This window comes from Desmodus rotundus, chromosome 2, assembly GCF_022682495.2.
Source record: "Desmodus rotundus isolate HL8 chromosome 2, HLdesRot8A.1, whole genome shotgun sequence".
Taxonomy (NCBI): domain Eukaryota; kingdom Metazoa; phylum Chordata; class Mammalia; order Chiroptera; family Phyllostomidae; genus Desmodus; species Desmodus rotundus.
In genome coordinates, this window is record NC_071388.1 from 193,211,288 (window position 1) to 193,355,466 (window position 144,179).

Sequence of the window (144,179 nt, forward strand, 5' to 3'; positions counted from 1 at the left end):
CACCAACCAGGAAGCAGTGTCGTAGGCACAGACACCTAAGGTGATAGACTCCCTTTTCATCTGTAAAAGGAGCTTTAAGCTATTCCGTCTGGGACTGATTACTAAATGAGGCCGGAATGAGTGCTCTGTGAAGTTTAGAGAAAAACAACAACAATAACAACAACATTTGTTTGGAAAAACTGACCAGAAGTGGAAATTCCAGTGATGTTTATGTAGTGGGAGAAAGATGGCTTGAGGTTTTAGGGTGAGGAAAGAATCCCTTGCTTATATTCAAGCTTACAAGACAGCTAGATATGACAGTGGGAAGGAAGTATGAAAGGTGTGTAAACAGCAGGTGCTTCAGAGGAGTGGGGAAACATAGCGGGAAGAGGGAGGAATTGGGGAACTACTATAGCACCTAAGGCAGGACTCGGACATAATCGAAAATTTCTGGCATTGTGATTCTGTCAGCAATATGACTGCTGCTGTATCAGGTAGGGCCCTAGCCATCCCATCTACTGACAAGTGAGGACAATACCTAACGAATAAGTGTCAAAGCCTTGGGGAGTTCCACTTCCCAGAAAGATGGTGAAGCATAGGGGTTGATTCTGTGCTAATGAGGGTCCCAGGGCTCAGAGGACAGACATCGGACTGGATGAACCAGAGGGACCAAAACATGTCCTGGATTCATCATCCAGAAGGAACAGGGTCCAGGAACAGGGTTGGACTACAATCCATCACAGCCCTCTGAGTTTTGTCTTCTCAGTTCCTCAGGACAATGGGAAGAATGCAGCTTCCTTTATCTTGAAAAGATGTTGGAAAGAACAAATAATGATAAAAAACCAGAGGAAGTAAATAAATAACAACCCGTAATTTACCAAACTACACAAAATTATCTAATTAGAAAGCAGTAAGGAAAAAGAAAAGGCCAGGGAGGTGGCAGATAGAGAGAACATGTAAGTGTAGGCTACAGGGAGATGAAGGAATCAAGATTTTATTAGTGGGAGAGACAAACTTCCCCTCTTTCTCACAACCCCTTCCCAGACAATCAAAAGGCGAAAGGCCATCTAAGTTGAGCATTTGACTGCAGAACCTCTCGATGTACCACTTAAACCACAAGCTACATCAACCATGCAAAACCAATCACGGAAGGAAATAAAAATTTGTCAGTCACTTGTCAAATTCTCCTGACCCAGAGAGGAAGGCTTCTGAGTCCTGGAGGACCCTGCAGCCTGGACAGTCCTTGTTGGGTGGTGCATACTTCACCCTGAGCGGAGGCTGTCTCAGCCATGTGCAGACAACTCCTGGGTTCACAGTAGTTTGCATTTGGAATGTGTGAGTGTGTGTGTGTGTGGGAAGGTTTGTATATCTCTGAATGTATCTGTGTGCCTGCCTGTGATGCTGGGCAGCCAGAGTGGACACAGTTTCATGCCTCAGGCAGGGGCCTTGCCTGGCAGTGAAGGAATGGTTGTACATGTGGGTGTGAGTCTGCTCCCACCCGGAATCGGGCCCAGGTCCTCTGGGGGCCTGTCACCTGCAGTGCTCGTTATAGAGGAGACCAGGTGCTTGGAATGTCCTCAAAGCCATAGAGAGAGCACTGTCATGAGTTTGAAAAATATTCCTGTGAGAGATATAAATAAAGACTCCAAGCCCAAAGCCAAGGTTTTAGAAAGCCATCCTTAAACACAAGATAATTTATAGCCACTGCTCCCCTGTCCCGTGGATGACTCAGCTCTCTCAGCATGAGCAGGCCCGGCCTGCTCCAGTAACCTCTGCGTTTGGCTGACATGGAAGAGCTAAAGCAGCTCCAAGGCGAGCTAACCACTAGGCTACCTGCTTCCCTCTCCTCTTTTCCTTTTGGACGAAATCCAATGATAATGTGGATGACCAGATCCCGGGAGCTGAGAAACAGAATACTTGCGTCTTCCCAGCTGGCTGGCCCTTTGGGAGCCTATTAAACCGATTCCCGGTACCTCTGGGTCTGGTGGGTTCTATGACCCACAGAATGGGCTTGTCTCCCACCTCTGCCCTTGCCCCTGGGAGGCAGCCAACTGAGAACACAGACCCACTTAAAGCTACAGAGCTGTTTTCAGTCTCAGAGGTTCTCGAGCCCCATAGAAGGAACAGGGATGAGAGCATTATTCTCTTTTACTTAAAAAATAATTCACCCAAGTCAGGTGTCAAAAAAAGGCTGAGAAGCAGGGCAGATGGTGATATGCTTGCATGTTATGGTGAATTTGCAGTGGGAGGCAGTCCGAAATGAACAGGGTTAGTTTTTTCATTCTCTCTCTCCCCCTTACTGCCTCCCTCACTCCTTCCATTATATTTTTAGCAGCCTCTCTGGCCAGCCACGCCTAAAGAGACAAATACAAGTACAGAGAGTGCTTATCAACACCAAAGGATGTTTCTTTTTCTTTTAAAAACCTTCCAGGAGTGTGGAAAGGACTGGAAGTGCTTGGAGGTCTTTCAGCCTCATGCCTCACCCCAGCTGGGATCTCAGGACCAGTTTTATGCCAAGGCCCATGTGCCTGACTGTCCAAGGGTAGGGGGGAAAAGCACAGACATTACTCAGGGCCATTTAAAAACTAGTTTAGCTCTTTGATTAAATTGCTAGACAGCCCTGAGTCAAGTTTTCTCTGTTCTAGCAGATGAATTTCTGCAATTGGCCCAATTTTAACACAGGTCTTTGCACATTATAGGTACTCAATAATTGAATAGACAAAGAATTCCTTAAATCTGTAACTGTCTTCATCTAACATGCATATATTAGGCCTCTGTGTGTGTGTCTGCTTCTACCAGTGTGTGCCTACAAAGGGGCTGTTGAAGATTTAAGTAAGTAGACGCTGGGATTCAGATGTGAAGTGAGGCCCAGGCCACTCCACATGTCAAAGTAGGGCGGTCAAGGGGCCCGACCTCTGGGCAGGGCAGTGGCCTTGGTGTCCACTGCTGCCCTTTGCAGAAATTATTGCTAAATTATATTGTCTATCAGGGGAGGCACTGAATCAGGCTCACGGGTACCTATTTTATATAGACTATGTTTGTGATGCATAAGGTTCTCTTTATTTTGCATGTGATAAAGAAACACCTTTTAAAGAGAGGAAAATTTCTTCCTTCCAAGAAGGAAGTTTTGCATTCTTTGCATTCAGTCAGCCAACTGAAAACACATGCACACGCACACACCGCCTCCATAGCTGTACAAACCGACTTCATAATTGATGGAAAGCAGAGTACCTCGGTAGCTGCATAACTGAAACCACAGAACTCCGGCCTGACCTGGCCTCACTGGAAACAGACGGCCTCCTTCAGATTCCAGAGCTCAGTCTTTTGAAGTCTGTCTTCTGTCCCTGCTTCCTCTTCTTTCTCCTCTTTCCCTCCAGGGGTTGTTTCCCACTTTACATCAGTTTCTAGATCCCCCCTTCTCTTTCAGTCACAAGTCTTTTCTTACTATCTAAAGAAGAAAGGTGGCTGCCATTCATTCATTTGCATGGTTTAATCAGCTCATATGGATTGATCAGCACGTATAGATTGGACACATACAGATTGATTAGACCCCTGAGTTTTATGGACAGGAAACAGACTAGTGAGCAAGAGGCTCTCTAAATCACACAGCTGTCGAATAGCAGTAACCTAACCGCTTATACTGATTGAGAATTGATCTATAATAATTGTTAAAGAATAGCTACAGAGAAAATTTCACAAACCTGCCAGTTAGGAACTTGAGGTGGTACTGAAGCTGAGTCAAGCCAATCTGTCTATCCTTTTGATAGCAGATCAGTCTGCTTGGATCAATGTTATTTGGTTCTGCTTCCAGTGGTTTCTTCCACTCTATTTGAGATACACACACTGTACTCAGAATTCATAGACCTAGTTGGGTCCCCCAATGTCTGTTCCCTGGAGTTCTCAGCCACCAGACAGAAGAGTCTCAGCCTGACAGTCCTGGCTCTGAAGGATATGGGAGCTTTGGTAAGAAGACCAGGCTTTTGGATTTCTGGTTTCTCTTCCAGAGAGAGAGAGAGAGAGAGAGAGAGGGAGAGAGAGAACACAAAGTCAAACCTGGAAACCCCTGCTGCTCACAATCACCCCCACTACCCGCTTTTTTTGGTTAAACACTATAAAGATATAGGGCATCATTTTGGGTGTAACAGGGGACTCATAGAGCCACAAATATACAGACCTTCTGTTTCATGGGTTAGGGCTGGAAGGAAGACAAATACACATGAATATGTCTTGCTCAAACTGTGTATGCACACAGATGATGGGGTGGCCTTTGGCTGAGAGCAACCCAGTTCTGATCTGAGGGACTTGTAAGGCAGTGTGCTCACATGTATCACAGCCCATGCTGAGGTCCCGGGGTCCCGGACACATGACTACCTTGGGAAAATAAGATTTGTAGACTCTGGAGGAAATCCAGATGAATGCAGAAGGAGAGAAGGAGGCAGAGAGCAGAGAAGGAGCTGCCCACATTTCACATCCTACCTCCACCCCCTTCCCTGTTGCCTCACCCTCCTCCCCAAGGCAGAATAGCCAAGGGCATGTGCCAGGCCAGAGCCAGCTGCTTCTATGGCCTGTTTATACCCTGTAACCAGAGCTGAGGCTGCCTAACAGCTGCGGAGATAAGGGGATGGGCCTTCGCTTCCAGAGATTGGATGACCTGTGCCAGCGTCCGTCTGGGGGGGCAGGTTATCCTGATCATTTCATAAGCCCATGGGTGGGATTAGGAAGAGGTAGGGCTGGCAACCAGCCACTGCTCAGGTGGCAGGGGCGATCTTCCTGAATCTAGGGTGAAGCTTAGAGCCCCGTACTGAACTTGCCCGTGGCCTCTCCAACACCAGCGCCGCCCCCCTCCCAGTGGGGTTGCTTTCTACGGGGTCAAGGGAGGTGAGAGATGAGTTCTGCATGTTTCACTAGTTTGTTTTCCTCCCTCTTTATCTCTGTCATCACAGAAACAGAAAAGAACACGTGGTGAAGCTCTGGGTCAGGCTGAATTTTAGATTCTGCTGCCAAACTCATTTTTCAGGCCAAGCACTTCTCTCCTCTGCCCCATCTGAGCCTCCCTGCAGAGTCAGCCTTGTCTTCCTTCCCCTCAGCTCTCCAAGGCAGTGGTGGGGAACTCCCGTGCTGTAGCACAGTCTGGACTCACTGCAAGAAGGCAGGAGTAGTGAGCCCTCCCTGCCCATGTCTGGTGATGCTGAAAATTCTTCAAACTGGGCTCATCCCTGGTCTCTCAGTGATCTGTGTTCTGACCCCTACCTTGAAGTCCATATCACCCTTCCACTCTCCAGTCTTCCTTTCTTCTTTCCCATTAGTTGCCTCTCCTGCAGCTTCCTCAGACGGTGAGCAGCCCCCATCCAGTGAGTGCACACTGTGTCTTGGCTCTTTGTGTTCACACCTCCCAAGCAGATTTGCAGATGGTTACCACGTTCTTTCTTTTGGTCTCCTGCTTCCCTGTCCCTTTGGCAGGAGGTGAGGAGCACAGATTGAGCTCATTCTGGAACACAACAGTGGCTTGACCCATGACCTGGGACATTCAGAGCTGCCTGCCAATAAAGAGCTCTTGACTGTCTCAGCCTATGCCCCCTCTGATGGCAAACATGGCAGGGGTGGGGATGGAGCTCACGGCATTGGTTGAGTTTGTTGAACTGCTGTCTCATAAAGGGAAAGGTGAGGGTGAGACTCTAGGGTATGGGAAAAACAACAAAGAACAAGGCATTTAGTCTGAGATCTGAATTCAAGGCCTAGATCCGGTCAAGGCCAATGACTAGTTGTGGGACCTCAGTTTCCTTGTCATTTAAAATGAGAATGGTGATACTTAACACTTATTGGGATAGATGTCAGGCTCAACGGAGATAGTGGAAGAAAAGATCCTCAGGAAGTTGTTTTCTTAGTTCCTGGTCCATAGTGGGTGTCAGCAATATTTGCTGCATGCATAAATAAAAGAAAGAAAAAAGGGCACATCAAGTTATAAAGTTTCTGCACAGCAAAAGAAACCATCACTAAAATGAAAAGGCAACTTATGGCATGAAAGAACATATTTGCAAACCATATATTGGATAAGGGGTTCATATCCAAAATATATAAAGAACTTATAAAACCCAATAACAACTACAAAGAAAGCCCCTAATTTAATTAAAAAAGGAACAGAGGAACTGAATAGACAGTTTTCCAAAGAAGACATACAAACGGCCAACAGGTACATGGGAAGATGCCTAACATCACTAATCATCAGGAAAATGCGAGTTAAAACCACAGTGAAGTTAGCAACTCACACCTGTTACAACTAGTGTCATCAAAAGGACAGGAGACAGGTGTTGACAAAGATTTGGAGAAAAAGGAACCCTTGCCAACTGTCGGTGGGAATGTAAATTGGTGCAACCACTGTGGAAAACAGTATGGACAATTTTTAAAAATTAAAAGTAGAATAACTATGTGATCCAGTAATCCCACTTCTGGTTATATATCTAAAGAAAATGAAACCAGGATATCAAAGAGATACTTGTACTCCCACATTCATTGCAGCCTTATTCACCGTAGCCGAGATGTGGAAAGAACTTAAGTGTCTGTCAGTGAATGTATGGATAAAGAAATGTGCTGTATGTGTATTAGAATATTATGCAACCATGAGAAAGAAGGAACTCCTGACATCGGCCAGCAAGATGGATGGACCTTGAGGGCATTATACTTAGTGAGATAAGTCAGACAGAGAAAGACAAATATTGTATGATATCATTTTAATGTGGAGTCAAAAAAGCTGAACCAGTAGAAACAGAGTAGAAGGTGGTTCCCAGGGGCTGGGGTGGGGTAGGAGAGATGTTAAACATACAAACATACAACTGGAGGATGAATAAGTTCCGGAGCTCTATTGCACAGCATGCTGATTATAATCAACAACACTGTATTATGTACTTTAGAGTTGCTAAGAGACTAGATCTTAAATATTCCCACTGCAAAAAGAAGTGATAATTATGTGACCTGATAGAGGTGCAGCTAAAGCTACAGTGGCAATCATATTTCAATGTATAAATATACCAAATCAACATGGTATGTACCTCAAACTTACACAGTGTCTTACATCCATTAAAGCTGTATAAAAAAATGAAAAAAAGGAGGAAGGGAGGGAGGGGGAGGAAAGAAGGAAGGAAGATGGAGCTTCCTGGCACCCTGCTTTTTCAAGTATTGAAATGTAAAGCAAACTGGACTTAGAGGCAGCTGAACTTGCAGGTTCTGGCTCCAATATGTGCTATGTCTCAACTTTGTAATTGGGCACTCACTGACAAGGCTTTTTTTTCTTCCCCTTGATCAGAGTCTAAGGGAGCAGAGAGAGAGCACCTATTAATATAACTATTGGTTCATGTTCAGGAGGACTTCCTGGCAAGGAAGGGCTGCCTCACCTACCAAGTGTTACTGCTCCCCAGGGTTCCCTGCATGCTGTACTCCCCTTTGGTTCTCAGGCTTCTGCCCCCTCCCTCTTTGAGGCCTTTGCAATGTCCCTGTGTGTGCAACACTTTCTGATGTAGGTCACCTGCAGGACTGTCACTTTCCAACTGAGTGACCTGGGTAGGTCATGAACCCCTCTGGGTTTCATTTTCCTTATCTGTAAAGAGAAAAACTAGGCACACCCCCTGGCTTTTGGGGAGAGCTAATGGGATCAGGTAAGGGAAGCCCCTGGCACAGGGTCTGTACCTAGACGATGGCCGTTCCTGACTTCTGCCTGTTAGAGTAGCTCCCTCCCCTCTGTTCTGGAGAGCTACCACACTTCATTCTGTTTCCTGTTCTGCTTTTTCCCCCAACAAAGGCTAGCCTTAGCCCATTTCCTCACTGTCCCCAAAGATAAGCCCATGACCTCCCATTCTACCTGCTTGCATTTTTGTTTTACTAAATGTGGGAGAAGTCATAAAGATTTTAGAACTTTACAAAGTCCTATAAGCAGTACCTGAATAATAATTTTCCTGTTGGGATAATAGCTAGAAGCTCTGTTGGGTGCTTCACTCCTGCTTGGATTCTTATTTATTTATTTATTTATTTGCAAAAGCACGTTTATTTTCTAACCAAAGGGTTGATTCTAATTAAACCAACACTTTGAAATACTTGCCTGTAAAATGCTTGTGATAAAGATTATTGAGAACAATAATAATATAAAAAAGCAGTGTGGAGGCTTACACTAAGCTTGTTTATTCTCACAGCTAATTGCCATCAAAAGTGAGGATGAAAGTTTTATTGCTTTTTCAAAGGTCTGAGTGCAGCTGACATTGTTCTTTATGCATCTCACCGCTGATTTTCCACCTCCTACTGTCTTGTTATTGTAGTTTTCCTTTCCCATCCCATTCCAGAAGTGCAACCAAAGCATTGTTTGTAGAGTTGCAGATCTGAGTGTTTCTGCCATTATCTGAAGTTTCTTCAAACTTTTTAAAAAAATTATTTTATTTTTGTTCAATTACAGTTGTCTGCATTTTCTCCCCAGTTTCTTCAAACTTTTGACCATTGCACCCATTCCTCACACCTCCATTCCCACTACTGCTGCCTTCACGAGTCCATCCTCGCCTATGTTCTCCACCAAGAAGCGTCTTTCTCCCAGTTGCTGAATAGTGGCCATGGTGAGCACCTGGGCTTTCAGGGTGGGCAGACCAGGGTCTGGCTTGGGAAGTGGGCACCAAGTGGCCAATGGGAGGTGCACCCTCCTGCTTGAATTCTTCATAGTGAAGTCCACACACTCCAGCCTCCCCATTTCTGACAACTTCTGCTTCCTTGACAGCTTCCTTTTCATCAAAAGTAGCCCCAGAGGTGCAATCAAGAAAAAACTTGGAGATCCACCAACCAGCTATGAACTTTGACCTTGGGGATGAGGATGGCACACTGAGAAGAAATTTCCTTAGCAGTGGTTTGCAAATTTTAGTGTGTAGAAAACCACTGGGGTGCTTGCTTTCTAGACCATACCAGCCTGCAGCGTCCCCACTAATTGTGACTCAGTAGAGCTTGGAAGGGGCTCAGGAATTTCCTCTTTAACAAGCTCAGCTCCTTGGGTGATCTGAGGTAGATGGTCTAGAACCCCACCCACAATTGTGAACACCTGAAGATATCTTTTTCTCACCCCACGTTAACTCTCAGGTTGTCCTTCCCATCACAGCCAACCTGAGTTCATCTGCTCAAGCACAACTCTTGGTTCTTTAGTTTTTAATGGTAGAGCCAAGGGAGGTTGAGTTGGGTGAGGTTAGCTGTTCCTTCTCATTCCTGCCACCACGTTCTAATGAAAGCAAGTCTCAGACCTCCAACAAGCATTCATGGTCCAAGAGGCATGGTTGCACATATGTTCTGTTAGCTTACGTGACTAGTAAATGCTCTGACCTCCTGCAGAAAGTTTACTCAAGGGAGAAACCACACAGTTCCAAAGGCAGGCTTCTATTATTCTGATAATCAACATCAGGCCATCAGAAATCCTTTTGGCCAATGGGTGGACACAGGGTCACTTAGGGGCCAAGTCCCAGAAGCCATCCTAGGCACAGGCCTAGGTCTCTTTAGGTTTTTACAACTCCTCATGCAAGGTGGGGAGTGTTTCTAAACTACTTTAGCCAATTTATATATTGTGAATATCTAATTTCACAAAAAGAACCCATTTCCATCATTTTCCATGCTAATAAGTAAGTCACTCATTTCACCAGTAAAAACCCAGTTTTGACCAGCACATTAACGAAGTCTTAGATGGACTCAGTGTGTTGGTATTCGAAGGACTTCAGTGGCTGACCCTGGAATCATGACTCTGGGGGGCCGGGCAGAAGCTTCCTTTTACAGGACTTTCTCTGAGCCTACCCTTTGCTCTGTTCCTCCCTTCCTGTCCTGCTCCCCCACTTCCTCATTGGCCCCTGTAGGGGGTACTCCCATAATAAATCATTCTGTAAGAATCCTCCTCTTAGGGTCTGCTTCTGGGGCACCTGGTCTGAGACAGCAAGCTCTGTGTTTCTGAAGGTGGGTGGGTCTCAGATTTGAGAGCAGATCGAATCACCAGAGAGCTTGTGAAGGATACAGTTCTCAAGGTCATGTCCCAGAGACTGTGGCTCTGTAGGGTGGAGCCCAGGAATCTGCAATTTAGTGAGCTCTCTGGGGTATCCTGCTGGCTAAAATGTGGCCCTCGGGCCTCATTTTGAGAAGCAGGGCTGCTACACCTCTGGAAGTACTCCTTCCACCAGAAATGGGTTGATTGCTAGCTCAGGCCTCGAGGCCCCACCCTGCCCTGACATCTGTTGTCCCCACAACTCCAAGCGGCTTGGCCTCAACCAGGAATAAATTGTTGCTGCTTATAGTCCATCTGGCATTCCCTTGGTGTCAGGCTGATCCTCCCGGTCCGGGTCACTGGTGCTCAGCTCCCATCCAGCCAGGGCACTTTTCGGAGACGTGTGGCTGAACATTTGCGAACCACGAGACCGCTCCTTGGCTCCCATTCTTCTGTTCTTCTCTCCGGCACCTGCCCAAGCTGCCCAGTTTTTCTTTTCTGGTTACTGAGTCATACACACACACACACACACACACACACACACACACTTTATCTCAGATCTCACTGACGTGGGCAGGACAGAACTCTGAAACAGCCATTTCTGACAGTGAACCTAGTAGTCACACACACAAGCGTTATTGTCACACTTTCTGGGTTGAATCTGAGCTCCATCACTTGTTAGCAGTGTGACTTTGGGCCTTAGGGGTTTTTTTTTTTCATTTGAAAAATGGAAATGATAAGAGTACTTCTCAGAGTTTATATGTTGCTGATAAATCAACTGCCTGGCACATAGCAAGTACTCATTAAACGTTAATTTATTGTGCGAGAAGAACACACTCCCCAAATTCCCAACCAGACAAGTCACCTGGACATGTCTGAGTGTTATTTGTACCCTCAGGACCACGGGGTGTATCACTCACGGGCCTTCTGATGGCCTCTTACTTCTCCTTGGCCCTGTGCACTCTCTGGGAGGTAGAAACAAGTGGAACAAAAGGTGTGTAGCTTTGCATGATTCTGTTTTGACTGTTGACAGACACACAGACATTCTGACTGTAGAGATAACCAAGGGGTTAGGGAAATGCAGGGTTTGTACTGGAAAGCAGCCTTGCCAACACACACTCACACACTCACCTACACATTCTCACACACCCACGTGCAAACTCACATGATATGTTTTCACATACCCATTCTCTCACACATTCTTACACTTACATGCACACAGATATGCTCCCATATCCTCACTTTCACACACACACCCTAACCCACATTCTCCCACACATATATATGCCCACAAATCTCATACCCTCACACAAGTATCCCTACACACATTTTCACACTCATATGCTCACAAATATCTCATACCTTCACATACATGGGCTCCACACAGGCATGCTCACACACAGTCTTACACTTAAAAACACAACGTCTGTGGAGCCAGCATGAAAGAGGTCTTTCCTGGGAGGGGGTGGAGTTGGCAGGATCTGAGGAGGGACGAACAGGAGGAATTCAACAGACCTTCATGGGGCCTACTCTATGCTAGGCCTGGGAAGGTGACCGGTAATCCAGACTTAATTCCTGTGTTTTCTGAGTGAGGTGCAGATTCAAACTTGTCCCCGGGTTATACAGAGTGGGTGATATCTGAGCTGAACTCTGAAGCCTGTGTGTGGGGGTGGGGACACGGGAGGTGGAGAAAAGGCACGGAGGGGAAAGTGGATGGCATGTTCCTGGGAAGGGAAGGCAGCCAAGGTGAGTGGGGGGTCAGATCTGGGAGTGACTTGAATGCTTGTTTAAGGAGTTTGGCTTTTGTTTTTCCCTTGTGAGCAATGGAGTAAGCTGAGGTCTGGAGGAGGAGAGTGATGTGTATTTTAGGAAGACGATTCTGACAGGACAGGGTCAGAGATGACCGAAGAAAAGCCTGGCTAGGAAACTATAACAGTGATGTGGTCCATGTGAGAAAGATGGGGACTTGCTAAGTCCAGTGGCAGGGTTAAGGCCGTTGGGCAGGTGTCCATTATGTGAGGTGTTCTGACTGATGGCAGAAGGTTGTCTTGGGGGAGAAGAAAGGGAGAGGATAAGTTTGAGGGTGAGGTTTCTGGTGAGGAAGCAGGAAAGATGGTGGGGCTGGTAACAGTTCCAAGAACACAGGAAAGAGGACAGATGCAAGTGGGAGAGGCAGTGAAGAATACGGTGTGGATGCACTCAGGGAAGGGGTCTCGGGGAGCAAGCATGGGGGACACTGAGCCCTAGCAGGCTGTGCTGGGCAGGCACATGAGGCAGTGCCCTGAGGAGAATGCCTGCGTGGGAGGCTGGGCAAGCTGCCAGTGCTGGCCGCCAGAGAGGTCAGGCAGAGAGTATTCCACTGGGGAAGAATGGTCAGTGTGTGTGTGTTCCGAGACTGCCCTTCTTTGTGCCCTCCCTCCTAGGAGTTAGCTCTCCCCGCTCAGGGCCTGTTTTTTCCAACCAACCTCTTCCCATGGTCACTGGCAAGGCCCAACTCTAGTTCTATCCACCTCTTTGCTGGCTTAGGAGGAACCAGTAGTCTGTGGGTAAATTTTCTCTTAAGAAAGAACAACTGTGACTGAGCCAGAGCTGGAAACCACTGTGACAAGGAAGAGAGGTGGTAGCAAGAGATAAGATCTGTGGTCTTGACATGGATTAAGGTTCCTCTGCCAAGTGCTGGACAAAGCCCCAGGGGTATAAAGACGAATGAGACTGAGTCCCTGCCTTCAAGGGCTTCAGAGAGCAGCAAGAAAGAGCCACATGCAGACGCCCCCTGAGATGATCAGGGTGTGGATGCTGTAATTGGGACAGATGTGGTGGGACCAGAGGAAAGAGACTGATGGATTCTTTCTGGGAGTGTCGTGGAGCATTGTCCTGAAGAAGGAACTCTTCCGCCCTGGGCCTGGATTGGTGAGCAGGATTTTCTAGGCAGATAGAAGCAGAGGGTAGAATGGGTTACAGGGTAGGGAGGGCATTCTTGACAAAGGAAACCACATGAAGAAAGTCCCAGACCAGTGGAAGTAGCAGCCAGAAGAACATGGGGTTAGATGCAGAATACAAGGGAGCGGGCAGGTGGGTGTGGTAGAAGACAAACCTGGACAGGTGAGTTGGGACTAAACTATGAAGGACCCTGTGGCTTATGAGAGTTATGAGAGTATCTTCTTGCAACATGGTGCAATAGAATTTTCTGTAATGGTGCAAATGTCCTATATCTGCACTGTCCAATAAGGCAGCCACTAGCCACATATGCTCTTGAGTACTTGAAATGTGGCTTGTGTGCCTGAGTAATTGAATTTTTTCTTTATTTATATTGCAACATCAATAGTCACATGTGGCTAGTGTCTACTATATGGGACAATACATCTCTAGGCACTGGAAAGCTGTTTGTTTATTGATTTTAGATAGAGAAAGGAAGGGAGGGAGAGAGAGACACACACACATGACAATTTGTTCCACTCATTTGTGCATTCATTGATTGATTATGGTATGTGCCCCAACCAGTGATGGAACCTGAAACCTAGGTGTATTGGGATGACACTCTAACCAGCTAAAATACCTGGCCAAGGCCCGGAAAGCTGTTTAAATGAGGGACATAGGGACCAGTAGAGAAGTGTGGTTGACATGGTGACAAGCATATAACCAATAAATAGCCTAGTATAGTGTATAAAGCCATTCATACCCAATAGTCGGAAAGTTTCCAAAATGGGCATTTTTTCATAATGATAACATATATATATATATATACATATATATATATATATATATATATATATATATATATATATATGCCTTTCTGCACTGTCACATCTGGGAAGTCATTTGCTCCTCACAATAATTCTATGAGTTGGGCAGAAATCATGTTACTTTTTCATACAAGCTGGGGTTCTGCCACATGATGTGTTCCTTCCTTCCTTCCTTCCTTCCTTCCTTCCTTCCTTCCTTCCTTCCTTCCTTCCTTCCTTCCTTCCTCCCTCCCTCCCTCCCTCCCTTCCTCCTTCCCTTTCTTCCTTCCTTCCTTCTTGACCACCCTGGCCCCATTCCACTTGCCTGGGATAATTTAAAAAACTAAGCCCCTTACACTCAAGCCCTTGCCTCAGGCTCTGCTCTCAGAGGAGAAGCTCAGGTTAAGAGAGGCTTAGAAACTCTGCTGGGGCTTCAGCTGGAAGAAGAAACTAGAGCTCAGGGCTGCAAAGAATTTTAGCAAATTTCAACTGAAAGCTCCTGAGAGATCATATAGCACACCCACTCATTTTACAGATCTGGAAAAGGGCCAGCACTTATCCAAGACCATCCCCCAGCCCTATCAGTCCAGGGATAATCTGGAATTTCTGCTCTTCATGAGGTGAACTAATCTGTATAAAAGCAGAGTGCTTAACACAGCAGGTGCATGGTAAATGTACAAATGAAATGACACGGGGAAGGGAGTGGATAAAGGTCCTCTGTGAGAGTGCACAAAATATTTCCATATGCCTCTGCAACAAGTCTCTGCCTTCAGGATCACGGCTCTCTCCACCTGTTGCTGCTCCCCTGGGCTCTGATTTGCACAGATGATGTCAAGGAGACTCTACATGATTAAAGACATCTCAAAGAAAGCAGCTTTTAGAAAAGAGGGGCTGAGTGGAAAATCTTAGTTGAAACCCTTTTCTGTACCAGGGGCAGAGGATGTGGGTAAAGGCAGCCAGTGCTCCCTGGGAACTACTGCAGGTGTGTCCACCCTTTTGGTACCTCTGGGCCACACTGGAGGAAGAAGAGTTGTCTTGGGCCACACACTAAATACACAAACACTAACGAAAACTGATGAGGAAAAAAAAGGTTTTACGTAAATTTATGATTTTGTGTTGGGGCCACATTCATAGCCATCCTGGGCTGCATGCAGTCTGTGGGCCACAGGTTGGACTCCTCTGGGAGTCACCATGGGTCAACCGACCTCAAATAATTTAGTTGAATTCCGCAAGATGTTGTGCCAGGAACTGCCTAGGTCTGAAGAGTTCATAATGACTTTTATGACTGATGCACACTCCACAGAGCTCACAGGCCTGTGGATCATAAAAGCAGGCCTCCTGAGAAGAGATTGTTGTCTGGCAGGTGCTAGGATTTTTGCTAGGGGAAGTCAGCCACTATTTAAGCTCAAAACCAGCAAGGAGGGAATCAGGGGATGAACAGCCCAATCTTTTGTTCCCTACTACTTCCCATGTCTTACTGATACCTTCCATTGGCTGAATCCAACCCAAGGCCAGAGGGCAAGGTAGACTGATTGATCCAGTCTATAAAGGTCAGCCTTCTGGAGCACAGAGCAGGTTGCAAAAGGGTGGAGAATGGGCCTGGAGGGGCAAATGAAGAATTTCTAGTCCAGTGGGAAGCAAGCACCTACCCAGTAACTTTGTTTAAAATGCATAACTATAGTAGCACACACAACTGGCATCGACAAATTTGGGAACACATTTTGGGCAAACAGCTCAATTAGTGAGAAATACATTAGCGCATGACAGAGTAGCCAGTGGCCACGAGCAATCAGTGTGTCTTGGGTTTTTCTGGTTTACTTTTCAGTGGAAATGAAGGGCATTGTTTGGTCTGTGAGTGAGTTAGAGGAGGTGGGTTAAGAAAGCATTCCTATTTTATCTCCCTTCATTCCTAGGGTGGATAAGAAGCACAAGAGATTCTGTTAAGTGCAATTTAGTATTGTTTATTAAGTCTTTCCTCTGTACTTATTACACGGAACTAGATGCTGTGGGGAAAAACGGAGAAAGGACAACACATGGTCTCAAGCCTCCCGGAGTTTACATTCTAGGTAGAGAGGAAGATTCCACAGATGACACAGAATAGTAAAAAGTGGAAAAAATTAAAGTGCTAATGTACGGGACTCAGATGAATCACAAGGAACTTGACACCACATCCAAAAAGGAGGCACCACATCCAACTCCGTGGTTTCTGTAGGGTGCTCAAGGGGCTCCCACTTGGGTAGGACTAGGTTAAAGCCCTTACGCACGAGTTTGGAGGGGAGGGTGTGTCTAATCAAAACTGGGCAATGGGGCTAAAGAGAATGTATCATACTTGGACTTCCAATTTCCTCTCGTTGGGGTGGAGTCCTCTTGGATCTCCTTGTTTTCACTGTGTCTGTTGCAGGCTCCTGTTGAGTTTCTCAGAGCCCAGACTGATGAGGGGTAACGAGCAAGAAGAGGCATTTGGGGATCCTTTGCTCTTTGAAGATATTGGATGTGTCTGGGGAAGAGGAGGAAAGTCATTTGCCAGCTTGTGTGAGTCATATTCCACTCCAGGATGGTGGGGTAAAAAAGAGCTTCAGTTTCCTCAGCAGCCCTGCTTGGTCTATACACCCAAGGGGAAAGGGAAGGGTTAGGGTCATCCATTCTCCCTCAAAGGTTAGAGCAGGCTTTCACAAAGGGTATCCTCTGAGACATAAAGGCCCAGACAGTGATGGCAAATATTTTAAGTTTCCTTTGGTGAATAAATTTGGGAAGCACTAGATTAAACAAAATTAAATCAGATACTTCACTGCATAGTCTCCCAGAGTCTTTTGATTGATTGATTCATTGATTTTAGAGAGAGGAAGGGGAGGAAGGGGGAAGGGGGTGGAGAGAGAGAGAGAGAGAGAGAATATGAACAGTGGGGGTGTCACTGGAAAGCCAGTTTTACATGGAACAGAAATAGTCTCCCTGCTGATAAAAAGGTGGATGAGGAAAGCTCACTTGGCATATCTCCAAGGGGTGAATAACAAGATTAGAAGTCCGTGACAGGTCTAGACTCACGGAGATAAAGGTGGAGCTTGTAGGGACTGGCTCTTAGGATTAGGTGTGCAAAGACACTTGGCACACTGTTGGTCTTTGGGAGTGAGGCCTTGGGACCTGGGTTTGATGGGGAATTATATCACAAGCATTAACTGACTTAGACATGAGAAAAAATGAAATAAGAGAGTCAGTATTAGGAGAAATTGAACCCAACCTTTCAGGTGGTGGTTTCTTCCTTACTCTTTGGCTTGTTTCTTCGTTTGTTGTCTCATTATAACTGAAATCCAAAGTGGTGGATGGGAGCATAGGACTGGGAGACTGGGGTATAAAGGGACATGGTTAACATAGAGGAGTGTGATTAGCTCTGGGAGGTGATGTTAGGAGTCTCCATCCCTATCACCTCAGCTAGCCCTTTCGGAAGACAAATATAGCTATAATAATGATGTTTTCTATTTTTTTAAATTTTACAATTTACTAAACAGCCCACAGATATTACCTCATTTATTTTGATTTTCAAACAACTTGTGAGAAATGTATTGCAATTCCCCTTTTCTAGGTTAAATGATTATGGCTCAAAGAGCAATTCTTCAGTGTGGTAATTGGCAGAATGAGGTTCAAACCTGTGTCTTTGGACTCCATATTGCTTTTGTTTGATATCTTGGAGGGTGGTCAAGGCCATCACATAACCAGAAACTCCTAAAACAAAATAAATTGTTCAGATACTCATGGAATCCAAGCAGGTAACAGGGATAAGTGAAGCTTGTTGGATATAGGCACATAGGACATTAGGGAGTGGTGGGGACTGTGGCCCAGGACTGGTGAGTCCACACCCAGCTGAAGGGGGTAAACATTACTCAGCTCTGGGTGATTATTGCTGAGGAGAAGTGCCAGCCTGAATTTTTTTTTCTGAGAATAGGTTGAAATTCAATTAAATATTAGTAAGTGCCTACTATGCATCAGGCACCAGGGATAAAGCAGTGAATAAAATAGATTAAAAAAAAATAACTCTACATTTTTATGTGAACTTGTCCAATTTTTAAGTGTTGAGAACTAAGAAAATTTAGAAAACATTGTCCAGGCCAAACAAAACACATTTATGGGCTATGTTCGGCCTGCTGGCTGCCAGTTTGTGACTTCAGTTCAAAGACTTTGATGGACCAAATGTTCTCCAAAGAGGGGACTGTGAAGAATGGCCCACTAGGTCAAGGGAAAAAATTGTTAGTGGTTTTATTTATATTGTTTTTTAAAATCTCATCCCTAAAAAATTCTTATCTTTGTGAATGCTGTATCATATACATAACTGATTCATGCATAGCACATGTATATTCTAATAACTATTTCAATAAATATTATTTCTATTGAAATAACAATAGACATTATTTTAATATTTATTGAATACTTAAATATCTATTGTTACTGTATTTTAATATTTTAAAATCTATTAACATCTATCAAATATTTAATAAATAGTAAATATTTTAATAGATATATTGGGAGGACATGATAGGAATGTAGATCAGGGAAGGTGTAAGACCACTGAGGATTATCCTTAAAAAGAAGATATTTGTACACCCTCTGCCTAAAATATGACTTAGTGCTCAGAGGGCTTCAGGGAATGTGGGAGTGGGCAGGGGATCTGAAGCAAGATTGACTGAATCCAAACCATCCCCTTGTTCCTTCTGCCAGAGCCTTGTCCTATGAGAAAAAACTGCAGGTTCTGTTGAGTGACGGAAGAAACCATAGGACCATAGGGCCAGTTCATGGCAGACCAACATTTCAACCACTCTAGCTAGGCTTATAGGGCTGTTATGGTCACAGTTGTTTTTATTTCTCATAAAACGAGACTTCTGTGACACTATAGCTGTGCTAGAGAAGTGAAGGCTGAGGGGTAATTTCGTCCTCACCCTTAAGTGTCAGGAAGGTTGTTATAGGAAGGCAGGTGATGGCTCTTCAACTTTCCTGAGGACAGAACACGAGCAGGAGGATGTAAACTGCTAATAGGAGATTCGGGTTACTGTTACAGAAGACATTTCTGACAGTGAGCTCTGAGTCCTGTGCTAAAGCCTGTCCTGGACACTGTACTCACCATCTGTCAGTAGAGTGGCAATGTGCTGTCCCCAAAACAGCACTGAACAAGGAGCCAGGATGTGAGTGCTCCAGTCCTGCAGGGACCTTTTGGCCATCATGACCTTAGAGAATGTCAGATTTGTCCTTCCCTGGATCGTGTTTTCCTCCTCTGAATACAGAAGGGCATGGGCTATGGTCTCTGAGCTCCTTCCTTTCACTTCAACCATTAGTCTCATGCTAAGAGTCTAAGTGTTGGAAAGTGTGTACTTATCACATATTGGTAAGTATTTTCCTTGGCTAGAGCAAGTTGCCTCTCTAACCCTGGTCGATACTAGCTGCTAGAGCAAACAAATCCCAAAATGCATAATGGCTCAGACATGGTAGAAGTTTATTTGTTATTCACAAAAAGTATAGAATGTATTTTCCTGATTGACAGATCGTTTTCCTCTAAGTGATGATAGACGGGTCCAGGAGCTTTTCATCCTGAGGCTCTGCCATCTTCAATACATGACTCCAAGGTGGCCAAGCTCAGCTATGTTTAGGTGATAGAAGGAGGAAAAGTATGGACACTTGAGTCTGGGATATTTTTATGGGCAATTCTGGGAAGGGTTTGCATTAATTCTGCTCAAATTCTATTGACAAGGAATCAGTCTCATAGAAATGCTGAGCTACAAGGGAGGCTGGGAAATGTAGTTTAGCTGTGTGCCCTGGAAAAAGAAGAAATGGATTTGGCTGACAGGAACCAATCTATGTCATAGAGAGAAGAGCTAAAAAGAGAAACGATTGTATTATCTCTTTAATTATTAATTATCCTCTGAAGAGCCTGGAACAGCCCTCAGCTGATGAAGAATGGCAGGATCTGGGCTTTAAAAGATTTTCTGGCCCAGAGGGAAGAGTCCTGAGCTAAGATGTGAGATACCCTAGGTTCTAGTTTTGGCTGTGTCTCGACCTAGATGTGGGGCTGAATAGAATTTACTCGACCATTATGCTTCAGTTTCCTCACTTATAAATAGCTTCTTTCCTTGTTCCATTCAGGTCTTAGCTCAAACATCTCTTTTTTGAGGGGGCTTGAGTGTCTACCTTCTCCACCCTTTTCTAGCTCCTGATCCATTGATGTCTCCTCCTCCCCTTGTTATTTCTCCTTAATGTACTTATCACTTTCTGAAACTATTTCCTTGACTTGATTACTTGTGTATTTTCTGCCTCTCTCCACTAGAATCTTAACCCATAAGTAAAGGGCTTTTTATGTTGTTTTTTGTTCAATTGTGTTCCCCGTGACGTATATAGTAAACATTCAATAAATATTAATTGAATGAATGAGTCGAAAAACAGAAACTGACCACAGGACCTTTGCAGAGACAGCTGCTGCCAGTGGCCAAAATTTTTCAGCAAAAGGAAGAGAGCTGAGGACTTGAGTTTGATGGTCAGGGGTGAAGCTGAGTCAGCCTCTGTCAGCCGAGGGTGGTGGCACTTGAGTGGGGCGTGAGTCTCTGACACAGGAGGCCAGTTGTCTCTGCCCTGTGGTCCTGCTTAGAGCCTGGCCCTCAGAGCTCTGTGCTGCCCCTCCTTTGCTCTTTTTAAGAGGTAATTGGTTGGTTTCGCACAAGGTATATTTGACTTCTTCTTCCAGCCACTTGCTCTTGCTGTTGAGAAATGACTAAGCAGATTCTCCATTCCCCAATGGCCAGGTGTCAGCCTGCGAGAGTCGACACTGTCAGCTCAAGCCAGTTTGGGAGGAGAGGTCCTCCTTACAAAGAGCCCCCCTTCCTCTGCTCTGTGTTCAGAAAAAGTACAAAACAGATACCAACATCCCTGCCTTCTTTGAACTGGCCTCAATCACCTCCTCTTGATGGAATTCTAAGCTGATTCCCACAAGGGAGAGGAAAGCAGAGATGAATGATTCCTGGCCTCTGGGCTCAATGTCCAAGTCATGCTGGATTTTGCAACATGACTGGTCGAGGTGGTGGTATAATAATAATAATGAAACCATTTTCTGCTCACTAAGTGCTTGCTATGTACCAGGCATGGTACTCACCTCTTCAGTTATGTTAGCTCATTTGACTCTCACAGTGAAATTATGAGGTAAGTGTTATGACTTTAGAGATAAGGAGTTGGAGGCAAAGGGAGCTTCAGGAACTTGCCCCAGGCAACACGGCTCATAAATGGAGGGACTGCATTTAAGCACAGGACTCTCTATTTCCAAATATGGGTGTTTGCTCCTCTGGGTTGTATTCTACACCAGAACACAAATCGTTCCTAGAGCTGAGTAGTGGGAACTCCAAGGAAAACCCGAGTAATTTTTCGAAATTCCTCTGCCACTTATCCCCTTAGTTCACATCAAAACAACAACAACAACAAATAAAAAAAACCCAAAACAAACCAAAACAAACCAAAAAAACACCCCAAAACAAAAAACAGCAACAACAAAAAACCCCAGCTGAGTTTAGTGGGAGGTTAACAGGTTTAATGTGGAAAATCTGTTTACAAGTGAACTAAATTTGGGAACTACTGGGTGAAAATGAAGTTAGAAAAGACTGTGGAATCATTAACATGTAGACATTAATTGCAAATCTGGAGAGAAGGATAGACCATGCTGCCACTCTTACGTGTAATTGACCGGGGACACTCCCTCCACCCCGGAGTATCTGGTGGTTCTAGATGAACACTCTGGAAATTTCCAAGCTCTACTAATGCACTCACTGACCTATAAGGGTGCTTGGGCATACTTTTTATTCCCACTGTCCTCATCTGAAATCCATACATCCAGAGAACACTTACCATGCCAGGTGTCCTCTCCCGTGTCATCTTATCCATTCTTACTACAAGCCTATTTTGTAGATCAGAAGCAGAGAATCAGCAAGACCACACAGTCGGGCAGTGAGAGGGCTGACATTAAAACCCAAATTTTCCAATCTGGATTTACTGGTTTTCCTTCTATACTTCAGGATTTCTTTCTTCCATTGCTTATCCAAATTCTGGGCATTTCTCATAATCCCATCTCAAATCCTGCTTCCTTCAGAAGTCATGTGTCCCTTCCTCCCTACCTGCTCTGTGCATGGTGATCTCTCCCTGTCCTAAACTCCCTTCAAACTCACTGTCTCTACCAGAATTTGGTACTCACTTCATCAGATTGTACTGGGAACATGTCATCTCCTTAAATTGGCACATCAACTTTAGGAGTGAGGTACTATCAGACTCATTTTCCAGATGAGGAAACGGATGTGTAGCAAGGTTCAGTCACAAAGCAAGCCAGGCCTCAGGACCCACATTCCTTCTACTACTCTGTGCTGCCTCCATCTAGTTCAAGTCCTTGTTCCATAGTCAGGGGAACTGAGGCCAGAAAAGGGAAGTGACTAGCCTCAAATCACACAGCTTGTGAGTAGCAGTACCAGGATCACCTGTAAACCTCAACACCAGGCACCTCTCCTCCCAGCGGGTTGTCTCCCCAGGTTTAATGCAGACCCCAGCCATAGCTGCCAGTCAGCACCTGTTACCTGGATGCTGTGGAAATTGTACCTTGTAGCTGTAGAGGCAGAAAGAGCCTGGTAGCCTGCTCCCTGGGGAGCAGCCAAGAAAGGTCAGCCTACTAGCCTGTAGACCTAGCACCCAAAATAAACCAGACAGCAAGCCCCCCCAAAACCACACAGTCTTCCAACAGCCCAGGGTCTGATGCAGCCTCAAACCCCCAGATTCCCTTGGCACCATGCCGGGTGCAGCGCTGAGTGACTGCTGCTTCTTCCTTTTATCCTGAAGGCAATGAGTTCCTATCACTCTGGGTCTAGAGTTTGGAACTGACAGGAGTTGGGGGAACTGAGATCTAGGAGACCCTTGGAGCTCCCAAGTGTCGGATTCTTGGCTCCCAAATTTGAATGCTTATCAGAATCACTGGAAGAACTTGTAAAAATGGCCCAGGCTTCATCCTAGACCCACAGAATGGAATCTCTGGGGACAGGTCCAGGGACTCTATTAGAACATGTTCCCCAGGTGAGTCTCTTCTGGTCCAGGTTTGTGAACATTATTTGAAATGTATTCCTTCTATTTGCTGGTTTACTTAATTTCCACCCCTCATTCTCAACTCTCAGTAGCGCTCAATTTTTTTCACTTCTGAAATTGAAACATTGTCCACATCCATAGCATTGTGGATGGTGTCATAAAAACACTTAGTGGAGTCTCTGTTGCCTTTTAAAATGAGAATTTCAGATTCCCTCTTTAAATTGAAGTTTAGGAAGTTTCTGTTCTGCAAGAGGTTTAAATTCTTAGAGGAGTCAGTTCTGAGGAATTTGGTCACCTAAGAAGTCTGTCACCAAGGCTGGCCCTGTGAATCCAAGGCAGCCTGTAAAAATTAGAGGTTGCTAAGGTAACTGCAGTTGCCAGGAGACATGCCATTGTATTTAAATTTCTTAAAACACCCTTGCCTGCAGCTGGCAATACCTGTTGAGAGAGGAGAGGTTCTTTTCCTATTTAAGAAGAGATTGAAAGTTACTTTCCTCTGTTTGGAGAGAGTGGGGGTTTGGGTTGTGCAGAGAACTTTTTCTCTTCCTGCCCGAAGTGAAGAAGGAAGACGCAGATGGAATGCAGACTTTCTCAGCTCATCGGCAGACCAGAGGGGGAGAACACACTAAGACTGCCTCCAGCAAGCTAAAGCACAAGTGGCTCTTTTAAGGGGAGAAGAGCCACAGCAGCCATGGGAGACCCTGAACGGGTGTTGACATCAACAACTGATCTGAACTCTGGGTTGACGTTCTAGGCGTATGTTCTCACTGGGGGAGGACATGCTCCCATTACAGGGCTCCTGGGAGGTAGCTGGCAGCACCTTAATGGAAAGAACAGTGGCTTCCATTCTGTACCTCCTCACCTCACGGTGGGGCCACAGAAAGAAAGGAAGCGAGAACTCCTGTTAAGTCAAATCCCTACCACAACATCAGGCATTGTATTTGGTGCAGGGAAATAAAAATCACTAAGACATAACTTCTACATGCAAGGAGTGGTTGTATAGAGGAAGCTCGCAACCAGAGAAGGCAAGGGGTTGTAATTTTGTTTGCTCACTAGATAATTGGGACAGATTGTGTCTGCCTTGGGTGTGTGTGTGTGTTTGCGGGGAGGGAGAGACGGGAGCCATTTGCTATGTCTGGATCTAGATAAACCGTAGCTTCATCTTGCTGCTCAAGGCAGCAGTGTGTGCAGCGTGGCCTGGCTCAGGGAAGACCTCTAGAGATAGCTGCTCATGCTGCCCCGAGATGGATGAGGCCTCCAGAGAGGCAAGCTTCGGGAAGCGAGACGGGACAAGAGGTCATGGCCGTTTCAGGGTGAGGCAATAGGCCCTTATGTGAACTCAGAGAAGTTTCTGTTTTTGTACCCTTCCTGACAGCGTTAGGCCTCAGCAATACATAAAGTAGACCGAGTTTTTCTTTGGAGGTGCCCCTGTCTTGAACTTTAAGCCCTTTAAAAATTCTTTCCTTAGGACTCCTTTGTTGTTGAACAGGTCCAGAGACAGAAACAGTCAGACAAATAAATTATACCACTCAAGGTAACTGAAAGCACTCCTAGAATGATTTCTATTTAAAAAGAAGAGGGGAGAGAGAGAGAGAGGGAGAGAAAGGCACTATGCTTAATCCAAATCAGTGAATGTTGGAGCTTTAGACAACATTTACTTAACTAGGGAGATTCTTTAGGTCAGGGGTCTGGAGTGGTCCAGCTAGGAAATATTTTCACCTTTGCGGGTCATGCAGACTGTTGCAACTGCTTAGCTTTGCCCTTAATCTGCAAAGACAGCCACAGAATACCAGCAAGTGAACAGGGGCGGCTGTGTTCCAATAAAACCTTATTTAGGGACATTGAATTTCCAATTTCACCTAAGTTTCACACGTAATAAAATATTACTTTTCTTTGCATCGTCCCCCAACCATTTAAAAGTGTAAAATAAATTCTCAGTTCATGGGTTGTACAAACAGGATTTGGCCCATTGGCTAGCTCATCACCTCTCCTATCACATCCTAACGTGAGATGCACCGTGTCTGGGTGAGGCCACTCTGCTTGGAGCTTCTGTTTGTATAGTCTGGCAATTTGTCCATTTATTCAAATACTTATTGAGGGCCTACTAAGTGCTCAGGGATGTTCTGGGTATTGAGGATTCAGAAGTGAACAAGACCAAGTGCCTGCCTCCGGGTGGTTTACATTTCCTTGGCTGTGGAGGAAGATTTAGGGCCTAGAGGTAAGGATTTGGGTTTTGGTCCCAGCCCTTCCTTTCCTGGACTTGGCTGTCCTTTAGCCACAGACTTGGGGGCAAGACACCTTTGTAGCACTGAGCAGAGGGGCTCCGAGCATAGGTCTTCCAGTGATGAGCCACGGGAGAGCCTTCTGGCATGCTTGGATCTAATGCCCTGGGATAGCTGTAGTGTTCTGAATTTCCAATGAAAAGAGTCAAGCCAAAAAAACAAAAACTGAATAAAATAGCTTAAAACCCAAGACCTTTCGGGCTCAGTGTACTCTGGCAAAGCATTCCAGTGGGGTTCTGGGATGGTTTTCAAGAGCCGTGGCTTCTCTTGGACTTTCCCATGGCCTATTTCAAGACAACCACTACTCTGCAGATGTTCCCCCAGGACTGGGTCACGGTGAAGGCCCTTCACAACAGCAGTGACCATTGCTGCCAGGACTGTGAGGTCATTACTCACGTAGGCCCTGGCAATGGCCCTTGTCCCCCGTCTCTCACCCATTCCTAGGCAGGTGATTGAGAAACTCTGTGATTTCCTCCTCAGAGACCAAAAAACCCCTCCATGATGCGGAGGAACACATATGTCTGTGTTAAGACAGAAGAGGAGCTCTGCAGGGAGTGGGAGATTGCTCCCAGCCCAGGGGCCCTCATAATTTACAAGACATCTGCTACACATCTAGTCTCTTTGCTGCGTGCTGTGAGGAGGAGCTGGGAGTTGAGCCTGGAAAGTGAGGGATGTGGTATGGTTCCTGCTTCTAAATTCTGTATAATCTGGCTAGGTGAGACTCTGCAGGAAACAGGAAATCCCCGGCAGTAACCCTTGTGTTCTATCCTAAAATCCAAACTGGCCTAATTACCCGTTAGCCACGTGTAGACCAGTGACTTCATTATATGATTGCTTGATTACAAAATTATTTTTCCTGTTGTCAGAGTCTAAAGTTTGAAACATCCTGCCTTCTTCCCCCCCGGGCTATCCCATCATTTCTGCATCCGTCCCATTTCTCTTCTATCCTCTGCCTCTTCTACTCTGATCTGGCTTAGAGAGAGATGTTCAGCATTTGCCCAAAGCTCACCTGGTTGTGCCATCCCAGGCAAGATTCCCAGGAAACTAGGGTGGAAGATGTGGAAACGAGAATGGTCAGAAGGAATATGGCCCCTGGCATGCTGAGTTTTCATTAGAATCCTCCTATGTCTACTGCCCTGCTTCCAGCCAGATTTATTTTAGTAACTGTGAATGTGGATGGGTAGTTATTGTCATGGCCTGATCATATATATTACATATGACCCATTTATTCATTCAACAATTACTTATTATGTGCCTACTACACACCAAGCACAATGCTGGAGATAGGAGTGTGGATAAAGTAGACCCAGAATACTCCTAGATGGTGCCTTCTGCTCTAGAAAGTCATCTCCCTAGCTTGCATCTTCTGATTACCTCCTGGTATGGGAGGGGATGGGATGCACACTGAGGCTTGGACCACTGGTCATCATGAGAGTTATAAACCCTGTCAGTGCTTTGATTACCTGGGGCCTGATGATCCAGAGTGATGGACTACTTAACTTCACCCTTGAACTTCTTCCTTCTGTCTCTCCTCACCAACCCCTCTCCCACTGGGAACTAGAACAGTAGACATATGACATGCTTCTAGAATCCTACTTTTCAGGTGAAGTTCTACATTGAGAAGTGTTGATAAAGGAGGAGAAAACCTCTTTGGGGGGATCTTTGTGGCATCAGAAGTTCCAGAACTGATTCTACTAGTAACCCATCCCTTAAATCTCCAGTTTTTAAATCTAATTTTATCAACTAATCAGTGAGTATGTAATAAAGAGCTTCTCCACAACCATTTTTTGATCAGCTGATTCTGGGTGTATGAAAAGACTAAGACTTTTCAACTAGCTTATGATTCCCTTAAATCAAGACTAATGTCAAAACTATACATAATTATTTACTTATTTGCCTGGTAGACTATTGGGGCTCTGGAAATTCATCTTCTACCCATCATCACCCTGTCACTGGTTCTGTGTTGTGCAAAGAGATCGTGACTTTTCCATCCATTTGATAAATATTTATTGGGCAAATGTTATCTTCTGGATATAGGAGTGAAATGGTGGCCAAAGTATTTGTGGTCTCCAACTTCAGAGAGTCCATGTTTAGTGAGAGGAAAGAAGCATCAGCCAAGAATAAGACTCAATTATGAGAAATTCTCAGAAGTGAGCAAAGAGAGTGTGAGATAATGTAATAACATTTAGGGTGGAGTGGAACCTAGGATATTTAGGTAGAGTGGGAAAGGAAGGACCTGAGTGGGGGTGGGGCCTGAAGTTTGACGGTGATCAACCATGAGGGACATGAGGGTAGGGGTGGAAGAGAAAGAAAAGGCCCAGAGAAAGACAAGGGTCCTTCTGTTATCTATTGCTACGTAATGAACTACCCCAAACTTAATGGTTTAAAACAACAATGTATTATCATCTCCCACAGCTCTATGGGTTGATTGGGCTTTCCTGGGTGTTCTCACTGTTGTGGGGGGTCTCTCTTGCAGTTGTAGTCAAATAACAGTTGAGACTGAAATTATCTGAAGGTTTGCTGGGATGAGTATTCAGTTAGTTTCTTCACTTATATGTCTGGTGCATGGGCTGGGTTGGCTGGACTAGCTGGAGGTTGACTACCAATGTTCTCTCTTCATATGGCTTTTCTGCATGGCTAGCTTGGGCTTCCTCATAGTATGGAGGACTCAGGATAGTTGGACTTCTTACGTGGAGGATGCATTTCTTTTAGAGTGAGCAGGAAGAAGGAAACTGCCCAACTTGTTAAAAACTATACCTGGATCTGGTTTAGTGTTACTTCTGCAGTATCCTGTTGATCGGGGAAGTCACAGGCTGGCCTAGATTCAAGGACTTGGAGGATTAGACTCCACCACTCAAAGGAGAATGACTGATACATTCAAGAAGGGAAAGGATTGATGGTGGCCATCTTGGAGATAAGCTAAGGCTTTGAGATATAAAAGGCTTGGTATGTTAGTGGATAAGAAGGACAGCCTGTATTGCTTGAGTGTAGTGAGGGTGGCACAAGATGAGGCAGGAGTGACAGGCAGAGCAAGGTTCTTGTAGCTAAGCTGTGGCAGGAAATTTAGATTGTTTTTTAAAAGTATCATGAAAGCCTTAGGTGTCTTGCTTTCCAAGGACTGGTAATCATAAGCTGTCTCCTTTCTTCCTCCTTCCAATGCTTCCTCACTTTCTGCCAGTTGGTTATCCTTTATCTAAAAGTCTATCACTTGTCATGTTCTCCTGTGTATCCCAAGCTTTCAGTGAGTCCCCACTGCCTCTTACCTGGCTTTTCAGGGTCCTCTGCCAAGTTGCACACATATACATTTCTCTCCCATTTTTGCCCAACCAGTCATATCAAACTCCTCATTTCCTCTGAGAGGTACCTTTCATCTTCCTGCCTCCATGCTAAGACGCATCAGTCACTTTGCTCATAATACACTCCCATGACCCCATTTCCATCTGTTAAAGTCCTACCTTCCTTTAAGACTATCCTCCAATGTCACCTCCTCAAGTGGAGTGTGACCCCCTCACTCCTGGAAACCTCTTCATTCTTGCTGATTGAAGGTACAGCTACATCTACATTTGTCTAACCATCTCTCTCACAGGCCCATCCCCATTGACTCTAGGTCTTCGGGGACAGAAAACACAACTTCCTAGCTTCTCCTGCCCCACAGCCCTGTGCCTTGAGCACAGCAATCATTCAGCTGATGCTTGTTGAATTAAACAGTGGTTTCTCAGGGACACCAGCCTCCAGTGTTTGTTGGGAACTGTCCTGCCTGGTTTCAGAAGCTGTAACCCCTTTTGGCTGAGGCTGAGTAAAAAGACCTTGGGACCATAAGCCACTTAGGAGACAAAGCTTATCTTCCCTGGCAGGGGTGCCACCTCTGCCCCCTTTCACTTCACCCTGCTTGGTCCCGGGCAGATGACTGGTTAGCCAATGACAGGTAAGATTCCTCAAAGGAGGGATGGCCTAAGACAGGCACAGTCATGAAGGGGCCCTTAGGGAAGGACTTGGGGGGCTATAGAAATAGAGGTTGATGGACCCTCACCCCTTGGCTTTGACATAGCCTGAGTCCTCATTCTGTCTGCAAGAAGTCTCCTAATCTCTTGGCTGCCTTACTTCCCCTCCCTGACTTAAGCCTGAAACAATGCAGAGGTGGGTGTGGCCCTGTGCTGGAAAGGGCGGGTTCCCTGGGGGAATCAGGCCTAAGAAAGAATGCATAAAATCCTATGAAACCTACTTTGCTAATACTCTCAATTTAAATGATAAGGGTCCAAGCATGAAATGAGTTTGTTCCTCAAAGTTTTATGGCCCTTTAACTATCTGACCTTACTCAAAATAAGCCCTCAGAGTTCTTTGAATGTTATCTATTATTTGATCATTTCTGTCTGACAATGATTGATTAGATATGTATATACACCCTGTATTCCTATGCAAATTAAACCCAACAAAAGCCTGTCCAGGAAAGGTATGGGGCATCCCTCTCTTTCACTGAGAGAGTGGCTGTGTCATTGCTTTTCCTCCACAGGATTTCTGTAGTCAGTGTGAATTTGTCTTGTCTCATCCATAATGCCATGGATACTGCAGGCCGGTGTCCACATCAAGTGCCTCTTCTTTTCCCATGGCAAATTTCATCATTCAACTCCCCGCAACCCCTGGTCCTTGGCCCCTAGGTTCCTGCTAGGCCTTTCCCGCAGGACCATGGAGCTACTGTTCCCAGAGAGCTAGGCCTGCACAGGCCAGAGCCAGCTCCCAAGGAGATGGAGAACTTCTGGTTCGGCAGGCCCCCAGCTCCTCTTTTTCAGCTGCCTTGCACTTATTTTGTTTGGCAGGAGGAAGCCCTCAGTCACCAATTCATCTTCCATTTATAGGCATATATGCATCTTTGTTATTCTTTTCAGAAAATGACAGTGTTCTCAGCTTAGAAAAGAAGGGGAGAAAAAGAGTTGAGGGCTGTGCAAAGCAAAGAAGGCATTTGATGTAAAGCCTCCATGGCTTCCGGCAGTATTTCTGTCTATATTGCAGAATGGAAGATACTCTTTCAGCTTCTACTGCTCTCTCATCTCTGCCACAACCTGTATCATTAGCTCCTCACACTTTATTGATGGGCCATTATGGGTGAAAATAAAGCCAGGGTATGGGCAATAAATTTGGCAATGGCTCTTATTATCTAGACAAGAAAATAGGCATGGCTGCCTGGCTTGAGCTCATGTCTGGACAGTCTGTGAGTTCTTCTTCGGACACCAAAGTACTCTGTGGTCAAAGTCAGACTGTGGGTTCTGTATGCAAGAAGGAAGAACAATAACAACAAACATTTCTGTAGCGCTTTCTCTAGGCCAGCCACTGTTTGAAGCAGTTTTTTAAATAGTAACTCATGTAAACCTTTCAACAATCCTAAGAAGTGGCACTATTATTTCCCCCATTTTACAGATGAGAGAATGGAGGCAGAGCGAGGTTGTCGCTTAACCTAAGGTTACAGTGATGCTCAGTGACACATTTGAGATCTGAGGGCAGGAAGGCTGATCCCAGACTCTGTGTTTTGTACCACTCACAATGCTCCTTTAATTGTTCATCAAATTAACGTGTTTAAATAACCTAACAGGATCACTTAGTCCTTCTTATAAACCCAAGTACCCTGGAACTGACTGGGTCTGAGGTTGTGGGCAAGAGCCAGGACAGGTCTGAACCAGTTCTCAGCACAGGTAATTCAATTTGGTTCAAATTCTGACTTTCCCACAGATTTATGATTCTCAGTTTAGTGTTTTATGCCTAGTGTAGATTAGCAAAGGGATTTTCTGATGTATCCAAGAGCAACCTGCTTTTCTTGGCTCAAAATCATGGCCTGAGCATTCACTAAATAAGAAATAATTGATTTCTTATTTCCTTCATTTATTCACTGAACCACAATCCTATGTCTTGTGTGCATAAGACACCATATGGGCACGGGCAAGATGAGTGGGAAAAAAAGGAAAACTAAATGAAACAGACGTAGCCTCTACCTGCAGGTTGCGGGTTTGAGCGTACATGTATACACTTACAAGTAAACCAAAGAACACAACTTTATCTGTTTACATACACTTTTGGGTCATCTAATACTCTATGAAGTGCTAAATGTGGTGCATTTTACTGGTTCCCTGGAGTCTAGAATGCCCTGCATAAACACGTTTTTATAAGGAAGCTGACTGGGGCATAGTCGCTCTTATTGGCCAGTGAATCTCCAAGCTGTCCAACCTGGATAGAATAGTGATCGTAGATTCTTGGCCCATACTGTGCATAACACTCTATGCAGTTGTTAAGGAAACCAAGGAGGACAAAAATGTTAAGAGAATGAGAAGACAAGCCATAGACTAGGAGAAGATATTTGCAAAAGACATATCTGATAAAGGACTATTATCCAAAATATGCAAAGAACTCTTCAAACTCAACTACAAGAAAACAAATAACCTAATTTTTAAAAAATGGGCTAAAGACCTCAACACACACCTCACCAAAGATGATATATGATGGCAAATAAGCATGTTAAAAGATGCTCCACATCATATGTTATCAGGGAAATGCTAATTAGGACAACCGTGAGATACCGCTCCACACCTATTAGAATGGCCAAAATGTAGACTAATGACAACACTAAATGCTGGTGGGGAGGTGGAGCGGCAAGACTCTCATTCCTTGTTGGTAGAAATGCAAGATGGTACAGACATTTTGAAAGATAGTCTGGTAGTTTCTTACAAAATTAAACATACTCTTACCATACAATTGAACAATTGTGCTCCTTAGTGTTTACTCCCAAAAGTTGAAAACTTATGTTCACACAAAAACTTGCATATGCAAGTTTATAACAACTTTATTCACAATTGCCTAAATTTGAAAGCAATGAAGATGTCCTACGGTAGGTAAATGGAAAAATAAACTGGCACACCCAGAGAATAGAATATTATTAAGCTATCAAACCATGAAAAGGATAGAGAAATCTTTAATGCATTTTACTAAGTAAAAGAAGACAATTTAAAAGGCTGCCTACTGAATGATTCCAATTATATGACATTCTGGAAAAGGGAAAATTATGGAGAGTAAAGAGATCAGTGGTTGCCAGGGGTTGGGGAGGGGTGGGAATGGTAGGAAAGAATGGGTTAGATGGGGGATTTGGATAATAGAGACACACGTGGGAGCAGAGGTTATATGGGAAGTCTCTGTACTTTCTTCTTAATACTGCTGTGAACCTAAAACTGTTATAAAAATAAAGTCTTAAAAACTGACCAACCAACCAACCCTGAGCCTGATAAACTACTTTGTATCTATAGCAGATACTAGTTGGTTATCCTCCCAGCATCCATTTTCCTTTCTTCTTTCTCAAAGGCCTCCAATTTTATTTGGGAATTCAAGTGGTTCAGCGAAACTGCTTTTGCTGTGGCTCGATGTGAGCTTAGTCAAATAGTATGTCCAAACGCTTGGTGGTGATTGGTTACTACTGGTGTGACATGTGACTTAAACTAGTGAAGTCCAAGTGAGTATCAGGACTTTTTTTGTGAATGCTGGAAGAAAGATGCTCCTGCATTCCTTTTGGTGTGAATGAGCAAGTTCATGACTTGGGGAGCTGCCGGCAGTCATCTGAGGAACAGTAGGGAAGCAGTGTTGCGATGAAGTTGATTTTAGGACAGAGAGATAGAAAGAGAATAAGTTCTCAGTGAAACTACTAAAGCCAGTATATCTTTCATCATTTTAACTAGGTAAGCCAATAAAGTGTTTTTAAGATTTAAGCTACTTGAATCAGATTTTCTTTTACATACGGTCAAAAGAGACAGCAGGTAGGTGCATTACCTTTTCTGGCACACACTCTTCTGAACATGAGTGTAACACTCAGCCTTTTAAATTATTTTTATGGGTGCAGGTGGAGTAAAAAAGTACATTTTTAAAAAGTTCATTCTTCTTTGTGTCTCATTTTCCTCTTCTGGAAAGGATTTTCAGAGACCCCCTCTCCCACTCTCCTCATTTCCCAGGACAGGAGACTGACTGGTTCCCAGAGAGAACAAGGTCCTTGCCTAGGGGTTCATTGTAAGTTGCTGGCAGAGCTGAGACTAGGATACAGACCTCTTTACTTCCAGGCTGAATGTATTAGTTATCTATTGTTTTCTAAGGAATTACCCCAAAACTTAGTGGCTTAAAACCACGAATACATATTGTTCCACTGTTTCCGTGGGTCAGGAAAGAGAGTGTGCCTTCACAAGGTCATCTGGCTCGAAGTCTCTCATGATGCTATGATTAAAGTGTCAGGAGGGGCTGTGTTTTCATCAGAAGCCTCGACTAGGGAGGGTCTGATGTGAAGCTCACACAGCCAGCCCACTTGTCAGAGTTCTGTCATCACAGGCCATCGGACCAAGAACTTCAGTTCCCCATTGGCTGTGGGCAAGAGGTCTCCCCAATTTCCTTGTCATATATCATTTTCCATGTGGCAGCCTACGACATGGCAGCTGTGTTCCATCAGTGTGAATAAGTAAGAGAGCAAGAGAGGGTGAGCAAGACAGCAGCCACGTCTTTTTCTAACCTAATCGTAGCAGCTATATATCATCAGTTTAGCTGTATCTCAGTCATTGAAGCAAGTCACTACGAACCTCAGGGATAGGAGTCCTTAGGAGCCATCTAAGCTGCCTACCATACTAAATACTTTTCACTATTATTTGCTGCCTCCTTCAGAAGCATGACTGGGAAGGCAGAAACTTAACAGGTGGTGTTGTTATGTAACTATATTGCAAAGTTGGAGAAAAATGCCCTTCTCCTCAAGGAAGGGAAAACAAGAATTAGAGGTAGAAAGAACACTTTAAAATCCCAGAAAGAGCAATTATAGTAATAGTTACTAAACATTTAATTTTCTCCTACTATAAAATTTACCTTCTTCATAATTTTTTTGATGGATATAATGGGAAAAAATCAATAAATTTGATTTAGAATCTGAAAATCTGAGTCCAGTTATGACCTGTAACCCTGGACAAGTCACTTACCTTCCTGATTCCCCATCTGTTCATCTAAACACCAAAATAACAGTGCCAACTTCATTGGATTAACTGAGTTAAATGTAATATCCTTTGAAGTTAACAAGATACTTTTATATAAGGTAACTTAACCTATTAAATTTGGCCTGTTAGAAAGTTTAAAAGAATATATATGGTAGTCGATGTGATAAGGTAGGAAACAGAAATTAGTGGTAGAAGTATTGGAGGAGATCCTTATTATTTTCTGATTGTATGAAAATTAATTGGTTTGCTAAAGCTGACATAACACAGACTTACAAACAACAGGAATTAATTTCTCACAGTTCTAGACGGTAGAAGTCCAAGATTAAGGCTGCAAAGTTTGGTTTCTTCTGAGGCTTCTCTCCTGGGCTTGCAGTTGGCTGCCCTTCAGATTCTCTTCAGGTGGTTGTCTCTCTGGGCATGCACGTGCTGTGTCAAAATTTCCCCCACTCATAAGGACACCAGTCGGATTGGACTAATGCCTACCCTAATGGCCTCATTTTAATTTCATCCCCTCTTTAAAGGCCCTGTTTTTATTTCTTTATTTACTTATTTTTATTTATCCTCATCTGTGGACATTTTTTTTTCATTGCCTTTAAAGAGAGAAACAGTGATGTGAGAGAGAAACATTGATCAGTTGCCTCCAGTATGCACCCCGACCAGGGATCAAACCCTCAACCTGGCTGGGGATTGAACCGGGACCTTTGTGGTACCGTATGATGCTCCAACAAACTGAGCCACACCAGCCAGGGCGTAAAGGCCCTGTTTTTAAATAGTCACATTCTGAAGCACTGAAAGTTAGGACTTCAGCATAAGAAGTTTGCAGTGGACACAGTGAGTCCATAACAGATGGCATAATGACAACAACAAAAAATTAGAGAATGAACTGAAAAAGGATGAGAACTAGTAAAAGATCAGTAAAGTATCCAGATACAAAGTAAATATACACCAATCCAAACCTTTATTACATATCAGTAATGACCCGCTGAGAAGTACAAAAAAGTAAAAAAGTGGAAAAAAGTGGAAAAAAGACGCCACTCACAGCCTTCGCCCGTCTTTACCCGTCTTCACGTAGGGCAGAGAAGAAGGGCTTCGTGCGAGCTGGGTCTTCGTTTAGTCACCTGTGCACAGAAGGAACACAGCTTGCAGCCAGAGTTCCACGGAAGGCCTTAGGAAAATATTTCAAACCTCTTGTCCTCAAACTTCTAACCACAGGAGCTCAAACCCAGAGCATGCTGCTGCTGGGTGGGACATAAATGCCCCACCGTCCCTCTGGGTCCTTCGTCTCTCAGCTGGGACACATGTCCTCACAAACCTCCTAGTCCAATTAGCTCTGTTCCAACACAGGGATTAACCCTCCAAAGAACTTTCCTCCTGGCAACCACATCTCTTGCACAGAAGCCAGCCTTTACTTTCCATTTATATCATTAAAACCCTCATTCAGGCAATTTCCTCAGAACAAAGAGACTCTCTATGCTAAAGGACCGTTGATGTTTCCATTTCGTGCCAGATAGAAATTGCTTGCAGCTTGAAGAAATTTTTTAAAAAGTTAATTACAGAAGTAATGTGCAATGAAATTCAAACAATATAGATAAATCTTTGTTCACCACTTGCTCTTGTTCTTCTCCCCTGAGATGATCACTGTCAACAGTTTGGTGCAAACACTCTTTAAAAAATGTACACAATTATGTGTATGTTGTATATTTGGGTGTGCTTGTAAATGTGTGTATATATATACACCCACGCGCACCTATATGTGTGTTTTATACACCCCCCCCTTATTTTTACACATAAAAAATTCTACCCTGTTATATTTCAAGGGTGTCATACTGTATGAAGTATCTTGCTACTTTCTTCTCCATCCAATAATATGTCCTAGAGATCTGTTTACATCAGTATACACATATGTGTGTGTATCTATGTGCATACACATATGTATCTACTTTGTAACTGCTATACACTGTGTAATGGTAGAGATGCATTTCACTATTATAGTCCCCTAGGGTATACTACAAGAAAGGACTCCTGCATTAGACCTTATAGCAGGCCTAATTTTATTATTGTCATTCTGTGTGAGAGTCTCATTAACTTTAAATGTAGCTGTGACTATTATTGAATACTTCTTGTGTAGGGATGTAAAGATTTCTCTAAAATATCTAGAGATGAAATTTGTGAGTCCGAGAATTTGCCCATTTACATTTGTAATAAATCAGCTTTTAAGCTTTTTCCTGCCTTTGATGTCAACTTCTACCCTTCAAGGTTTCAAAAATCTTAGGGCCCAAGTTTCTGCTTGAACAGCCCAGAGACAGCCCTGTGGTTCCCCTCACAGTTTATAGATGTCTGCATGGTGTGTTGAGTGCATTGTTTAGTTGTGATATTTTTCTTCCTCACACTAGACCTTAGAACCAGGACCAGGCTGCTCACTCATGTTCGAAATCTAGAGTCTTCCTTGGTGATGGATTAGCCTCATGATAGTGCGCTCAGTTTTCTGATTAAAGTTCAAAAACTCAATACGCAGTCTATATATTGGAGTATAATTTATAGGCACTTACCTTGCTACAACTTAACATAGATCGGAATAAAAAATGTGAGGCTGATGTTTCACTCTTGGCTAATTCTGCCACCTCCTAGTCCTGAATCTGGAGGATACCAGGTTCTTCTTTCCAGTTGTGTCCCCGGTACACAGCTTCCCAAAGGCAGGTATAAACTTTTCTTTCAGCTGCCGCTGCGTCACTGTGGGCTGGTTGCTTACTGTCTCAGTTCCACTAGCTGAACCTCTGCATTTCTGTATTCCCCTGACCCGTGCTCTGGAGCATGTTCCTCAAGTTCACCTTCAGCTCAGATTAGTGTTAATTCTAATGGCCATGTATTTGCTGGGCCCCCCAGCTCTGCAGATCAGAATACAACCCTCTTCTGTTCTGATCAGTTTTCTCCAATACTAATTGACAAGTAATTGACTGTTTCAAGGAGCCATTCTAACCTCCATGAAACATTTAGCATGTAACTGAGGAATAATGTATTATCAATAAATTCATGTACTTAACAAATACTTATTATGTGCTTCAGTTGGAGGCAGGGGATACTATGATCACAGAGAAACAAACAAACAAACAAATCTGAATCATGACCTCCAGCTTTATGAAGCTTGCAATCAGAGAATTAGCAAGGATAAGATCCAGAAGGTAGAAGTTGTATTAAAGAACACGCAAACGTGTTGAGAGCATAAAAGAGGATCTGACTTGGATGGTGTGGGGTGGACAAGGCAAAAGCAGCTGCCCTAACAGCACTCCCTAGTCACAATTCTTTTTTTCCGAGTTTTTGCCAGAACTAGCGTATTCAGGTCTCCCAAATTCCGGTCCACTGCCCTTTTCCACTGCACCACACGACCTTCCCCTAGTTTTCTTATCTAAACCCCAGAGGCTAGTCTAGAAAAACTCTAGATTCTCTTGTAACCATAGTGCTCTTTCTCTTCCTTCTCTTTATGGGAGACATATGAAAGGGGACCCCAAAAAATCCCAGAATTATCTTCTGGAGCATGTGTTCTAGGAACCCATTGGTAGCAGTGTGCCAGCTGGTGTTGTTGTGAGAGGCTGTATTTGGCCTCAGTGAATTTTATTTGAAGACTCAACGTGTTTGCCCACTTCATGATGGGTGGTTTACAAGTGCACCTGTCTACACCACACTGAGTGTTCTGCAGTTTTTCACTAAAAACAGCAAGACATCCCTGCCCCACTTCTCTATTCACTCGACTTTTTTTTTGTTTCCCCAGATGGAAAAAAGTCCTAAAAGGGAAACTTTGCTGATGCAGAAAAGGTGAAATGAAAAACAGCAGAAACACTAAAAGGCATCAAAATCAAGTTCAAAAACTGGTCTGAGCAGTGGAAAGAATGTTTTGGTAAGTGTATTGCATCAAATGGGGAGTACTTTGAAGTTTAAACATGTAAGAATAAATACACAATTTTTTATAAATAAATTCCAGGGTTTTTTTTGCCCCCCCCCACCGCCCCATATGTGGCCACGTGCAGGCAGCATTGCCTCCATCCATCCTTCACAGGTTTGTTGAGTGACCATTATGTGCCAGGCACTGTACTAGGGGCTGGAAACACAGTGCAGTGTGAAACATCACACTGCCTGCTTTTGCAGGAGTGTCCAGGCCTTGAGTACCACTTTGAATGAACAGAGCCCTCTCCTTCTGTCTTTGGCCATACTGACACCTTAGAATTGAGGTGCTGTGGACTGAGCAACATTGGGAACTCCTGGGGTATATCCCAAAGGCCCAGGAAAATAGTTTGTATCGTTTGGGTACTTAACACACACCCATAGTGAACACCTGCCTCTTTAGTGTCGACCCCTTCCTTGCTCACCTTAAGGGTATGTGACCTAAGGGTACAAATGATACCAGGAACCGTGCTTTCAACATAAAGACCCACGGTGGCATAATGGCCTTTCACTTCATGATGTTTATGGCACTGGCTGCTGTCCTGGATAGATGTAGGAAAGCATGAATACCATTCCCGTACAGAGTACACATTCAATAAACCCCACTGAGTTAACTGGGAGAATGTTGCCCCAACCTGACAGGTTCTGTAGTGAGCAACCTGGCTGAGACAGAGAGGATGATGGTTCCATCTTTAGGGAAATTATGTTCCTCTAGGCCATGAGACCGTGCCCCAGTGACTGTAATAGTACTGTAACCCGCGGACTTCTAGGATGTCAAACACGGTGATAATGTCCATTCTTTTCTGGCTGGGTTGATTAGGAAAAGGCTCTGGGAACTGTGTTTTAAAACATGGGAGGAATGTGAGAGGTGATAGTGAGAAACAAAAGAGGTTTCTTTCCAGAAGGAAGCCTCCCTTTGGTCTCTGGCTTTACTACCTTGCGGTTGAAGCCATGGAAAATAAGTGGAGCTAGAAGAGAAAGTTGTCTCTCATCTCAGGAGTCTTGAGGCTTCACCCACGGGTTTTCCATCTGCTCAGTAGGAGTGAGGAGGTGCAGAGTGTGCTCTGCGTAGGGAAATGGAGAAGACGACCCCGGAGGGTGCTCTGATGGCCCTATGACATTTGAAGAGTCTGTCTTTTAGATGAGGAACGTGGAACCTGGAACTTCTTTAAGCCCAAATAGCTTTAAAAATAAACTTTAATTCATTAAACTACAAACTAAAGGAAATAAGAAAGAGACATCTCTCTTTTTCCAAGTCTTTGCTCTCTCTCTACACCTGTCCCCACCTCACAGGGCACCTCCCCAGGCCCTTGCAACACCCCAGGCTGGGCAGGAGGCCAGCCTTTCTTAGATGAAATCCAGGCTGCCAGATGGCCCCGCCCACCACTGTTCCCCCAGCTGGGGCCTACCCTCCCCTCTCCTGGGAGATACAAAGGGCTTCTGTGACTCAAGCTAGAGCTCACAATCCACCTCTTTCTTTCTAGCAACATAGAGTGAGGCCATGGGGTGCATCTCTCCTGACTTGCTATGTCACAAACAGCACAGAGGTTTCCACTCCTCAGCCCCTGGGGCCACCCCTCCAGACTTACACTCTTATTTTACTCTTGTTAGACCCCCCTTTTTTTCCAGAAATTCCCGGGGTGTCCGTTTGGACCCTGAGATTGAGGGCAGGGGTGGTCGGGAGAGGAACTGATATTTATAGAGTGCTCGCCATGCTCTGGGTATGACGTGAGTTGTTTTGTGTATGGATCCTTTGCAGATCCTTGTGGTGACCTTGGAGGAGGTGTTTTTAAGCCAGTTTTACACAGCAAATGACAGAGGCTCAGAGAAGTTGGGTAACTTGTTCAAGGTCATGTAACTGTTAAGTGGTTATGGCAAAATCTGAATCTAGAACTGGCTGATGCCAAAGCCTTTGGTTTTTCTGGTACAATTTGTTGTTTAGGGTTTGACTCAACTGATCCTGCTTTTACCAGAGATCAGAAATGTTGTCTGTTCCTGTTCCTTTCTGTCCCCCACCCCAAGCATCCTGTCTACTTCTTTGAAAACACTCTTTCACTTGGGACACGAGCATGGTCAGGTTTTGGGGGTAGGGAACCTGGGGCAATATTGGGGGGCAGCAGAAAACAGAGTTCTAATTCTGCCTCTGTCACTAACTGGGCCATTGTGAGCCTGTCTTTCCCAATCTCTAGGCCTCATTTCCTGCACCTGTAAAATCATAGGCCACATTTTAGTGGTTCGGCATACAGATGGAGGACAGAGAGCCTGGTTCAAATCTCAGCTCTGCCACTCACCAGCCATTTGACATTGGACAAATTGCTTGATCTTTCTGTTTCTCAGTTTCTAACCTCTAAAGCAGAGGTCACAATAGTATCTACTTCATGGGGTTGTGCTGGGTGTGAAAGAAGTTAAAGCTCTTTAAGGAGCTCTTAAAGACAGTATCAAGCTCTTAGGAGAGTATCTAGCACAAATACATTGCTATTATTATTCCTAGATGTGAACATTTCTACACATCTATTAATTTCAAGTAAATATATGGAAAACAAGATAGAATTTAAAGCTGAGTGCCACCATCTTAAATTTTTCTCTCTACTTTTTTGCCTTTGTGTGAGTGGGGTTGTGAATTAACAGATAGACATGTGAGTAGATCATGGTGATAATTATCCCCACTCCTGTGGGTGTGTGAGAGAGACATATAGAGTTTCCTGATATGATAAAAAGACCAAGCATTTAAAAATTTTGTCTATTGTATGTTTATAAACCAGCCAACTTTGAACCCATTCGCTAAGAGTCCAAAGTTGTAGAAAATATACAGCAATACAATGGTGGGCAATTTTGGCCCTTGGCATCTGGGGAGGGGGAGGCAATCATTTAGGCACAGCAGAGACATCAGGGATGACCATGAGAATAGCAAGAATAGCAAAACAGAACATAGCAACCACTTCCTAAAACTTCAGACCTGCAGGATTAAAGTAATCAAGACGCAGGACATATGTGTATGTGTGTGTGATGGAGGGATGGGAAAGGTGAAGGCAGATAGCGGGGTTTTATTCATCTCTCTGCAGTGCCCTCTCCGAATAGGCCCTCGTAGGCTGTGCTCTATGAAAAAGGCAGAAAGTACGGCTGGTGACGGGTTACTGAGCTGTGAAAATCCCGGGGACCCTAGGCTGTCTCTGTCCAGTGAAATCTAACACGAGATGCATCTGTGATTCTCACTATTCTAGTGGCCATAGGTTAAAAGGAAAAAGGAAGCATGTGAAATTAATTTCAAATTACTTAATCAAATATGTCTAAAATATTATTTTGACATATAATCAACATAAAAAATTCTTGAGAAATCTCACGCTCTTTTGTTCATATTAAGTGTTTGAAAGCCAGTTCGTACAGGGTGGGCACAGGAGGTTTACAGTTGCACTGTGACACGCTCTTGAGTTAATAAAGATATTGTGATGATCATAACCTGCATGTCTCTTGCCATACGAACTACTGCAAAGATATTTTTACCCGCCCCTGTATGTTACAGTGACAGCACATCTAGCCCCATGAGTTCTCAATCGCTACACACGGTCAGGGGCTTCCATACTAGATGGCGAAGACCCAAATCCCTGAGAGCTTCTATCTGCTAAATTAACCAGAAGATGTCTTGCTTCCTGGGTGTCTGGCATGGAAGGAGGATAAGAAAGAAATCACATACACACACACATACACACAATGACTCAGGCAGGAGTGATGGAATCCTCCTGTGGCCTGGGCCTCTTCCAGTCACCACAGATTTGCATCACTGAACTCTGGACTTTCAGAGATTACAGTCTCCCTCTCAGCCTTTCCCTAGGATCTGTGGCTCCCGGGCATGTTTACTTTTGCTGAGGCATGAATACGAAACGTGCCCACCAGGGAGTGGGCCGGTCCCTGCCCCCAGTAGCAGGCCTGCACAGGGCTTTATGACTCCTTGTTTTCCCATTTGCTGTTAACTTTTTCCATGTGATGATAATGTTCTCCATGGAGGGAAAAAATGGAGTCGAGAATGAAGCCAACTTCTGGTTCTGGCAGTGAAAGTAAATTGTATGTTATATGTTCTCAGCAAATTCTTTGTGCTAAGATGGCAGTTTTACAGGAAAAACTGCATGTTTTAGGGTGTTCACAGATGGAAGGATGGAAGAATGTGGCTGCTGTGTGCTGAGGATGCTAAGTTTCTGCCCTATGTATGAGCTGCATTGCGAGGAAGTTGTGTCTTGCATTCTGCAGTGGTCGTTGCCAGTATATCTTCCCTTCTGTGATAGCAGTCCCTTGATCTTCCCTTCAGGACCAACCCCCACCCACTGCAATACAAGCTTGACCATTATTTTCTCTCTCCTGGGGGCCTGAAGTTTTAGGGGAGTGATGTAAGAATGGAGAACAGTTGGAGCCACTTCACTGTGAGGAGAGCGCCCTGTCTGCTTCCTGCCTGACTCCCATCACATGGCCCAGCTGCCCAGCTTTTTCTTCTAGTCTCCAAGCAATTCCACACCTTCCACAGATTCCCTGTCTCCCTCTTTTATGTTAGTTGGAATGTGTTTCTGGTGCCCTCAACCAAACACAAACAGATGCATACTTTGAGCAGTAGCAGGTAGGCTGTGAGCTGGTTCGTGCTGCCAGAGGGGAGCAAATGTAGAAAAGAAAAAGGGGAAGGATTAAGTGGTCCAGCCAGAGATTTCCTTTCTAGCCTACTGTGGTGGCCAGGCTGGGAGAGGCCTCACTTGTTCACAGAGCTTTTTCTAATCTCTTCTCTCACTTCTTTCTTATGCTGTTCCTGGGAAGTCTGATCCCTCCCCATATCCTGAAGTAACACAGCCCATGCATGGTTCTGAGGTGGTAGAGAAAGCCCTTTATCCACCATATTCAGTGATGCTGCTGCTTCTTACCCTAGGAGAGAAGTCAGAGAGATGGCTGCTGCTGGGCTATATTTCTTTAGTCTCATCCTTTAGGACTTTACTTTTTGAAAAAAGAATTGGAAGAGATGTTAGAGCCCCAGAGAGGGGCAATGAGTTGCCATGGAAGTTTGGGTGGAGCCAGCTGGGGCTACTCTCTGGGCTTCCACTCCAGCGTCCTGTGCTCCCTCACTACTCACAGAGTGGACGCCCGACCAGCAGCGTCAGCGCCGCCTCGGAGCCTCTTACATATGCAGACTCTCAGGCCCACCTGGACCTACAGAATCAGAATCTGCATGTTATCAGACTGATCCCAGGGGACTCTGTGCACATAGAAGTTCTGTGTTCCTGACGGAATCAGTCAATAAATCAACATGCAGTTTCTCATCCCGTAGAGAAGCTCTTTCTTCTTGAAAGCTTCCATGTGAGGCTCTTCTAAGGATGGTCCCTGCAAAGTGTGAGATTGAAGTTCTTTACGTCTTTTCATCACAAACCATTTGTGTGTTAGACCTGAGGATTTCATAGCTAATTAGTTACAGAGACACGTGCCTGCTGCTAATGGGAAAAATAAACATGATCCTATTCAGGGGGTTTATTATGGAGGACGTCTGTCCTCAGCCTCAGTGGTAAGGCACCCTGGGGTTAAGGCAGCACGCGGGGTCATGGGTCAGGGTCACAGTCACAATGACGTAAAAGGCCAGTCCAGAGGGCAGCCAACTTGCTCAGGGCCTGCAGTTTACAACATTTGATAATCTTTCTTTCTTTTTAAATTTTTATTTATTGATTTTAGAGAGAGAAGAGAAAAACACCAATTTGTTGTTCCCCTTATTTATGCATTTGGTTGATTCTGGTGTGTGCCCTGACCAGGGATTGAAACTGCAACCTTGGTGTATCAGGACAATGCTCTGACACACTGTGATACCTGGCCAGGACCTGATATTCTTTTTTTTTTTTAAATAATTTTTTAAAATTACAATTGATATACAATATTATATTAGTTTTAGGTGTACAACATAGTGATTAGATATTTATATAATTTACAAAATGATCACCCTGATAAGTCTAGTAGCCTTTTGATATTTTTACAAGACCTCTGGAGGTAGATATTATGACTGAGGTAGAAAGGAAGATGAGGCTCATAAAGGTGGGAAAATTCACCAAAGATCACATGGCTAGTAGAACCAGTGCCCAGAGATACCTCCCTCCCTTCTGCCTGAGTCAGGCTTAGTGACAGCAATGGTGGACTGGGGCCAGAGGAGGAGACGAAATGGCCCTAGCCATATGCAGAGTAGGTATGCAGAGGCTCGGAATAGGGCAGGACTGATGGTGGCTCAAGGTCACAATGCAAGAGGAGTTGTCTCTGATGGAATCCAGACCCTGGTACTGGGCTGTGTGGAGAGAACTGTCATCTGTACCACTTCTGGGACACTGAGCTAAGATGGCAGGAGTGGCTGCAGGGCTCAGATCAGGGGGAGGTCTCACGTTTGGACTGATGAAAAGCTGGAGAGGGAGGGTGGTTTGGGGGCTTCAGAAGTGAGGAGAGCCTCTCTCAAAGGGAAACACACTGCTTCCCGACTCATCAACCTGGTAACTAAGACCCTCATGCTCCTAGAGATCAGGAATTAAGACCCTGTTCTTTTTGGTTCTTTCCCCACAGTGACCTAGTGAGTGAGTGCGTGCTGATTGCAAAGCCAGGCTGCTGCTGTCCTCTGGTCTCGAAGGACAGAACCTTTGGGTGACCCCGACAGCCAAGTCCTAGGCCATGTCTGACTTGCACCACACAGAGTCCCCTCCCAGCTGCTGTTTCTGGCCCTTCACCTCCTCTGCACAGCCCTGAGCGTTTCTCCAGAACTTCCTGTTTGCCTGTGGCTGCACAGACATGGCTGTTCCCACCCAGGGTCATCTGGTGAGGCCCAGGGCAAGAGGTGGGAGTCAGCTCTGTCTCCCCCATAGCTACTCTGGGTTCTCTCCACCCACTCATGGGTGCTCTGGGACCACTCCCATCAGACCCCAAGACCAGTGAAGCAGAGGCCCTGTATCCAAGTCAGCTCACAAGAAGGTCAAGGTGACCCAGAAGGGCTGGTGGCCAAGATGCTTAAAATTTTTATTTTTCGACTTTCCAAAAAGTCCGAGTAAGTGATGACTTCAGGACATAGCGTTCCAGAGAAAACTGGAAGTCGGGGAGATGGAGGAAAAGCACACAGAGGGTGAGGTCTTTGCGTGCTACCACGATGGAAGGACCCCTGTGCTATTTCCCTGGGTGCGCCTGCCTGGTGGGTGCGCTGGCCTGCAGGAGCTGTCAACAGAGCGACAGAATGAATGTTCCTGGAGGGCAGGGACTAAGTCAACACCAGCGCTGGAAAATTTCCAGCGTGTGGGTCTGGAAAATGTTTGTACTGCAAAACAGAGTTTTCTGGGTGACTGCCATTGCTTCCCAAACCTGTCTATGAGGGCAAAGACTGAATTCACCAGGCAACGGTCTGGCTGTCCTGACTAGCCATGGGCTGTTCACCACATGCCCATCCTAGTCATTAATTAGATGGTTTCAGTGTACAGAAAATTGTTGAAATATAACATTGTATTAAAACATTTTGTCTGAGGATAATCTTGTCTGGGGATAAGCTGAACTCTGTTTGGGGCCTCTATTACTGGCTATGGCTGAAGAGACTGAACTGTGACAACAAATGAGAGATGATCAGGATGCTAAAGGAAAGGAGAAATTTTGTGCTAACACTATCATCCTTGGCTTTTCAGAGCTGTTCTCTAGCATGCTGTGTTCCTTGTATTTGGTATCATGTGGGATCCCTTGCTTGCTGGCTTCCAGTTCAGTGTGGCCGTTGGAAGCACTAGGAGGCTTTACCTTTGTGCTTAGTGGCAATCCAAGAGGACAGAGACAAGGCAAAGTGGTGAGCATAGTGTAAAGGGGGAGCTGCACAGGAAGGCATTTGAAGCTTCTTGGCATGGAGTCGTAGTGTAAGACACACAGAGATGTGCTGCTCAATTGTGGGGTTGCAGTCCAGCAATCAGCATCCAGCTGACACTACGCAGGGTCTGCCTCAGCACAGAAATGCCTTGACCAAGGTCAACCCTTATCAAAGCAGCCAGGCTGGGCTATTTTGGCCCCATGCAGGAATGTTCAACTTCTTCCTCTGCACAAGCCTCCCTTTTCCTTCGTGAGTATTGGTCTCTTAGAAACATCTTGCCCCAAAACTCCATCTTAGTCTAGAATAATTTATAGCCAGAGCAACAAATGCTTGAGCTTGACATTAACTGATTTTGTGTTGCAAGGAGCTCTCAGACTTGAGGAACTCCCAGAGGGCATAAGAGAATGTGAGATGGCCATTTTTGATTAGGCTAGAGTCCAGATCAGAACTGTTTATGAAGAGCTTTGTGCAGTATTGTGTATAATCTGAGTTCAGTGTCTGTGTACCTGATGATAAGGGGAGATTTGAATGTGAACCTGAAAAAGGGAACATTATGTGCATTCTCAAACGGTTAGGAGACAGATGAGAGCAACCTGAAAAATCTTAAATCCAGGTCATTTCTCTCATCCTTTTGCTGCCCTACCACAATCTGACCCACAGGGAATCTCGCAACATTCGGTACTTAAAAACCTCCCCAATGCTTCATTGAATACACAGCTTGGTCATTTGGTTCAATGTCAAAAACCCCACTATTGGAAATGGAAACTTCATGTCTAACCTCATCCTCTCATTCCTTCCTGCTTATATCCTTTCCTGATTACAAGCAACCAAGTGGGTGGCTTGGTTTAAATGAGTCTCAGTTCCAGCCTGTGCCACCCTGGTAGTGCCTCTGAGGCAACAGGAAGCACTCATTAAGAAAAATATTACCCCTTGGTGAGTGGGTGAATGCTGAGAGGTGTCAGATCCCTGACCATATCAGAACCCAAGGTCAAGGTAAAGTGAGGAAGACAACTAAGGACAGTTTTTCCTTGCCAATGATCAATGAGGTCCACCCAGATTGAGGTAATTTCTACTTCCAGACACTTGACTAAGGTTTTATGACAGTCATACCATCTGGCTTGAATCGAACCTTCCAGGCAACACCCCATCTTCAGCTTTGTCCATCTCAAGCCCAACATAGCTTCTCTTACCATGTCAGTAATAGTATCGAATCTTCTCTAACTCTAGGACATACCTTAACACATGGTTTGATGTTACTCCTTATGCTATAAGCCCCTTGACAACCTGTCTATGCATACTGACACTCTGATACATTCATTTCTCCCTTTTACCTCCTCTTTTCCCTGTTGGCGAGAGAGACAGTGTATTGAGACCAAGACCCCAATTTCATGATGGTGCATGGCCAGAGTCAAGACAAATTACTTTGATGTGTTTCAAGTCTGCCTACCCCAGAAAGCTTTTTTCAACCAAAGATCAAAGTAAACATATTTTTCAGTTTTCAGAATTTTATTGAGATGTTGGGGAGAAACAGTCCACATTATACATTCCTCATTTCGATCATGATTGGTATTTTACCCACAGGATAGGTTCTTCTCTGGCTTTGAAGTAGATTTTTGACAGTCCCCTTCTGTTGTCCTCTTGTTGCTGCCTGGTGTTGTTTGAAGTCCACCAGGGCAGAGCCCACTAGTGGGGTCACACGTGGGAGCGGTAATTGCGATTGGCTGTGGGGGAAGGACATGTTTGTGACAGGGACACCAGTTAGAACATACACATTCATACTCTTCCTGCCCAGACATGAATTTAAATGGAAATGAAATTCTTAGGCTGAGATTTCAGGGTCCTAGGAGAGGTAATTTCAAGAGAGAGGGCCTTGGGGTAACAAGTTCCCCCCCATGTTTGACTGTTCTACTCATCCCTCACTCACCATCATCGCCTCGTTTTCTATTCTTCAGGTTGCCCTTCCGGTATTTTCTTTTGCTGCCACCTCTCTTGACTCCCTTGTGAGGAGATCTGTTCTTGCCCCTCCTCATGCCATGACTCTTTAATTTGCGGCTGGTCGACATTGTAATTCGGCACAAATGAGGAGCTTTGCAGGGCCGGGAGGCCGCGAGTCTGGGTATTTATGGCCTTAGCCATTGTGATTGCAAAAGGGTGTGGCTTGGCAGATGGGTGGGGCTCCATTATTCTGTCACTAGCCTTTGTCACACTTTGGTCATATATGGGAAATAAGGTGGCCCTTCTAATGCAGCTCAAAGCTACCCTCAATTTTGAGGTCCTTTATAAGTTAAATGAAGTTTTCTAGACAAGTGTTACTGAACAACTAAGTTTCAGTTCTGTGCTGGTCTTCTGAGGAATGCAATGGCCATTAACATAGCTATCTCCTGACTTTAGGAAATTTAATATTTGTTGAGTGCCTGTATATACGTGCTTATTTGTCTCTCTATAGCATTGGGAGATAATAAATGTGTTTCTATTTGGACTTGAATCTAGGAAATCCAGTTTAATGTGGTCAAAGCATAAACATTCCTTCTCTTTCATCTAAACCAGGATTTCTCAGCCTTACTTCTGCTGACATTATGGGCTGAGTAATTTTGGGAAACTGTCCTGTAGGATATTTGGCAACACCCCTAGACTTTACCCATTAGTTACCAGTAGAATCCCCACAGCTGTGATAATCAAAAATGTTTCCAAATGTTACCTTGGGTGTAGGAGCAAAATCACCCCTGGCTGAGAATCACTGGCTTAACCAACGGTGATAAAATAGTAGTAAATAAAAACAAAAGTAGACTCTTTGTTCATAGAGCTTTCAGCCTAGTGGGGGAGAAACCCATTAATCTGACATCTACACAAATCAGTGAATTTCCCAATATGGTGCAAGATGAGGTTGGAAAGAGAGGCAGAAAATATACCAGGCTTAAGTACAGTGGGAAGCCGTGGAAAAATATTTAAGAGGATAACATGATGAGATTAGAGGCTGCTGGGTGGGGGATGAATTAATGGGGAAATGAAGTGAATAAAGTAGTAGAGGTTCAGGAGAGAAAAATACCATATTTTGCCATCTATAATGCACATCCATGTTTTTGTGTGCATTGTACACAGGATTATTATACCAATGGCATGTATTTATTATATCCATGTATAATGTGCATCCTTATTTTTCCCTAAAAAATTTGGGCATAAAAGCGTGCATTATACAAGGCAAAATACGGTATTTGATAATGACTTAGGCTTGGCCAGGGATATAAGGTGAAGAGATATAGATAGGAGATGAAGACCATGAGGGATTGGATTTGGTTGGTGAGAGCAGAGGGAGTCAAATGTGTTGGCTTTTGTTTTATTGCAGCTACTTGGATGCTGGTGCTACTCACTGAGATAAAGACCAGGCACAGGGGCAGTGGCTATCATGTATTTTAACCTCAGACATTTTGAGTTTGAAGTGCTTTTGAGATTTCCAAATAAAGATATCGAATGATTCTCGGGTCTATGGGTCTGGAGCTCAAAGTAGAAGCCTGAGCTGAAGAAATCCACCATTCCCATCTTCCCTGATAATGGACTCATCAACCAATCTTTTCTTCTTCTTTTCTTATGTCTTATATCTCTCCCCTGCCATTATCCTTACTCAGGAACCAAGCACCTGGCTTGCAGGGGGTTCTTAGCAGAAGTGGGTTGAATAAAAGAGAATGTATTTTAAGTCCCACTCCTGGCATTTTTTATGTCTGTAGATAACAAATCATGTTTTGAAACTCAGATTCTTTCAAGTGAGACTTTCTATTTTTCTGTTTCCAAGCAGGTCTCTCTGAGGGTCTTCTGGTCTTCTGTTGGAGACTTTTTTCACCCAAAGAGGCAAGAGCCTAGCTGTTCCTCCTACAAGCAAGTTTCATGAAAGCAGGAATTTAAAAATTATGTTCACTGCTGTGTACTTCTAGGCACTGAACAGTCCTTCCACAAAGTAAGAACCTAATAAGGAGTTGTGGAATCCTTTTTGAATAAATTAAAAATCCCATGTTTTTGACTATCTCATTCCTCCCCATTTTGTCCCACCTCTCCAAGGAAGACTTTCCTGACTTTTCAATACTTTACTGTTCAAAGTTCATGGTCCTTTAACATCGGCCTTAAAGTCTGGGCAACTTATATCAATGGCATAAAACCCTGTTCTGTGCCCACATTGCTACATCACGTGAATGAGTCGGATCTCAACAGGAGGTAGTGTGTCTTGGTTCTGGTCCTGACTTTGGCTCTCTTTTTGGTAAATAAGTGGGTTGGGTTAAGTAATTTCTGAGCTCATATGACTTTTATGGCAGGCTCCTTGTAGCTAGGGAGTGTATTTTTTATTTGTACTGCATTTCTCACAGGTTCATTCTAGCCTCTTTGGTATTATGAAGCAAACAGTACAACACAGAATGATATTGTATATCAAGTAGGAACATTTCTGAAGAGGGAAGTGAAAAAAGACCTTGTCTCAATAACAGACCCTCTATTGCTCCAGGTAGGCCTCACATGTCTGACTCTGCTGGTCTCTAGTATGAGAAGCATTTTCTGGATGGTCCTGGAAACTGGATAATACCACTCATCCAAGTTCTTTCCACCCTCAAAAGAACCATTCTGCCAAGGAGAAGCTGAGATCACAGGGAAGAAGGCAGCCAGACTTGAGAACTGATGAAGAAACAAACAAAAAAGCACCTTTGCATAGAGTTGAAGAGTAGTTCTGGTTTCAGACACCATGCTGAGAAACTCAGGCAGCACAAAGCCCAGTGCTGGGGGCAGCAATCTGAAAGCCAGTTGAGGGTGAGACTGTGGGTGTTTGAGTTGGCTTCCTCATCAGACCTCCTGGAGGAGGGACGGAGCAGGGTTGAGCATTGGGCACCTCTGCCTGTCTGTTTGTTTCTGCCCCACTGTTGCTTGAACCAATGACAATTTAGATAGAGGACATTGAGTTCATTCCTGACCCTCAGTGAGCCCAGGGCTGGCCTTTCCTTGAGGACCTTCTGTTAATCCTCATTATTTTTTGGATTCTTTTTTCTTTTTGCTGTTCTAATTGGGTATTTTTTACTGCCTGATATTCCAAATTGCTGATTTGATTGTTGGCTTCATGCAGTCTAATGTTGATTCCTTGAAAATTATTTTACATTTCAGTTAGTGTATCCTTAATTATTAATTATCTTTAATTTTTTATGGTTTCCATGACCTTTTTAATCCTGTTGAGGTTTTCTGTAAGTTCATCTCCTCTTCCCTTAAGTTCATTGAATGTCCTTATAACCAATGTTTTAAACTCTGCACCTAGTACATTGCTTGTCTCCATTTTGTTTAGTTCTTTCTCTGAAGTTTTAATCTGTTCTTTCATTTGGGACATATCTCTTTCTCTCCTCATTTTAGCAGCATCCCTTTGTTTGTTTCTATGTATTAGGTAGAGCTGCTATATCACCCAGGCTTGGTAGAGTGGCCTTATATAGTAGGGATCCTGTAGGGTCCAGTGGCACAACCTCCCCGTTGACCCAACATGGGCACTCCAGCTGTGCCCTCCCAATATGTGGGCTGTGTACACCATTCTGTTGTAGTTGAGCCTTGATTGCTGGCACATCGGTGGGGGGGATTTACCCCCAGGCAGATCAGCTGCAAGGACTGGCTGTGACTATTGCGGAGGATCAGCTGCACAGTGGAGGAGCAGCTGTACAGGGGCCCACCCTACTGAGCAGGACTTACTTCAGTGGGGCTTTGATGCCCACCGAGTCTGCCTTTTGAGCTTGTCACTCATGAAGGTGATTGGATGGTGCCCCAGCATGGTCTGAAACTGCCCACTGGCTGTGCTGTCTCTGGGCCTTCCTGGGAAATGCAGGCCAAGGTCATTCGCTGAAACCTGTGTTCTGCCCAGGGCCATTCAGTATGAGCTACAAAGCAATCTGTAGATGGCTGCTACTAGTGCTGGGCTTGGAGATGCCCAGGCAAGGCCAAGCTGTGAACCAAGGCAGGCTGCCACTGGTGCTGGGCCTGGGACCACTTAATGAGAGGTATGGGGCACACTGAGGCCAGATGCTGCTTGTCTGAGAGATTTTAGGAAAGTCTGAAGCATGAACCAAGACAGACCATTCTTACGGAAAAGCCCCTGGAAACAGCTTGGGTGGGCCTGCAAGTTGGTGGGTTGGGGTTTCAGGGAGTCACCAGGGTGGGGCAAACAGTGAGAGCCAGGTTGATGGAAACTCAAATATGGCACCTGCCTGCTGGCTCCGTGGGTGTGGGGAGAGAGGGCCCAGAAAAGGACTAATGGCCTCTGTCAACACTTTAGTCTGGGAAAAATCTGTCTGATGCCAGATAATTCAACTTCTCCCCATATGTCTCTGGTGCCTTTCAAGCTGCTGCCCCAGCACTGGAGCTCAGAGTGAGTGAGTCTCAGTAAGTCTTTGTGGGCCTTCTAAGAGGAACACCTGGGATTCCAGAAGCCTCCCTCTGCCTCAGTGACAAATCCCACTGTTTTTTACAGCCAGAAGGTATGGGGACTTCTCTTCTTGGCATTGAAACCCTGGGCTGGGAAGCCTAGTATGGGGCTGGGACCCCCCATTCCTCAAGGGGGACCACTGCAGCCAAGATCTCTCTCCTGATTTTTATCTGTCACACAGTATGGGAGCAGCCCATTCTGCATCTCTGCCCCTTCTATCAGTCTCAATGTGGCTTCTTCTTTATATCTTTAGTTCTGGGACTTTTATTCAGCCAGATTTCAGGTGCTTCTGAAAGACGGTTGTTCTGTAGTTTAATTGTAATTTGACTAGAAGCTGATTTTTCTTTTTGGATGAGAAAACGAGGCACAGAATGGCTACATGAGTTACTTCAAATAACCCAATACAGGAGTAGCAGATACACCCAATAAACCTCCTTCATCCATACTTTGGCTTTCTGGTGGGTCTTAGCTTGTGCTTCTCTTGATGAAAGGAAATAGATATTTTCTGAGAGCTATTGGGACGTGGGAAGGGAACAGAACCCCTGGCCCCATTAGAAGATGAGCTATCAGCTTGTTCTTTCTTGGGACTGAGTGTTTTCTTGTGTGGGGACAAATGGATGAAAAGAATGGTGTCTTTATCTCCTAGAAGGATGGCTAGACGGCACTGCAGAAGGGCTTGGAGACCAATGTTCCCATTGGCCCCTTTATTAGGGTAGGAAGGGACAGACTTCAGGTGTCACTGTTTTGGATCTCTAGTTGGGTCCCGTCTCCAATTCAAACCCACTCCATTAGTTTTTCTGGGGAGTCCAATGGACATCTTCTTCCCAAGGCTGGATCTTCCCAGCAAGCTTGGAATTGGAGCTTGTTAAGAGTGAACATGGAAAAGTTACTGACAGTCCTTACACGTCAATGACTCAGTCTGAATCCCTCTCTGAACCTAAATTTCTCCAGATGTTGACCTCAGCTGGGTAATGGAGACCTTCTATCCTGTTCATATGAATGCTCTCTCTTCTTTGCTCTTGATGTGGCTATTCAGACAGACAAAGGGGGGTCAGGGGCAGAATAGAAGGGGAGAAAGTGTCCTAGAGGAGGATCTCCCCAAGAATCAGAGCTCTCTGATCTCAGGACTCATTTGATGTCTCCACTAGGAAATATAGAGAAACCAGAGTCCAAGGCCAAGGGGTGATTTTCAGAGAAAAGGGAAGGCTAGACTCAACTCATCTAACCTCTTCCCATGTGGTTCTGGGAATCAAGGGAGCATCTTGGTTTTAAGGATGACCTAGGTTCTATCTGAAGATTTGTCAGAGTTCTTTCCCACTTTTTCCTTCAGGCTTCTTTCCCATTAGTTCTCACTGTATTTTCAAACTGTCTTTCCATAAGCAATTTCTATTTTCCAAGAATAGAGAGATCATGTCGCTAAAAAGTGGGAGACTCATCACAAGAGCAGTGGCCCTGGAAGGTTCCTCAGGAGCCATCTGGACCCCCTCCTTTGGAAAGCCAAGAGGCTTATCTAAGGCTGCACCAGGCAGCTCAAAAGCCTTGGCCAGACCCAGGATTGCTGATCCCCAAGCCAAAGACTGCGCACTACTCCATACTGCCTTCCCTACTTCACTTAAAAATAGATCTGGCCTTGACTCTCAGTTCTATTTTTTTTTTTTTCTGTCTTACAAGTGCTGCTAAGATTACAGTGAAGGAATCTAATTCTGAAGGGAGAGGGAGAATTGGGAATAACTAGTGAGTTGTTAGAGGCAGCGTGTGAACTTGAAGGTCTTCTGGACAAATTTAAAATTCTCATTTGGTGAGAATTCAAATTTTCATTAGTTTTTTTTATTGTTGTTGTTTTGGACTTATGAAAAATGATTTACTATTTTCATTTCTCTTGTCACCCCTAACAATAGCACCACATGGTACAACTGTACACAAAGAAAATCCACAATTTATGCTTCTTAAGGTTCCAGTGATGTTTTCACACTAACCACTCCCCTGCCCCTTGCTGACCTTAATCCCCATCTATAACATAGTAAAGAAGAAGCTGTACCTTCCAAAAACACACTGTGAATATGGGGTCCTTCAGTCATAAGACAAAAATAGGGCTGCATCCTGAGATTTAGAAAGGGGGTGTTATGGTATGAAAATATCACATATATTCAATCATTTGGTCTGATATGGTCTTTAGGAAAAATGTGTTTCAATTCATCTACCAACTGAAATAAGGCACTTTGAGTTGTGAGGGTTGCTAGAGAACAATTTCATAATAAATAAGTCTGGGGATGAAGGATAACTTAGCCAAAGACACAAATTATAGTTAAAATTGGATCTCAAGCCCAGATCTCCTAATTCCCAGTTCAGGCTTCTTGTCACTGTGCCACAAGGCACTACTGTTGAGATTTCTGGCCTTTTGTTTGTTTGTTTTTTTCCCCTCTGCTTCTCCCTTCTCCCTTCATGTTTTGAGAGCCATAAGCCAGAGACCCTTCCCCTGTTTAAATCATCCCTCCCACCAATGACAATCATGTCATTGAATTTGAGGACACCTGGTGCTGTGAGAGTGGGCTGAGTTGCCACCAAAAGGGGAAAAGGACCAGAGAGACAGACTGAAGTTGCCACATGAAGGTCATCTTCCTTCATAATTGATGCTTTCAAAGCATTGTGACCAATATAATGGTAGGGTACTTTGACCAGAGGAAATAATATTTCTGGATTATTTTAACTGTAAGTGCCTGTTATAATTCCACTGATCAAAGCTGGGTCAAGATAGACATCACAATTTAGTCATATCTCCTTGACTGAACTTGATAAAATTCTACTTCCTACTCTTAGTGGTGATCAATGGAAGGAAGAGGAAGAGGAGAGAGGTTGGAAGCATAATTTCACTTTGCCTCTTGAGGATCTTAAAAAATGGAACTGACAAAGATGATTTGCCTGACAGTATCACTGCCTACTTGGTTTCCCCATTAGTTCCCTCGGGTAGAATTCTCATATTTGAAAAAGAAGGGGTTTTTTTGTATTTATACTGAAGAAAAGAGACAAAGAAGCTCGTTCACTGCTCTTTCAGCCCCCCAATTCTGTGATCTAAAACACAAAGGTTTAGGGACACTTTGCCCTTCACAGACCCCATGCTGGGACAGCAGAGTTGACTTGTTTAATGAAATCTTCAAAACAAAGACTTCATTTTCAGTAAGGACCAAAGAAAGACCCAGATTCTTGGAGCATGGCAATTATCACCTTTTACTGATCAAGAAATCCCCAGTGCTGAGCATGAGCAGCCTTATTATTCTGGGAGGGAATGTGGAAAGTAATGCTGCCAAAATGTTTTGGAGGTTTGGAGTACTGTGTTACCAGGTAGAAATATGTTTTATCAGTAAACTACTGTCCTGGAACAGTGATAGAAGCACTTTCTTCAGGCTGCAAGAAACAAAGACAAAATTGAGGTTGTAAAGGTTCCTGGTTAGGGTGGAAGAGTCTTAGAAGATTCTTCAGGTGGGCACACGTGTCCAACTTGACACTTTCTTTTATAATTTTGGTAACTTTTTAGCTGTGGTTTGGCCTGGGTTACTTGGAACTTCCTGTGATGCCAGCTCTATATGTCTCCCCAGAACTACCTGCATTATTTCTGTGCTCAGGGCAAGATGAATAGGCTGGACTTCTGTTAAAAAAAAAAAAACTTTCAAGATGGTGACAGCAGAGCATAGACCAAGCTCAAAGTCCCCTGAACACAGGGCTGTTTGTGACTGCATAGGTCCTGTGCCTATGAAGCTCCCTCTGGCCCTCCAGACTTAAGGCACTTACGACAAACATCCAGATAACTATGTTAAAAAATCTCTATCACATTTATCCTTATAGTCCAGCAGAGTTGGTCAAAGTCTGATTCATAATGGGGGCTTGATAGGTACTTGTGAATGGCTTGCTTCCCACTGTGCCTCTTCAGTAAAGGCTCCATCACCAGCTCCTCTCTCTGCCACTCACCCCACACATCCTTCATCTACTCTCTATACTCCTCCTATATAAGCTTAGGGCAACACATTCAAGAGCCTTGCCATTGCTGTCCTCTTCTTCTTTCTCCCCCACACTCTCCTTGGTGGTGCTTTCCTCTATGCCCCCACTGGAAGTCCATTGAGTCCTAGGCGATTGCACTTAGTCATGGTAGATGTTAGAAGTTGATGTGGGCTTTGCATTTATTTACCCAAAGACGGCATTCTGAGCCTTTAGATGGGGGTGGGGGATGTGAGGGATACCCTAAGGAAACTAGCCACTGTGACCTAGACTTTTCCATTCTTGGATGTCACAAAGTCCATATGAGGTCAGCAAGTAATCTACAGGAGAAGGGTTGAAGAGTGGGACCCATGACGATTTCTTTCAACATTTAATCATACTGATTTTCTGGATCCAAGCCTCTCAATCTACTAAACTGGGACAAATTATTTTATTTCTCCTGGTCTTAAAAATTTTCTTTTAGTTAAAGTCAAGAGGACAAGAACTTAATTTCAATTCTATTATTTGACTGATGAGGAAACTTAGTACACAGTTGGAGACTACTTTCTACAGGCTTCAGGAAGTTACTCAAGGACATAAATATACTAAACAGCAAAGGTGGGATTTAAATCTGCATCTGCTTAATTTTAGTGCTTATGCACAGTATCTCCTGATGTATTTGCTGCCATGGAAGGGAAGGAGGTGGAGATGGTATTCACATAGGGGATGCCATCTTTTACTTAATGTTTACCATGAAGAGAAATATAACAAAAGACCAGAATACTAAAGCCCAGAGGAGAGTGACCCAAGTCAGTGATGGGGATGGAGAAGAAAAGGTATGTTATAAAACACTGAGGCGACTGATAAGATGTGCGGGGTGGGTGACTATGAAAGGAAAGTTTGAAACCTAGACTTCTGCCCTGAGATAATGACTGCTAGGTGGATTCAAGGGCAGGGAATATATTTGGACAGTAAGTACTGGTTTTAGTTTTGTACAGGTAGATATTCTAGTGGAGAGATCAACTGTTCACTTAGATGTTCAGTGGACAAGTTGGATATAAGTAGCTTAGCTCAGAAGAGCAATTGGGGGCTGGGACACATATTTGAGCATTGGCAAAGTAGAGTTTTGTGTAATTGAATCTAAGGGAGAAGATGGTATGGTCCAGGAACACAATGATGGTATTTATCAGCATTTAGGTTTTTTTTCCAGAGGGGAGAGCTGAAGAAGGAGACAGAGCAGAAGAAAATTCAGGAAGAGTGGAGTTGTGAAGTAACAGGGGTTCACAGATGGAAGCTGCCAAACTTGGGGTAGTTGTAACTTTAACTGAGGGACCTACTAAATGTCAGGGACTATGCAGAGCACTTGAGGAACCTCATCTCACTTTTCAGTCCTTACTTAACCTAGTAGAGCATTTGGCACTTAGGTTCCTACAGAGACAGAGTGGGGGCTTTGGTCACAGTGCAGTGAGTAGAAGAGAGATAGGAGGTGAGGGAGTAGAGGGTGGAGATGGTTTTGAGCACAGGAAGTCACACCTCTCTCTAGCAATCACCATCTCTAAGCTTTCCAAAAGAGGAGACTTTATTTAACCACTCTTGCTCTGCCATAAAAAATGACAGGCCTTTGCCTTGTTGTTCTAACTTCGCTTTACCCATGTGTCCTTCATGCCTTCTTGACCTCAACCTCCACTTTTATCTATCACTAAGTCCACAGTTTGGGGTGGACATCCAGGCCTGCCTGGTCTTTGTTACTTCACCTTTCTGCCTTCCTCTATGCACCTTAGACTCTCGGAGTATAGAGCCAAGATAATAGCTTGTGCTTGGAACAGTGTCAGGAATATGACAAATACTCTAGAGATATTAACTATTTATTTAATTGTTATATAAACTTTATGCGATGGGTACTAATATTGCCCTATTCTAGGATCAGCATGCTTAAGTAACTTCCCAAGATCTCACATCTAGTAAACTAAGTATCTGGGGGTCTTCTTGTATAAGAAACTGAAATAACTCATATAAGATTTTTTCTTGCCTGTTTTACATTCTCTATTTAAGTACATAGCATAAAGATAAACACAAGAGGTTTTCAATAAATCCTTATAATTGAGAGCGGAATTCTTATTGTTTATCAAAACAAAGTTCTTGAATGAGAACATGTTCACAAAGTGAGGATTTATTTGGGTTGTTGCAAGGTGAAGGGAATCCACATTGACATGTACCTAGGCTGGTGAGTTTTCAGGCATATTTTAGCTATGATTTGGGGTCCCATAAAAACATCCCCATCACTTCCTTTTTGTCCATCCCTCACACTGGCCCCATGCACACATAGAAAAGAGTACAGAAACACAAAGGGCCAGAGATGAGATAAGGTGTATAGCTGCAGATCCTCAGTACAAATTGGGATAAATAAATGTGTTGCTCTATCAAGCCATCTCTAAGACATAATATCACGATCATGGACTCCAGTCCTTTTAGCTTAAAAATCTCAGTACTTTGGGTGTGGAAACAACCTCATTATTAGTAACTTTTAACATAAAAAAGTACAGAAATAAATTAGACTCATCTTTGTAAATATGTGTATAGGTAGTTAAAATACAACTCTACCATCCTCTCTTTTTTCCTGTCTCTCTCTTCCCAACCATGGCTGCCCTTCCCAGGACTAAAACCTTAGTCTTATGTTAAAAAAAGTGACAGGACATGTAGCATGTAGAATTCCCTGCCTCTTAGAGTTTGCAAGAGGCAGGAGATTAGAGGAACTGTAGGAGGTACTTGGATTATCTGCCCGCTCTGTGTGAGGCTGGCTCTCTTTAAGGTGGGGAACAATTACAATCTTTGTTCAGGAAGTGCACTTGAAACCAGGCTTGAAAGAAGAGAAGAGATGACATCTCTTGGGGACTCCCTGCTAGCCTATCCCTTCTGGATGGCACCACCCAACAGCCATTCAGGCGTGCTCTTCCCTCTCCTTTCTGGTGCCAGGGTGGCAGCCCTTGATTAATCCTTGTTACCCTTGGATTACATTATTATGAAATCTGCATGAGTCTTTTTAATCATGCAAACTCTTGTCCAAGGAACATCCTAAAACAAGACTAATCATGTCACTTTTCTGTTCAAAAAATGTGGGAAACTCCTTATGGTCTACACAAGAGGTAACTCATTTTTGCCATAACATTTTACTTTTCATACTGTCAAAGTTTGTCAACCCAAACTTTGCTTTCTACCCATGTCTTTTATTCTCTTCTGCAGGCAACCTCTGATATTTTGGTCAAACTGGATTATTTAAAAGTAGAAAACCTACAGGTATTGACAGAAAATTCAGTGTCCTACTTGTACTGTTACTTTTTTTTTTTTTTTGCATCTTTACCTATTAAACTTTTATATGTCCTTCAAAACTCAAAACAAGGGTCCCAAATTCTATGATTACTTCTTCAATGAACCCTCATTATTAATCTTTTGGGCAAATTTTATATCAGTTATCAGATTCTGTCTAGAAATTTTTATTTGTATCCACGTCTGCTCTTCCTAGACATGAGCTTCCTGAGGATGAAGTTGTATCTTTGTGAGGTTCTGGGGCATGGGGCAGGATAGTAGATTAAAAAGTTTGAAACTTTTTGTCTAATGGAACCTCTGGGAAGCTGACCTGGGCAGGACCCTATATGAAAAACACATGGTTTTCCTGAGTGTAAATCCTAAATGTTCTCATTCTTGTCTCCTTAGCAACATACGTCAATGCTCCATAAAGACTACAGCGTTGAATTCTACATTGTTGGGGATTAGAGTGGGAGCTGAAGTGGAGCAAGAAGGAGAGATTACAAAGGGGAACAGGAAACTTTGGGAGTGAAGAGAATAGCTTATTATCTTGATCTGTGGTGATAGGTTCCTGGGTGTATATCTCTGTGAATACTTATTGAGTTGTGTATTTAAAGTATGTGCAGCTTATAGTATGTCACCTAGACCTCAATAAATTCATTTAAAAAATTCCATATTGTTCAAGTCCTTGCTAAAGAGTTCTTTCTAGAAAGAAGACAATGGAACCAGGAATGCATACCTAAATGTGTCAGCAAATAAAGGCTTTAAAGATAGTGGACTTGTCGCTGAAAGGCCAGAAGAATTTTACTCAGTTTGGCTCATTTAGGGTGGTTTTTATGGGCTATACCGATGGGCAACAAGTTGATTTTAACAATTTTAAGAGGTACTTTTTTGATTTTATCCAAATATTGCAGTACTTTCCAACCACCCAACCAACCTCTCATGTTGACTTTCAGCCATTGTGACAAAGCATCATCAATCATCAGGTCTTTTTAACAAGAGGGTTCATGTCATGGCCTCTTGTCTCCATATATAAAGGGAGTGATGAGTGGGCTGGTTTGGAAAAATGGACTTGGGGAGAGGGCGGGGGAGTAGACAGAGGCTGTTTCAACAAGAATCCCTCTGATGGCCAAAGTTTGGGAACGTAAGAAGACAGTGCAATCCTGCAGATGTTCAGCATGTCATCTGAAGGATTTATCACACAGACAAAAACCAAAGAAGTCACGCCAGCAAAAGAACAGGACAACAAGGTACTGATGACATTTCCTGAGGAATTGTCATTCTGGCTTGGCAGGTGTCCCAAGATGTCATGCCTTTATCAAAGCATAGCTCTCCATGTGCCTTCCAAAGACTGTCTCCCACTCTTCTGTAGCACTCCCTCCTCCCCCCACAAACCAACTCTTTCCCCCATTTCCCCATCAATCCTTCAAAGAACCAGACTCTCTGTGTTCATTGCTGGTCCTCTTTGTGCTATAGAACTTCCCTTTAAGCTTGCCCATTTGGTAGAGAGGTTGACATAACCCTTGGACCTACCTTTTTGAAGGTGGGTTTCTCAAACTCTTTGAAACTTTATGTCTAATGGAATCTCTGGGAAGCTGACCTGGGGGGATCCCTATATGAAAAACACATGGTTTTCCTGAGTGTAAATCCTAAATGTTCTCATTCTTGTCTCCTTAGTCAGCAGCATACGTCAATGGTCTGGTGGAAGAATCTTCTTGAATCCACGTTTTTCCATGATATATTCTCTCCCATGGCAAACGACGAGCCAGCCTTCTTTTGGTTCAGGCCCAAGGCCACCATAATCATCATTGATTATTCATCTCTGCCCAAGGCCTCTAAATAAAATTTCTCTCCTTTCACTGATATTATGTGTGTTTTTATTTAGCTGGAGATTGACCTGTGACAACCTGGAGCACTCCAGTCTTTCTTCATATAATAGAATAAATGAGGTGTGATAGAGGAATAATCAAGTGAGATAGTGGAAATATTTCGTTTTCTCCTTTGTTCCTGTTGAAGAGATTTGCTAATGAGATGTGTGGTTGGGTTTTGGTTTGAGGTAGGTTGAGATGCTTTCTGGATATGAAAGAGCTTACTTGGTTTGATAGACCTCCTACCGTACAACAACCAGAAAATCTCTTACCAGAAACTCATCACCTCATAGTTGGAGCTTCATTTGTTGGTAATTATTAATGAAGATGCCTATTTTTCTAGCAACAAGGCCAGATCATGTCAACACGAAGCCTTCTACATTGTAAATATGTAGAAGAGTGAAAATATAAAATAGGCTTAGAACAGCATACGTGTATTTGGACCTTTTTGAAGGACAACATCCTCAATTTTCCCCCAGGGGTATACTCTAGATGCAGTGTAGTGTTAGGCCTCTTTGGAATCAAATAATTCTGATAACTGTGTAGAATTTTTCAAATAATTGAACATTAACCCCGTATAATTCACATAAAAGTGTCAGGTCATCTCCTATCCCCAGCCTATTACCATTAAGCTGCAGAAATTCCTCTAAGCATGGCCTGCCTCCCCACCCTGGAATCATAAATGCAATCTTTTTTTTTTTTTTAACTTTTTTTTAAATATATTTATTGATTATGCTATTACAGTTGTCCCATTTCCCCCCCCACTCCACTCCATCCTGCCCACCCCCCTCCCTCCCACATTCCCCCCCTATAGTTCATGTCCATAGGTCATACTTATAAGTTCTTTGGCTTCTACATTTCCTATACTATTTTTACCCTCCCCCTGTCTATTTTCCACCTATCATCTATGCTACTTATTCTCTGTACCTTTCCCCCCCTCTCCCCCTGCCACTCCCTTAATGACAACCCTCATGTTCTAGTTGTTTGCCTAGTTTGCTCTCGTTTTTGTTTTATGTGTGGCCGTTAATAACTGTGAGTTTGCTGTCATTTTTACTGTTCCTATTCTTGATCTTCTTTTTCTTAGGTAACTCCCTTTAACATTTCATATAATAAGGGCTTGGTGATGATGAACTTCTTTAACTTGACCTTATCTGAGAAGCACTTTATCTTCCCTTCCATTCTAAATGATAGCTTTGCTGGATACAGTAATCTTGGATGTAGGTCCTTGCATTTAATCTTGGGTAATGTAATTATGATGTGCCTTGGCGTGTTCCTCCTTGGGTCCAGCTTCTTTGGGACTCTCTGAGCTTCCTGGACTTCCCGGAAGTCTATTTCCTTTGCCAGATTAGGGAAGTTCTCCCTCATTATTTGTTCAAATAAGTTTTCAATTTTTTGTTCTTCCTCTTCTCCTTCTGGCACCCCTATAATTCGGATGTTGGAACGTTTCAAGGCGTCCGGGAGGTTCCTAAGCCTCTCCTCATTTTTCCAAGTTCTTGTTTCTTCATTCTTTTCTGGTTGGATGTTTGTTTCTTCCTTCTGGTCCACACCATTGATTTGAGTCCCAGTTTCCTTCTCATCACTATTGGTTCCCTGAACATTTTCCTTTGTTTCTCTTAGCATAGGCTTCATTTTTTCATCTGTTTTTCGAATAGATTTAACCAAGTCTGTGAGCATATTGATAACCAGTGCTTTGAACTGTGCATCCGATAGGTTGGCTATCTCTTCGTCGCTTAGTTGTATTTTTTCTGGAGCTTTGAAGTGTTCTGTCATTTGGGCCTTTTTTTTTTTTTTTGTCTTCGCGCATCTGTTACTTTAAGGGGCGGAGCCTTAGATGTTCACCAGGGCGGGGTAATGCTGGTCGCAGAGCTGTGACGCTGTACGTGGGGGAGGGGCCGAGAGGGAGCAATGGCGCTGGCTTCACTCTCCTCTGCTTTCAATCTTTCGCTCCGCTACCCACAATCAAACTGGGCCACTCTGGTGCTGGTTCCCGAGTAAGTGGGCCTGTGCACACTCTAGGCCCCTGTGGGTCTCTCCAACAACCTCTCCTGTGAGGCTGGGAGTCTCTCCTGTTGCCGCCCCAACCCCCACGGGCGTTTTCAATCAGAGGTCTGAGGCTTTATTTCCCTGAGCTGGAGCCCTGGGTTACGCGGGTCTGCGAATGTAGTGCCGCCGGGGTGCTACCCGCCGCTCTGTCTGCCCCGTTCTCCGCCACTCTGAGTCCGGCCCTCTGGGTTTATCTGTGCAAATGTGGGGCCGCAGGGTCTGCTAGTGCTCAGACTGCCTGCGCCATTTGTCCCACACTCCGCCAGTCTCAGTCCCGTCACAGCCACGCGAGTCCTCTCCACCCCGGTGCCCGTCTCCGCCCCTCCTACCAGTCTGGATGAATGTTTATTTTCTATTTCCTTGGTGTTGGTCCCCCTTGCTGTTCGATTCTCTGTCAGTTCTGGTTGTGCGAGGAGGCGCAGTGTGTCTACCTACGCCGCCATCTTGGTTCTCCATAAATGCAATCTTTAAAAATCATGTGGCAGCAAGACCAGAGCTAATCTATATGGCTGAGGCCTCATAACTCAATTTTCCTCTCTTTTTTGGGAATTCTCCTCTCTTCTTTGGGAAGGCAGAAACTGGAAAAGAGACAGGGACTACGTTTTTATTGTTCAACCAGATTAGGTACACCCAAGGTTTTGTTATTTCCTAGATGTTGGTAAGCTTTTTGTTCCTGATGGAACATGGGTCACTTTTGTTTCTTAGTGTGGGGGTGGGGAGAGATGGTAATTTGAAGATGCTGTGGTAGGCAGGTGAACCTGGGCCCAGGATCAGAGGCATCTTGCATTACTATGTTATAGTAACATATTACACTGTAGTAATATGTTATAGTTATTTCACTAAGTGTAAGTATATCTTGTAGTATGTTGTAGTATTATGTTATACTATATCTCGTGATACAATATTGTAGTAATATGTTGTACATACACTGGTGTAGCCTCTAGAAAAAGAAGAAGCAAAGGATATCAGTAGCCTTCCCTGCCAGCCATTGATACCACAGTCATTATTTTTGCCATATTTATATAGACCTTGGCCCTTTCCACATGTGTGTGCCTCCAAGAGCTTAGAGTCTAGAGTCAAAGTAACAGTGCAGGGAGGCCTGCTTTCTCGGTGCCCAAAGCATGAAATTAAATGTGGAGAACTTTAAATCACCCTATCTAAGGCTTTAAATATTTATTGATAGAAGTCCTGTATGAAGCAATAAATTATGACCCAAGTTACATCTTACAGCAGCTTTTGTGAGTTATGTCAAGTGAGAGGGCCATTTGAAAGTAGAGGGCTGGGTGGAACATATCTTAGCCTTTGTAGGAGAAAGCAGCCACAGTAAGTGAATGGCCATGGCCATGTTCCAATAAAACTCGACAAAAATGTCTAGAGCTTGTGCTAACCATTATTTCATTTATCTCAATTGTACCATTGAGGTAATATCTCAATTTTACAATTGAAACAGTCTGAATGAATAACTTTTTAAAAAGATAGAGATAATAGCATGTTCTTTCTTTAGCATTCTTTCTTCTCTCAGGGAAGAAATTGTCCTGGCTCTGCCTCTTCCAGGATCTACCTTTTTCGGTTTTGTCTGAGTGTCAAACCTTTACTCTCCCTATTCTGAGGAAGTTCATTAATGCTTGTAGTAGCTTGTTCCTTCTACTCTTGGGCTTTTGTCTCTTTCTGGATTTCTTTATTCGGTGGGCCAACTTTCTACTCGTCTCAGTGGTGGTATTTGACTTCTTGTAAAAATAGTCATGCCGGGGGAGGTTGGAGTAAGGTAATGGGGCTGGGTGGGGTACAAAACCTCCTAGTCCTAAATCAGATGTCTCTCAGAAAGTTAAGCCAGTGACAGGAAGAAGGCAGTTAACTGGCTACTGGTAGGGTCAGGACCTGCTGTGATGCAATGTGGTCATAATGCCACAGTCACCATTATCCTTATACATTATAACAGCAGGTGTTGAAACTAGCCCCAAATTGAAGTCCATAAGCTTATAAATTTGAGTGCAAACCCCTTTTCCCTTTTACAATTCATTCCCTAAAATTTTCCTCCATTCCTTCTGCTTTTCAAAATTTTATCATTGTTCATGACTATGGGCTTTCAAAACATTCTCTAATTACAGCAGATTGTTTTATGCTAATAATGTATGTCCAGTTGACAGTCTAGGAGCCCACGATAGCCCAGAAATTTCTTTGACACACTATGCAGGCCAACATGAGGTGGGAAAAAAACATCTGGACTGTTGCAACCATTGAAGTCAGCAGCATTCAGGTGAAATCTGGATTTCTGACTTGGTTGCTCTTAAAATTTTGTCTGGCAACACTAGACTCCAATGGACAAGAATTGAAAAATACCTTTTAGATGCAGTTGGCACTCTTCAGTTTGACATTGTCTCCACAATCTCTGCTTGTTTCACTTAGATAACCAGACTGGATCTTGCAGACATTGATTCTGTAACGTTTGTCCTAAATCTTTGAGATCTCCCCCTACTGACACTGTTGGTTCCACTTCTCTATTGTCCATATTTATCAAACAACCCAGAATCCAGTGTGATATTCCAGGCAAGAGAAACAAGGATAAGAATCTGAGATTGTGTAGAAGACAGCTTTCTTTCTTTTGGATTCCAATTCAGATCCCTGGGACTACACATTACCAAGCCCACTTCATTACTAGCCACAGAATCTATATTTTCTCCCTAAAGCATCATTGAGGGGGAAAAAAGAAGAGAGCTAGCTGTTTCTCTAGATGTGCCTTGCATTCCATATTGGGAACGAGAGACTTGAAACAAATCATAGTCCTTCCACTCCTGGCACTCAGCATATTTTGGTGGGTATCACACTGTGGTCTATAAAACATGGTCCCCTTCTTCATAACCTGGAGCAGCAAGATAGTTGTTTTAGGCAGAGCAACTGCCTTAAACAAGGACTAGCCCCATGAGTCTTTTCCCAGTGTTGTAAATCCCTGGCCTGCAGGAACCCTGTTTGACTCCTGTCTCTTTGGTGTTTGATCATAATAATGGCAGTGATGGTGATAATGTTGTGTCACGGCAGCTCACTGAATTACTAGTTTGTGCGTGTCCTTAGCATTTCTCTCCCCCTTGTTTAAGGCAGATATCCATATTTTATTTTATTCCCTTGTTTTGAGTGAGAAACCAAATAAACAGAAGCTCACTGAAGATAATTTTCTTCCTGAGTTGTGATATTCAAAAACCTGAGCTCAAAAGGGTGTTACATTTTGGGGGTGACTTCATTTACCCTCCCATAGAGCCTGAGATGAGGACCCAAGCACAGGTTTTATACTGGGAAGTAGATTCCAGGAAGCAAGAGTGAGGGGATAGGGAGGGTGTATGGGACAGGGAAGGAAGAGAATAAGAGTGTGTAAACGCTGATTACTGCTGTAGGCAATTGAGGCTCAATCCTACTGGAAACCCTCTGAGGAACTATGTGAAATACACCCCAGCATTGTCCCTCTAGATTTTGGGAGACTAGGACATTTATCCATTGATATCCATTTCCTACTAGTTGAAGTCTTCCCTTGGAAATGTTAACTGTCCTCTTCCTGGCTAAGTATGTGGAAATACTTGCTCCCTGTTATTTATTCTCTGCCTTTTAGGGCCTTGGCCAAAAATGAGACAGGAAATATATCATTTTAACATTTAACATTGTGTATATGTAATCTATCTGCATGATATTATCTGCGTAATATTCTATTATTGGACTTATGTAACATTTAACCAATATCCTATACTTAGTGCATTTCCAATTATCTGCTTTTATTCAGAAATGTATACAAAGACCTATATATTTATACAGCATTATTAGTATTTTTATATTTTATTAGGACACAACTATAAAAGTAAAATTATAGGGTCAAAGAGGATCACATCCTGAATACTCTTAACATGTTTTCTCCTAATGGTTTTTAGAGAGGTTTTGTTGAGCCATCGGCCCATCAGTGGTGCGAGAGAACATTCAGGGTGAACAGTGTGATAACCTGGGAGTGGCTGACTAAGAGAGGTTGTAAAATCTTATTGCTTAGAGAACTTTTGGCAGAGTAGAGACTTCTATTTATTTAGGATAGGTTAGGGGGTTATTCTGTTCCAATACAAGAGGAATGAATGACATTCATCTGGGTTTCCTGTATCCGCCATTCTGAAAATGCTTCTTTACCCTATCAACTGAAAAGAGCACAAGCCCGCCCATGAGCACATGTTTGTACACGTGACACGCTTAGAACAGATTTGCAGAAAAGAGTCCCAATCTGGGGATATTTAATTAAGTCTTCAAAGGTTCTGGATTTACCATCCTTTGCTCACTCTTATTTTGTTTATTCATGTAATAAATGAATTACCAGGTGTTCTATGTTCAAATGTCCATGACTATGTGGAAAAGGATAAGCCAGATCAATGTTAGGATTCTTGGAATGTCAATATACATTACCAACTGCTTTGAGAAAGTTGAATAAAGAAAAGGCTTAAGCTATTGATCAATAGAATTGGAAGGGACTTGATTTCCCTCTGTTTCTTCTATTTCCAAGAATTCAACAAATAATCACAAAAAGAGGTTAAAAATGAAGATCAAGATGAAGAGGAAAAAACAAAGATTAAGATAACCCAAATTTCAGTTCAACCCCTGGGTTAATGAGAGGGTCACATTTCTTGATTAGAACTCAGCTAAAATATGAGTTATGGCGGCATCTGTATTTTCCAATGCCTCCTCTGTCTTCCTGTTTGACCTCCATGCCTCTTGTTTAACAGGCTCAGGGCACATTCATATCTGTCACCGACAAAAAATGGGCCTGGGTGTCATTGGAAACAAGGAAAACAACCTAAAAATTCTAAACCCCCAAATAAACTCTGACTTCTTTATTTCCTCTGAGGCTTGCCATTAAATCTTTAAAAAAGTTCTCAGTGAACTAGTTTGTCAGTTTCATGAAAGATCTGGGTAAACAACTAATATCTTACCCTTGTGGGCGCCCCACAAATCTGTAATACAGGCCATTCCTCCAGAACACCAGGGGGAGCTGTTGTGCTACCCAGTCCCAGCACCAAAATGGGTCCAAGCGGAGAGTGGATATAGAGATACATGTAACCAAACCATTAAGACACAAGGTACTTAAGATATACTAGTTTCAAAGTGCAGAATGTTTGAAACTGGCATGGCCCTAGAATTTCCAGAACTAATGGCGCCCAGTGCCCATCAGGGAAAATCAAGCTTCTTTCACATCTGGGCTCTCCCTTTAGTCCCAACCACTCACTGCAAGCATTTTGATTCATGATGAGGTCTACAGATAAAGTAAGTAAAAAAATGAAGCCCACCTAAAGTAATAGAGAAACTCTTAGAGGGAAAAGATGCAAGTAAAAACATCTCCTCCACAGTATAGCTTACATTCCATGCCTTCCAATTCCTGAATGTTTTTATTCATTGATATTTCCCAAGGGCCTAGACCTAAAAGTGGAATGGCAGGTGCTCAATCAATCCTTGCTGACTGATACTCTCCGACTAGTCCTGATACTCTCCGACTGCTGGTCGCTGGATTTTGTTTCCTCAGCTCTTAATGGTTGCCAGTGGGTAGGAGAAATAAGTAAGGTTGTACTAGCCAATCACTGGACTCCTTTCTATTTGAGATGTTCTATAGTTTCCATATTCAAGTGTCCTAAGTAGGGATTTTCTTTATTGTCTCCCAGAATAAACTAACACAAATATTAGGGAAAACCTATTGCTGAGCATACGTCCTAGTATGGACATGTTGAATCAAAACAAAATATCTCTTCCCAGTTTTGACTCCTAATTTCACGTTGCCCCTAGAAGTATATCCATTGCAGGTAATGTGATTCTAATGTTTCTGTAGGTTAATAAAGTTAACCCCTGTTTGCAAGGGAGCCCCCAGGTTGGCTCAGCCATGCTCCTTTCTGTTTCTCTCTCTTCCTCTATTTGCTTCCCGCTCCTATAACTATCACTTAACAATGCTTTCTCACCCTGGTAGTTTCAGCCAATAGCAATTAGTGTTCCAGTTTGCAGTTTTTCCAATATTTGCAGAATATCATCACCAGTTGGCTGGCACCACCTTCTCAGGGATCTGGGTCCCAGCTCCTCCAGCACAGCAGCCCCCTTTCAGAGCACTGAATTTCAGCTCTGTAGGTGTCCCCCTTCAAGCTTTTAATAATTCTAATATTTTTTAAGTTTTAATTATTCTAATATTCACTTTTGCTTCCCCAGACTCAGTGTTAGCTGCTTCTTATAATTGTTACCTCTTTGATACCTTAATATTCCTTTTGGCCTTTTTTGTTCTTGGTACTGAGTTAATTCTTTATATTAAATTGTCTATGTTAAAATAGCTGGCATGTTTTCTGTCTCCTGACACCAGGTCCTGACTGATATATGCCCTAGAACAGGGAACCAAGGTCTCCCCATGAAGTCATACACTCCCCCACACATACCAAGCTCTCTGGTTGTGTGCAGGTGACACGGCTCGATAGGCCCAAGGCAGCCCTCCCAAGGTGAGTCACCGGTATGGGGCCCTGGGGAAGAAAAGCACACCAAAGCTAGATCTGGTAAAGGGATCCATCTGTACAGAGCCCTGGTAGCCTCTGCTATGTGGACATAGAAAGAGCCAACTTACAACACACAGAGGCTTAGAGGGCCAGATGGGTGATTCAGGCAGTTGGTGCTCTGGGAAGCATTAGCCAAGTCAAGCAGAATCAGAAAGTTCCTGGAGAGGTAGACATAGAGAGGTGGACAGATCTTTCCAGGTTGGAAGACTGGTGACAAGAATGGTCAAGGCAAATCCGGGGCACAGACTCTACTTCGGAGAGGCCTCCTGCATGAGGCGAAGGAACTTGCTCGGGGCTGTCCTTTGCTTCTGTGTGTTGGCATAGATATGATGCCACAATGCCATCCTCAAAAGTATGTTTATGGTCCCAGGAACAAATCAGGGTTGAAACAAAAAGATTTGTTTGCTAAAGAAAGGGACCTGTCTTCCTGGGCTACCTTTAGATAATCCTGGGATATACCAGTCAGCTGGCTCCTCCTGGAAGAGATACGATTTAGTTTATTTTTTAGGTAAATCTGCAACTGATGCTAGGATGTCAGGCAGTACGGGTTTTAATGTATGATCTGCAGAAAGGGCTCCTTTCGATCCATGTTGTCCTAACTTCCGTAGCTAAACATCTAAGCAATTGGACCCCTTGTTTGAACTGCTACTGGGGATCTCTCCCAGACCTGACCAGGAACTGTATACATCCTCTTCCATACACAGCCACTTTTTTAGGATGGTCCCAGGTGCAAATATATTGGTTTGGGAAGCATATTCACAGCATCAAAAGGCACACAGGTTCTGGGTTGTTTAGTGGATGAAGCTGCCTTGCCTCGTGACTCAGTGTTTTCACGGCCAATGCACAAAGTCGCCATGGAGCTGCAAACACGTGAGCCATCCTGATGTCTTTCCTTGGTCCAGGTGAGAGAAGAGGAAAGGGATGGAAAAAGACAAGTGAAGGGTGTGTGGTGGTAAGGGGCATCTTGCAGAAGGAGGGGGTTTTGCTCCCTCCAAGTGTGAGTGGTGATTGGGTCCGGCTGGCACGCTCCCTCAGGTGGAAGGAGGCTTGGAGAAGCAGCCTTCATGCTGTGGTCATCACCTTCTCTAGGTCCTCCTGGTTTCGTGCCCAGTTGTGGAACATTGTGACTCTCAGTTCCTACTTGGCATGCATGGGGTTCGAGATTGGGATCCTTCTTTGTGCTTGACCGGGAGGATCCTTACAGCGTTGAAGAATGGAGCCACAAAGGGAGTGGGGGCAGGTTGAGGAAGAGAAGGACAAAAGGAGTGAGGCAGAAGAAAAGGATGAGAGGAGTAAAGAAAGGGAAGCAGAAGCAAGAGGCAAAGGGGTGGGAGGCCTGGAGGAAGGTAGGAGGAGGGGGCCAGGAGAGGACACACCAGGGCCTCTGTCCCCTCCCTCCTGTTCCCTTTTCTTCTTGCCAACACTGGGGGCACTTATCAACCACAGGCTATCCTGGGCCTGGGTGGGCAGGAAAACAGGTTCGGGGAGGGAGAAGCTGAGAGTGTTAGTTCTAGGGCCCAGGAGTCACTCCAGGCTGTGGGGAGACGGGTTCCTTGCCCCTGCCTGCCTCTGGGAGCACAGGCTGCCAGACCTGCTTGTCCTGGGAGCAGGCGGATTTCTCCTCCCCACCAGGCACAGTCACACACTGGCACACTGGCGAGCCAGTTGTCTGCCTTTTTTTTCATTCCGCCTTAGACCCCCTGTCCCCCTCCCCTTCTAATTCTCAGAAATCACTCCCATTGAATTCCAGGAAATGGCTGGTGCAACTTTGTAACCAAATCCCCTCCAATCCATTTGTATACCGGTTATACTCCTCTGCCCCTCCTGGTGTCCTTCACAGCTGGGTCCGGTTACAGAGAAAGAGGGACCAGGCCAGGCCCGCCTGAGACTCTCCAGGGATCACCTCTCCCAGATCTCCCTGCCCACAGCTGGAGGGAGTGGGACTGTGGGCTCTGGCCCCAAAGCTCCAGACTTCCCCTTCACTCTCACCTCGGGATGAAGGGCTTCTCTACCAGGAGCCCAGACCCTCCAGCTCACGCCTCAGTGAGGCTCACTGGCCTGTCCCTCTGTCCCTGGATCTAGGCTCAGCTCATCTCCCCCGGGCTGACCCTTTTCTAGGGGTTGTGGCTCTGAAATAGGGGTCAGAGGACACATTTCCATCATCCTCAGAGCAATCTTTGGTGTCCAGCTGGGTTGAGGGCAGCAGCTCCTTCCCTGTGTCTTTGTTTCTAGTCCTTTCCTCTTCTCTGTAGGCACACTTTTGACCACATCACATTCTGCGAGAGGTCAGGGGTGGGCAAGGTTTTTCCATAAAGGAAAAGATAGTAAATATTTTAGGCTTTGGAGGGCTGCATGTGGGTTCTGTGACATATTCCTTGCCGTTCCTCCCTCTCCCCTTACCCCTTCTTTTAAAAGCTAGAAAAAAGATTTCCTAGTTTAAAAGCTGTGCAAAGATAGGCCACGTCTGCATTGGGCCACAGTTTGTCAAGCCCTGGCCCAGGTGGTCTCTCAGGCTCTTACCTGTTTAACCTGACTTAAAAATCACTTCTGGGCCTGGATAGATAGAGCTGTACTACTCTCTAATTCCAACGAGCAGCTTGTGCCAGAATCCAATCAGTTTGGGAAACAGATCCCTTCTCTATAAATAGGAACCGGGTATCTCCCAAAGCAGGAGTTTCCAGTGTGTTTGTCTGTAGGACTCTGTCTTTAAGGACAAACACTGGTGTTCTGTGAAATACTCTTGGAGAAACTTTTATATATGAATCTTCTTTCAGCTCTGCTTTTGACTTTGGAGAATCTAATTTTTCATCTGGAATTTGTACCTTGTCCCCAGGAGCAAGCAATGCAAATGTCAGGAAGACAGACCTGTTTATTAAGCAAGTTCCTCTGGATAGGGAGAATGGGAGGCAGGGTCTCCTGCCAGAGGGTGTGTGGGACGTTGTGAGTAGGAGATGAGAGGCGCCCAACAGCCCGGGCAGGGAGTGTATCCCAGACCCCACATGAGTTGAAGAAACATGGGTGTTTTCTATTCTCCAGTCAGGGGTCTTGGAGAACTCATTCATTATCCTCCATGAAATGGAAAGTGGTCCTCACCAGCCCCAAGACCACCCATGTGGGCACATGCAGTTGGGGCAGAGTCAGGTAACCACCCCAAGAGCCAGGTTGCTGTGGCAGAGAGTGTATGTCAAGTTCAGGAGACCTGAACTCTGTTTTTAGCTTTACTAAGAGTTAGCTGGGCAGGTTGGACATGTCTCTTTTCTTCTTATCCCAACAATTCTTGCCTGCTGCACTAGGAGAATGTGCCTTGGGCTAGCTTCATGATGTGACAGGTGAGAGAAAGCACGTGTGTCTGGAAGGACACCTGCAGAGCAGAAGGGATTTTCACCGAGCAATCTCCTGTGGAGAGCCCAAGACCCACGGTATCCAGCCCAGCAGGGGTCAGTGGTCACTGGCCATTTCTCCCCTGTGGGAGCTGAACCTCAGAATCATAACCCACAGTCTCTGAGTTACCTTCCAGATTTCATGGGGGAGGTACAATGGGAGCTGAGAGAGAAAGAATATGATTTGATGCAGGGCCATCCCTGCTCAGGGACGTTTGTGGGGTTTTGCAAATTCTTGATATGAAAGCCATTGAACTCACTGGAAATTCAGAGGGCAGGAGTTGGATTGCCAGGGTTCCCCTCTGTGACTCAGGTTGACATTGGGACTGGGGCAGGAGGTGGCTTCCTGTACAGCCTGGGTGACTAATAGTGGCTGGGGCAGAATTTGTCAGCCCTATGGGGCAGGTGACTGTGGACGTGGGACTTACTACTGAGAGGGCAGTAAGTGTGGAAGAGGGCCACAAGAGAGAGGTGGTGAGCTGGGATGTTGAAAAAAAATGGATGCCATACTATCATCAGATTGAATACTCTGCTCAAATCTAAGTCCAGGGAAGATGGCAAAGAGAAAGAACCAGAGAGGTAGGATGTAGGAAGAAAGCTAACAAAGAGTAAAGGGATTGGAATGCGAGCAGATTAATGGTTTAGAGCTGAGTGTTAAAACAAGGTCCTCATCTGTTTAATCCAACATCAAGGTTAATGGAGAGAACGGAGCTGATCCCAGGCAAATGTGCAGGTGAAGCTGGGCATTCCTTTCCCTTTCAGGGACTTAGGAAACTCGTGCAGGAAGGGGGCTGCTTAAACATTCCTTAGTCCAACTTCTGCCCACCGCAAATTGGGACAGTGAGGCCCAGGGAGGTCCCACATCTCATTACTGACACCTCAGTGCCTAGGCTGCGTGACTGAGGGGAGAGAGAGCATCCCTCTTCCTCTGAGGGGCTTTCTTAGCTGTAGTGTCTCCTGTGATCTTTGTTTTCTACGAGTAGTGAGGGTGATGGATCTGAGGGTGTGGTAGGTTTCCTGTAGGGCCTCTAGCAGTGGTCCTCAAAATGTGGCTCTCGTTCCAGCAGCATCAACACCACCTGGAAACTTGTTAGACACGCAAGTTCTCAGGTCCTTCCTGACCTACCGAATCAGGAATCTGGGGGTGGGGCCCAGCCACCTGTGTTTTCATTTGCCCTTCAGGTGGCTCTGATATTCCCTAGAGAAGGAGAGCTGGGCCTAGGGTATCCAGGTGAGGCGTGGAGGGAGGTCCTGTGTCCCCAACCTTGACTGGAAAGCACTTGAGGCCCTTTGTGGAGCAGCAGACATGGCTTTTAGAGAACTCTCTCTGTTCTCCCCTGCTCTCCCCACCAGCTACAGTGTCCCTTAAGTCTCCTTTCCATCAGGCACATCCCATAGTCACCCCTCTGGGCCTGCAGCCTTATCTGCTGGTCCCAGATAAAGAGTGAATTGGTCTAATCAGTCCGACTCGCCTGGCTGACTCCAGGGAGGTCTGCTCTGGGTGCCACCGCCAGAAATGGAGCAGCTCATGTGGTTGACTCCCCATCCCCCACCCTGCAGGCCTCTTGCCACCGCCATCTCTCCCAGAAAACACCAGTCCTAGGTCGGGCTGTCCCTCCTTCCCAATCAGCCCCTAGCAACTTTATTCCTAAGAGAGATAAGAGGTGACTATCTAGAGCTTCTGTGGAAATCACAGTGGCAAAAGCCTCTGTGTAAAGGTCAGGCTGTCTTATGGGTGGCTGCTGGCGAGGGGTGGTGGTGGAGAAAGAGGAATAGACTGAAACTCCTCCAGCCTGCCACAAAACAAAACAATATGTCTTTGTATCACCCAACAATATTGCAAGAAAACTGACACTTTGAATTATTGCTAACTCCCTGCTGTTTTTGAGGATTTGGACCATCTTTGAAGCCACTGCTTTGCTTATTATTACAATGCCTGGTTAGGTAAATCGATAGGGGAGAGCCTCCCCACAGTGCAGCGAGGTGGAAACAGTCTCAGAAACATGTGTTGACTTTCCATAAGGCTCTGAACAAGTCCTTGGCTGGAGCAGGGACCCCAAGCCCCACTGCTGGTATTGTGCTGGGAACCAGGACTAATGCCCATGAAGGCCCCATCTGCGAGGGAGGTCGGCTAATGGGCCAGATGTACCTCCCAGATGTTTCTCCCAGGCTCAGCCTGTGTGGCACAGGGGCTCAACTAAAGGGATTTTTAATCCTGGGGAAAATGATTGTCATTCAGGGCTGGCTCAAAAATTGGCAAAGTCTTCTGTGAGTGAAACCAAGGAGTAGAGCCAAAGACAGAGGGGTTTCCATGAGATCCTGGGCAGCAGCCTTGGGGCAAGGTGGGGCTGCACCTGGGGAACAAGGGCGGACAGGGGCTGTCAGATCATGTAGAGGCTGAAAGTGTGCTTGTCTGGGGTGTCCTTGTTCTGCAGCCCACCGTGGTTCCTTCCTGTCTCTGGGTCTGAGCTTCCTTCAATGTCCACCTCCCTGCTCCATAACCGAAGGGAAGGTAGACCTGAGTGTGTGAGGAAGGATCTGGCCAACTGCCAAGTTCAGGGTGAAGGAGGACAGCTCCTGAGGAAGATGAGTTTAGGAGGTGCCTGTCTGTATGTCTGAAGTGAGCAGGGGCAAACTGGGAGTCCAGGGTGTGTTGGGAATATGTTTTTCTTTCTAGGTGTCAGATGACTCTTCTCAGGCAGAGCCTTGTAGGAGCAGAGGGATCTTCCATGGTTGGGGCAGGGGGAGGCCTGGGGCCCCACCCCTTCAGCTTCTCCATCACCTTTCTCAGTGACTTCTGAGGCACCTTGGAGGATCCCAAGGATTCCATAGAACCCAGTTTAGAAACCCCTGGGAAAGCCTAATTAATTTGCAAATTATTAGGCAAACTAGGGTGCCTGTGCCTCAGTATGAGCTCTCAGGTGGCTCTAATTGCTCCCTCAGGAGTCTGGCCAGGAGCAAGTGGTTGAGAGCCCTGTTTATTTGGAGAGCCAGGTCTGCTGCTCCACTGTCCAGGGCTTGGCCTGGACCGAGGTGAAAGCACCTACCGGGACAGGTACCCCCAGTAGCTGGGGGAGCCATTTCCCTTAGAGGCCAGAAGGGAAGAGGAGTTGACAATGCAAAGAAGCAGGAGCTAAGCCAAGAAGAGCAGCTACTTTTCTGGATCAGCCTTTGCCTTCCTCTGATTTTCCCTACTTGGCTCTCGATAACCCAGACTTTGAAGTGGTATTCCCACAGCTGCCTGACAGAACATCAGGCTCTTTGGACCTTCCCTTAGTACTCCTACCCACTTCTTTTCCCTTCCATCCACAAAGCAGGTGTAGCAAACACCAAAGCCTGTCACCCCTTACTGGTGACTTGCAGCAAAGACGAACACACCCAAGGTCCTGAGAAGTCCTGGATGAAAAAAGCCTGTTTTTGTTTGCATAACCATACCTAACTCTTTTTCAAAAGAAGCATCTGTTTAATATCCATAAAGATTAGGTTCTGTGTCAGGTTCTTCCTTCTATTAAGTCAAGTCTGTTTACTCATAAGCATTCTCCACCACTGGGATTCTTCTTTGCTGTTCATTGGGTCTCTCCCTTAATAGAGTTTAATTTCAAGAGCAGGAACTTGGTTTAACTGAGAACAATATTTATAATTAGCACACTGTGGACAATCGATATTTGTTGAATGGAAGTGTCAGTGTCTGGTCTACGTGCTAGAGAAGGCAACTGTCTGTCCCATGCCTTTACCTGTGCTGTTCCTCCTACCAGGAACGTCCTCACTGTCTTCTTCTCTCCCCATTGCATGCCCATTGCTCCTCTCCAGTCTCTTACTCACTCTGTCTGTGGAGTCTTGTTGGCTACCCACCACCTGCCACCATCTGTCCTTGGCCACGCTCCCTTTGGACACCTGTTCCTACTTTATCAGACCTTGCTAACTTGGCTTTCTTCTTTGGGTAAATTAAGGAGAGCAAGTTCAATTCAGGGAGCAGCCTGAACTCCGGTAAACTAACTGGGTCAGCCTTGGATGGGTGCTGAAGAAAGAGATAATCACACACCCTGCTGCCCAGCACGGGATCAGCTCCTTCTGGGTCCCAAGAGCCGACTGCTAAATTTTCAGGGATTTTTTCAAGCTCATTGTCAAACACAGCCCTCTGCTAAATCAGAGTTGAACACAATTTTCAGGGATTTTTTTTGAGCTCATTGTCAAACACAACCCTCTGCTAAATCATGGTTGAACTGCAACCATATGCTTGCTACAGATACAAGAGTTTGGCAGCAATCTATGAAGCATTCTGTGAGAATTAATTGGCTATATGGAATTTACAATAAAGACTCTTGTGCATTTTATTATTATTTGTAAATTGCTTTGTATCAGCAAAGTTTATTTTATGTATCTGCACACTCCCCCCTGCCTTCCCAAGGAGAGCCAGTTGTTAAACTTTGCCAGCACCCTGTTGGCCAGCACCCTGCAGTGGGACTGTCCCATGTTCAAGTGCTTTATTAGAGGAGAGCCAGGTGCTGTGTAATCAGGGGGAAGAGGCATTTGCTTGGCCCCATGGGGTTGGAAAACTCTTCCCAGAGTTGGTGAGCTGAGTCTCAGGGCTAGAAATAAACTTACAGGATGGGCACGGGGAGGCCCATTGACTTGCTCACAATCACAGACTTTGCTGGTGGCAAAATTAGTTTCAGAACCCCATTCCCTGGTACATGCCACACCAGCATTCGGGCCTCCTCCATGATCTCCTGGCCCCCCTGATACACTATTTTCCTTCCTGGTTCTCATGGGCTGTGCAGATGTTCTCAACCTCTTTCTCCTGGGCCTTTCCCAGGAGGGGGAAGGGAGGCAGGAGGGGAAGGGGTGGGCAACATCCACAGGAACCTCATTCGGAGGGGCACTCTGAGGCAACATCTGCCACAGCTGGGCTCCCAGCCGTCCAGACACCCATCAGTCACGCTCTGGCAGATGCATACAAATAAATCAGTTCACAGCAGGAAAGGACTTGGAGAGTTCCAAGTCTAGTGAAACCAGATCTGGTCTGGATGGACAGAGAGAAACCATGTCTAAGAGAGCCAGGAGGGGCAGGGCCCCAGCCAGACCTGGGTGCTGGTGCTCTGAGGGGAGCCCCAGATGCTGGTCCCCAGGGAGGGTCTTCCTGCACCTTCCCCTAGGGTACCCTCTCATCCTCTTCTTCCTCAATTGGACTTTAGAGCAATTGACTTGGATGGGCTCCGTGTGTGAGGGCAGGCAGCTGTCCAGTGCTTACCCAGGTTTCTAGACCTGCAACTACGAGTCACTGTGGCAGCCATTGGAGGGCTGCAGGGCAGGGTGAGTCACTGTCTTGTGTTGATGAGGTTGCCAGTCCCGGGCATGGCTCACCTGTCGACAGGCCGGAGGAATTTGAAGCCCACTATTTTTTTGTCACCAGAGTTGGGCATTGAGAAGAACTGTGGTGTTCCAAACAGACATTCAGACATGGGCTGGCTTATTTTCAAGTCACAAAGAATCCAAACATCCCCTTCTCAGGAGCTTTCCTTCTGGGCCACCATATTTCTTTTTATTCTGGGTCATGAAATACAAGGGCTCTTTATAACATCTTTAAGTGAGGTGTCCCAATATCTCTAGTCTATGTCCCCATACCACAAGGGCAGTGTGTAGGTTATTTCTGTGGTCTAACTGAAATATCTTTAACTATGGCTACAGAACATACTTTCTTACGACAAACTAAAAAAAAAACCCACAAACCCTTGAGTTTAAGGTAGCTTGCTCCTGCTCATGCAATTTTTATTTCTCAGATCCAGAGGAAAATCTAAGTCTTATTTTCCTTCCACCTGGGAACTGCCACTTGTACTGGTCGGGGAGTAGCAGCAGGGGAGAGCTGAGTTGTTCAGGTTCATGGGAAGGTAAGATGGGGCAGCTGAGCTTTGGATCTGGAAATCCCGGCCTGGGGCCCAGGGTCCAGTAGTCCAGAGACATAGCTAGAGCATTACAGGAGAGTGGTCTGGGAGCACTTTGTCCAGGGAAGAGCCAGCTCACTGTCTGCCCTCTTATTGATGTATGGACTCCAGGCCACTGCTTTCTAGCCAGGAGCCACATGAAACAAACCTGTCTTGTTACTCACTTCCTAGGCAGCCTACTGGGAGCTGATTGCCGCCAGAGAGAGGCCAGACGCCAGCAGGTGAACAGTGCCCCCGATGGACGCTTACCTCACCCGGCTGGCATCAGGACTGACTCAGAGGACAGGGTCTCATATCACTGCTGCCTCCCGTGCTCCCCTTGGCAGTTACCTCTTGGATGATAGACTAGGCCAAGCTCTGCCGCACTTACATAATGAGACCTGATTGCGCCTGGTGTGCCCACGCTGGCGCAGTCCAAGAATAAAAGCCATTGACCAACAAAGATTAGAAATGCATGTTGTGGGGTAGAAAACAGGCAGGTCTTATGGCAGAAGGTATTGCTAATGACAGAGAGGGGCAAGAACTCTGCTGAGGCCTTTTCTCCCCTTACCCAGAATTCCTCACATGACCTGATAAACTCATCCATGACAAGACTTTATTATACACAGGCAATGTGGATAGTTAGAAAATATTTTTGAGTGGGTTACATGGTGGCTTTTAATGGAGAATTGCCAGATGCAGAAAAGAAAATTATGGATGTTGGTTCCATTTGAATTTCAGATAAATAATGATTTTTTTTTTAGTCTTAAGAATGTCCCAAATATTGCACAAGACATACCTTATACTAAAAATCTGAAATTTAAATTGAAGTGGGCATTTTGTATTTTATCTGGCAACCCAATTTTAATGGTCACTTAAATATGAGAACATCATTTTTATTATTACTAAGATTGGCCCCTTATTGGAATACCACAGTTTGTTATCCAGGAGGACACCCTAGAAGAATGTTGAGAGGTGACTTCCTGGGTGGATTTGAAGTTAATTCTGTGGAACTAACTAGGGGATTAGCGGGGATGGGTCAAACTAGAAACCATAGAACCCGTCCAGTTTGTGTAACTACTGCATTTCTGGCCATTGGCTTTTATTGTTTGATGGCTCGTGGTTGCTCTGTTCTGTTTTTATTTCATTTTGTTGTGTTTTCCACTCCTTTCTGCCTTTGTGTTTCAGTCTGTTTAGTATCCATCGACCTATCTTCAAGTTCATGATTCTTTCCTTGACTGTGTTGAGGTTACGGATGAGTCAGACACTGCCTTTCAGCAGTAACTCTTTAGAAATGGATGAGATTGTAGCTGTAAGGGACCAGCCATAAGAAGGAAATTTCTATGATGGAGGATGTGGAGTCCTGGGAGAGAAGACTGAGGGAATCTGGTCTCCAGACACAGCTTCTATGGAGTCCTGTGCGGGGGAAGGCAAGTTTCCAGGTGGGTTGCGTCTTTATTAGTCCAAGCATTTCATCTACTTTGCTTTAGAAGTGAAAGGAGGGGTTTTCTTGCTCTTTTTCTTAAGGTGCTAAGGTAAATCCCACACGGAAACTAGGTAAAGCCTTAAGACAAATAAAAGGTAAGCAAGTAATAAAGCAAACAAACATTAAAAGGACGGTCAAGGTGAGGAGATTCCCACCCTAGGAAAGAGTCAGATGTAAGGGAAGGCTAGATGTGCTGGTCTGAGGCCTCTCAGGACCTGGCTCCATTGTGGTCACAGTGCTGGGTCAGGGAGTCTTGCAGAACCAGAAGACTAGGAAGGTCCTGGAGGTAATGGTCCATATTCTAAAGACCACAGATATTTTGTTTGGAATCATGACAGATGTGCTTTGCTCATATTTATTGAGTGTCTGCATTTACTGAGGTAACACCCTGTGGTAGTAACTCTGGGGACGGTAATGTTAAATAGAAGTCAGCCTCTGCATGGGGTAACCTTTAGTCAAGGAATACTTAGAATCCTTTCCCCAGATCTTTGCATTAATAGTCTTTTTTTTTTTAAATTTTTACTTTAGTCATTCAACTTTCAGCTTGAATATTAACTACTATGACAGGCCTTTCTAAAAATCTAAACTAACATATTCCCTTCATCATTTCACATAGTCCTATTGCAGTCATAAAGACCTAGTATTTTCTTGTTTATTTGTTGACTTATTTGCTCATGGATTATCTTTCCCTTCTGGAATGTGAGCTCTGCAAGGACCTGTAGCAGGTTTCCTCCTCACATTCCCCGTGTATTTCCCTTGTCTGGCAAATAATAGGTACTCAATACATTTATTTAGTCCATGAAGAAAAGGAAAATTTGTTGGTCACAGTTTTGCTGCTTTACAATGAACTAATATTTGACCTACAGAAGATTCCAGAACTTCTTTTAACATTCTGTTGTGTTTTTGTCCAATTTCTTCTATAATAATTTAATAAGTGTTATGCAAAAACAGAAGGCAGAATAGTCTCAGGCTGGGGGACTTTAGAGGACCGTGTCTGTGTAATTCTTGTTTTACAGTCAGGGCTTAACAAATGCTTTTCTGACTGATTGATTAATTAAGGTTTAAGCTCGGGGAGGTTCTGACACAGTGGGACATTCCTTTGTGACCTGCTATTCCTCTCTCCCCTCCAGTTGTTCTGAACAACAGTTCTGTGTGGTAAATGAGTGTTTAGTTCCTGGAAACCTTAAAGTAAAAAAGAACATTAATTTATAAAATAAAAATCCACGGGAAAATGTTTATCAAATTGAAAAGGCTATAACTTCACATTTAAACTAATCTATTAGTGGTAATGCTTTGTGAAGTGTATCTCTTACAGGAAATAACTATGATTTTAGGCACCCAAACAAATAATAAAATCCAGCATTGGTTGTCAGTTCTGTTAAGTCTCTCTCTGAGTGCCTGGCTGAGCTGCCAGAGGAAGCAGGGTCCTTTGCAGCTTGCAGGTCAAAGGTCCTGTGTCTACAGGTGCTAGGGTCACAACAGAATTTGACCTCAGATCTTTCTAAGTTAAACAGATCTGACTTTTTGTCCCAAAGTAATAGGACAAAGGAGTGTGGTGGGGGTGGGGAGAGAGAGAGCGGTAGAGAAAATTGATTAATTATTCAGTTATTTATTCTACTACATTTATTAACTTCGTGCAAGGGCCAACACATTGCTAAGACTTGCAGGGCCTAGCAAGATAAATCATATAAGGTGTCTGACCCTGCACAGTGGTGCTTAATAGGGAAAGGACACAGGTGCTGGAGTTGGTTTAGGGGAAGGTAATGGGCTTGGATGGAGATATGTTGCTTTTGAGAGGCCAGCAGGACATTGAGTTGGAGTCCCAAGCTGTCAATTTACCAGCTATAAACACGACCTTTTCCTCTGGGCTCTAGATTCACAAATACAACTGCCTGGCTAATGTTTCTTCCTTGACATTTTAAATACAATGTGCCCAAAGCTGAATTTCACCCCCATACATACCTCCTCTCTATTGTTCCCACTCAATGTGAATGGTGCTGCCAATGGCCTAAGATGAAAGCCCAGGAGCCTCCCTGACTTCTTCGCCTCCTCGGTTCTCCATTTCCCACTCACCCCACCTCAAGTCCTGTTGATTTCACTCCAAAATGTCTCCTGAATCTTCATCATTCTTCTTTTGGTTTTAAGTCCTGGTCTAGACTTGCATCATTTCCCATCCAGTCTCCTGCAACCACCCCTCCTCTCAGTGGTCTGCCTGCAGCCACTCTGGCCTCTGCCTCCATTCTCTCCAGGTCACACAGCAGCCAGTGACGTTTAAAAATTCTGATCTGATTATGCCAAGGTCCACAGTGCTCCTGTTAGCAGGCTTCAGTGGCTCTCTTTTGCTCTTAGGAAGGTGACCAAATTTCTAACACAGTTTCCAAAGCATACCAGGTCTGACCCTTCCGGCCTCCCCTCCTGTTTTAACCACATGGACCTTCTTCAGCCCCATCCTTGCCTTTCTTCTTCTGCAGGGTTTTTGTAAATGCTGTCTGTATTAAGCAGAATAATGACTCCTCAACGATGTCTATATCTGAATCCCCCAGAACCTATGAATCTGTTGCATTACATGGCAAAGGGGAAATAGGCTTGTAGATGGAATTAAGGTTGTTAATAAGATGACCTTAACAGGAGAGATCATCCTGGATTATCTGGGTGGGCCCAATATAATCATAAGGAGAAAAACAGAAGAGAAGGTTGGTGTGATTACTTAGGAGGGCTCAAGTCATCATTGCAGGCTTCGTAGATGGAAGGGAAGAACGAGCCAGAGAAGACAAGCAGCTGCTAGAAGATAGAAGAGGCAAGGAGTCTCCAAAAAGGAATGCAGCCCTGCCAACACCTTGATTTGAGCTCAGCGAGTCTCATGTCACTATTCTACAGAAGCGTATGATAAATGTCTATTGTTTTAAGCCACTATGTTTGCGGTGATTTGTTATAGCAGCCACAGGAAACTAACACATTCTGTCCTTTCATTAGATTCACTTCTTTCCCTTTGTTGTCTAGTTAACTCTTAGGATTTTAGCTCAAAAGCCTTTTTGTCAAGATCCCGCTGTCTAGGTTTTAGCCTCGTTTTGTAATAGACATTCATACCTTTGTCTTCCTTTCCTTTTAAATAGATTTAAAAAAAATAATTCTAGCTGTGTGTGTGTTTACATGAGATGCAGTAGAGTGTGTTTGTTAAAAGCACAGATGGACCCAGGAGCCCAATGACCTGGGTTTTTCTCCTGCCTCCACATCTGTTATCCGTGTGGCCATGTACAAGTCACTCATCCTCTCTGCATATACCTTAGTTGTCTTGCTAGTAAAACAGGAATAATAATAGTACCCATCGCATAAGGCTGTTGTAACAAGAACTACGGGAGTTCATAAAGTGCTAAGAGCAGAGTCTGCGTTGTAGTAAGACATTTCAGTATTCACTGTGAATGCTGATTACCGCCTGCAAGATTATTCCCTCTTTGAGAACAGGAACTGAGGCAGCTTCTTATTGCCAGTTTATTGTCAACTGCACAGGATTTGACATATTATAGTAGATGTTCAACATATACATAGAGAATGAATCAATCAATGAATGAAAGAATGGATTCAGAATTGGAGCTTGTTAGAGGATGGGTGTGAAAATACATCTTAGAAATGACTTTTTCCAAATTCTTTATGCTAAAGGCAGGATTTCTTAACCTTGGCATGGCTGACTTTTTGGTCTGGATAATTCTTTGGTGTGGAGGCTGCCCTGTGCATTGTAGGGTGTTTAGCAGCATGCCTCATTTCAACCCACTGGATGCTACTAACGCCACCCCACACCACTTGTGGTAACTAAAATGTATCCCGACATTTCCACAAGTCCAGAGGGTGGGGGTGAGTGGGAACAAAATCAATCCCGAAATCTGGCTGCAGCCATCACACCAAATAGCAACTGTGAGTGTGGGTGAGCAGTGAGCACAATGCTGCCCATCCCCCTCTTGTCCTGGCAGGTCCCAGAAGTACCTGCTGCACTGACCCCAGCAACTTATCTGCAGCAGCTCAGCTGCTCAAGGTCTCTGACAGTGAGAGTATGATTTGGTGTGGGAAGGACGGTGGGACTGCCCTTCTTAAAGCCACAGTATCATCCTTTTCTGAAAGTGGGACGGGATTATCTCAAAGCAGATAGTTCTGGAACTTTTCAGAAGACTGATTTCTATGCTAATCCAAATGCCAGAAAGATCTGAATAAATGGGATACAATTTTGGATAAACAGCTGACCTTCACCTTTGTCTTCCTTCATATCAGTTTAGAAACAAAAGGAGCTCATTTATTCCCCTCCCCGCTTCCCCCTCACCCCTATCACAAAGTGGTTCTCTTTAAATTCTGTTTATTCTCAGAAAAGAGTTACTTGGGTAAAACATGAGAATTTCCTGTAATGAGGGCAAAAATGGGTGATCGAAGGGGATGGTAAGAATCCTCTTTCCAGAGAGTTTTTGGTTTTTTTTTAATTTATGAATTATTTCTGGAATTTTCCTTTTTAAAAAATTTCTTTATTGTTATTCAATTACAGTTGTCTGCATTTTCTCCCCATCCCTCCACTCCACCCCAGCCAAATCCACTTCCCTCCCCAGAGAGTTTTATAAAAGGATAGGAGTGTCCTTCCAACGGACTGGCCTTGATAGAGGTGGGGATAAGCCTGGGGAGTCTCTGCCTGCATATGGCTGGGAGGTTCAACAAGACAGGCCAACACCAGCCCTTAGCACTGAAGACCCACAGTCCTCTTCATGCCTCTCCTTACCCTGTGACCTACAGGTCCTTGCTCAGTAAAAAGAAACCTGAAAACAGAGTTTAAGTGGGAAGCAAGAGAATTCTGTTTTCTCCTAAAATTCATTCTGATGGGGGAGTGAATCAAGAACAAAGTAAAAGGTGCCCCAAAGAACACAGGAAAAACCAGTTTTTCCACTTTCTGAGGCAGCTGGAAGGATGGGGGAGATAAACTGAAGTTGCCCAGGCAGACTGGAAAAAAGGGAGCCCACACAGAGGGCTGAGTCTATTTTTAAAGTGGAGGTGGAGCCAAGTTAACACTGCAGGTCTTGTGCTCCCAAGAGAGGCCTGGTGACAGGTCACCATTGCCAGGGATCATTCTCATAGACTGCATTTATTACTGTCCCAAGGAATCCAGTGGAAGTCAGCAATGCAGGAACTAATCTCACCCTCATTTTACAGATCTGTGTTTTAAATGTACTTTCATGTGACAAACCCCAGTTAGGATTTGTTGATGCAGTTTCTTTGTCCTTGCAAATTGGTTCATTGTGGGGGCTGGGGGTGGGGTGAGGAGAGCTTATGTGCAAGCCCCTGGACTGGTGCCAGGAGGACGAAATGGAAGAGCTGGATCCAGAGATAAGGGGACTGTGGTAGGAGAGTGAACATGATCTCAAAGGTGGGACTGAGGAGACAAAGGTGATTATAAGGGTGATGGGACGTTTTGGGCAGTGAAACTGGAATGTGGCCAGGCTGATAGACTGAAATGTGGGAGAAACCCATGCAGACATGGGGAAGAATGTGTAAACTCCACATAGACAAAGGGCCGGCCAGGAATCAAATTTTATTTTCTCATTAATGTTACAGTAAAGCGATGTTGAACAAAATGACATTATTTGAAGACCTGCTGTCTTTGCCTCTTGTCAGATGTCACTTGGAATGTATAGTTTACCTCAGGGCACTACATTTTAAGAGAGACACATTTCAACATTTGTGAAGTTGGTTGAAAGGGAAGCTGAAGGAGACTGAAATACTATCAGGGATGTGGGAGGAGACCCAGAGTTTGAAAACCACTCCCTCCTCTTCAAAGCCTATTTATTTTTATTGCTTGATTGTTGTGGTGACACCAAAGTCAAATGCTGCCAAAAAGCCTGTTGGAAGTACTGAGACATGTTCTTTGGATATGGAAATTCAGAGGTCATGGGTGAACTAGAACTTCAGTGGAAAGTAGATGAAGGGGTTCGAGAGAACAGAAACCAGGTTGCAGCACATTGACAATTATATGAAAGGGCGGATGCAGTCAAGTCAACTTTGTGATCTTTTCTAAACCTGTTCCTTTATCCTCTGTTCTCATAACCATTTACTTCTCCTTTAAACCCACCTCTTGAGGGTCTTCAGCATTTGCTTTTGTCAAGGGGATGCCACAGGATATAGGCTTGAATTGCTTTGTTTTCTGCCCTACAGGTTGGTCTTGAACTCCTAAGTGCTTGGTCTGGCTTGAGGTTACCAGACCATCAAGTTTTATTCCCCAAAACACTCTCCCAAGAATTAAGGATGTTGGCTCTGACTTGTCCTCTACCACATCTTCTTTGTAGAGGTGCCATCACAAGATTTCCTTCAGTAGCCATAAAAGCTGAAAGTGTCAAATTAAAGACTGCTCCCTACACCCCTATTTTTCCTCATAGTGTAACCATAAACTTTAACGTGGTCTGAACAAGTCATCAAAGTGAAATGATCTTTTATCTACATGTTTCTTCAATTTCTGGATAACTTTGTTTCATGATCCCTAAGACAGAAATGTTTTCTTTTACTCTGGCTCCTTTATCCTCCTCTCTCCATCCTTAATTCTATTCTCCCTTCCTCCCTCTCTTCTCCTTCTTTTTCTTTTTCTCCTTCACTTTCCCCCCATTATTTAGATACATTGTTACTTCCATTAGCCCTAAGAAATCTTTAAATATATATATACATCAGTAATATGTAAAAACATTGTCATTGCTAGGGAGAAAAACCATCAGTAATACAGAACTTTGGTTGCTTTCCTAGATGCAACCAGTTATTGGGGGTTGGGGTAAGTCCTCCATACCCTAGCTACTCAATGTGAGGTCTGAGGAATGCCAGCATCAATACCTTTGGGGAGCTCTTTTGAAATACAGAAACGCAGCCCCAACCTAGACTCACAAATTTCAGAATTTGCGCTGTAATAAGTTCTCTAGGTGATTGCTATTCACATTAAAGTTTCAGAAGTGCTTCTGCTCTTTATCAATAGCTTTCAAACATTTTAGATTGCTCACTCCTACCTGTAAAAAAGATTTTGAATAAACACCTTTAATATATGTACTTATGAATTATATACATTCTTTTCTATCAATATTAAATATCAGTAAAACTTCTTATAGACAACATATAGTTGGATCTTGTTTTTTAATCCACTCTGACAGTCTCTGTCTTTTAAGTTGTGTATTTGGACCATTTACATTTAAGGTGATTATTGATATAACTGGATTAATCTCTACTTTATTTATAACTGTATTCCATTTATTATTCTTGTTTTCTGTTTCTTTTTTATCCTCCACTTTTTATCTGCCTACTCTGTTTTTTAACTATTTTATATGATTCCATTTTCTCTTTTGTCTTAGCATATTAGTTATACCTTAATTTTTTTTTTAATTTGTTGCCCGGAAGTTTGTGACATACATTTATAACTAATCAAAGTCCACTTTCATATGACACTATACCAATTCATGGGTAGTGCAAGTACTTTATAATAATGGAATATTCCCAATTCTTTCTACTCTCCCTTATAACTTTGCTGTCATTCACTTCATGTATCTATATTTATAATTACTGAACACATTGTTGGCATTATTATTTTGAACACATTGCTATCTGTTAAATCAATGGAGAATAAGAAAAATTAAAAATATAATTTTGTCTTCATTTTATTTCTTCTCTAATGCTTGTTTTTTATTTACGCAGATCTAAGTTGAACAGAGCAAAATTTATAGATTACTGCTCCTGACCAGACATTCTCAACTTCACTGGACACTGCAGAATTCTGAAAGTTAAAAGCAAAGGAAAAGACAAAAACCGATGCCCAGGTCTCACTCCAGACCAATTAAATCAGGATCTCTGGGAGTCAACTTTATGTTTCAAAAGCTCCCTCGGTTATTCTAATATGCAGCCAGGGATGAGAACCTCTGTTGAGGAGGAGGTTTTCCAGTATACAATTGGAATCTCTTTTGTTTACAGTGGAAATTCATTCATTTATATTTGTTTTCTAGTATAAGTAGAAAGTTTTCACTTTTTATATATATATTTTTTAATATTCAATTATTTTATTAATTTTTTGTATAGTGGGTTTTTTAAAATATATTTATTGATTATGCTATTACAGTTGTCCCATTTCTCCCCCCACTCCACTCCATCCTGCCCACCCCCCTGCCTCCCACATTCCCCCCCCCATAGTTCATGTCCATGGGTCATACTTATAGGTTCTTTGGCTTCTACATTTCCTACACTATTTTTACCCTCCCCCTGTCTATTTTCTACCTATCATCTATGCTACTTATTCTCTGTACCTTTACCCCCCTCTCCCCCTCCCACTCCCTTATTGACAACCCTCATGTTCTAGTTGTTTGCCTAGTTTGCTCTCGTTTTTGTTTTATGTGTGGCCATTAATCACTGTGAATTTGCTGTCATTTTTACTGTTCCTATTTTTGATCTTCTTTTTCTTAGGTAACTCCCTTTAACATTTCATATAATAAGGGTTTGGTGATGATGAGCTTCTTTAACTTGACCTTATCTGAGAAGCACTTTATCTTCCCTTCCATTCTAAATGATAGCTTTGCTGGATACAGTAATCTTGGATGTAGGTCCTTGCGTTTAATCTTGGGTAATGTAATTATGATGTGCCTTGGTGTGTTCCTCCTTGGGTCCAGCTTCTTTGGGACTCTCTGAGCTTCCTGGACTTCCCGGAAGTCTATTTCCTTTGCCAGATCGGGGAAGTTCTCCATTATTTGTTCAAATAAGTTTTCAATTTTTTGTTCTTCCTCTTCTCCTTCTGGCACCCCTATAATTCGGATGTTGGAACATTTCAAGGTGTCCTGGAGGTTCCTAAGCCTCTCCTCATTTTTCCAAGTTCCTGTTTCTTCATTCTTTTCTGGTTGGATGTTTCTTTCTTCCTTCTGGTCCACACCATTGATCTGAGTCCCAGTTTCCTTCTCATCACTATTGGTTCCCTGTACATTTTCCTTTGTTTCTCTTAGCATAGGCTTCATTTTTTCATCTGTTTTTCGAACAGATTCAACCAAGTCTGTGAGCATATTGATAACCAGTGCTTTGAACTGTGCATCCGATAGGTTAGCTATCTCTTCGTCGCTTAGTTGTATTTTTTCTGGAGCTTTGAAGTGTTCTGTCATTTGGGCCATTTTTTTTTGTTTGTTTGTCTTGGCGGGTCTGTTACTTTAAGGGGCGGAGCCTTAGATGTTCACCGGGGCGGGGTAATGCTGGTGGCTGCGCTGTGACGCTGTATGTGGGGGAGGGGCCGAGTGGGAGCAATGGCGCCCTCCTCACTGTCCTCCGGATTTCAATCTTTCACTCCGATGCCCACAGTCAAACTGGGCCACTCTGGTGCTGGTTCCCGAGTAAGTGGGCCTGTGCACACTCTAGGCCCCTGTGGGTCTCTCCAGCGACCTCTCCTGTGAGGCTGGGAGTCTCTCCTGCTGCCGCCCCAACCCCCAGGGGCACTTTCAATCAGAGGTTTGAGGCTTTATTTCCCCGAGGTGGAACCCTGGGTTGCACGGTCTGCTTCACTGCCCCCCGTTCCTCAGGTTAATCTGTGGGCGAATGTGGTGCCGCAGGGTGCTACCCGCCACTCTGCCTGCCCCGTTCTCCGCCACTCTGAGTCCGGCCCTCTGGGTTTATCTGTGCAAATGTGGGGCTGCAGGGTCTGCTAGTGCTCAGACTGCCTGCGCCATTTGTCCCACACTCTGCCAGTCTCAGTCCCGCCACAGCCACGCGAGTCCTCTCCACCCCGGTGCCTGTCTTCGCCCCTCCTACCAGTCTGGATGTGTTTATTTTCTATTTCCTTGGTGTCAGTCCCCCTTGCTGTTCAATTCTCTGTCAGTTCTGGTTGTGCGAGGAGGCACAGTGTGTCTACCTACGCCGCCATCTTGGTTCTACCGTCGTCACTTTTTATATCAACTGATAGAGAGGTGGAGTTTTAGCTACTAGGATAATAACTTGCAAAGCAATTTATCACACACAAACCACTTTTCATATATCATTTTATTGAAGCCTCACCACAGTGCCTAGGTAGGCATCATCTTTGTAACTTCGGAAGTGAAGTAGTGAATGCTCAGAGAGTGTAAAAAACACTCCCAAATTCTCAAAGCTAAGGAGGGTCCAGAAAGGAAAGGGGCTTTCAGTTCTGTAACTCCATGTGCTGTCTTTTCCATTGCCATACACTACCCAGCTTTCCAATTTTATGAACTAATTTCCTTCCGTTTCTGAGATAACCAGCCCATGTGGTTCCATGCCTCTTCAGGGCTTAGCACCAGCATCACTCCCTTGTCTTTTACACTAAAGAACTAGTTAAAAACTATTACCGGTTCATTAAATTAGCCACCTGGTCACCAGGTTGCCTGGATTACATCTCACTTCAGATTGTAGGCATGTGAGAGCCATCAGCATGAAACCTTTGCCATTCCTTAATTATCCAGGTTTGTTATTGATCAATCATACTCCTGATTTTTCTTCACTGTGTATACGTATGTTATATGTGTGTGTCTGAGTTACTGTGTGTGCCTATGTGCCCTTATTTCCCTTAAAGGAAAGATAAATTTTATTAAAAATAAACACACAAAAACAGAGTAAAAAAATTACTCATTTACTCTTAAGGGACTTAAGAACTAGAATGAAGAAATAGAGTGTGGGGGTCTGAGTTCATAAGGAAATCCACAGAGGACTAAGTGAGGAATAAATATAATCACCGAGATAAAACAGACACCCATTTTTTAGTGCTGTCTTTGTGAAAGGCATTTTACACGTCTTCATGGCACAGTATATGCATTTAATTTCCATTTCTTTCCCTTGTTTGAGGAGAACTTTTCAGGATTTCGCTCCCCTGCTGTTTTAGTGACAGGCTTGACAATCATTTTGCTTTGCTGCTGGTAATGAGCATGCAAAAAGGCACGTTTTCTGCATCTGCTCTCCACACAAATGGCCAATGTGATTTTGCAACTGGGGATGCTAACTACAGCCCCTGGAAGCACAGTCGGCCCAGGGAGACCTGGTAAGTTGGCGTGTTGCGTGCTTTAGTTAACTTGTAGGGAACTTGCTTAGAGGAGCTAAGAGAGTCTTTCGCAAGTCTTCTTCTGGACACATGGGACTTCAAAGGCTTGGCTCTGTTGAAGTCTTACCCTCTGCCCTCCACCCATCAGCTTCTTTCCTCCCAAGGCTGACCACCGGAGGACGGAGGATGCTAGGAGGAGATTTCAAATTGTCCTCCATGGGTATAAATTTTCTGTTAAGCAAGATAAACTAGTACTAAATATCTGCTCAACAACATTATAGCTATGATTTTAATACTATATTGTACACTTAACTGTTTCTTAAAAGGGTAGAACTCCAGTTAAGTGTTCTTACCACATAAAATAAAATTTAAAGAGCAAAACACAAAAAATATATACTTTGCCCTTAGCCTCTGTTCTCTCTTTTATGATTTCATTGCATAACCCTAATTTTGCTCTTAACAATTTTATCTCCCTTATCCATTTCTCAATTTTACCTCCTTTATCTATTTCTCACAAAAACTGACCACTTTTTGTGATTTTCCCTGAGAGACAAACTTACTATTCAAGGCCTCGTGAATGAGGAAAGCACAGATTGCACCAAGATCTGTGTACCACAAATTCAAATGCTGCATTAAGGGGGTCTGGGGGCTTAGAAATAATTAGTGTTAGCCAGTTATAAAATAAATTCAGCATTTGCTAAGTTGTTATAATTTCCTCGTGATTTAACATTTTTTATAAACTTCTACACCTCTATGACTATTTTAAGTAGAATTGTTGACTATACCACATCACAAAATTTAGTCCTGTTACTTGCAAAACTATATTTTGAGATCTGTAATAATTCAAAACAAAAGGGTGATACTTTGAATAGAGATTAAATGTTGAATAAGTTCATAATTGACCTTATTATGATGTTTATATATATTATTTGTAAGAGAAAGAACACCACATGAGGTGGGTCCTTGGATCACTTCTGGCATCAGGCTACTTATTTGTAGAATGAGAGAGTGGAATCGAGCACTATGATCCTTTCAATTCATAAGACTCCAAGATCTGGAACTTTGGGAAATAGTTGGACTGAGCTTAACAATGGGTTCTGTATCCCCTGGCCCTTCCTGCTTTTCTCTTACTCACCACCCCGGAGAGAGGGCATCATTAAACACCAGGATCTGGACTGGTTAAAGGAGAGGTCCATTTTCCACCGAGTGTCCCTTTTCCCTTCCCCTGCTGCTTGATTGTTTTCATGCCTTGGGTCCTGGGCCCCTTCCTCTGTCCAGCCTCTGAGTTGGGCCTGCTCTCCAGAGTACACCCCTCATGTCGGCACCGTTTTGGCTGAGGGTTGCTGGAGCAGCTGCTGTCCAGGAGGGCTCTGCTCATGCCCTAAGCTGACACATGACAACTTCTATTAAGCTGAGGTCCTCCATGGTAAGCCAGTGGGCGCTACCAGCCATCTCCCTTCTGTTTCCCCATCTGCTGGCTCCCAGGGAGGTGGTGGCAGGGCTTAGGTTAAGAGTGCATCTGAAGCGAGGACATGGCCAAGAGCTGGAGTGCTTGCACTCTCCCTCTTTGTCACATGCTGGCTGGCGGGAGTGGAACCTGTCCCCTAGGAGAAGATGGGGTGACTCAGGCTAGCCTCTCCCCTGCTGAGGGTGTCCAGTCTGCCTCCTAGTATCCCTGCCAGGAGTCTTGCACGGAAATCATATTTTCAGCTTGGGTTAAACACAACCAGGTGTTTTCACAGAAGGCAGTGCCAGAGGATTCTTGGCGTATCTTTTAAACTTGTTTGAATGTTGTGGCTTTTAATATTTGCTTTGATTTGATGTATGTATGTGTGTGTGTGTATACATGTGTGTTGCGGGTGTCTTCCCAAGATCTCCCCTGTATGTCCCTATACATCAGAAAGAAAGAGCAACTACACATGTTGGGTAGGGCTGGGGCAGGGCAGGGCTGAGGGCCCTGGGAGGGGCCAGGCCATGTGTTCTGCTGGTTAGTGCATTGGGCTGGCAAGGTGGGAGGCTGCTGTGCTGGGACCCCCTTTCTCAGCCAGAGGTCCCACAGACTCTTAGGCGCTACAGCTTGAAGGGAGGGGTCTGAGAGGTTACATGGTTTGACTTTTTCATTTTCAGAGGGTGAAAATGAGGCCCAGAGAGAGAGGCGGTGGCCTGAGAAAGGCACATCTAGTTGGTAATAGGAGCTGAACCAGAAATTTCTAGGCTCTGTGTGTGCAGATCCTTACACATTGGTCACAGTGTTGGTGTACTGGCAGTGTCTGTTGATAGAATAAATAATCCAGCCCGGCCTTCTGCATCCCAGGTCCATGCTTACCTGATGCTTCCTTTTCCACTAAGAGACTTGAGGATCTCTTATGGTTAGGGTGACCATATGTCTCTGTTTCTCGTCCTTATTCTTATCCCTCAAAAGTGCCAGTTTAGACACTAAATCATATGATCTCTTTCTAGAATTTTCTCTTCTTTCTAAAATGCTTCTTCTTCAAACATATATATTTCTGGAGCAAAGAGTTGCCACCGGAACTGCCAGCTCAAAGCTTCATGAAGACTCTGATGAGTTTTTGGTTGCAGGAAATGGAAGACCTACTGGACATGTGCATGAACTACGTTGACCAAGACTGGAGTCGGTTTAACAAAGGGTTGAAAAGCAATTCTCTAGAATTCATTCTCCTCGTCTGTAAAATGAAAGAACTGTACTGGGTGATCCCTAAGGCTTCTGACAGCTTGAAAATCTGCATCTGTAAGTTAATTTCAATGGGCATCTTCCTTCTCTCCCCACTTGCCCCTCTTCACTAGCTTCTGCATTGACACAATCAGGGGCACATCTGATGGCACCTTAGAGTTGTCCCCAGATGTCCCTGTGAGAGACAACAGCTTTACAGCCAGGAGTGCAGATGCCTGCCTCCACCGTCCCCATCTTCCTCCTGGTTCCCAATCACACTGGGTTTGAGGAGAGTGCAAGGACACATGGAGAGGTTGGACTTCCATTTCCAAGTGGGGAACACCTTTCCTTTTGTCTCTATTCTCTCCTGGCTTGCATGAAAAATTTAGGGCTCCCTGGAAGGAGGGGCATGGGCTGCAGAAGAGAGCTGCTGACTTCCCAGTAAAAGGCTGCTCTCTAAATGGTGCTACCTCAGAAAGAAGGGTGCCAAAGGGGTCCTTGTCTTTTAGGTCCTTGAACTGATTTGATATCTGATCTTAAGAGAACAGGGTCCCTGAAGGGAGGTTGTTCTCAAAGATATCTGATGGTATTGTCTTTCCAAATAGGGAGAGGCTGCCTCCAGCTGTGCTTATTGAGACCTGTAGAATATATATGGGCTTCGCTGAGTGGCGGTTAAGAGAGTCAGCCTGCCTGGATCCCAATCCTAGCTGTGTCACTTTCAGGAAGTGTCTTTCCTAATCTCCTTGACACTCAGTTTTCTCATTTGCAAGAGTGGGATGGGATAAAAACAGATATTCTTAAAGGACTATTTTGAGGATTAAATGAGATAATCTCTACCACAAGTAAAATACTGGGCCTACAGTGATAGAAGCTACAAAATCATAATGAACACATTGGACTTTTGCTATTTAAAGTTCTCTGATCCACTCAAAGGTGCCTGGAGCCACTGAAAGGTGGCTTAATAGATGAGGCGTAAACCATTCTATGCACTTGAGCAGGGTCGTCTTGGACATTAAGTCAGTGTGGCAAGAGGAGAAAGAATTCTGCAGTCAGCTTTGGGGATGCTGCTCTCATCAATGAGTCATCATTAGTGGGCTTCTGGAGGTCCTCAGGCAAACTTGACATTGGTGGGTTGTTCTCAGGCTCCCCTCTCAATGCCAAAGGAGAGAGACTAGGGGAGGCTGTGAAAGACTATTAAGCTCTTATTCTGATGTGTTTATGGCAGTAAACTTTGCTGGTCATTTACAAACTTTGCTTCCATTCTCACACATTTAGGCGGGATGTGCACGGTCCAGTCAGAATTTGGCACAAGCAGGGTCTCCTTCTCGTTTTACCTTAGGAAGAAGAATAGGAAGAGGAAGAGGAAGAGGAAGGCTAGGAGAGAAATGGCAGGTGAGGCTGATGGCTTACTGTCTCAGCACTTTTGTCAGTCTTTTTTTTTAAATATATTTTATTGATTATGCTATTACAGTTGTCCCATTTTCCCCTCTTCACTCCCCTCTGTCCTGCACACCCTCTTCCACCCACACTCCCCCCTCCCACCCACACTCCCCCCCTATAGTTCATGTCCATGGGTCATACATATAAGTTCTTTGGCTTCTACATTTCCTATACTATTCTTATCCTCCCCCTGTCTATTTTCTACCTACCATTTATGCTACTTATTCTTTGTACCTTTCCCCCCTCTGTCTCCCTCCCACTTCCCTGTTGATAACCCTCCATGTGATCTCCATTTTTGTAGTTCTGTTCCTGTTCTAGTTGTTTGCTTAGTTTGCTTTTGTTTTTGTTTTAGGTGTGGTTGTAAATAACTGAGTTTGCTGTCATTTTACTGTTCATATTTTTATCTTCTTTTTGTTTAGACAAATCCCTTTAACATTTCATATAATAAGGGCTTGGTGATGATGAACTCCTTTAACTTGTCTTTATCGGGGAAGCACTTCATCTGCCCTTCATTCTAAATGAAAGCTTTGCTGGATAGAGCAATCTTGGATGTAGGTCCTTGCCTTTCATGACTTGGAATACTTCTTTCCAGTCCCTTCTTGCCTGCAAGGTTTCTTTTGAGAAATCAGCTGACAGTCTTATGGGAACTCCTTTGTAGGTAACTGTGTCCTTTTCTCTTGCTGCTTCTAAGATTCCCTCCTTATTTTTAACCTTGGGTAGTGTAATTATGATGTGCCTTGGTATGTTCCTGCTTGGGTCCAGCTTATTTGGGACTCTCTGAGCTTCCTGAACTTCCTGGACTTCCTGGAAGTCTATTTCCTTTGCCAGATTGGGGAAGTTCTCCTTCATTATTTGTTCAAATAAGTTTTCAATTTTTTGCTCTTCCTCTTCTTCTGGTACCCCTATGATTCAGATGTTGGAACATTTAAAGATGTCCTGGAGGTTCCTAAGCCTCTCCTCATTTTTTTGAATTCTTGTTTCTTCATTCTGTTCTGGTTGGATGTTTCTTTCTTCCTTCTGGTCCACAATGTTGATTTGAGTTCCAGTTTCCTTCCCATCACTATTGGTTCCCTGCACATTTTCCTTTGTTTTTCTTAGCATAGCCTTCATTTTTTCATCTAATTTGTGACCAAATTCAACCAACTCTGTGAGCTTCCTGATTACCAGTGTTTTGAACTGTGCATCTGATAGGTTGGCTATCTCTTCATTGCTTAGTTGTATTTTTTCTGGAGCTTTGATCTGCTCTTTCATTTGGGCCTTTTTTTTTGTCTTGGTGCGCCTGTTACGTAAAGGGGTGGAGCTTTAAGTGTTTACCAGAGCGGGGTAATGCTGTATGTGGGGGAGGGGTCTGAGAGGGAGCAATGGCGCTTGCTCCACTCTCTGCTGGTTTTCAGTCACTTCCTCCGCTACCCACAATCAAATTGGGTCCTTCTGGTGCTGCTTCCCGAGTGGGTGGGTTTGTATACATTCTAGGACCCTGTGGGTCTCTCCAATGAACTCTCCTGTGAGGCTGGGAGTTTCTCCCGCTGCCACTTCAATCCCCACAGGTGTTTTCAATCAGAGGTTTGAGGCTTTATTTCCCCGCACCGGGACTCTGGGTTGTGCGGTCTGTCACCCAGTCCATCAGCTACTGCCTCGCCAGCCAGCTGCAACTTTGCCCACCCTGCTCCACAATCCGCCACCTCACTGTGTCTGCCAGCCGCCACCTTGACTCGAGTCCTCTCTGTCCGGCTGCCCATCTCTGCCCCTCCTACCGGTCTGGATGAATGTTTCTTTTTTATCTCCTTGGTTGTCGGACTTCCATACAGTTGGATTTTCTGTCAGTTCTGGTTGTTTTTTGTTTCTAAATTGTTGTTGTCCTTCTTTTGGTTGTGAGAGGAGGCACAGTGTGTCTACCTGTGCCTCCATCTTGGCCGGAAGTCGCATTTGTGTCAATCTTGAGGGGCCTGCCTATATTCTTCATGAGAATGGAGTACTAGGGTCAGAACTGACCCACTCATCTTTATGATGTTTTGAGTCCCAGCTACATCTGGAGTCTAAATTTTCTTACCTCTGATCTTTCCTTGATGCATCCACAGTCTTAATGAAGTCTGACTCCCTCAAAAGAACCTCAGTCCACAGAGGACATTGGGAGGGTAATTTTCCATAGATCGGTGTGTAAAAGAAATCACTTCTGGTGGCCCTTGTCCATTCTACCCTTATAAGATTCTGACAATGCTTTCTTTTGTTGGTTTAAGAAAGGATTTGCTTTACCCCAAAATAACCCAAGGTACTGTGAGGCAAGGCTTAAGAGTAGGTTCAAGGCTTAATGTAAAACAGACCTGGGCTTGGTCTTGACTCTGACACATACCAGCTGTGGACAGTGAGCCTCAGATCTGTCTGCTACACAAGGAGAATAATGGCTTTCACAAAGGTCTGCTGGGAAAAGCCAAAGAGATAATGTGTTAGGTGTTAAGCACAATGTCAAATTCAATTTCAGATAACCTACTCCTCCTTCTCCCTTTCCTTAGCTCCTTGTGGTTTTCTGTCTCTGTCAGGATCAGAGTCCATGGTCAAAAAAGGACCACAGGGCAAGTCAATAAGAGAAGGAGCCATGTGAGAGGGGCAGCCAAGCATGACCTTGTCCTGACTGAAGTAGACACTGGGGATCTACCTGATTAAATAGAAGTCATCTCACCCAGGCAACTAAGAGACCACATTCTCCACATGAAAGTTACATAAAGGTTATTAGGGAGATAAGCCTAGGAAACCTGTTCTCTGGTATCAGTGAAACCAGGCACAGATAAAAAGACTCAAGGCTTCAGTGGAACAGATGAAGGTTAGAATCCAGGAAGCTTTTCTGACAGGAGAAGAAGGTGAAGTATTGGCATGGATGTGATCAGAAGTAGTATCCTTCCCAGGAGGACTATTACAATTGGAGTTTTATGCATATGGGCTAAGAACAGAGTTTTCCATAAGGAGGTGGGAATGGGTGACTTTCTAAGGCTCTTAGTCACCTGAACAGTCTGTCACCCACTCTTCACAAGCACCAGGTCATGGCTGTTATCAACTGTGAAAGCATCTTAACTCAATGACTTTGCAGATAGAATAGAGGTCCCAGAGGCCTTATGCCTAGAAAGTGACAGAGGCTGAACCTGCTAGAAGGCACATCCTGTGACTTCCATTGTAGTGGCATTTGGAAGGCAGCATCCAAGGTGGCTCCCAATGGTTCCTGCCTCCTGGAATTCATACCCTTGTTTAAGCCCCTTGCCTTGGACATGGACTTATCAATTTGATTCCAGTGATTAGAATACAGCAGAAGCAATGGGATGCTGCTTCTAAAATTAGGTTGTAAAAAGACTGAGGCTTCTGTTTTGGGCAACTTTTCTCTCTCTTTTCTTGTCCTCTCTTTAGCCATTCAATAAAGTCATGTTGACTGACATAGAAATCGTTCCATCTATTAACTGAAACTTTGGTTTTGTAGGATAAAACCTCGGGATAAAGCCAGATCCTGTCTCTGCAGTGGCGGTGGCTAGACTAAGAGGGTCAGTAAGCAATGACATTCTCTGGATCTGGCATTCCGTGGACAACAATATTCACTTGCACACTGATGACTTCAGTTTCCCTATTCCTACTCTAAGTAAATAAAATCATCTTAAAGTCATCTAAGCTGCTCTCCTCATACAGGGTACCTCAACTGTTTGCTCAGTAGCCAGAATAATCAAAGCAGCCCTGTGTCTGCCATGACTGAATGAGGGAGAAAGGCTGGGGGCTAGGTTCACCAGCTGGGAGAACCCTGGTTAGTCTTTTGGCTTTGTGCTCAGCCTGAATGACAAAGCACCAGCAACTGTGGGCTGCCCCCAGGCATCTGACCTTTTCATCCTAGGGAGTCCATGGTCTTAAGGGAAGAATGGCATAATGACCCTCTGTTCTTAGTTGACTCCGCTGAGCTAAACTGGGCTGGGGGGGATTATAAAAGCCTTGGGGTGAGCAAGGTCCTCTAAAGGTCAACCTGTCCATTCTCCTGTGAAGCTAATTATCAAGTTAATAGGTCAGAGAGGCAATAAGGAGAAGGTGAGTCTGACTTTCATTTAGGACATGCAGAAAGCAAGGTACTTTATGTCCCCAACAGCAAGTTCTTCCTGACTTTATTTTTATCCAATGGTTCCTTTGTTTCAATCCCTGTCTTCTTATTCTGTCTGAGGTTCAGTTGATTATAGAGACTGAAGCCTTAATACCCATTAAATGATTGCTTCTGGCCTCTGCTATACTCATATTCCTTCAGATTACTGTTCACCTTAAAGATTTTCATTAAAAATAGAATTTACCTTACTGATGCCTTTGCAAGGTACAGATGGTGGGGAGGTGATGACAGATAAAGAAGCCAGGAATTGTAGGGACTTCAGTGCCATGAGGTTCCTTTGGCTTAAAGCATCTTTCTCTGCCACATAAGTTTGGATGATTACGTAAGCTCCAAGAAAGTGAGCCACCTAGGGAAGATCACCCAGGTCAGGGCAGATCAGAGACCAATACTTGGAGTTTTGTCATTTTGTCTCATGGTTTTCTAATGATTTGAGTTTCATAGGCTTGCATATAGGATATGACCATTTGCTTTTTCAGGAAGAAAAGATGAAAAAAATCCTATCTCCTTTCTAAAAAATAAAAGGGAGTAAAAAAAAAAACCACCCTTTTTTGGGTTTATTAAATAGGCTGTTACAAGGCTTCTTGGACTTCAAATAGCTCTTACCAAATAACATTTTGATGAGTTATGAGTAAATGAATCAGAAACATATGGATTCAATTTTCTTGAAAATACACAAGGGTTTCAGAATCAAGGAGAGTCACCCTCACTCTTAGCCCAGCCCCTCCCCCTTTTAGCTTTGGGCCTGGATGTTGGGACCTCCCCTCCCCTCCCTGGGTTCACTGATTGGGATTGCTTACCGCTGGCCACCCAGGATGCTCCCAGCTTCTCCCCTGGAATTGCTCCTCATCTCCTGTGGTTTAGTGGCCAAGTGGCTGGGATGGGCTGAGAGAGGAGAGGTCAACTGGTGAGAAGATGAACAAGAAAAGGGAGGTACTCTTGTGGGGAGCAGTCAACCCAAGTGCTTAGAAGACAGGCATGTGTTGTGTGCAGGGAAGGACAGTGTTCTTGGCTATAGGCTGGCTTCAAATTTAGGGCTTTTTGGAAAGTAGTTCAAGATGTTTCTTTTCTCTCTAAGCAACATGAAATTCTCTTGACCCGTGCTCACTGTTTTGTGATTTCCAGGTTGCCAGGGTTTTCTGGACCTTGCTCCTAGGTCTTTGCAGGGTCTGGGACAGGCAATGCTGAGATCACTGAGATGAGGCACTTAGGAATGGAAGTCATGCTTCAGGACTGACTCAACTCCTCAGAGCACCTTTTCTTTGTCTTACACAAAATCACTGCCTTCCTGTGACAGGTAAAGGTGGCCCAGAGAAGATGAAACACTCTCACTGTGTACCTTGGAGTTTTTCAGCCCAACAGAGATTCTTGGTGAACAGTCCTAGAGCTGAGCAATGTCTATGCCATGGTCTGGTTCCTCTCCCTTTTAACAATCTCTCTATATCTCTGGTGGTTGGTTGTTGCCCTGACATAACCAATAGTGGTATATAGTAACAGACTTTATCCAGAGGGTGTGGATAACCTCTGTATTTTATCCTTTAAGTCCCATACTATCTTCGTTTATGTTTTCCCAAAGCATACCTTGACTCAGGATTTGAGTGCAAGAGTTGATTTAAATAGTGATTCTAGGAAGCATGGTAAAGAAGAGAAAAAGTGGGACAGGGAAGGGAAGAAAGTCATTAAAAGGTGTGTGTCAATGAGCAGGTTGCCAGTGTAGACAACTGGGCTCAGTCCTGTTGGGGACCCTCTGAGAAGCACTCACCTCATGGGGAAACCAGGGTGTTTATCCACCAACTGCCAGGCCTCAGTGGTTGTTACTGGAGCAACAACTCTCCAGTAATTTCATCCTGCTCCAGGTGTTGGCAAATCATGTTCCTGAAGCCAACGGAAAGAAAGCCAGAGATAATAGTGGCTGAGGTGGGATGCTGTTAGAGTATAGGTAGTCTACTACAAATACTGTAGATGTAGGAGGGGAGAGGGGAGCAGAATAAAGCAGGAGCCCACAGCGCACGTGTCTGTGGGTACCAGAGCACTGAAGGTGTACATGTGTGCTTGCATTGTCTGCCAGGCTTTTGTTCAGAGTCTGCCCAAGGTGGCCATGCTCCCAGGCCCCAAGGATCTACTGGAAAACAAGCAGGGGCTAAGCTCCCCCACCTGTCCTAGCTTTCAGCATATCAAATCTGGCATGATCATCCAAAGCTTTGATTTGGGGTCTTTTATTTTCCCTCACACCCTTCTTAGGAACATTGGTGAATCTTAGAACCAAGCTGTTTCTCTAAGAGTTCTGGAGGAAAGGAAGAGTCCAATCAAACCATGACCCTCCTCCCTCTGCCAAGGGCTGTAATGGACATTCTTCAGGTTTGGAGAAGACAGGTGAGGGAAGAGATAGGACAGCCAGGGTGGAAGCTGGGAGATTAAAAGATTATTATCTTTCGAGAGAACCCTGTCCAGATTTGATGGTTTCTGGGGGGCCTTCTTGTCCTGCAAGTATACAGTTTCTCAATCATACACATTGAAGTCCTGCTTTAAGGCTGTCATGTTGACTCACTGTTTACTCTTTCATTATTGTATCATGTTCCTTAGCCTTATTAAAAACAAGAGCTTTCAAAGGCCAAAGGCAGTCTCACCCTTCTCCTTGAAGGTGATTGAGCTGGGTGGGCAGATTGGCAGTGGGTCTTAAAGAGGATTTCCATTAGGGTGAGGATCAGCCTTTTGGCTCTGGGCCATTGGGGCAGAGTCAAAAAAGGAATGAGAAGGGAGACAACCAGGAGTAGGGTGGGAGAAGGAACCATGCCTTGGCTATCTTCTCTGTCCTTCCCAGATGATTCATGCCATCATCACTTCCCATCTCTGATCTCTGGGCTCATAGCCAGCCCAGAGCCTTTCCTGCCCAGCTTGACTGATAACAGATGCAGACTGACAGATGTCTCCTTTAGGAACTGTGACCTCTTCACACCCATCCCAGGGCTGCCACTCCCTTCCTTCCAGGCTCATGGGAAGAAGAAGACTTCACAGAGCTTCCCTGAGCCTGCCAGGGGCCGGGCCCTCCAGCCACTCCAACACTGGGCTTCTTCCCTCTCAGCTCAGGCCTCTTGGCTATCATCAGTGGCTGCCCTCCTTTCCCCAGGAAAGTTCCCTTGCCTCCTGCAGTTCCTTCAGTCCCAAAGACTTTCAGCATCTTGGCTGTGACTGTCCAGTCACCTCTCAGTGGGTACTTCTTCACTTTTGGTCAGGGGGAGTCTCTCAACCTCCTCACTCCTTGCTGTGATGATTTGGTAGTCAAGGGGAGATGTCTGCTCTCAGGGGGGCTTCCTCAACCATCCAGTGCCCACACCCTCTGCCTGCACACCATCCCTACCCAGGCTCCTCCCTCTGCGTGGCCTGCTCCTCTGATAGTAATAGTCCCTTTCCACATCTTAGGGTGTGGAAAAGCCGAACGAGAAGTGCACTGCCAACCACAAAATCTCCAGAAATGAAAGGAACTATAAAATCTGTGTTTACAGAGAAGAAAATGGAGGTTTTGTGAAGCTCACCTGTTCTGTGGTGGACCCAGGGACTCTACTCCATCTGGTCAGAGGAGCTGGATAAAGTGCAGATTCCTGGGACCTCCATATAAACTTTTATATGTGGGTCTGAGAAATCTAGATTTAAATACACATTCCAGGGGGTTCTGGTGCAGGGGCTCCTGTTTAAAACAACAGCAACAACCTGGTGAGGGTGTCTGAGTCTCAGCCCATTGTCTGACCATCACCCACCCATTCCTACATCACGCCTTTGCCGGATCCCACCAAGGGGCACTGAAATCTCTGCTTTTACATTTCTGATTCCATTTTCTACTTTTCAAAGGGCTTGGTTTGGGGCTTAGTCTTAGGGACTGATAGCAAAGAAGTAATTAGTAGATGGCTTCTCAAACACCAGACTCCAGAGCTTTCTGGAGAAAGAAGTGAAAGTTCTCATAGAGGACGGGGTTGAATGGGTAGCATATCTACCTCCCACCATGGCTGGTCACAGAAGACAATGAGAATCATAAACACTCTCCTCCAGGCCAGCTGGAGAGGGTCAAGGGAACCTCTCCACCTCTGTTCCCCCACATACTCCCTTCCCGGTGCTCACCAGAGCTTCCACCTACCACACATAAGGGCTCTTCCCAGGTGCTACGTGACACCATCTCTTGTTCAACTTCAGGGCCTTCCCTGTGAAGACCCCAGGGACTTCCTAGGGCAGTGGGGCCCTGAGAAAGCTCCTGCTATTGAGGGAGGTTGGCTCTGACATATGTGCAGGGAAGTAGTTGGATGAATGTGTTGTGAGATGCTGCTGCTGCTGATGTGACAGAGAACAGCATCACCAGTCTTCTGAAGACCAGAAGGGCCCAGGGTGGAGGGACACAGGGCCCAGCGCTGAGCCCAGGCAGAGCCAAGTAGCTGGGAGGACAGGCCATAGGAAGACAGGGGAAGAAGGGGGCCTGAGACTGGGTTCTTTTCCCAGGCCTGCAGAGCTGGGGAGCCAGGGGGTGGGGAACAATGTCATAAACATCGGCTGCCTAGACCATCTTTAAAGCAAGCTGATTGGCCCAAGTTAAGCGTTACAGATTGTTTCTGTGCAGAGGGGTTTCTGCTGCTAGAGCACCCCCTCCAAACCTAGGGGGAGCAGTAGGATTTCTACATAGGCGTGTGTTCTCCTACTTTCAGGGGTCCCAGAAGTCTCTTTCTCTTTCTTTTCTGAGCTAAGGAGGACTTTTGACTTGGTCCAGCAGCTGGCCCCTGGGCAGCCATTGGTGATCCAAAGACCTGAGGCATGGGGGGCTTCCGGGTGAGCTGGGCTCTCAAGTGGGCCTCGAAGGTGTGTGTCTATTTAGCGTACTTCCAAGAGTACAAGAAAATATTCACAACCGCCAAATGCACATGGTGTCTGAGATGCTGAGTTTTTTACTGCCATGCACAGTAATGTGACTCATAATTTCTTAGTAGATGAGTTTAATGAACATATTGACTTGTTTACTGGGTCCAGATAGCTTCCTGACTTTGAGTCCTCAAAGAAAAACCTTTGTGCTGTAAGTCATTCCATCTGATGCCTTAGCTGAGCTTAACTTTTCTCACCCTTGTAAGCAGCTAGCGACAAGGTTCTGGGGAAGAATGGGCACCGTACAGTGGGCTGGGGACTGGGAGCAGGAGCATGGTAGGAGGAAGGAACACACTCTTTAGTGAAGGCATCCCCCTTTAGGGATGGCCTGGAGGTGGTCCCCCAGATGCCCCTTCTGTAAAGTCATCAGATGGTATCCATCAGATGGTAGCTGTCAGATGACTGTTAGCTCCTTCAGGGTCAGCCTTAGCTGTGGAGAACTTCATTCGGGTCACGCCTTTATCAGGCAGCCCACCTCATGACAGCACAAGATGGGACACCCAGGGTCCGACAGGTCTGCTTTACCTGGGACTGGGCTGAGTAGTAATGCTCACTCAGTGCTGCCTGCTAGCTCGGCCAAGGCTTAGTTCCAGCCCCCAGGCAGCTTAATGTATCAAAAGTCAAGAAGGTAGATGTGCAGTCCTCCCAAATACACCTTGACAAATCAAATCCATAGCTATCAACGTGTAGTGATTGGTAGGATAATATCAGAGATGGCTGCCTGTCTTTGAGCATCCAGCTGCCCGGAACAAACATATCAAGCACAATCCTACCACAGGGCCTTTGTACTTCCTGTTCTCTCTGCTAGCAATTCTGGAGTTTGTGCCCAAATATCACCTTCTCAGAGATTGACCTTGACCCCACCACCACCCCTACAATTGAAAGAACCCGTTACCACCTCTAAGACTTTCTATGATGTACTGTGTTGTTTGTTATTTTCTGTTACCATGGAAATCAGGATACCTTATTTTTTTGGATTTTTGTGGATACTTATTTTTCGATGCCTGTCAATTTTTCAATTCCCACTGGAACATAAACTCCATGGAATCAGGGACCTTTCTATCTTCTTTGCCTCTGTGCTTCCCAGACCTTGCAGAGGGTCTAAAGCAAGTACTCCACAGATAATGAATGAACGAATGAAATGGACCAATATTTACTGACTCAAAATTACAGAATCTAGCTGGAATTTGATAATATTTTGTTTCCAATATATTTACATTTGCTCTTCCATTTGGGTTAAGTGATACTGGTTTTCACCTAGAGCAGGGATAGACAAACCTTTTTTTGCAAATGTGAGTTGGTAAATATTTTTGCCTTGGCGGGTCATAAGATCCTTATTGCAACTGCTTAACTCTGCTTTGGAATGCAAAAGCAGCCATAGGCAACATGTAAACATGTAGGTGTGGCTGCATTACAATAAAACTTTATTTGAAAAAAACAGATGGCTGTCCCTGACTTAGAATAGTAATATAAAATTTCCTATAAAATAAATTTATTGAAATAAAAAAGGAAGTCTATTGAAATAAAAATATCAACTAAATAGCTTTACAGAAAGCACATGAAAATTCTTGAAGTTTGAAAGAACTCAGTTCTAATTTTTCTTGCATCATCTGTGGCCACAGCTGTGGGGGTGAGGGAGATTGGAAAGGAGAAACCCTTTTAATTTAATGTGGCTAAATGTTGTGGGAGGCTCACATTTAGATATTCCCAGGGACAGAGTCCTGCTTTTTCTCCTGCTGTTATGTTTCCTATTTTCTTTCCATCTCCTTCTCTGGTCCCAGAACTCGGGGCTGTCATAAAATGCTTTTGTTTAGATAAGCTATCCTTCCATGGGGTTTAAATACCCTCAGGGCCCGGGTGGGTCATGGACAAGCTTACCTAGGTCATAAATATACCCTGAGCTTAAACATAAATATGGTGGAGCACTGAGGAGGTAGGGGTGTAGACGGTGACCAGGTTAGTCTGAAATTTCTAAATTGTTGGAAACAAGGAAGGCTCAGGTCTACTGTGCCCTTACCTGCTCTAAGCACTTCACATGTATTAACTAATTGGATCTTCAGTCATCATACAATAATATTATCCCCATTTTATAGATGAGTGGACCCAGGCACAGGAACCTGTCAGTTGGCCAAGATTATTCAGCCAGCAAGAGGCAGAGTCAGCATTCTAAGAGGGTGGGCAGCACTAGAGTCCCTGGTGCTAATCTATGCAGCTGTGAGGTTACACTGTTCTCTGTGAGATAGCTCTGTGAGGGTATCCCAGTCCTATACAGACACATCCACCATGCTTTCTCCATAGCTTTTAAAAAAAAATCATTTATCTTTTTTATTGAGGTGAAATTCATATAACATACAATTAACTTTAAAGTGTACAATTCAGTGGTGTTTAGTGCATTCAAAATGTTGTGCAGCCACTACCTCTCTCTAGTTTCAATACTTCGTCACTCCAGGAGATGATCGGTACCCACTTAGCAATCACTCCCCATACTCAAGTAGTAGCATGTATCAGTACTTCATTCCTTTTTATGGCTGAATAATATTTTATTGCGTTTAGTGTATGTATACACCACAAATTTTTTACCCATTAATCTGTTGATAGGCATTTGGGTTGTTTCTACCTTTTGACCCTTGTAAATAGTCTTGCTACAAACATTTATGGACACATATTAATCTGAGTACCTGTTTTTAATTTTGGGGGGTATAAACCTATGAGTAGTAGAATTGCTGGGTCATCTGGCAATTCTATTTTTAACTTTTTCAGGAACCCTCAAACTGCTTTCCATTTTACATTCTCATTCATATTCTTTCCAACAACTATTTTCTTCCTTGTTTCATTATTGTCTTCATCTTACTGAATTTGAAGTGGTATCTCACTGTGACTTTGATTTGCTTTTCCTTAATGATTAATGATGTTGAAAATCTTTTTAAGTGCTAATTGGCTATTTGCATATCTTTGAAAAAAATGTCTATTCAAGCCTTTTGCCCATTTTAAAAAACTAGGTTGTTTTCTTCTTGTGGTTGACCTGTAAGTATTCTTTATGAGTTCTGGATACTCAACCCTCATCAGATACATACTTTGCAAAATTTCTCTCCCATTCTGTTAGTTGTCTTTGTACTTTCTTAATAATGTCCTTTAGTGCCAAATGTGTTTAATTTTTATGAAGTCCATTTTACCTATTTTTTTGTTTAGCTGTTCATGCTTTTGCTGTTAAGTCTAAGAATCCATGGCTGAATCCAAGGTCATGAATATTTACCTCTCTGGTTTCTTCTAATGGTTTTATTTCTGATGTTCAGATTGTTGATTCATCCCCATAGTTTTAATGTATTTCCAGCACCCCAGCAGGTTCGTGTGTCAGGGCCAGCTTCATAAGTGAGTGATCCCAGTAGTCGAACAGGGCCCAACACCTGAAGCGTTCCACTCTTGATTTAATGCTCTGTTGTCACTGTTTCGAAATTCTTAATTTTTGAGCATGGAGCCTTTCATTTTCTTTTTGCACTGGACCCAGGTAAACCTCACCCTCTTCTTCCATGGTTATGAGTTTTGCAAGGTTCAACTCAAGTTCCACCTCCTCCAGGAACTCTTCTTAATTTCCTGGGGGTTATGGCCTGTACACACCACTTAGTCATTAGTCACATTAATTACATTCTGCCCCTGCCCATCCCTCATTCTCCTGTGCATGGAATTCTGTCTCTTCCATCTGGTTATGAACTCACTGGAACTTGAAAAGATGTCTTTTCAGCTAGGCACTGTGATGGGGGACAATGAGAAGAATTATATTTTATCTCTTCTTCCCAGCTGCAAGTTCCTCTATTTACCTTGGTGTCCCACAGCACATCAAGCCCAGGGGCTCTGCCAGGTGACAGTTCAATAAACTATGGCTGACCTTTTTCTGCTCTTCCTCCCTATCTGTCTCTAATCAGGTGGCTTTGCTCCACCCCATGATTCTAAAATGTTAAGGTGAGAAGAGATCTAATAACTCAGCTGGTCAAATCCATCTTTGGATGGAGTGGTCCTAGGGAGGTCTAGTGTCTTACTCAAGGGTACACAGTTCATGGGGGGCCCAGCAGAGAATGCAGGACACTTTCCTGTGTAGTAACCTCCACTCCTTCACCCCTTCCTTTTTGGACAGATGTGGATCCTTCCTGTGAGTGCAGGTGGGAAGTAGCCCTTTCTCCGTCTGGAGCAGCTGGCTGGATTTACTCTTGAGATGAGCAGTCCATCAACCCAATTGGAATGACTCCCTGGAGTCCCCCTGAGAAGCTCCAGAATCCAGCTGCCTGTCAGCCACCTTGTTAAACTGGTTTCCAGATGTCTCCACTTCAAATTGAGGAAGCAGGAGGCGGGTGAGGGGCCCGGAGTTTGTCTGTTTAATGTGGTCTGCAGGGAATGTGATAAATAACATTGTGCCCCAATGGGGCAGGTTGTTTTCTAGAAAAGGCAGTGATGCAGAGGATGTCCTCAGCGAGGCACTGTGTGAGGATTAGAGAGGCCAACAGACAGACAGACCAGAACATCTGGGGGTGAGACAAGAGGGAAGAGATAGGTGGGTAGACAGTTGGAAACTGAGTAGGGGCAAAGGGAGACCAACTTTACTGTAACTTGATTATATCTGCAAACACCCTATTTCCAAAAAAGGTCATATTCACAGGTACTAGGGGTTAGGACTTGAACATTTCTTTTAGGGGGACACAATTTAACTTGCTATAGTGAGAATATATTGAATGTATAGGTGATAACAAAGATGAAAATAAAAGCGAATCACAAAGAATGAGTGTGTGACACATATAGTGCTCAGGCATTTTCCTCAAAAAATGGAATTTTAACTTACAGTTTATACATCTTGCCTAATCCTTGATATCCTTCCCCACCCACCACATGTTGCTACCTGCCCTCCTCCTCATCTCAGACACCATTGTTATGCTTTTAGAATTCCATGGGGCTTTGGAGCTTGGATGCTTCTAAAATTGTTTGAAGTTTCCAAAGGGACACCATAGTCGTGTGGCAAATATTCTATTTTACCCAAAGAAGCAGAGCTGACTCTTATCTTATAGCCTGGGTTCATTTCCTTGATCAGAGCTACCTGCCTAGCAGGTATGTAAGGAATGTGGTGAAATAGCCTTAAAGTAAAATATGAAATCCCACTGAATTATCAGCAGCGTTGTGTGTAAAGGGATGCTCTGGGTGTCTGATTCGCCATGGACACTGGGTTCAGAATGTCCTGCCCTCCAAAGACCCTTCTTAAATCTGAGATAATCCTTCAATGTTAGTTAGGACTCTTGGTGGCATGGAATATAAATATATCACCAATAACCTTTTTTCCCAGAGGGTACCTGCTGGCTCATGTTATTGGGTGTTCCAAGGAGTGTTCTAGCTTTGGGTAAAGCTGGACCCAGTAGTTCATTGATATCTTCAAATCTCTCTCTCTCAGCAAAATGCCCCCATGGGCTCCAGAGAAAGAGAGTGCCTAGCACATTTCAGGGATCGATCCTGTTAGTTCAGCCTGAATTCTACAATTATCACTGTCACAAACTCATGGCTCAAGGAAGGGATTGTCTGATTGATCAAGCTGGAGTTGTGAGCAGCAATGGAATTGCAAGGAAGCTCTAGCTACACCAACAACAAACCCTGGAAACCTCAGTGGCCTGACACCACAGAAGTTTAGTCAGATAAAGTTCAGTCAGAAGAATACTGTCAAGCATACAGGCTGTGGGAGGTGGTGCCATCTTCAACACACGTGGCTTCCAAGGTCACCAAGAGCATCAACACTCAACCCACCACCAGGGGAAGAGAAACTGGACCAGCATGCAGAAGGTTTCTTGAAGAGCCAGTTCCACATTTCATTAGCCATAACTTGGCTACACCTTAGTATTGTGTGGAAAATGCAGGCTGGCTTTGAGCTCAGCAGGAAAGGAAGTAAGTTTGTTGAATAGCTAGCCATTTCTGCCCCAAGTTATACTGCTAGGCAACATTATCAGAGAATGAGGGAGAGACTGAATTCCTTTCCAAAGGCAGGAATTCAGAGCAGATTTTTAAAAAATGTCCTCTGAACTAACTCCTGGCTGTTTCAGACGTGTCTGGCTTTGCTGCGCCTGGCTATACTGGTATCTGGCACAGACAGGTGCTCTTGCGTGTTGCTGTGTGACAAACTATCCAGAAACTTAATAGTTTACAACTAGAATTTTGTTATAATTTTTCTTATATTTCATAATTTCATGGGTCAGGAATTTGGGCAGGGCTTAGCTGGATGATTATTTTGTTCCATGTGGTGGCACCTAGGGTCACTCAATAGTATTCAGCTGACAGATGGAGGGTCCAGGACAGCTCCACTGTCATGTCATGTGCCTTGATGGGGATGGTAGGTAGGCCGAGCTCAGGAGGGACCTCTTCCTCTCAGGCCAGTGGTCTCAGGCCTCAAGTTTATTTACTTTTGTAGAAAACCAAAAGTATCTCTGAATTTGCATGATTAAGCTAACAAACAATTCTCATCTTCAGCTACTTCTTAAGTTAGGGTGGTGCCACTTATTTCCCATGGAGCTCTAGGTCTCACATGCAAATTAAACCAAAGAAGTGCGATGCAGTGCTAAGCACCTTAATGTGGAAATCCAAGGACTGTTTTCTTCTCTGAGTCAGCAGGGACTTGAAACCCTGCAAAATCCAGACTTTTCCAAGGAAAAACTGTTGCAGGAATCCCATCAAGGCTTCTTATCTCTCCTAATCCCACATCCTGACCCCTTGCTTCTGCAGGCGTCCACTTTGCAGCTGCCCTTCTGAATCAATTTTCTTCTGCTCAGAAATCGAAAGCCCCCAGGGAAGAAGTAGCTAGAATCCCCCAGGCATTTTCTAGGATGGAGTGGTTAAGGCTGTTTGGCAGCAGTGAGTACCAAGGCCTTGGCTTCACGTAGGATCTGTTTATAGCCCTCCAGCCTGTCTCCTCCTATAGGGATGGCAGATGGCCTGTATTTTTAATAATTAAAAAAAAAGTCAGAGGGAAGTCAGACTCAGCAGGAGGAATTTGGAACCATCCAGGTGGCACAATTGAGCTGTGAATTTGTTTATTTGGAAATTATAAATTGTGTCTTCCCATTAAGCATGCCTGTAGCCTCAGTCCTTCCAAGAATCTGCAAGGGCCCCTCCTAATGGTGTTCATCTGCAGGTCTCTGCTATCTTGTGGATGAGTGGGAGCCACTGGCACTCCTGGGCCACCTGTATTCATAGGACTGAACTTCTTAGGGCTGACAATTTGTGAAAATTTTACCCCATCCCCAAACACCCAAAACCAATCTCCTCTTAGCTTCATAGTAGTCCTGGAAGGCAGAGATCCCAAATGCTTATGCAAATCAGTTTGCAAGACCAGATTAGGATCATTTAGTGAAAAAGAGGAATGCCTAGCACTAAGGAGAAAGATAAAGACCTCTAAGAAGCAATGGCAGAGGTCCTATACTCTACTCTTTTGGATTATGCTGTGGAGTGTGGAGCTGACTATTCACCAGTTTATTCTCCATTTGGTGGAGGCCCGGAAAGCAGAGGAGGAAAGGTTGGGCTAGGGATCCAGAACCCCAAGTTCTAATCTCGGCCTGATACATCCAGCTAAGCAGCCTTTACCTGGTCATATTCCTTTTCTGGGTGTTGGTTTCTTTATTTGTAAAAGAATAGAACTGAATTTTATAGCTGGAAGGGTTGTAGAAGTAATAATTCCTATATGTGACCTGGTTCCCTGTGGAGGTACAGAAATATCTCAGAGGCAAAGATGGCTGTAGACTTTGGGGAGGTGACCAAAGTAGATGGGACATCTTGCTTTGGAAAGATGTTAGCATATAAATAAATTTGGGTAGCATGAAATTGGTTGAGTAGGTTCAAATATAGGGGTCCAAGGCCACTCTTTTATCCTAGAAGGTCCATTAAAGACCTGGGGCTTTAGAGAACATTTACTGGACTTCCCTAGACCCCTCAGCATCCTTCTTCCCTTGCTTGATGCTGAGTCAGGGTTTCCTAGAGTGTGCGTACAAGCAGCTCTGATCTGTGAGAAGCTGACTGAGCAGAAGGATGGTCCACACAGCACTAGCTCTGCCCGACTAAAGGCCACAGCATCTCAGAGCCTCTGGTTCTGACAGTAAGGGCTGGAAATGAACATTCTAGAGAGAGGGAGGGAAGAAAGCCACCCCCACCTCCACCCCTTCCCTCCATCACTCCCCCCGTGTTCTTGCTTGGTCAACGCTGGGTCCCACTGACCAGCTGCCATCAGGGCAAGTCAGCCCAGCAGATGGTGTGAGTCCTGGAGGGGATCATGTCAACCAGCAGCACAGACTTAGTAGTGACTATGAATCTGGGACGTTCTGTTCTCAAAGTCTCCCACTCTCTCCCTCTCCTCCCTCCCTGTCTTTATTATTTATTAAGCTTCGGGCACTTTCTGCTTTCTGTCCCCTTCCCAGCTATACCCTCTCCATTTCTCTCCTTTTTTAAAACCACCTCTCCCTTTTTCTATTTTTTCTCTCAGACTTTGCAGGGACAAAAGTTAGAGGCAGGACCCTTCAGGTAACCACAGTGTTATCTGGCCAGGACATCCCATCTTCCTGGCCAGAGAGTCACGGGTTGAAGGAGGTACTCAGCTCCTGGCGAAAGCCACAGCTGAATACCTGTTGGCATGCTGAGAGTAATGCCATCAGGAGCAGTGGGGTCAAGGCCAATGAGCCCTCAGCTTATCTGCCTGAGAAGGCCATGGAGAAAGCTGCAGAGCTCCAGTGCTTCCTTCAAGATCCAGAGCTGCCCCTCACCTTGCACACTCCATCCCCCTTACCATTTGGAAGGAGATGTGGCCATGCCTATGTGTACCCTTCCCACATCCTCTCTCTTTTTCTGGAAACTCTTTCTGTCAGGACCCTGGCTTGGCTGAGCCTGAAGTCCGGGCTATTTCTCGTCTCCCCCTTAGGAGCTCTGGGTCTTTGGGGGACTTGCCAGTACAATGGCAGTGCTAAGGTGGGTCTCAGCTCCTTCCACTAACTGTGAATTCAGCCTCTTTTGGCTTTGCCTGTCCTGGAACCCACACCCCACAGGAGCAGGCTGCAATCTCTGTGACCTTGGGCAAGTCATTTTTCCTTCTTTGGCTTCAATTCCCTCCTCTGTGAAAGGACAGAATGGAAGTGCATATCCTGGGGGTCCTCCTAAGCTCAGAGAGTCCATGGTTCTACTTAGTTCAGCCCACTTTGGGCCTCGGGGCTATGTCTAAACACACTCTGAGAAGGACTTTCCATGGCTTGGAACACTGTGACCTTTTGCGAAGACAGTGCAATGAAAATAGGGGTTGCTTTCAGCTGTGGGCATTGAGGAAGGCTCCAGTGACAGGTGGCCTTTGGAAATGGGTCTTGAGGAGAGGGTAGAATATGGGCAGTCAGAGATGGGGGGACAGCAGAGGACACAGAGGCAAGATCTCAGACAAAAACAGGAGGAGGGTCCATTTGAGGAAGGGGATGCTTTGTGTAAAGGCGAGTCTTCTGAAACCCTTGTAAGTAATGTACTCCTAAGAGCAAGGGGATAGCAGAAAAACCCCAAATAACAAAGGCTAGGATGGGAGGTGTCCACTATTTGTTTTGCTTTTGCCAAGTATTTACTGCTTTTTGTCTTCTGATCTAGCTTTAATATTTCCAGCTTCCCCCCTTCCACCAGGCAGGGGGCAGGAGGTTCATCCCTGGGGGCTGATAGCATGTTAGTCATTTTTTGCTTAGCCTCTGTGGCTTTCAACATGTCCCAGGGCATGGAGCATCTACCCTGCCCTGTCTCCAGGCGTGTCCAAGCTGTCATCTAAAATTGCCCAGGCAGCATTCTTGGCCCCAACACCCCTACCCTGGGCTCTCCTGATTCCCACTCTATTATTCCCTTGGAGTCGCCTCCACCCCCTTCTTACTGGCAGATGCTGACAAGGCCTGCCACTGTCGAAGTCAGATTGTGACTTCAGCTAGATGTTGTGAATTGGAGCCTGTGCTCATGCAGAATGAGAGACCCTGGGGAGCTTCGTGTGAGCCAGGCACTGTTCTCAGTCCTGTGGGAACACACTCAGATGAGTAAGTAAGGTCTTCCTTCAAGAAGTCTATGGCCCAGGACAGTGTAGCTAAGATGCCCCACCTCAAATGCCTAGACATACAGTAGGTGGCCCAAGGGGCCCAATGGGGGATAACAGCGAACAGCAGAGATCAGCTGCATTAGAGTCTTGCCCTCATTCACTTCGCCCCAACTTGTTAGCACCATGCAAAAATGTGGGCTAAATGTGCTCAATGCTCTTTTTTTTTTTTTTTCCCAAAGAGAAGCCCAAATCTGGATTTTAATGTGAAATTTCCCAATTTTTAAAAATGTCACGCTGACTGAATGTAATTTATCCGTGGGTGAAAACATTTCCATTTTCTTAGGCACTGACAAATTCCTGAAGACATGTTCGCAGGGTGACTGAAGAAAGGAAGGAATGAGATGAGCTGGTCCCTGGACGTTGCTGTTCCTTATTTGTGCACACACTGGTTATTACAGTGTTTTCCATCTGCAGTATATGCCCAGGCCTTGTTTGTAATCAAGCAATTAACCAGATAATTATCTCCTTGGAACATTAGTCATGCAGGCCAAGTCAACACAGGAGTGATGGACTCGTGTGCCTTGCTCCTCTGGGGTTTTCAGTGGAGTGGATTCCTCTGCCCTCTCCTTTGTATCCAGGGGCAGAAAAGGACACCATAAATATTTTCCTTGTGTCATGAGGCCTGAAGTTTCTGGGCCAAACCAAAGTTGAGAACAGGGCTTAGGACTCCCCAAAAAACCTCCACTTCACAAACACACCAGCACTTCCTTCATGTGAAGTGTACATCTTTATACTGTTGGTTGTGCATTCATTGCCCCTATGAGATTGTAGGTACAAATGCATATTGTGTTGTATTCTTGGCAGATGTATCAGTGTTCTACAAAAGAAACAGAACCAATAGAATGCATATATGTATGTGCGTGTATACATGTACATACACACATGTATATACATACATAAGAACATATATATGGAGAAAGGGAGAGAGAGAGAAATTTTAAGGAATTGGCAATTGGTAATTGGCTCATGCAATTGTTGGGGCTGGCAAGTCTGAAACTTTTGGGGAAGGTCAGAAGGCTGGAGACCCTAATGTTGCAGTCTTGAGTCTGTAGGCAGCCTGGAATTCCTTCCCCTTCTGAGGATCTCAGTCTTTTCTCTTCAGGTCTTCAACTGATTAGATGAAGCCTGCCCCATGTAAAGGGTAATTTATTTTACTCAAAGTCTATGATGTTAATTGCATTGTATCTTCACAACAACATCTAGTCTAGTATTCGACTAAACAGCTGGGTACTATAGTCTAGACAAGTTGACACAAAATTAACCAGCACAGTAGAGTTACCCTCTCGGACTGAATTGTATCAGAGTGCTCTAAACAACTTGATATGCAACCTGATGTCTAAAAAAGGTTGTTGGATGGCCATAGTCAATGGTAATCAAGACAAATGTTCAGATAATGGTCTTTTCAGTATTATGTCAGTCTCTTGATTTTTCTTTTTTCTTTTTGGTTCTCAGTCACAAGTTGACTTAATAAGTAGCCCAAATGAGATATCAAAGAAGTTTCATTTTCTGAAACAATTCCAATCAATGCTGGCAGCTACTTGCTTGGTGGTGTATATTGTAAAGAAGCCCAAGGCTGACCTCAGCGTAGTAGGAACAGTACTGTGAGTGATGAACCACATCTGCAATGGGAACAGACATGGGCTGGGTTAGGGGGTGGTGGTGATCCTCCACAGTCAGGACCAAGCTTTCATGAGAGAACAGGGAGAGGATCATAGAGGAGAACTCACTTGTATGAGCTCACACAACAAGTGTCAGTCAGGCAGAGAAGGAGAGACTGGGAGTTTGGTCCCTAACTCAGGGTACAGAGTCTTCCTATCAAACAAGAAATATCTAATGTACTCCTATCAATTGACTGGTTATCCCAACAATTTTCTCATTTTCCCTATGGCTTATTTTTTTTATTAGAAAAAATTTTATCTCTCCTAAAGGAAACCCATCTACATCCCAAATTTAGACCTTCAAAATTTCTCTGTATTTTAACTGTATTAAGCCTCAAGAAAATTTTATAATCTAGAACTGTGATATCCAATATGGTAGCCACTAGCCCCATGTGGCTACTGAGCCTGTGAAATGTAGCTAGTATAACTGAGGAACTGAATTTAAAACATTATTTAAATTTAAAAAATAAATGTATATAGTCACATGTGACTAGCATAGATCTAGACTATTTCAACCATTTTAGAAAGCTCTGTTGAACAACACTAACCTAAACAAGTGTCCAATTTATTTTTTCTTTCTTTGCCTTTTCTGTTCCTATTAGCTAAATTTTCAAAGGCTTGATATAAAGAATACTTTTTTTCTGGAAGGAGGAGGGCATAAGGGGACTGAATGGTAATGGGAAAAAAATACAATGAAGATTAAATGAAAAAAAGAGTACTTTTTTGTAGCCTTAATGTCTAATTTCTTTTGACCATCTCATTTTAGTTTTTTAAGCTTCCTCTTTGCTTGTGTCCAAACCAGGGCTGTGCCTGAGGTAGGACCTGAACAGATATGTTGCAGGCAGCCTTTTCTGTGGGCAGCAGGGGCTGGAAAAGTGGAGCCCCTGGGTTGTCAGCGAGGAAGCCCTTGGAAAGATAGGCAAAGTCAGGGCATGTCGGTCCCTCAAACTGAATTTTCATATCTTCCTGGTTTTAAAATGCAAAATCTTAACTCCTGTTCCATTTCTATACTTCTTAGTTTAAATTTCTTGATTTTTTTCTCTTTCTTTAAGTCAGCTCAAATGTTGACAGTCTTCTCTTATTATTTGTTTGGTATCCATCAGAACTCAGCTTTGATATAAGGAAAGGGCTTCTGAGCCATTTCCTCCGAAATCTAACTGCCCTCTCCTTACATTTTTTCTTCATGAACTTGACCACCTGGAATACAGGCTTTTCATCTCCAGCTCTGTCACTCATACCTGGGTGATATAGAGCATGTTACTTAACCTCCCCATGCCTCAGTTTCCTTGTTTGTAAAATGTGGGTGACACTAATGATAGGACCTACCTCTCAGGTTGTTGAAGGATTAAATGCAGAGTGCACAGCAGCTTGCCTGGCACCAGTGGCTTCTAGGTGAACATTAGATGGAATTGATACTACAGGTGTCTTCTCGTTTCTCTCAATAGACTGTAAACTCCTTAAGGGCAGGGGTTCAGCATGAAGCCTGGTGGGCACTACAATATTCCTAAATATTTGCTTAATAAACAACTGAGTGAATGGCTGGGGTCAGCTCATCACTTCTCACTTCTTTCAAATGTCTCCGCATGAACTTTCAGATCAACTCTACACTCCACACCTGGCTTCTGGGAATCACTGCCTCCTGTATCTTTTGCCTGTGTGTATTCTCCTTTTCCAAGTCCTCTGCTGATGGGGTCCTTTAGAGGTCACTGAATCCAGTCCCCTATTTTTAGCAAGTTCTGACACCCATTCAACCTCTGCTCCAACTTGGAAGCAGGGCCTGGGGAAGACATCCAACACAAAGACTTTAAAAGTTCCCCCAAACAGGGATTTTTCTCTCCCTTTAGGAAAGTCCCAGGGCTTCAGACATGAGAGCATTGGTCTGTCTTCCATGACGCATTCCCTGGGCACGGGGGCAAGGAAGTGGGTGGGTAAGAGGAGACAGTGTCACTGGCCCCCTCCTGGAAGGATTTGCAGGGGGGCACTCCCTCTTGCCATCTTAGCTGTGATTATGTGAACTTAAGAACAGCCTTACCTTCTAGGTTTGTCATATGGCCCGCTGCCCCTTCCCCCGATACCCTCTCCTGGCACTGGGGTGGTTTTGTTTTGTCTTTGGCCCTTTCTGAAATATCAAACCCCATTGCAACATGGTGTGCTAACCAACAGTTTGTCCACGCCAGGAACTTCAAGACTGTGACAGCTTCTTAAATTCTTCAGAGGTTCCCGTTCCAGGGGGAGACTCACAACTATGCAGCGCCAATGTGGCCTTTAAGATGCAGTGTGAACAAGGAATCCCATCAACTCACAGCCCACTGGGCGCAATGTTCAAACCATCCCCTGGCCTGCCTGGTAACTCCACAGAGCACGACTAAGGAAATGCAAATTCCCTTCAGACCTTCTCCCATAAGTTCCTTCCTAGCTGCCTCCCTTTCCCCAGATGTCTACTGTCCCCGTTTTCCTCTTGGAAGTCACAGATCAGACATCAGGCCATCTCTGGAGAGGGAATAGCCCGAGGGAATTCATGCCTGTATTGGGTAAGATGGCGAATCAGTGTAGGCTTGACTTGACTTGGCTCCGGATCCTGCTTTCTTGACCAGAGTGGGGTTGTCTGGTTCAGGTTGCCCATTCCAAGGGTCCCTTTAATTTCTAAGAATAAAAGCCAGGAATATTGGATATTAGAAAGATTTTTGTCTGTAGCAAAATGCAGTTCTATCTTCTCTTCTCCTTCCCCCTTCCTTCCTTCCTTCCTTCCTTCCTTCCTTCCTTCCTTCCTTCCTTCCTTCCTTCCTTCCTTCCTTCCTTCCTTCCTTCCCCCTACCTCCTTTCAGTTATTGATTGCCTGGCTCTCAAGTACCAGAAAGTTGCTAAAGAAAAAAAAAATTTAACGGTCTTAATTCTTGTTTTCCGGACTTTACCTTAGAGCGGGAGAAACACACTCATAAGCAGATAACTCTAAATGACTATGAACAGTGCAATCACTGAAATAGTTACAAGGTACCGTGGGAGTCAAAGTTCAGAAGGGGATCTAAGCTAGGCTGTGCAGAAGGCCATTTGGCTCAAATGAAAAGTGGTTCCCAAACCCTAATCTGCAGATCTGTGCCATCTCATGCTAAATTCTTCATGGGCGAAAGAGAGAAATGAGGAAAATGTGGACAATGTAGTGTGAGCACATGAATTCATATTTTATGGAAAATACTGTTTTTATTCTGGGATTCTGTACCCTTTTGGTGACATATCATGATGATATTACATGGTAATGACACTAATGGTAATAGTTGTTATTTTTGTGTCTGTGTCTTTATTTGATAAAATAAAAGGGGGTAATCACATATCGGTTCTCCAAAATTTTTAGAAATGTTATTGAGCTATGTAATTACAGCATTTAGAGACGTCTGTCTTAAAGCATGAGCAGGAGGTAGACTGACAATGGATAAAGCATTCATCACTGAGGCCATCAGAACTGGGTTGCTGGTGTGATGTTTCCCTGGCTTAATACACACACTATTCTACCTGCAGGAAATGTGCAATGTGGCTCTTCTCATACAAAGATGGTGTCATTGGGCCACAAAGAGGATGTGTTTTGTACTATTTAACTGTTGGTAGTGGTAGAATTTTTGCTAAAACTTATGTACTTTTAAACCTATTCTTCCTCCCAGCCAAAGGAATGCATTTATGAAATGGCTTACTGGGGTAGGGGTAGAGTTTGTGGTCATGCAATGGAAAAGGAAAATGATTCCAGCGGAGGATCAAATCCATGACCTTGTCTTGTTAGATGCCTTCACTAATAAGTGGACCTAACCAGTTCCATACAAGCTGGTTGTTCTAGGAACATGGTGGAAGGTGAAAACATGTTGGCATGCATCAGTAGACGGAAGACTTACTTGCGAGTCATACAATTGTGCTTGACTTCTGAGACCCCCTGTTTTCTAGCTGTCTAGCCTTGACTGTGTTGCTCATATTTTCTGCCCTCAGTTTCTTCATCTACAAAAAGAGGGGGCTGTGTAACTTTATACCAGTGGTTCTCTAACTTGAACATGCATTAGGACCACTTGGAGGACTCTTTAAAACCCAGATTACTTAGTTCCACCCACAGTTTCTGATTCAGTAAATCTGGGTGGGGCCAAGACTCTGCATTTCTAAACATTTCCACTTGATGCTGATGTTGCTGGTCCAAACAGTACACTTTGAGGACAACCAGATTAGACACCCTCAAATTCTTCACACCTAAAGTGCTATTCATTCTTACCTTTAAAGAGTTTATAATATGATTAGCATTTTCCCTGTGGGAGGAGAGGAGATTGATGTCTATTTTTTTCAGTTTCTAATCCAACTATTTATTTGACACCATCTGTGTACATACGACTGCAAGACAGAGAGAAAAAGGCTGCCACGGTCTTCCCTTCGATGCTGCCCTGAGAAACTCTGTGCTGTGTCATGCTTCCCATAAGGCACTGAGTACAGCCAAATCCGCTATTTGTAGTCCCGGGGACAGGGAGAGTCTGGAAAACTGGTATCAGCAGATGGCGGTGAGTCTCTCCTTCCTCCAAGCACATGTTCAGGGCTGACTGGTGGACATGATGTTGCAGAGAGAGGCCTATTTGTATATACACATCAGAATGGATGAAGCTGTGTCAAACAGGATTGCCTGCGGGCTAGTGTGCACCCACCTGGGTCATCATCACCTCCACATTCCCAGCACAAAGGTTTGTTGATTAATCTCTTCCAACAGAGTGAAGGTGGGTGCCAGACCAGAGGACAACAGAAGATGTGGCTCCTGTCACCTGCAGTGCAGCCCCTGATGCAGGCAACATTAGAGATGGGTGGGCACAGAAGAGTAAGGCTTAACTACAGAAGGTAGAAAAGGAAAGTATTTAGGGTTTTTTGGACTTGCGGACTATAGAGAAAAGTGACATTATGGTACTTGTTTGGAGGGTAAAGAAGAGGAGACTTGGAATATATGTCTGTATATTTATCTTGTCATATGTGTTGGTCACCCTTTATTCTCCAGCTCGCATCCTCTGAGCCTACATTCCTGATTTGGACATTGCTTCAGCAAACAGCTGTGTGCAGGTGTGGCCTGATGATGCTTCACCCTGCACCACCTATCTCCTGCCTACTGCCCCAGGCTTCCCAGTTATAGTGCAGGAAGCCAGTGCGAGCCTGCTCAGCCCGTCTCAAGTGCTAGGGAATTAATGCTCTTGGGAGTAGCTTAGGCCCATGGGGGACCTCAGGGGATTAATACTCTTCTGTGCTTTCAGAAAATTCTGAGGTGTATAGTTCTTCAGAGGAACTTCAGCAAATCTGAGTTGCAGTTGCCCACAGAACCGTAATCAGCTCAATAACGCACCCTTCATTTAGTTGTTTCATCTTTCTGGTCCTTCTCTTCTGAAGTCTTGGGGTCTTTTTCCCCAAATAAACCACTTGCATGAAAGCCCTTCTCTCAGGCTGTACATTTTGGAGGACCAAAGCTAAATGCTAAACACATTTCAGATTTGTGGTAACATGTTAGGAAGAATAAACAGCTCATATGTTTTGAACACTGCTGGTGTGCCAGCATCTATACATTTTTAAACATAAAACTTAATATTAATTTCTATTAAAGTAACACATATATAGGGCTTAAAGAGTCAAATAGCACAACATGACATAATCAATCAATAATCCTCTATTATCCTCCACACCAGAGGCAAGCAAGCTTAATTGTTAGCAGTGTCTCTCTATTGTTCTAAGTACCATCATCAATTTGTCAATTTCAAGCATTATTTATCGAATGCCTATTATGCTGGGTGATGGTTTAGTTTTTTATACTCCCCACATCACCCATCCCACCGCTTTAATTATATTTTTATTAAATTATGATTAATATGTACATTGTTATGACTATATAATTACTGCTTGTAGATTTTAGCAGGCTCTTACACATCTTTCTGTTTCCTAGAGTATACAATGATCTCTCATGTCTTTTTTCTATTTCTTAGGTTTTGATATAGTTACTGTTATCTCTTCCCTCCCTAAAACATCTCTCAATGCTATCTTCTAGGTGACCAAATGCATCAGATTACCATCAATTGCAGGTTTATCCTGAAGCCCTAGGTCCTGCCCCAGGCTCCCTCAGGGCCTGCCAGACGGCTGTCACTCTGGACTTCCATCCCCCATTTTCTTGGGGCTGTTTCTCTTCACTGCTCTCCTGTGATATGACCCCCACTTCCTAGATTGAGTGTCCTCCTCTTTGCTGGTTTACCTCCTATTTTTTAAATCATATATTCAATAACATTTTAAGAAAGGATGGATAATGGAAGGTACGATTATGAAGGCATTGTTTATCTGAAAATGTCCAGCTATGTGTATAATTCTAGGTAGGAAATAATTTTTACTCAGAAATTTGAAGTATTGGTCCATGGTCTTTTTGCTCCCAGTGTCCTTGTGGAGAATACTGAGGCCACTTATTCTCAGCCTTGATATGTGACTCTGTTGCTTCTCCAGGCTTTCATTTCATCTGTGGAAATGTGAGCTTTACATCCACAGAATCTTTAATACCTTCTTCCTGGTATTCTGTAACTTCACCCCAATGGGCTTGTTCAATATGCTAAGTACCCAATGGGCTTTTTCATTCTGAAAACTCATTTTCACCAAGTTTGGAAAACGTTCTTTTATTACTTCTTTGATGGGCTTTTTCTCTCCCTTTCCTCTGTTCTTTATTTATAGTGGTCCATCTATACTAGCTAATGATATGAAGTTTGTAGATTTACTATCTCATGAACTTATCCCTTTTCTTTTTGTCATTTTCTTTTCCCCCTCTTTTTATTTATTTATTTTTTGGGAGTGTAGTTGCTAGAAGATTTTCTTTTCTTTGTTTACCTTTCAACTTTTCTATGAATTTTGTATTTAATTATTTATTATCTCTTCAATGTCCAAGAAGTTTTTTGGTTTTTAATAATAGAGCTTTTTTCTTATTTTATGAATGTATCAGAAAAAAACCCTGCTTTTATTTCCTTTCTGCAAATATTATTTTTATTTGTTTATGTTCTCCTGTTTATTTTTTACATTCTGAGTTCTCTAAGTTTCATTTTGAATTGTTTGATTTAGTCTCTGTCTTTCATTTTACAGTCTTACTTTAACTGTCTGGTGATTTCTGGATCTCTATTAGCATTTAAGAGGGAGGCTGGTAGGGACTTCTTTTTCTGAAATTGGGCTACTGTAACACCTTGAGTAGAAAAATGTGACCGGTGAGCAGAAAATCCTAAGAGCCTTCACACAAATTCGTAGAATTTATAAAAGATTTTAGTAAGGATGCTGAATATAAAATCAAGACACAAAGTCAAAAGTATTTTATATAACAACAATAAATAATGAGAAAATACAATTAAGTCTTTTATGTAATATACAATAAAAAATATAAGGTACTTAGGGATAAATCTAACACACAAAAATGCATAAATCATTATGGAGAGAATAATTAAACTTTTTTGACAGCTGTTAAGACCAAAATAAATAGAACAGCATACGGAATTTATGGATAAAGAGATTCAATATTGTGACATCAATCTCCCTAAAATTGATCATTTCACTTCATATGACCCCCCCACCCCCACTGAAAAAAATCCAAAAGCATTTTCAGTGAAACTCAACAGCTGTTTCTGAAACTTATATGGAACAGCAAAGGTCCAAGAAGAGCTAAGATGCTTCAGATAAAGAAGAACCAGGTGATAAAAGTTGCTTTTCCACAGATTACCATAAATCTTGGCCACTGATTTACTTTATTAACTCTGTATCAGCAACATAGTATCTTCAGTACGTAAATAGATTAATGAAGCCCCCACATAAACTCACAACTGTATGAAAGCCTGGGGAAGCAACAGAGTGTGCAGGGCAGTGCTGTCCCTGAGGAAATGTAATTCAAGCCACACAAGTAATTTTATTTTATTATTTTTGCACATTTATAATTTTAAATATTCCAGTGGTCACATTAACAAAAATAAAAAGATACAATTAATTTTAATAATCTGTTTTATTTAACCCATTATAACAAAAATATTATTTCAATATGTAATGCATATAAATATCATTAATGACATAGTTAGCATTATTTTTGTGAACCAAGTTTTTGAAATCCAGTATATATTTTACACTTATAGCATACCTTATCTCAACTCCTCTGTCACACTAGTCATATTTCAAGTGCACAGTGAGAATATGTGGCTAATGGCCACCATATTGAATAGTGCAGACATAGGGGTTAGAAGTGTCGGCTCTGAAGCCAGCGTTCTGCTTACTAGGTGTGCGACCTTGAACAAATTACTTAACCTCACTGTGCCTCCGTTTTCTCATCTGTAAAATGAGAGCCACAATAATATTACCCCAAAGTGTTATTATGTGGATTAAATGAATTAATAAACATCTTTTTATATGGTTTGTTGGTTAGCACATGTACTAACTAAACACTATTCTAAATACCATACATTATGACTAGCCAATGTATTACTGAGACAGGTCATTAGAAAAAAGTAAACTTCTCAAAGAGCGTGTTTGAACATTATTTTTCATGTAGCAGTTATAAAAAATGGATGAAAACCTCACAACAAACCTTAAAATGAATTATAGTTGAATCTTAAACTTAATGTGAAACACGAAGCTTTAAAACTTTAACAAATTTGCTCCACTTGGAGGTCACACGGATATACTCCGGTGTCATTTTTTTAAAAGACAAAACACCATCCATAAAAAAGTGGTAAAATTGACCATAAAAGTTGTATTTCTCAAAATACACCAAAAAGATAAGGCGATAAATGGGAGATGTTTTCAAATCATCTAAACAAGAGATTAGCATTTAGAATACATAAAGAACTAAAAGAAAATGACTAAGAATCTACGTTTTAAAAAGGGAAAATAAAATGAAAAAGTGTTTTACTAACCAGGATGTATGGTCTGTAAACACATGAATAATGTGCAACCCCATAAGTAATCAGAGATGCGTAAATTAAAATCAAAACAACATATTTCATGTCCTCAAGACTGGCAACAAAGGAACAATATCAGGTGTTGGTGGGAATAGGGAGGTCGGGAGATTCTCATAGGCTGGTGGACTATAAATTGGTCAAACCTACCACCGGAATTATTTGACATTACCTACCTAGGCTGAGGACGAGCAAAGACTATGCCCCAGCCAGTCTGCCTCCACACGCACACTCTAACGCAGCAGGCCCCTCATACGAAATTGGCCAGAGCGTGGCTGTTCACATCGACAAAAAGCCAAGAAACATCCAGAAAGCCACCCAAAAGAGAAAGGATACATAAATTATGGGATTTCCTTATGCTGTAACTCTATACATCAGTGAAAAGATATATTTTCATACACATTGCAATGTGGATGAACCTCAAAAGTATAATGTGGGTCAAACAGAGCTAGTCATAGAATAAATTCAGTATGATACCGTTTATGTAAAGTTCAAAAGCAGACAAAACTAAACAGTAGATTGTTTAGAGATATGTTCATGTGTGGTAAAATTACAAAGAAAAGCGAATAAAATGATTAAAACAAAATTCGGTGTAGTGGTCCCTTTGAGATGCAGAAGGGTACAATAGGGCAGGAACACATACGGGGTTCAAAGTTACCGGCCAGGTTCTATTTCCTAAGGCGGATGAGACCTACAGGTATTTTCAATATGATTGTTTCAACTATATATGGACACTATATATACTCTTTTCATGTACATTATACTTTACCATGTAAGAAAAACTGGTTAGAATTTGTGTGTTGTTCAGGGCTTTTTGATTGTTGGGCTTGACTTCACTGGGTACTGGAGTCTGGGATGATGATTATGCCATGAGCTAGAGTTTTAGTTGGGGGACCCCCAAATGCCAACATCTGCAGGCCTCTTCTCTGGGTCCATTTGGTTTTCCAGGGAATTCTCCAACTTTTTGCCTGGGAAGTGAATGCCTGACTTCCAGCACCCAGAGCTGTATGGGGAAATGGACTGGTGTTGGTGGGAGCTGGGTGTGGGGCAGAGTGGGGAACCTGGGTTTTGTTTACTTCTTAGGGACTTCCAACAATTGCTGAGTTTTCAGCTCTGTGCTTCACCTTGCCTACCACAGTACCTGGTACTCCCATTTCAGAGCCATTCTGATTTCCTGGGGGCCACATGGATTTGTGTCTCATCATCCTTCCCCCACTACAAGCCCTTTTTGTTGAGCTAGATTTTCCTCCTCCATTGGTTTTCCATCTATAAACATGTTCCTGATGGCTTTCACCTTCAGTGGTTGCTTCTTCCATTCCTTCTCTTCTTTACTCTCATTTTAGTGAGGTTTTGAGGATAAACACATGCATTTAGTTTGCTGTATTTAACCAGAATTACTGCTACCAACAATCCTTTTCATGTTATCTCCATTTCACAGTGAAAGAAATTGAGAACAGAGGGAGCACACCACTTGCAGTGCCAAGACCCAATCGCAAGTGTGAAAGACTCCAAGCTATATGCTAGTCCTTCTACCTGCCTCTCTCCCAGCAAGAAGGCTCCAGGGCCCTGCAACTCTTCTGGCTTGAGCTGGGTCTGCTTGTCCAACCCAGAGCCCTCCTGCTGCAGGTTGCCACATTTGCTCTCCCGGGGTGTAATGAACAGCCCATAGCAGGACACTCAGTGGACTGCAGTGGTTCAGCCTGCAAAGCTGTGCTCTCAGCCAGGCCTGTGCAAAGCCCCAGAGCCTCCCTTGGGTGCAAGGAGAGTGACCTTGATTCTTGATGTTAATGGCTTCACACAGGCAGAGAGTTTCCTTTGGAAGCAGCAGATATTCATCGGGGCCATCAGCCTGGTTCATACTGAGAAGCACTTGGAATGAAATTTAATCCAGCAGTGCCGGGGGAGAGAGAAAGAGGAAAGAGAGCAATGGGAAAGTTACTTTTTTTTTTTCTTTAACAACCACAAATTTCCTGCACTCCCTTGAAACCAAATTTCTGTTTTGACTAAATGGAAAGTCTCCAAGGAATGAGGGCTGATGAGGGAGATTTTTCTTAAAAGCATCCTGTGTTGCCTTCCATCAATTTTTTCTTTCCCCTTCCTATCCTTGCCCTACTTGTACTCTTTTCTTCCTGCTTTCTCTGACCCCACCTCCACTATATCCATCAGCTGTCCCCTGAAAGGACCCTCTGCATTTTATTCTAGGCATCTCTTCTTAGGTCATGGTCAGGCAAGGCCACTGAGGAATTGGTGTGATGGGCCCATGCAGTAGGAACTGACAATGTATGACCTCAGTACTACATGTTTGATGAATAAATGGAAACAGGAATGAATGAATGTTACCGGAATACTTCGCTGGGGTACACAAACCTGTAAGAATGAGCTCTCCCTCAGTGACCAGATTTGCATCCGTTAGCTTATATTAATATATATATGAATTGCCAAGGCTTACTATGGAGGGTTGCTGGTAAAAACAAACATAAAACAAATAAACAAGCAAAAAACTTGAACCACAGAGATAACCAGAGGGGATAGCTCTGTAAGTGGATTTGGAGATCCTTTCCAGTCACCCTTTAAGGCTCCATCTTTCTGCCCAGGGCACATGGCAGTCATGTGACTTTCTTGGGGGTGGCTGGCAGTAAGCATGACTGTGGGTTGGACCATTAAATCAAAGACAGAGTGATTCTGTGTAAGGGCACTGTGAGGGGCAGGGAACATTGAGTGATAGTTGAAGAGACAGTAGGAACATGCTAACTAAAAGGAAAACAAGTAGATGGTGAAGAGGACGGTGTCACTCTGTGGTAGAGACCAAGGTGGCTCCAGGAGTTCCTGGTCTCAGAAATGTAGGCCTGGTGTTCCATTGTTTTTCAGGGGGAAGTGGGCACAAAGGGTTTGAGAGAAGGGAAGTGACCAAAAGGAATCTATAGAATCGAAGTGGTCAGAGGAGTTGAGAATCATTTGCTAAAGGTAAAAGCATAAGGAAGCAGGAAATGGTGACAGATTTCTTGACTGTTCAGGTTCAAACTCAGAAATGTCTAGAAAGTGGGCATTAGGTAGAGGGGATTAGGATACAGAGTGATTTCTGAAGAGATTCATCTCCTGTGCCAGAACATTCTGTGTGCCTGCGGCTGTGACATGGGTATAGTTTGCATCCCTGTAAATCTCTTTGTCTCACATGAAAAGTCATTTTGTGGCACTCACGATGACTGTGGGGACTTGAGTAGGAGCCAGGAAGAGTTGGAGGTCAAGGACGTGGGGTGGAACCTTCAGGAATGACTCCCTCCAAGTTATTAGGCAGCAAAAGTAGCCTCAAAGGCTGACCAGGGGGGCCTTGTGGTTTATTCTACAATCTGTTCTAATGGCCTCTTGCTACCTCCCTGCACTTGCTTCCAGTCCAACATCACAGTCAGTCACGTGATTTCCTTCCTCCTTTCCATGCAGGAGGGGAGGAGGATGACTTCTTTGGGGAACATTTCTTGTTGCCGACACAGATAGATCCTTAGGCCTGTGAACTAACGTGCCGTGTCTGAGCATCAACTTTCCATCTGAGCCTATGAAGCATCATCAAGTTGGATGAGACGACAGGGCTACTTACTGCCTCTGCTGTTCTGTCTGAGCTTGGTGCCTAAGGATGTGGGTAAATTCTAAGAAGCTGTATTTCAACCTATTCATCTTGGGGGTAATTCATTGTCCCTGCTGTTTACTCGGCACATTGATGCATAGTTATCCTCTTAGGCTAGTAAGATGTTTTAAAATAATATGAAGCATTAATTCACATTATTATAAGGTTTTTTCCTTTCCATTTCTTCTGATTCTTATATTTTAATATCCTTTTTATAAAATTCAATAACATTACACTTTCCTATTTTCCCTTTTACACTGTATTAATTTCTTTGAGATGAAGTAACAAACTACCACAAATCGAATGGCTTAAAACAACACATATTTGTTCTCTCACAGAGAACAATGTGGATAAAAGTAAAAGCTCATCTCTTACAGGGTTGTTGTGAATAGAAGTGAATAAACACTTTTAAAGCTCATAAGACAGTGGCTAGTAAGTGCTCAATAAATGTGAGCTGTTGGTAGTATGACTGTTGTTGAAACCTTTGGAAAAGAAATGGAGCTGAAGGAGCATGTCTTCCTCCATGGTGCCTGCCAGAGAAGAGAAATGTGTAAAGTGGGAGGGGAGAGCAGGATCACCAGATTTGACAACTAAAAATATGGTACTCTGGATTTAATCTAAATTTCAGATAAACAACATAGATCCATATGTGTTATCAATCAGCCTTCAGTATTCACAGAGGAGAGGTTCCAGGACCTCTTCCACCACAATGGACACCAAAATCTGTGGACGCTCAAGTCCCTTATAGAAGATGGTTTAGAGCAATGTATTCAGCTGGCCCTTGGCACCTGTGGACACAAAACCCACGAACACAGTGGCCAACTGTATTTCTTGAAAAAAATTGGCATATAAGTGGACCGACATGGTTTAAACGGGTGTGTTCAAGGGCAAACTAAATATATATTTGGTATAAGTATGTTCCATGCATTATTGTTTGTCTGCAATACAAATTTTAACTCTGAATGCTGTATTTTATATGGCAACTCTGTGTTGGGTGGGGAAAAGAAGGGGAAGGAAAACGAAATCTCTAGTTATACCTAGAGAAGAAAACTGGTGCATTAACAGCAGTACTCCATCCAACCCTCCTTCTCATGTTATGTTTCCAGAGGCCAGACAAGGAAACCTCTCTCTTCAGCCTCAACCTGGCTCTGGTCGCTGGGACCAGGCAGCCATTTCACTGCAGTAATCCACCCCATGAAACCAGAGCCTGTGTTTGCTGATTATTAAGCTACTCTGTCCTCCATCCCACCCCCTTCCCCAAACACACGGGCACACAGATACACCAAAGCCCTGGTTAGAGGCAGAGAGGTTAAGGGGGAGCAAGGGTGGGGAAAGGATTAGAGTGTTATCAGAATAGCATCTGCAGAGATGCTTCCAAGGCAGGCATCACTCTGAGCATGTCTGTGGCCAGGGGCCAGGCCTGGGGTGGATGGGAAAACACCAGCTGGCCAGGGAAGAAGAGGTCCCTTGAGGGCAGAGGCTTGCCAGGTGTGGGTTGGGGGTGGGAGGACTCTCTTCCTTTCCTTCACAGGGGCCCTGCCCCACGAAACTTTTTTCCTGGGCTTTTTAATTTTTTCCTTTTTAGTCAGACAGATACTTTTCAAGCAAACATTCCTTTATCCAGGCTATTAATATTGCTGGGACTCTTGCATTTTACATGGGGTCCACCCAATTTTCTGAGAGGCTGAAGGCCCTTCTGGGGTGGCAAGCTTGCAAGGTCTGGAGCCAGAGCCCTGCTGCCTTAAGGAGCTGTACCCACTGGAAGCCATCTTATGCTGTCCCCTCCCATCACCCTAGGCTTGCTCTAAACCAGTTCATACGGGACAGTAGGAAGAGATTATGTTATTCCGTAAGGTTGCAATTTCTGGCTTTCCCGCTGACAATGAGTTATGTCTAAAGTTCATCCACAGCTTCTGGTTGCACTGAGAGTTGTCTCCCCCACCCCTTTTGCTCTGAAAGAGTTTTTCTATTTCCTTTCTGCTTCTCAAGTCTCGTTATCAGTAAAGGAGGAAAAGAAAATCAGCGTGGCACATTTAAGAATAGCCTATCTTGAGGTGTAGAAAGGCTAAGCATGACATCAAGGGAAGAAATCCACAAGGAAAATACTAATAGATGTAATTCCTTAAACATTGAAGACTTTTGTATATCTCAAAAAGCATAAACACACACACAAATATTTGTTACAGATAGCCTTTACATAAAGAACTCTTACAACTCAGTGACAAAGAGAAACATATGTAACTATTGAAGAAAATGACATAACTGATACAGAAGAAAGGTCAACCTGAGTGGTAACAAAAGAAATTTAAATTGAAATAACCATGAGATTTATGTTTTCTCTGTGGAATAATTATTCTGTGTCTAATAAAGTGACAAAAATATTTTTTAAAGAGATCATGTCAAGTGTTGGCAGGAATGTAGAGAAGCTGCGACTTACAAGCACTGTAAATTGTAGTGTTAAAAGGTACTTTATTTTGGAGGGGTAATGAAGCAACACAAATCAAGAAGCAGAAATGTTCCTACCCTTTGAGCTGGTTATTCTACTTTTAGTAATCTTTCTAAGAAAATAATTAATGTTACATTCCATGATTTAGCTGTGAGGGTGTTCCCAATATTGCTTGTGGTAAGAAAAAAAATTTAAATTTATATCCAACAGTTGTTTTAATGGAATATGACACATTAATTATTGGACCAAGGAGACACTTAAACTCAGGCTGTGAGGGTTGTTTTTAAGCAGTTCTCAGGGGAGTGCTCTGGGGTGGGATTTTAGGTTCCAGGTCTCCCATCCCGATGGGTACTTTTCTTTTTCACATACTAAGCTTCTATATAAGACTTAATTTGAACCAAAGACTTATTTTAAAATAGTTTAAAAACCATTCTTGGAAAAAATAAAACTTTAAGGAGAAAAACCTTTAAGGAGTTGCCAGATTTCTTCTGTTTGCCCCTCCACATCCACTTTCCCACCTCCTCTCCTCTGCTTTCTGCCCTGAGCAGATGGTCTATTTGGACCATGTCAGTGGATTCCTCCTCATCTTCCGCTTCTGGCTGGGTTCAGCCAGTGGGAATCCCCAGCCGAATACCAAAGAGAGAGGGAAGGGGATTGAGTCTCCCGGCTCCTCCGCAGTGAAATCACCAGGAGCCGATGTCTCTCACTTTCACCATCCTTTCTAGAGACCAAGTCTACATAATTCTTCCTCCAAGCTTCTATAGCCACCTCTTCTCCTCATTCTTTTGTGCTTAGAGGTAGCAACAGCTCAGGTTCCTACACTCTCACTTGTTTTGTCTATACCTAGGGTTGCCATATAACTTATTGTCACCCTTAAGAGTCAAAGAGGGTTACAAAGGTTTTATAATATTTGTGGACTTACAAAATAATTCTATTTATAAATAGTTCTCTTTAAAAAACTATTTATTCAAATAAATAGTCTCCTTTAAAAAACTAAAATAGAATATATATATTCATTGAAACAAAATTGTAAAAGCTTATTTAAAATGATTATTGGATTATTAAAGATTGAATAAGCAGATTAATAAATATTTTTGATACATAATTATGTACTCTATTTTCTCTATTACTGTGTCTGGTATTTTTTAATAGAATCTTTCTTTTTTACATTGTTGTTTTATTATTTTTTATTTTTTAAGATTAAATTTTACAACTTTCTTCAAAGTTGTATTTTGTGATTAAGATATTTGAAGTTGATGATACCTTTAACTGATTCTTTTATGTAAGCATAATAGTTTTAATAGAGAATACTCTCTAAAGTACCTGGTTAAATTGTGCTAATGTAGGGCATTCCCAGTTGTAATCGTTTTCCTAGGGAAATGTATAAATATTGCAAACCAAATATTTTCCAAGTTAATATCTTTTAACCCTTAATCAGGTGTCTTGTTTTTAACAAATGTTTTTATAAGTAAAAAATAGTCAAATAAGTAGTTTTAACTGAATATTTACTTAAACTGTAATGCAGTAATGCTATAAAATTGTAGTCCTTTTCTTCTGGGGGAGTTGGGGGGATGAAGGGATTGAGCAAAAAAAAAAAAAGACCTTATGGACAACAGTGTGGTGATTAAGGGACGCGGTGGGTGGGTGGAGGTGGAAGAAGGTACATATAGCAGGGATAAATGATAATGGAAAAAATACAATAAAATAAAAAAATTAAATTAAAAAAATCTTCTAATACTTCTCAATGTTGTTCCAAACTTGTATAGAGTAGACATTTATTAAATTAAAGATGGGAACTCCATCTTTCCACAAGATGTTTCAAAGCTCAATTATAGATTTTCAAAATTAAATCTTTCCCCCACTTTAGCATTCATCATCTCAGTGGCTCAGTTTTCCCTTCTTTTACAAGGCCAAAGACTTCCTGTTCTCAAGCTTTGTTTTGCATAATTGCAATTTATTAAATGCCTCAAAAGTTGAATTTTGGGCACTTTTTTGCAGAGTAATTTGGTTGAAGATTTCAACTGATGTTGAACAAAATACAATGAATATTTAGAAGGCTTATTTATAAAAATGTTCAGTATAATTTTAGGGCATGTTAATTTGCAATGTAGTTCTTCATAGTTTCAAACATTTTTACAATCTCATTGATGACAGCAAAACGAGAGAAAGCTGTTACTGCTGTACTAAAGGATTTTAAACATTTTGTCTTTAACATCAGCTCTGACACAAAAAATGTATAGTTGTTACTATGTACAGATAAAGATACTTGTATATTTTGACAATAGCTTCTACTTGAATTGTAGAATCTTTGGAAAAATTAAGGGTTATGTGTGTACTCCTACCAATTCTAAGTATATTTTTGCTCCACGGGTTTCTTTATTTGGTAAGAAAATGTTTGCACAATAATGTTTATTTTTTAACCAAAATTCGTGTTCCTGCTACCATTACCAAAACAATTTTATTTCAAATGGTAGACTTTTTAACACAATGTGAAGTATTTACAATCACGTCAGACTAAACTTTCAAACGCTTTAGTTTGATTCTATTAATTGAATTAAAAGATTGATCCAAGTGTTTGGAATTCGGATACCTGGATTTCTATTTGAATTATCTAAAGATCGTGACATAAAGCAGACATTATTCAACAGTTCATCAGGTGTGTTGTTCATGAACAAACAAACAAAAACCTCTGGAATTAAAAACGAGGAAAAATATGTTAGGAAAACACTCATTTATTTGACTGAGGTGCCAAGTATGAAAAGCCGTGGTTCACAGGTATGTGGATGTACTCTCTGTAGCTGCATGTGTAAAATTATGGTGTTGGGTCATGGGCTTTAAAAAACACTTATTAATGAAATAGATGCTGATGCTTCTTCACCACATTTGTGGCTTTAGTATTTCACACGATTAGTGATATGACTGTCCCTCATGGTGGATTGTTAAAGTCAACAAACATCTTGCACAAAGTACGTGCTCATCACCAACTTTCTTGAGAAATGGAAATTCAATACTTAATTTTTCATGAAACATGTACTTAATTATGATTTTTAGAGGACAGGCTGGTGGAACAGTTTATTGTAAAATACAAAGTTTAGCAAACAATAAAAATAAATAGTTGCAGCTTATTTTACATAGTCAAGGAACATGTATACAGAACACATGGACAAAGACAGTGGGGCTGGGGGAAGGATTGAGTGTGGGAGATGGGGTGGGTAGAGTGGGAGAGAGTAGTGGGCGGAAAATGGGGACAAATGCAACTGAACAATAAAAGAATAAAGAAATAAAAAAAAAGGAATGACAAATTTACTGTGGCATGTTTTGTTGCTCAGGGTTTATTTCCTGCACACCTACATCTATACTTAATCTATAATTTCCCACCCTTCCCAATGATCTCACTGACTGCTCTCCTGGTAGCTGTGAGCTCAACTTTGACACAGTCCACTGTAAAATGGCTATAGATTCAAGTGACTAGGGGGTAGAGCAACACTAAATACTTCTGACACTACAACCTGAGACTAGGAGATGCTGTCCCTGGCTGCTTGTGCCCAGGCACACTTAGAATACATATTATTAGTGGGTGCCAGGACTATTTGGTTTTTTTGGAAAGGAGACGTTAATTACATTGGGTCTGGAAATGGTGATGAAAAGAGATACCATCATCACAAGTAGTCTTCCAGACCCAATCACATGTTCAGTGCACACACATCTCACAGATTACTAGATGACACCATGGCAGATGCTGGAAGTGTAGAAGAGACTTTTTTTTCTAACCCATCCTACATGATTTTAGTGCAAAAGTTAATAAGACTTTATATCAAAAAGTGGGAGAATCTGGGAAATATCACAGTAGATATGATGTGGAGACAACAGATATCCAGATAATCCCAGGATTATCCCCGGCAAACCTGGACACAGGGTCACCTTATCTACACCCCACCCACACTTTTGTTAACGGTCCTTTGGGAATAAACCCTTCTGGACTCATGTTATTTTGAGGGTACCATCTGTTTCTTGTTGGGTTCCTGGTAGATACTGTGGGATAAAAGGCTGTTCACAATATATTGTAATAGAGACATTTATTAAAGAAGATACAAGATACAAGAAACATTGTACGTAGGACAATGATGCTTCAGTCCCCTTCAAAGTAGGCACCTCAGGACCTCACACAGTTCTCCCAATTGCCATCAGCTGCCCCATTGTATTTTCTGAATCTCATCAATGGTCTGAAATTTCTTCCCTTTGAAAAGTGATTTTAGTTTTGGGAAAAGCTAGAAGTCACAGGGCACCAAATCTGGGCTGTAAGGGGGTTGGGTCACCTGGGTGATTTGATATTTCGCCAAATACTCTGCACGAGACGTGATGCGTGAGCAAGTGCATTGTTGTGATGAAGCTGCCAATCGCCAGTTGCCCAGAGCTGGGATCTTCTGAATCATCTGAATAGTTTCTATGGAGGAATGCTCAAGCTTAAGGCAAAATTTGATGCAGATTCATTGCTCTACTTGCTCAGTCATTTTGAATGTGATGGTCACACAGTACACATGCTCACTCAATGGCATCTGTTGCCCCCACTGACTAGTACAGTGAAGTCATCATTGTTCATGCATGCGCATTCCAGTCCACGTTCCTTGCCTGCCAGGTTATATCGACACCACACAAATCATTGTTGTTATATTAACAATGGTTGGGTTTTTCCAGACAGACCTCATATATACATACATACACACACACATATGCATACATATACATATGTGTGTGTGTATGGATGTGAATATACATATATATACATACATATATATAGTTGTAAAAGTGGGCTAACCATTTTCAAAAGTGTAGGGAGAGACAATAGAAGTCATTTTAGAAGGCAAAAATCTTTTGATTATAGGATATTGAGAAGTGATGATTTTCATGATTCTTAGAAGTGAGACTTTAGGAAATTGAAGGTCCAATATGAGTGGAATGAAGAACAGTCTTCTCAAAAAGAATATGGCAGGAGAAGAGAGGCCAGCTGACTACAGAGGGCTCACAGTGGAAGACCTGGCATCCCAGATTTGAAAACAAAGAGCTCTGCCCCAAAGATAGAAAAAGGTCAGTAGCCAGAAGTGGCTAGTACCTATGAGCAGCTGTGGTGCCAGGTAGTGTAGACGAATGTTAACTGTAATAGTAGAAGTTAGGCGCATTCTTGTCCTATCTGTCTATGAGCCAAAGAAGAAGATAGGAATGGAAAACTGGACAAAAAGCATATGAGAAGGCTGTGGAAACAGGGTTCTGCCCAGTGAAAAGAGGAATTAATTACTCCTCTCTTCTTTCTAGTGATGGTAGCATCACAGAGGGGACGCGGGGACCTCTTCTAGGCCCGTGAGGTAGTAACAAAGCTCTTATTCACCAAAGCTCTCTATTTCTATGACGGCAGAGGAGGAAGAGGAGGAGGGATCCATTAGGAAAAAGGAAGCCAGTTGCAGGCTGTAGCTCTACACCTACCATTGGAAGATTTGAGAGATGCTGATTAGAGGCCAGAGGGATGCAAGGCAGGTTGAAGAAGCAAGCCGCCTGTCTCAGGGAGGGCAGTGGAAAGAATCCAGAAATAGAGCTGGAAGATCCAGTTCCACCAGGAGGAGCATGAAGGAGACAGATGAAGTGGGGAGTGAAAACCCCTTGGGGAGGTAGGTTGGACATAGGCCAGGCAGGGTGGTGGAAAATAGCTGTTGGTGCCAGGAGAAGAATGAATTGAGTGAGAGGCCACAGGAGGGTGGGAGGGAGAGGGCACAGGGCAGGCCCTGCAGGAATCAGAGACATCGAGTGAAAGATGATGATTATTCCAGCTGTCCAAAACCCGTTCTGTTGATTTTGTGCTGGCAGGATGAGGGTCTGGATGGGAGCTGAGAGTGGCAGTTGTGGGAGGAAGGGGGAGCTGGGGAGGGGCTGAGGGTCAGGGTGTTGGCTGTTAGGAGCCAGTGTGAATGATAGTGCTGCCCCACGTACTCCAGAGGGGTGGGGCTCATTTTTATTTTTATAGTTTGTGGAGTGCTGATCCTAGCCCAGATTGTGTTCTGAAAAAAGCTCCGACTCCCTAAAAGAGCATGTCAGCTTGGGTCCTGCAGACATGGAGTCCTTCTGAAAGGACTCCCTGAGGAGTGCTTCATCTTTGTCAGGGCCTTGGAAGTGCTAGGCCAAGGCACAAGCAGGGGCAGCTTTTTGGCCAGCGTTTGTTAGTGACCAAAGGATTCTGCTGATTCCCAGAGGCCTTACTGCCCTCTTAGCTTCCTCCCTCTCACCCATTTCTCATGGCAGCCTCTGGGAAGGTTCTCTATAGAACAAGAGAGACTTGGGGACACTGGCAGAGAAAAGTGAGGAAACTGTGAGCTGTGTCCTCAAGCCTCTTTCTCCTTCTCCAGCATAGTCTGGAGATGAAAGAGAGGCAGGGTGAAGAGGAGAGAAGGAAAGCAGAGACAAAAATGAACTCATAGCCTCTCATCTCCAAGCCCTGTAATCCAGTTGTAAGATCTGCAAGCCTCTATCAATTAAATATCTTTTTCGGTTCCCATTTGAACAGTTTTTTAGACCAGTGACTTTCAACCTTTTCATCTCACGACACACATAAACTAATTACTAAAATTCTGTGGCACTATAAAAAATATAACTTTTGCTGATCTGACAAAAAATAGTATAATTTTGATTGATTTACAGAAAACATAGTAATTTCCTATCCTTTTTGCTCCAAAGTGACTTTAAAAAAAAATCAGGTGTCTATACTTGTATATAAGGATTTCTGGTACCAAGAATTAACCAGTCTGATGCAACCTTGTTAATGCAACGTGAGCAATAAGGTACAACTCTATTATATGAGCTGTATATTTATGGTTCAGGATGGGGTATTCACACCAGCTGGCTATTGTGTTGGCTGTTGTCATTTTTTAATTTGACAATGTAAGGGAAAAGAGGTCAGTGCCCCTGACTAAATAGTCAAGTATTGCATGTTTTAAAAATTGTTGTGGCACAGCGATTGAAAATTGCTGTTTTAGAGACTATAACCCACTTCAGAATGACACATCCAGACCGTTCATACCTCATTTTGTCTTGTCCATGTTTTTTGTTCACTCGACATTAGTCCATTTCTTTTCTTGTTCTCGGCTTTTGGTAGAGGACAAGCGTTCTCATGGAGAGAACCCAGTTCTAAAATGGTCTAAGTGTTGGAGATAGTTGACAAGGTCCATGGCTGAGGGGGCTCAGGGAATGATAAATGACAGAAAGCCCCAAGAAAAAAAGACTAGTGTAAATCCAGAAAACAGGTAAAGTCTTAGAGATGTCTTTGTTTTTAAACAACCTTATTAAGATAGAATACATATAGCATATAATCCTTCCATTTTGAGTGTATAATTCAGTGGCTTTTAATGTATTCACAGTTATGTATTGCCACAATTTTAGGATATTTTCATTGCCTTCCCAAATAACCCCAAAAACCTTAGCCATCACTCCTCAATCCTTCTAAACCCTCAGCCCTAGGCAATAACTAATTTACTTTGTGAGATTTCTTAAAGCAACAACAGCCACTTAATACAGGATGTTGTGAATTTATTGTAAGCTTTAGAGCCTGTGCAATATTGTCCTGTAGTCACTCTCATTTTGATCTTTTCATCAACTCATTCAAGTAAGCAAGGCAGGTGGTGTTGTCTTGCATTTTTCAGATCAGAAACCTAGAGTGTCTCTGAATGACAACACTCCAGTTTCCATTGAAGAAAGAAGTGATGCATCCCTTCATGTCTATGAAAGAAAAACAAAGGCATTTTTGAGACTTATTTCTTGCAGTGGTCTTCAACATTTAGGAAAATGTAGGCAAAAGACAAGATGAAGAAGCAAGAAGAAAGGGCTGAAACTGCTTTTTGGAGGATGAGGTGAAACATCTGTTAGAATGCTCTAATTAAGATTTATGAGCTGCTGGAATGCATTGCCAAAGGTAACTGCAAGATCTTCTTTATTTGGGATTTAAAAAAGAAGAAGCAAAAAAACATACAAAGTTTTCAGGCAAGATTTATTTTGGGATGCATGAGGATGGATTGGGTGGCTGTCCACAATCTCTCCCATGAAGGCAGGTGGCAGACGCATGCCATCCATGCTGACAGGAAGTTATTCATAGCCCCTATAAAGAGAAGATCCAATTTATTTTGGGTCCTTCTGTCTGTGAAGTGAGACATTCTATACTCCCTCAGTGTAGGGCAAAGCCCTCTAGGAGACATTGTAGAAACTTCAGAGAAAAGGCCAATTTACAATCTCTGCCCTTCAATTCAACTTTAATTTGCATAACAGTGCGTTCTGGTTACCTACTTCTGTATAGTAAGCTACCTCAAAACTAAGTAGCTTAAAACAATAATTTATCACACTAGTTCACAGTTCTGTGTACAGACTGGGCTCACAGGTGGGCAGTTCTTCCTTGGGCTTTCTCGTGAAGTTGCAGTTAGATACTGTCTGGGCATGCACTTCCAACATGGCGCCCTCACACGGCTACCCATTGATGCTGGCTGTTGTCTGGGGGCTCAGCTGGGCTTGTCAAATGGACTGTATTCATGTTGTTCAAGTTATCTGGGCTTTTCACAGTGTAGTGGTTATGTCGTCTAGAAGGTCCAAGTTGGCTTCGCTCACATTCCCAGCACTTGATGAGGACAGTTACAAGGCTAGACCCCTTTGTGTTTCTGCTGTTTCCAGTATGGTAGTCAAAATGCTAGTTCAGGGCTCCCAGAGACCAAGGCAGTTCTTTTAAAGGCCAGGTATCAACTGGTATTGTGTCAGTTCTGTGATAGTTGGGGGGTCAAAACCATCACCACCCATCCCAGATGCAAGTGGAGAAAATGGATCTCACCTCCTAATGGGAAGAGTGATAAAAAATTCGTAACTACCCTTAATCTGCCATGCAGTGGAAGGGAGTCAGTTATGTACTAAGGAGTCATATGAGAAGAATGCGAAGAGCCTCAAAACAAAAAAATACAAAGGGCACTCTTGAATAAAGCTATGGGCATAAGAACTAGCCTAGAGTACTCTAGATTAAAATTGGAAAGGCCTGAAATAGTTAAAAGAACTGGAATAATTCATTAGTTAATCTATTTATATACTAGACATTTATTGAGATCATAATTATTATCAAGCACTCATACTACAAAGATAAATATGACACGGCCCCTGCCTTCTAGATACTCAAAGTTTGGTAGTCCTTGCATTAGGTGACATCCCAAATCCAAAAAGTAGTTTCTTGAATATGTATCACTCTCAGCATAAAATATTATAGTTGATATCCAAACACTACATAGAAAAAAATAATGCTGCAGAGGTATATGATGTTATTGGCACAAGTCTCCTGGATTAGCATGGTATCACAAAAAAAGAAAAAAGAAAAATATTTATCATTATTAATAAAAACAGATGAAAGATATGGATGGGCAAAGTGGCCAATTTAAATAGATTTCTCTGGAGAGATTCCTACTGGTGGGTATATGTGCCTTCATAAAATTTGGAAGAAATGGGGTATATCCAAGATTCTTGGGTTCAGTTGAAGTTGATCAGAGGCCTTGAGAAAACAGTGGCTATAATTCATATTTCTGGACCGAGATTTTTTGACAGATCCAAAAGGACTCCCAGTGGGGATATGAGACTGCTGGCTTAAGGAATGCTGTCTTATTATTGCTCAATGTGAATGTTACAGCTATTTTCTGAAGAGAAGGCATATTTCTAAGCAAGATAGAAGAAACAGGGAGGTAGACAGTGATAGAGAGGAGCAATCTAAGATGGCAACAGAGCTGGACTATGACATTGGAGGTAGAAAAAATAAAGAGTGGGTCCAGGTTGTTTATCCAAGCTTAGAATAGCCAAGGTCAAGAGCTGATTTGATTGCAAGGCAAGTCATTTGAAAAAGGTAGCATTTTTGGCTAATTTGGTTATTTTAAAAGTTGAATTGATTGGTTTGAGTAGGAAGATCAATTACTGTGTCACACTGAATCACACAGAAAATCTGTAGAGAAAAGGAAGATAGCCCTTGGCCTGGTGGTGGAGAAGGAAGGACATCATCTTAGGCACTTGCTCCTCTTAGTATGCCTTGGGTCCTAGGCTAGAGGCAGACTGAAGATCAGGGAGAAATGCTTTAATGGAAGGATGCATCATCCTTTGCTCCCTTCTCTAATCAACTTTGCATATCACCCTTGAATCACTTTTCTAAAATATTGTTTTTATTACATCTTTCTCCTGCTTAGTGACCTCTAGAAATTCATGTTTTCAGGGGCAAACATACTCCTTAGTTTTGCATTTCAGCCTGTCAAATGGACTTCCTATTTAACTGTCAAATCTACTAGCACCCAGTACCAGCGGTGGTTTTCTTGTTCCATACCCATCTGCCTCAGTACACTTTCACCACCTGAAACACAATCTCCCCTTTTCTTCTAATTCCAGACATTCTTCAAAGTTTTTATACACAATGCTGTTTCCTAGGTCACTCAAAATGAGCTCCCCTCTCTTCTCATTTATATGTTCACTTGTTTAAGAGTTCATTTGTTCATTTATTTGCTTAATTAATATTCATTTGCTCAGCATTTCAATAAGCATCTGTTATTTGCCAGACATTAGGTATGTAGATTTGAGACACATTGCTTACTCTCAAGGAGTTTAAATGTGAAAAAAAAAAAGCAATTCTAATTCCTATAGTACTCACTCAGTAGCAGTATCATATTGCTCTTCATTGCTTTGCATCTTTTGTGTTTTCTTTCTGTTTTCTTTTTTAATCTGTAAAATATTCTCTTTTTATCCCACAAAGAGCCTTGTCCATATTAAACTCCCTAAAAACATAAAGTAATTGGGAGCACCTCAGAGCAGTGGGCTGGTGGTAGCAAGTGAGTGTTACTCCACTCACTAGTGTATAGAATGGGAGGAGAGATTAGCATATGAGATTTGATGATCTTAAAAGGAAACAAATTACTTTGTGTGATCTACTGAGGCAGAAAATCAGAGAGAGAGACTGGTGCTTTTCTTGTTTAACATCAACATATCAATGAGGATGGCCTCTGAGAAGCTCCCAGAGTTCCAGGAATTCAAGGATCTTTTTCTGAGAAGTGATGGAGAAAGTCACTGGGACCCAGTTATCAAGTGAGACAGCCTGTTAGTTGAGCACCCAATCAAGACAGAGGGTGCCCAGGCTACATTAAGTCTTAGGAGGCATGCTGGGCAGGCAGCGTAGTTAAGTCTGAAAAGCCATAGTGGTCAAAACTTCATTGTGAAATTCCAGATCATTGCTGAAGGAAAGACCCACTTTGCCTGCCCCCTCCCCTTCTGGCTTGGCTTGGTTATGTAGTGTCACCCACACAGGTGCACGGTCTGGAGTTTGCATGGCTCAGTTAAAGAACGCAGTGCGCTAAGAGTCAGGAAAAAGAGTTCTAGCCTTGGCCTTGCCCTAATGACTTATGTGACCTGGGCCAATCACCTTTCCGTTGGGCCTCAGTTTTCCCATCTGAAAAATAAGGGGGCTAAAATTGTTCAGTTATTTTGTTCAACTTTTTGTTTTAGTAGAACAGAACACGTGACTTTTTCATCAAACAAGTTAAAACACAAGGGTTCAGAGTGCAGAGCATATAGAAGCAGAGCTTGATTTCCTAATGAGGCCCAGCGGGGATTAGCAGACTCCTCATTTGCTCAAGACACCCTCTCCCTCCCCAACCCCCAAGCACATGTTTTGAAAATCTTTGGACTAGAATGGTGAAATCTATATCTTTTTCTGATCAGGTGTATAAGCAAAATCAATTTTAAGAGACTTATACTTAATATATGGGTATTGATAAATTGTGTGTCTTCACTATTGTCAATCTTTGTGTTAACTATTAATTAAATTTTTTTTTTATTTTTAAAGAACAAAACACATATAGTTGGAAGGTTTACTATTTCCTTCCTAGACCCTAATGGATTTTCTCAATTCTTTAAGCACACACACCCCATTTTGGGAACCCCCAGTTCCTTTTTAACTCTACTGTTCTGGGAGTTTGTGCCCGGAGTGCAGAAGCAGTACTAGTCTTTCCCAGCCCTGTTTATTTCTCATAAGAAGAAGTAATGTTGTGGGTCTTTGGGACAATGAAAGTACAGTGGCCATTGTAGGGGGAATACGTACTCCATTAAAAACTCAAAGCATACAAAAAGAAAAACAAAACAAAACTCAAGGCCACGTCCCGTGTCTCAGTGGACCAGACCTGCTCTGCTGGCTCAAGAGTATGTCTGGGATCTCCCCTGTTCTTACCTGTAGAGTCTCTGCAGCCTCCTGGTAAAATTTCCCAGCATGTGTTTGGCATGTGCCTTTTCTCAAACCATGAACCAGTAGTCCTAAACCAGGCTGTGCCAGATCTTCTCAACAGTGTTCTTACGAACAAAATTCAGCAGCTTGAAACTACTCCACCACTATTTAAGAAGAGGTTTGTGATCAGTAGGGAGCAGAAGGGGATGTGCGTGGTACCCTCCTCTTTGTCCCCATGTTCTGTCTGAGTGGCTGCTTTGT

The 144,179-nt window shown here is 43.6% G+C and overlaps 1 protein-coding gene and 1 long non-coding RNA gene across 2 annotated transcripts; one reads left to right on the plus strand and one right to left on the minus strand.

Annotated features, from left to right (window-relative positions):
- The first annotated feature begins 16,122 nt into the window (after positions 1-16,122).
- LOC139440661 (uncharacterized) lies at positions 16,123-61,256 on the plus strand. Its single transcript, XR_011650841.1, has 3 exons — positions 16,123-16,215; positions 37,806-37,931; positions 61,183-61,256. It is a non-coding gene; the product is annotated as an uncharacterized lncRNA (long non-coding RNA).
- On the minus strand, positions 47,298-47,924 carry TNP1 (transition protein 1). The gene is made up of 2 exons (XM_024563892.3): positions 47,728-47,924; positions 47,298-47,524 (listed from the first exon to the last, which is right to left on the minus strand). The coding sequence occupies exons 1-2, from the start codon at positions 47,864-47,866 to the stop codon at positions 47,496-47,498; spliced, it is 168 nt and encodes a 55-aa protein (XP_024419660.1). The 5' UTR covers positions 47,867-47,924; the 3' UTR covers positions 47,298-47,495.
- Positions 61,257-144,179: the final 82,923 nt, after the last annotated feature.

Bases quoted from the DNA above. Each gene is read 5' to 3' on its own strand.
- TNP1 (XM_024563892.3), bottom strand. From the start codon at position 47,866: ATGTCGACCAGCCGCAAATTAAAGAGTCATGGCATGAGGAGGGGCAAG. The intron at 47,525-47,727 runs GTGAGTGAGGGA...CTTCCCCCACAG, and splicing joins TAGAAAACGAGGCGATGATG to CCAATCGCAATTACCGCTCC.